Raw genomic sequence first — 144,179 nt, 5'->3', positions numbered from 1 at the left:
TCTTAGTACAGGACACAATGCCTGGCAAACACTAGCATGTGTCAATGTCTAGTCAATCATGTAATCAGGCTCAAAATCTTACTTTGGCACTGAATTTAAAAATTCACCACATGATGAACATGTGTATGAAATTCAACTTCATGGTAAGCTATGTACCTTAACCTAAAACTTTAACCTAAGAATGTACTATAATTTCACATTATGACATTTCTATGTTCAGTGATCCATAAAATCAGGGTAAAAACAGTAAATGTGGTGTTTAATGTATACACAAGAGTGCACACGCTGAAATATAAACCTGACAAGAAATATATGTACACCTTACAATCATTCAAATTACTAAATACAGTTGACCTACCGGTATTGCTTATAGTTTCTAAGAAGCAGACTTAACCAAGAAAACTAAACATTGACCAATGAACCATGGAAATGAGGTGAAGATCACATGAACCATGCCAGGCAGACATGTACAGCTTACAACCCTTCCATACAACACATATAGTTGACCTATTGCTTATAGATTTAGAAAAACAGACCAAAACACAACAAGAGTGCACACGCTGAAATGTCTCGCCTTCTTTACTAATCATTGATATTATGTTGATAGTCCTAAATATAAAGCTTTATTAAAACTGTCACATAAACTTAACATTAACCAAGAAAACTAAACATTGACCAATGAACCATGAAAATGAGGTCAAGGTCAGATGAACCGTGCCAGGCAGACGTGTACAGTTAACAATTCTTCCATAAAACAAATATAGTTGACCTATTGCTTATATTTAAGAAAAACAGACCAAAACACAAAAACTTAACACTGAGCAATGAACCGTGAAAATGAGGTAAAGGTCATATAAAACCTGCGTGACTGACATATAGATCACAAAATATTTCCATACACCAAATATAGTTGACCTATGGCATATAGTATTAGAAAATAAGACCAAAACTCAAAAACTCAACTTTGACCACTGAACCATGAAAACGAGGTCATGGTCAGATGACACCTGCCAGCTAGACATGTACACACTACAATCATTCCATACACCAAATATAGTAGACCTATTGCATACAGTATAAGAAAAACAGACCAAAACACAAAAACTTAACTATAATCACTGGACCATGAAAATGAGGTCAAGGTCAGATGACACCTGTCAGTTGGTCATGTACACCTTACAGTCCTTTCATACACCGAATATACTAGACCTATTGCTTATAGTATCTGAGATATGGACTTGACCACCAAAACTTAACCTTAAATATAAAAAAGATGTGGTATGATTGCCAATGAGACAACAACTCTCCACAAGAGACCAAATGACACAGAAATTAACAACTATAGGTCACCGTACGGCCTTCAACAATGAGCAAAGCCCATACCGCACAGTCAGCTATAAAAGGCCCCGAAATGACAATGTAAAACAATTCAAACGAAAAACTCACGGCCTAATTTATGTACAAAAAATGAACGAAAAATAAATATGTAACACATAAACAAACGACAACCACTGAATTACAGGCTCCTGACTTGGGACAGGCACATACATACAGAATGTGCGGGGTTAAACATGTCAGCATGATCCAAACCCTCCCCCTAACCTGGGAGAGTGGTGCAACAGTACAACATAAGAACGAACAATAAAATGCTCCGCTGGGGCGCATCTTGATACAACCGCAGAGGTCGAACCCTGAACAGTTGGGGCAAGTATGGACACAACATTCAAGCTTGATACAGCTCTGAATTTGGATTGTGATTAAATATTTGACACAGCATAGGTTTCTGACAAAGAATGAATGTGGTCTAAGAACTTAAAAAAACTTAATTTACCTATTCAAACCATATCATTATTATTTGCTTTTATATATAAATCAGAAATAACCAATTTAAAATGGAAAATTTGAAAGAAAAAAAAAGGAAAAAAAAATCCCCCCCCCCCAATTTTTTGAACCCCCTTATGATTCATCACCCCAAAACTCAATAACAGCCTTCCCTTTGTGGTATAGTACCTTGCATTACAATTTCAGAGAGATTCATACACTTGAACAGAAGTTATTGTCTGGAAACTAGAAAAATGCTTGTTTTTTGGTCCCTTTTTGGCCCCAAATTCCTAAACGTTTACGGCAATTACCCCCAAACTCAAACCCAGCTTTCCCTTTGTGATATGGAACCTTGTAGTACAATTTCATAAAGATCCATACACTTGCACACAAGTTATTGTCCTGAAACTAGAAAAATGCTTGTTTTTTGCCCCTTTTTGGCCCCTAATTCCTAAAATTTTTAGGCAATTACCCCCAAAATCAATCCCAGCCTTCCCTTAGTGGTATGGTACCTTGCAGTACAATTTCATAGAGATCCATACACTTGAACACAAGTTATTGTCTGGAAACTAGAAAAATGCTGATTTTTGGCCCCTTTTTTGCCCCTTTTTCCTAAACGTTTTGGGCAATTACCCCCAAACTCAATTCCAGCTTTCTCTTTGTGATATGGAACCTTGTAGTACAATTTCAGAAAGATGCATACACTTACACACAAGTTATTGTCATGAAACTAGAAAAATGCTTGTTTTTTGCCCCTTTTTTGGCCCCTAATTCCTAAAATTTTGAGGCAATTTCCCCCAAAAATCAATCCCAGTTAGAGTGCGAAAACCAATGTGTCTTCGGACGACGACGACGACGCCAACGTCATACCAATATAAAAATCAGTTGAAAGAGGCTTAACTCATCAGATGGATAAAAATACAAATACAAGTGGACGTGGCCAGGTACTTGTATATCCAAACAACAAAAGACACTAAGTACAGATCCGAGATTACTCATAATATGAGAGAAATTAACATTACAAAAAAACTGAACTTTTTTTTCAAGTAGTCACTGAACCATGAAAATGAGGTCAAGGACAATGGACATGTTTCAGACAGAATTCGTATCATGAGGCATCTACCGGTATATACAAAGTATGAAGCATCCAGGTCTTCCACCTTCTTAAATATAAAGCTTTTAGGAAGTTAGCTAATCCCCACGGGGTGGGGGGTCTCAACATGGGATTTTGGGTACAGTTGTGCAGCTGGAATTTAAAAAAACACCCCCATTCATATATTGAATAATTGTGAAATCCCTACCTATACATATATTTCACAGCGAAATCATAACCCATTAAGTGAATATCGTTGCACAACAAACTGAAAAATTATGACCCATTGATATATTTCCTCGGTAAAATTGCACCCCATTGATATATTTGATGCATCAAAAAAGGGACCCATTCCAGCAGCACATATGTATATACCTTAATATAGGAAGAGACCCCCCCCCCCCCCCCCCCCCGTGCTAATGCCACCGCCGTGGCCGCCACCGGATCACTATCCCTATGTCCAGCTTTCTGCGACAAAAGTTGCAGGCTCGACAAAAATACATGAACATTTTAAAGTACTAAATTTTGAGTATATACATGTAAAACCACAAGTTACTAACTGAAGTTCATGGTGAACTGTAACCAAAAACTTTAAAAAAAGCATACGACTTAGATGTAACATAAGCATGGAAAAACAATTCAGCAGTCAGTTTCACAAAAAAACTTACAAATAATATTGATAGTAATTAAGTCATGTACAATACAGTATACTTACGATAAATTGTAAGTTTTTTTTTTGTAAAACCGACTCAAGTATACTTATAATCAATCTTAGTTGTGAGTATTAAGTATTATTCATCTTTTGGATAATTTGTTGGTTTATTTTATGAATATACAGTGGCAGATCCTGAACTTTTCATAAGGGAGGGCCGGCTCCAGTCATGCTTCAGTGATCCCTATATAATCAACCAAATTTTTCTCAAGAAAGCCCCCCCCCCCCCCACCCCCCGGATCAGCCTATGATATATGTTTATATATCTCTCTGATATGCTATTTCAAATCAAATGTGTATTAAATAAAACTTTACACTAGAAAATTAATGGATAGTTACTCATTTGGGAAATTTACTGTGACTATGTTCAAAGTGGTGGGCTTTCACCCTCGTTGTATTGCGGAATAACGATTTAGGCAAATTGAGAAAAACATCATGTCTGTGGTTGATAATAGTGTGTGTGCATTAATTTAATTTTCTATACCTTCTTATTTAATATTTTTCCAATTTTGAGTACTGACGGCAAGTGTTGTAACCAATGTCTTGAGACCAATTATGTGCTATTTACAAGTGCGATCGAGAAATGCAGAGGAAAGAAACTTATCAATTATGTTTATTCTTAAGACAAAACTGAGCCGCCGTAAAAATGAACCGTGTCGAGGAGGTTACTGACACGTAATAGGGCAGAGACATATTTACACATATGTGTATATATGTCTCTGTAATAGGGTCATCACCCGTGAACATTAACTAGTACATTGATAGTTTACTATGCAGTCAGTATCCCGAAAACGCTTAGTGGTTTCGGCTGACTACTAATACGTGCACTTTGTCTAAAAAATATCCTGGCAGCTTTAAAGTTGAAGTCAGGATCTTGGGGGGGGGGGGGGTCTTCTTTTTCTGTGTTCTTTATTTTTTTTTTTTTGCTATATTTCTACAAACTTACACTTTTTGCTCATTACTCTCTTTCCTCATATTTTAGCATTTCATTATTCTTTAATCTTTATTGTTTGCCCGTTATTCTCTATTCTGTTAACCCCCGTCCATACCCTGTTATGTGGACTTAAGCTTTCGGTAATTTATTTTATCCTATTTCTGTCTAAATACATTATTTATCACAAAACAAAAACTTACTAAATATTTATTTATGAAGTCCTCACCAGTTGCGGATCCATAAAAATGTCATAAGGAGGCACTAACTGTCATGCATAAAGAGGGGGCCCGCTTCAGTGATTCTCTAAACAATCAACCAATTTTTTTCCAAAAAAGGGGCGGGCCCCCATGCCCTCACCTTAATCCACCTCTAAACCCTTCCCACTTCGTATCCTTGAATTCAGATTCAAGATCTCTCTGACTAAAGTAAGTAAGTAAGTCACATTTGCTTATATCAGGTTTTTGAATTGAACTGGCGGATAGTTGTTTCATTACCAATCGTACCACATCTCCTTATTTATATATATACGAAAGCTTTATTCATATGTTTTGGTGTATTGATGAATGTGTAAAGATGCAGCAATTGTAATACATTTTAAAATACAGCACAAGAGATGCAGATTATATAAAACCAATCTCACTATACAAATCCTTGATAAAACTTATAAGTCGAAGACATACTGACAAACGCCATGGCAAAAACTTAAAAACGACCAAATGACGTACAACAGTCTATAAAACTTGACTATAGCATTTAAAACACATAAGAAGCACCCAGACAGTCAAACAGAAATTAAAAGAATAAATATTTTGTAAAGATTTTCAACTAGGCCTACAGCTATATTTTCTTATCGTGTAACAGTAGGCTAAACTAGAGACATATAATACAAGAGATTCGCAACTCTAGTAGAGTCTATATAACAGCCAATGAAATGACGTGGCCACCGGATAGCCGATTAATCCGATGGATTTATGGGTAAAAACTCGCTATAGTTGTGAAAAAGGTTCTACGCCTCACAATTTTTCTAATGGATAATGTCGATACCTTTCACAGCTAAAGCATGCAAGTATATTTAAAAGTTACAAAAAACTAATTCTAATAATTTGTTATTGATAAAATTTGTTCTAATGATGAGATTAATCAAATACAAACAAAGTTAAAACTCGGCCCATTTTACTTCACCTATTGCCGTAGAAACCATTTGATCTCCCAACTTTTTTCTTAAAACTTGGAAATATGCTAATAAATATATAATTTTATGGGGCAATAATACTCCCAAATGTTGTTTCGTGAAAATAAGACTTTTTTCGTAAAATTTGATCCAATAGTGTTTTTTTTTTCTTCAAAATTATCAACAAATGTGGCGATTTTTTCTTATTGATACCTGAAGCCAGCTGTGCTGGTACTATCATTTTATCTCGTAAAACTTGGAAATGTGCGAATAAATATTCAATTATATGGGGCTATATTACTCTCAGATGTTATGTCGTGAAAATAAGACCAGTTTCGTAAAATTTGATCCCACAGTTATTTCTAAAAATATCAACGAAGGTGACTATTATTTTATTATTTATACACAAAGCCAGCTATGCCAATTTTATCAATCTGTTTCGTCAAAACTAGAAATATTATGGGGATATATATTACTCCCAATTTTTTTTTTTTTTTTTTTATTAAACTGGCTAAATATTGAAATTGTTCATGGACAAATTTCCTTAAATCAGTCCTTCATTTTTGTGCACTATGAAATTTATAGCCTGCATTTTGTTAGACAATTTATTCATTTTTCATTCTGTTTATGGCAAAGTTGTTTATTTTTCTCCTATTCTGAAGTCATTGTTTTTTTCTTCTTTTTAGGGTGCCAAAGATGAACGAATGGAGTAAATTTACAAAAGGAGTAAAATTTTCCTAGTAAAGGAAACCTTCTGCTGGCCGTAATATTATGAATGAGCTTCATGCATCTGTTGTCGTTTCAGACTACGCTTCTCATTCAAAACATGAACCTAATTCATTTTTAAACTAAAATCGTATTGAGGACATTTCAATTGTGACTGCAAAACATATATATATATTTGATAATAAAAGTTTTATTTACACCAAGGATTTGTATATGTATACACATAAACAATCTTACTTTTAAACTGCCATCTCTTTGCCCCAGAATAAAAAGACAAAAAACCACTACAAATGATTAAAAGACAAAAACCACTACAAATGATTGTCTCGTGGAAATAAGGTTATAAAATACTTTTTAAATAGTGTCTTCCGTGTTGCTTTGATGTATGACATCGGCTCCCACTTCAATGTTGTGTTTTTATAGATTTTTTGTTGCTTCGAGGACACACATATCCATCTATGTATGCAGTATTGTCAATTGTTTTTGTTGGTGGGTCTCTCGCTTATGTTTTCGTCCTTTTCACTATCAACAAAGAGTTCATTATCAGTTTATTCAACTAGGAGTATATCTAAGTCGTAACTATTAAGATTGTCATCCCACGAAATAAAATCGGAATTTTCCATATTGCGTGCACATGAATGAAGCTTTATTTAAGTGAGAAATTATTATTATATTATATGTCTCTGGCTAAACATAGGTTCTGGTATTATGTGATAAGTCATTTTTTCATGCAGATCCAGTTTTATTGATACCTTGAACTTAAAGTGGTTTTATGCATATCAGCCCAGATTATGTGTGTAATTTTATTGAACAATTCAACAATACACGTTCTTAACAGGTTAAATTCAATTTAAAAATTTACAAATTCAGATCTACTGGCATTCAACACCCAATTACTTACTTGCTGTATATTGCTAACTTTGATTGTATATTGTCAATCCCTCCACATCGTGAATACGCCATGCGAGGTGTTGGATAAGTTTCATACAGGGTGGCGGCTTCGAAGCGTAGAAAAAAATACAGGTAAACGAAAGTGTAAAATTTTGATGTTGAAAATTTTAAGTACTAAATTCCTAAATTTGTACCTAACTCCGTTCTACGGGTAACATGGTTGTTTGATATGAAAAAAGGATAAAAAGCATCCGGAAAAATTAATTATCACGTTATAAGTATTCGTAAATGGATATGAAAAAACTTAACAAGGAATAAGTATTGGTAAACGGACAGAAAGTCGCAGGACAAAGGTTTAAATTAAATTATTTTACAATTGTTTAAATATATGAGTGAAAGTTCTTGACGAATTGACTTTATTTATAGATAAATGTATTTAGTTGAGGAAATGATTAATTCGCCTTCAAATAGTTTTTTTTATCAATAACTTATAAAAAGGAGACATTTTTGACAGCATGACTTCAGTTAATTACCAAACCACTTTGTCAGATTGTTTTCTTAACAATCATTGTTCATATTAATATTCAAAAATAAATTTTGTTTACAAGTCCGTTTCCTTTTAAAAATGTTTCAGAAAAATACTGAAACGTTTTTAAAATTTAGTTTATTCAAAGAAAAAAATATCCCAAAACTGAATCGTGACTTTTTACTTGTTACTTTTTGTTGTACGTTCTAAGTGTCAATCCTAGCAAACACAAATTTGGAAATAAAATCGATTACAATGTAATTTTATAGAAGGAAAAAGGGGGGGGGGGGGGGTTAATGAACAAATTATTACTATACACTCACATACTTCTAAAAAGATTTGCATATGTATATGTAAGCTGTCTATAGATAATGTTAAATTATTTCAGGAGTTTCAATTAATTTAGGAGAAAAAAAAGATTAAAAACAGTTTAGTTTTCAACGCCTACTACTACAAAAAATAGTGATTCTTTTTGTAGATTTGGTACTTCAACTCAAAATTTCGACTCAAAATTTCCTATTGTAATTGTTAGATGCCAAATATTTAGGAGAAGATTGTATTTGTACTTTATGTAATTGTGGTGATATTGGCGACGCGATTCATTATATTATAGCAAGGATTTGTAAAAATCCTTGATTATAGAATGTTCGGCAATAGACGAAAGTAGACAAACCCTATTTAAACGGGGTTTTGATCTCCAAGGACGCCACATTTGACATCGAATAAGATCTATATTTGTTAACGTTTTCAAATAAAATAACTTGAATTGAAAATTTCCCGACTATGTGAAGATTTCTTATATTTCTAAATGGCTTCAATTATTACATACAAAACGAAAAATTTATTTAACTTTTTTTGTAAAAACAATATTCATGTATTTTTATAATTTTTCCAAGGAAACGTTTTTTTTTTTTGTTGTTTGCAAAGTTTACTTGTATGTGTTTATAACCATCACCAATCAGTCCTAATTATTAAAGATCAAACGTCGTAATCAAAACGGTGCGTCTAAACACTGCTAAGGAGTCCTTAGTGCACTAAGGACTTATAATATGCCACTAAGGACTAGATGGGGTGCTGTTACATGTAATTTCTTTTCATATTATGGTAGATATTGATATTTAATGCATAAATTTCAAATTTTATAGAAAAATAATCACAAATAAATTAGTAATTAAGCATTGTTTAGGCACGTGCCTGTTTTTCTTTGATATGCCGAAAATGATGATTGGTATTGAATATGATCATCGGTCATGCATGACGTATCCCAAATAACTTCTTTAATGTTGGTTTGATTTTATCAAAACCAATATTATAAGATCAAATATTAAATTATCTATCGAATGTATACCCTCAACGCTCACCAAATCATAAAATTGAGAATGGAATATATACATGTCCTGGGTGACTTTTTATGTCCTGTCTGCACTCAGGAGGTCCTGAGCGGTTTTTAGGCGTACCGTTAATTTATAGGCATATATTTGAAGCTGTTCTTAATTATGTACATTATCTATAGGTATACATGTATCAGACAAAAAGACTTTCCACTTAGTTCTAGTTATCTTAGTTCCTAGTCACAGGCACTTGTCTCAGAAAAAAATTCCTATATACTTTTAATGTTATATTTTGCAGGGACTTTCTATACTAAGTTAGTATAGAAAGTCCCTGTATTAAGGTATATAGGAAACAAAATTCTGAGACAAGTGCCTGTGGTCCTAGTTTGAAATAAATCCACTTGGAAGTGGCCTTTTTAAACAAATCTATATATACGTTTTCTCAAGGGTTTGTACATGTAAAGTGAAATTATGTTTACTCAATGCGTAGTTACATAAGTTTATTTGCTACTTTTTTCTTCTTTATTTTATATAAATGATTTTAAATTTTAACATTTTTTTCTTCGAAAGAATTGTAGTGTTGCAATAGGGAATGGACACAGATACTTAACTACATTTAACGAAAAAATTTTGTGTAATGTCATCAATCTGTATTACACATAGACAGGATGTTCTCTAGAAAACTTGGATATTTCTAATACGTTATACACACCCCAGGGTACACGCACTGTCGTAATGGAAAATTACTGCATGCTTTAATTACCTGTAATCAGCCATGCAACAAATCAGTTGACTGACCATATCATTACAGTTTAAAAAGTTTTTCCTCAGATCAAAACGGAATTTTCATTTTAACTTTAAAACTTAAAACTTTAAAAAGTATACTTTGATATAATTATGACGTAAAAGAATTTAACAATTTAATAATCGGATTTTTCCAAAGATTAAGATACAATTACATTTATTATTCTGGGACTGACAGATATATCACAGGCACTTGTCTCAGAATTTTTTTCCTATATACTTTTATTAAAGTATATAGGATTTTTTTTTTAGACAAGTGCCTGTGAGATATATACATGCATAAGTCCCAGACATATATAATTGTAAATCAAAATGATTTACATAATTACTGGGAAATAATATTATGTTTCAGTTATGTTGATGTCACAAATACACATGAATTATTTGATTGATGCATGCTGGAATTTCTTATCTAACTGCATGACGGTGACCACAGACATATATATATATATCCATTTACTGATTCTATAATTTCTTGAGAAAAAAAATCAGGAGGGAAGTCAGAGGGGAGTGAAACAAACATTTTAAGCTTTTATTAAAAATTATTGGGAAAACAATAAAATACGACACTGAGTTTTGAAAAAAAAGTTTATGATTGGTCCAAATTTTTTATTTTCATAAAGATAGAAACAATTTTTTGTCCCAAGAAAAAAAAAACAATGCCCGCTTTTTAGCCAAACCGACACACGCCGATGAATGAAGAATTCCAAGTAGGGTCACAAGTAGTCCGAGATTACTCTGACGTCCAACGGCTGTTTTGCCAGACAAGCTGGGGCCGTGGGACGTCAGAGCTCGTCCCATATCAAAAAGTGGATATTTGCCCGTCCAAAATAGATGCGCTGCTTCGTCGCTTCTGGTGCCAACGGACGGCCTTGGAATTATATAAATCGGGTATCAATTTGTTCATTTTTCATTTATCTCTTCATTTATGTAAGTTTCACCTACCTGCCACCCTTTACTTTCTCATATTTAGACAGTTTTCACAATGACCCACCGATTCTGGCATTTTGACTTTCATTTTGAAAGATTGTCATGTGATCACGAGAAAAAAGTAAGGCACAATGGACTATGGGAAATGATGTATGCATATGACCCTAGGTCAATATGAATATATAATCTAATACCTCGCTCATTTGCGATGCAAGCAATGTAAATATCCGAGAGCTTCCGAATGGTTGGCACTAAATGCTTAATACCGATCTCCTGTAAAGGAGGTGAAAAATCGTGGTTGGCTACTAAATGTTAAATATCGATCTCCTATAAAGGAGGTGAAAAAAGTATAAATATTTGCATATTTGAGTCTCGAGGTCGCAAAATCTCTCGTAACTTGACGTCCATTTGAAAATAAATGTAAAAATGTCTGAATCGATGGGTCACTGTGAAAACTATCTAAATATGAGAAAATAAAGGGTGGCAGGTAGGTGAAACTTACATAAATGAAGAGATAAATGAAAAATGAACAAATTGATACCCGATTTATATAATTCCAAGGCCGTCCGTTGGCACCAGAAGCGACGAAGCAGCGCATCTATTTTGGACGGGCAAATATCCACTTTTTGATATGGGACGAGCTCTGACGTCCCACGGCCCCAGCTTGTCTGGCAAAACAGCCGTTGGACGTCAGAGTAATCTCGGACTAGGTCACAAGGTCACATTTTAAAACTTTTTCAGTCGCCCAGTCTCAAAAAACAATTTTGACTGGCATTGTTTTTAGTCGAATTATGTTTTTGCAGGTCAGGTTGCAAAGTGGCAGGTCGGATTTGACAATGTCAAGTTGACAACGGTCCTAAAAAATATCCGAAAAAACGTTGAATCAAACGATATGAACCTACGCAGTTTTATATTATAAGACTGACACACACCAGTGTGGTAACTGTGCTGGGTGAGGTGCTGTAGCTTGATATACATGTATCATTAAGTTACAGTACTGTTAGGATTTGCCAGCTGCCTTTTTACAGGGACTTTTTATACTAACTGTTAGTATAGACTGCCCCTGGCTTGAAAATATCTTGTAGCAGTATAATACCTCCGGGGGGGGGGGGGGGGGGGGGCACTTCAATACTTAATTGATAGGGGGTGTCGCTTGGGTTCTGTTACCCCACCCTATTCATATAATTTAGATCTTAAAAATGTATACCTTTTCATATATTGCGTCGGTAAAATTGTAACCTTTTCCCATATTGGTTGGTTTTCGTAGGGTGTGTTGGAAAAGTGGAATATTTAAGGCTAAGATTCTGTATGTAATGTTTACTTACGGCGAGACTTTCGGCTGTGAAAAAAATGACAGGGCTTTTCATATACAAGTAATTGGAACTTTATCGACCGTATCATATATTTCTGATAGTTTTCCCCACCTTTTCCCATATTTTCAAGCTGGAAAAAGTGACCTATTCCAGCGGCACGTCCTATCACCTTGTATATAGGAAGTGCCCCCCCCCCCCCCCCCCCACCGAGTAAAATACACAAATGTATATTACCTTAATTCAGAAGCACAGTCTGTCTTTACCGTAAATAACTTCGAGATTAATATGTAAGTTTACTTTGCTAATCGATGTTCCTGTAATTCAGATTTAAATTTATTTGTGAGACCCCCGTCACTATTTATATTCACTTAAAGAAAGGGGTTCTCCGTTACTGGGAAAATCCAAGGACGTATTGTGTTATTATACGTCCTTGGAAAATCTTATCTGATTCAGGATCAATTTATCGGTTACACTCCCCTATCACCAGTGATTCTTTGTGAACTGACATTCTGAAAAAGGTATACTGTTGACTATCAATTTGCATGATTAGTTACAGATGTCGACTCGGACTACTGCAAAAGACAATAATTCAGTTCACTGATTTAGATTGAATAGTGGTTCGGTTAATCCCCTCTTCCCCAAACAAGTAAGAATTAGGTTACATCTTTTGGTAGTCCAAATAATTATGACGTCTAGCAAGGCTATTTTATTTTTTTATGCCCCCGCCGTAGCGGTGGGGCATTTAGTTTTACCCTTGTCCGTCTGTACGTATATACGTCCGTACGTCCCAAAATTGGTTTCCGTTCTCTAATTTGAGTTTGCCTCAACCAAATGTTAAAGTAAAAACTTATACACAATGCTTATTACCACAAAACACAGATCAAGTTTGAATTTTGGTGGCATCACTTTAACCGTTCTAGAGTTATGCCCCTTTATAAATGGAAAAATTGCAAATTTTTAGTTTCCGTTCTCTAACTTAAGTTTGCCTCAACCAAATGTTATAAAACTTATACACATTGCTTATTAGCACAAAACACAGATCAAGTTTGAATTTTGGTGGCGTCACTTTAACCGTTCTAGAGTTATACTCCTTTATAAATGGAAAAATTGCAAAATTTTTATTTTCTTCTAAATATCAAGTTATTTTTAAAATTGGAATTATCTTCCTTTGTCCATTATTATAGTTGAATCAACTACAATCAATGCTTGATACAATGCAATGTTTAATTTTGACTTCCACTGATAAAACACAGATCAAGTTGAATTTGGGTAGTGTCACTTTAACCATTATTGAGTTATGCCCCTTTATAAATTGAAAGATTGCAAATTTTTAGTTTCCATTCTGTAACTTAAGTTTGCCCCAACCAAACATTATGAAACCTATACCCAATATTCATTACCACAAAACTAAGATCAAGTACAAATTTTTTGTTTCCGTTTTCTAACTTTAGTTTGCCTCAACCAAACGTTATGAAACTTATACACAATGCTTATTACTACATAATACAGATTAAGTACGAAATTTGGTGGCGACACTTTTACCATTTTTGAGTAATGTCCCTTTATAAACATAAAAATTGCTGAATTTTTCGTTTCCGTTCTCTAACTTTAGTTTGTCTCAACCAAATGTTATAAAACTTATACACAACCGTTCTAGAGTTATGCCTGTTTACAAATAGAAAAATTGCTGAATTTTTAGTTTCTGTTCTCTACTTAAGTTAGCCTCAACCAAATGTTATGAGACTTACACACAATGCTTATTACCACAAAACTCAGATCAAGTTAAAATTTGGGTAGCGTCACTTTTACCGTTCTTCAGTTATGTCCCTTTATAATTTTTCTATCTATCTATCTTCATATTTCCGCACTCAGTCACAACTTTGACTATTACGTGCCCCCAAAAAAGTTAAAATAGCCTTGCAAGACGTCATAATTATAAAAACTGTAATAATTAAAAAGAAACTTAAATCTTATTAAAAAGTTATTGCTTTTCAATGATGATTTTGATCCAGTTTTTGCAAAAACTTGGAAACTTTAAATCTTGGGTAAACTCCTTATATTATACTGCCTGGTCTCGTGGTAGCGTGTTCACCTCACGTGCAGAAGGTTGTTTATTTTGAACCCAACCGGGTAAAACCAAAGACTTTAAAGTTGGTATTTGCTGCTTCTCCTCTAAGCACGCAGTATTATTAAGGAGTAAGAGCAAATACTGGTTTGTTCAGAGTCAGAATAATGTGTCAAGGTAAGGTGACATGTCTCTCTGAGAGCTAGTGTAAGAGATAAATTGTCTGGTCAGACAAATATTACTAGTATAAAAAGTCCATGGATACAGAATTTACTAATATATTTAGTCCGATGTCAGTAATTTATGTCCCCAGACTAATTTTCCTAGTCCATGACATCACTATTCCTAGGTAAAAATGTCCAGTTTTTCTAATACTGTATGCACCATGTCAAGTATATTTGGTGTATGAAAATTTTTAAGGATGTACATGTTAGTCTGGCATGTTTTATTTGACCTTGACCTCATTTTTATGGTTCATTGCTCAATGTTATTATTTTGTTTTTTGGTCAGTTTTTCTATTTTCAAATTAGCAATAGGTCAACTATATTTGGTGTATGGAATGATTGTAAGGTGCATATGTCTGACTGAGAATTTTCATCTTACCTTGACTTTATTTTCATAGTACATTGGACAATGTTTAGTTTTTGTGGGTTTTTTTTGGATACTGTAAGCAATAACATGAATAAGGCCCCTATATTTGGTGAATGGAATAATTGTGAGATGCACATGTCTGTCTGGCATGTTTTATATGACCTTGACCTCATTTTCATGGTTCATTGGTCAATGAAAAATTTGCATTGTTTTGTCAGTTTATCATATATGCTTTAAGCAACAGGTAAATTATATTTGGCGGATGTAACGATTGTAAGGTGTGCATGTCTGTCTGGCAGATTCATATAACCATGATCACATTTTATGATTCTTTGGTCAATGCTAAGTTTTCTTGGTTTTTTATACGACCGGTCATATATTGGTATGACGTTGGCGTTGTCATCGTCCGAAGACACATTGGTTTTCGCACTCTAACTTTAGTTAAAGTGAATGGATCTCTATGAAATTTTACCATAAGGATTGATTTTGGGGGTTATGGTACCAACAGTTAAGGAATTAGGGGCCAAAAATAAGCATTTTTGTAACTTCCAGACATAACTTGTTTGTTAGTGTATGGATTTCTCTGACATTGTACCACAAGGTTCCATATCACACAGGGAATGCTGGGATTGATTTTGGGGTAATTGCCTCAAAATATTAGGAATTAGGGGCCAAAAAAGGGCAAAAAACAAGCATTTTTCTAGTTTCATGACAATAACTTGTGTGTAAGTGTGTGGATCTTTCTGAAATTGTACTACAATGTTCCATATCACAAAGGGAAAGCTGGAATTGAGTTTGGGGGTAATTGCCCAAAACGTTTAGGAATTTGGGGCCAAAAAGGGGCCAAAAATAAGCATTTTTCTAGTTTCCAGACAATAACTTGTGTTCAAGTGTAAGGATCTCTCTGAAATTGTACTGCAAGGTACCATACCACAAAGGGAAGGCTGGGATTGAGTTTAGGGGCAATTGCTTTAAAATTTTAGGAATGAGGGGGCAAAAAGCAAGATTTTTTCTAGTTTCATGACAATAACTTGTGTGTGTTAGTGTATGGATCTTTCTGAAATTGTACTACAAGGTTCCATATCACAGAGGGAAAGCTGGAATTGAGTTTGGGGGTAATTGCCCAAAATGTTTAGCAAAAAGGGGCCAAAAATAAGCATTTTTCTAGTTTCCAGACAATAACTTGTGTTCAAGTGTATGGATCTCTCTGAAATTGTACTGCAAGGTACCATACCACAAAGGGAAGGCTGGGATTGATTTTGGGGGTAATTGCCTCAAAATCTTAGGAATAAAGGTCCAAAAAGGGGCAAAAAACAAGCATTTTTCTAGTTTCAGGACAATAACTTGTGTGTAAGTGTATAGATCTTTATGAAATTGTACTACAAGGTTCCATATCACAAAGGGAAAGCTGGGTTTGAGTTTGGGGGTAATTGCCCTAAACGTTTAGGAATTTGGGGCCAAAAAGGGGCCAAAAAAACAAGCATTTTTCTAGTTTCCAAACAATAACTTGTGTATAAGTGTATGGATCTCTCTGAAATTGTACTGCAAGGTATCATACCACAAAGGGAAGGCTGGGATTGAGTTTGGGGTGATGAATCATAAGGGGGTTCAAAAAATTTGGGGGGGGGTTTCCCTTTTTTTCCTTTTTTTTTCTTTTTAATTTTCCATTTTAAATTGGTTATTTCTGATTTATATATAAAAGCAAATAATAATGATATGGTTTGAATAGGTAAATTAAAAATTTTTAAGTTCTTAGACCACATTCATTCTGTGTCAGAAACCTATGCTGTGTCAAATATTTAATCACAATCCAAATTCAGTGCTGTATCAAGCTTGAATGTTGTGTCCATACTTGCCCCAACTGTTCAGGGTTTGACCTCTGCGGTCGTATCAAGCTGCGCCCAGCGGGAGCATTTTATTCATTTTATCAGATATTATAAGCATATGTCTACTTGTTGGTGTATGGAATGACTGCAAGGTGTCATATAAAAATAAGAAGATGTCTGTCTGCCAAGTTTAATATTACTGTGACCTCATTTTCATAGAATATTGATAATATCAAGCAAAAATGATGAGCAAGACAAGATACAAATGATCCAAAATTGTCAGTTGCCTACTCATTATGTAATAGTAGTTATTGTCATTAAATGATAATGAACCTTTTATGTGTAGGGCAAGAACATTAAAGATAAAGGGAAACTATAAACAAAAGAAATTATCAACAAAAATAGATTTACAGACGTCAACAAAGCCTAAATGGTAAGTCCACTTCTATAAAAGTTATTGCCCTTGAATAATGATTATTTTGAAAATAAGATGTGGTATGATAAATGAGAAAACTATCCACCAGAGTCCAATTAAGTGGATGTAAGCAATGCAATTACTTATAAGAGGCAAATGATGACCTGTAAATAATGACAGGCAAAATATGGCAGGGTTGATATAAAAATAAGAAGCGGTACAATTGCCAATGAGACTTTTCGCCAATAGAGATCAAATGACATTAAATTTAACAAAATTATTTCACTGTACAGCCTTCGACAATGAGCAAACCCTATACTGCATAGTAATCCATAAAAGGCCATGAAATAACAAATGTAGAACAATTCAATAAGGGCATGGCGTCATTTAAAAAGGGCATGGTGTCTATCCATGCTAAACATGCTTGGGGGAAACACCACAAAGGTGAAAGCTAAGTGCCTGATTTTTGCACAAAACAATAAACAAAAAACAAATATGATATATAGCAACAATTGACAACCACTTAATAATAGACCCCTGACTTGGGACAGACACTTACAAAATGTGGCATGGTTTAACATGTTTGCTGGCGCCAAATCCTCCTCTAATTAAGGACAGTGGTGTAAGTGTCAGTTCAATATAAAAACTATAAAATCAGTTGAAAAGGGTTTTTTTCTGCTCTTGGGTCAGGTTATTTTGATACATTCCCGTTTTCATTCTCAATTTTATTAACTCATTAGAATGCAACAAAGCAGAAAAACAGCTACCAAAAACACAGACCGGATGTGGCTGGACATTTATTCTTTCCCTTTAACAAAAAAGACACAACATACAGATCTATTAGTACTCACAGTTACTGACAGCTAATTCAAAGCAAATATCAACTAATAAAATAAACATTTAGTGAGCACCCAACCCACCCCTAACCTGGGACAGTGGTTTTAATAACAGCACAACATTTGAACAAACTGTAAACATTTGTTGCAATTGGCTTAACTCAAAAGACTGCAACAAGGCACAAAAAACAGCTAATATGAAAACCATAGACACAAAGCACTGAAATAAGAGTTGTTACAATTTTAAATATTCAAATGAAATTTTTATCAAAATGTACATACGGTAAACATGATAAAATAGCCATTTTATTGCTGTATTTCTCTACATTTATAATTTTTGAGTTTTGTGTATTTGTAGGTCAGACATCTTGGTTTTCATGATCATCATTCAACAGGTCAATACTGAACAGCAAACTTAAAGTTGATATTTTTCTATATAGTGTGACTTTTTTATTAATTTGAAATGGAATGTGTTTTTTTTTCCTACATAAGAAAGAGGAAATTTCAACATAATGACTATAAACAAAAAGGAGTCATATCATCATGATCATAGATGCTCAAGAACTTAATCATGTAAATACAACAACGTAATTATCAATTGAAAGAAGGGAGGAATGAAAAAATATATCAGTATTTTGTTGTCCAAATGAACTTGCTTTGTCCACTCATTTAAATCGCTCCATCCAATAAAGATGTACCGAGGAAGATTTTTGAAGAACAGATTGCCAAAATGTTTTGTCAAAGAAATGTAGGAATATTCTAGTGAATGAAATAATTTATTTACTTGACTCTTATATAGTGGACTGAATAATTGTTCATAGCAAGCTGAAACAAGAAAATTAAACTTAACAGGAAAAGTGTTTATTTTATAAATTTACAAATATAAATGTCATATTATGAACACCACAAAGGAATAAGATTCAAATCGTCTGCATATTCATATATTGCAATGGAACTATAACAAAGAAAACTTTACCTCATGAAAAGAGTAAACTATTAACAGTGCTTTGTCAATTTATTCAGTCAGAATATGAAATATTTTTTTCAGTTCTATTTTTCATAATAAAACAAAGAAAACAAAGATTTCAAATCAATATTTTTTTCTTTTATTAAGACGTCATCATTTTATTTCAGTTAAAGGATTCTATTTTTTGACTTTGAATATTATTATATTTCCAAAATAATAATAATCTTTATTGTCATATAAACAAATTAAAAACATGTTTGTGACAAAATGAAAAAAAACAAAATACACTCATATATATATTATAAACTTTTTACTACCAAACAGAATTCATTGTAACATACACATTACTGTATATTTATAATTTGAATTCCATAGGATTTTATTTTGTTCCATGGGATATTAAAAATCCCATGGGATAATTATAGTCCCATGGGATTTTTTTTTGTCCCATGGGACAACAAATATCCCATGGGACTACAATTATCCCATGGGACCCAAAAAAATCCTATGGGATTTAACCAAAATCCCATGGGATAATGGTCAATCCCATGGGATTTGCCCTATCCCATGGGATATTGAAAATCCCATGTTTTTCTAAATCAAATTACAAAATATGTATAATAATAACAGCAGAAAAGCAATGAAATTATTGAATCCCATGTAATTCCGCACATTTTGGTTATTTACACGACACTGTAGGTCTAAGGAGAGGCGGCGGCGGATTTGCAAATGAGTGTTTTGCAAATTAAAAGTGTCCAGTGTTTATTAACCGTACCGTCCGTTTTAAAATTGTTCGTATGTGTTCCCTCCGTACTTTGTTTCTGATTATTATTGGGACAATTTCTTGCAAAATGTCCTATTTGTCCACAACTGAAACAAGGACCACCCCTTTTTCTGTTGCTTTGAGTGTTATTGGTCTTCCACCTTAGTTGGAACTTTCTTTTGGACTTTAATGCTTTAATTTCTTTTGTTAAGGACAGTAAATTATTTTCAATCGTCTGCATCCACGTCGTCATTTGTCCCATAGATACAGTCATATCAGGACTATTAGGTGCTTCTGTCCGTTCGTCACTAGTAGTATGTCGTAAGTGACCCATACGTTTCATTGTTCTACTCTCAGCCTTGTTATAAGCTTCAAGCTCAACCGCCAACCGTATAGCTTCGTTAAGACCTTTTGGACGAGACTGTTTAATTCTCAGTCTCATTTCTGAGTCTACTAGCGCATCTATAAATTGTTCTTTGGCAAGCGTGTCCCTTAATTCTAACGGAGCAGTCGGGTAGGCCAGATTAGAAAGTCTTCGAACTGACTGACCTAACCCCGGCAAAGTCTCGCTTGCCTTTTGTCGACATTCCTTGAAATGAACACGATATAGTTCAGTTTGACTAGATGGAGCAAAGCGTTCCTCCAGTGCGTTTACTAGGTCTGAAAATATTTGTCTCTTTTCCTTTGGTAAATCACCAAGAACTGCTTGAGCCTGTCCAATCAGTAAAACGGCCAAGTACAAACCTTTTTGATGTTCAGACCACATATTGACTAGGGCACACATCTCAAAGTGTGATAAGTAATCCATCCAAGGAGTATTGCCATCATATTTTGAAGGTTTGATTTTAACATCATTTGAACCATAGCTAACAGTATGAGCAGTACTTTGATTTTTTGTTAATTCCTGCTAAGGATTAATATATTGAGTTTTGTCTTGCCCTATGGATTTTCTGTTATTTACGTGAGGATTTGATATGATATCCCCATCTGGCAAAGGCAGTGTATCACCCACGGCCAATCCTACAGGTGTTGATAGAGACGGCCCTGTCGTCACTACGCCTGAATCATGTTCTTTGTTTTCAACAACCTTTGGACGTACACCCTGCTCTCGAGGTGTGGAATATATAAAACTTTGTCCATGTTGTATTGTGCTTTCACTAAGAGACTGTATTTGTCTACTTATTTCAGCAATCTGATCGTCAATATTTAACATTTCCATTGCAGTATAGTGCAATTCAAATAAAACAATTATAGTGTTATAATCTTTTATTAAATAATACACTCGTGTTACAACTCAGCCGTGAACTACAACTATGCCTCACGGTTGATCTGCTTTAATCTTTTAAATAAACACTGATGTCAACTGACAATAAATTTAATGACGATCAATCAATCAATCAAATAGTATTTGATAGACAACTTGAATCCCAACCGCTAGCCACCAAATATGTAACGTGTAACCAGGCGTTTATATCTTAAACGTCCGTTCCAGTAAATACTTGGATTCAAGCTGTCCATAAACAATACGGCAATACTATTAACTATCTATGTTATACACAATGAACTAAAATATACACACGGGCTCTTTGCCGATATAAAGTAACGACTAACAATTATATATATATATATATATATACAAATATAATACAATCTTACAGCCTGTCCTCCAGATGGGACGGTCTGTCACTAAAAGACAGTGTGGCTGGTACAGTCTGTCGATACCAGACAGTGCTGCTGGTACAGCTGTCCTCCGAGTGGGACAGTCTGTCACTACAAGACAGTGCGGGTTATATTATTGCAGTCCGTCCTCCGTATGGGACAGTCTGCTCTGCCAACTTCCTATGTTAGACCAACTTGTACCTAGTACAAGTTGTCCCCAGTACAAGTTGTCCTCGACAATATCACTTACAGCTATGTAACGTGCCTTACTCTTGTACACTGGTCTTCTTAATGAGAATATCGACAGAACCCGAACAACAACAACAAATGGAAGTTTTTAACGACCTTGACTGGATATACATCCCTCGCACGGTCGGCTCGGTGCCCGAAGGCGTTTGGTGAGCGTTTAAATAATTTTGTGCCATCGGTCAGGAACAGGTGGAGGACGCCATTTTGGTAGGCCGCCATCTTGGTTTTGTGAGTTGTTTTGGTTTTTCTTTTGTTGACTATTTTGATGTTATGTCTTCACAACGGCTGCTTTCAGGGCCAGATTGGTCAGCTTGGCAGCCCGCTAACCTCGATGATGGAGTACTGGTAGATGAGTCTCGGACGTAGTAATAACGATGACAGGAAGCATTATCAGGACCAGAGTCGTGAGACAGTGAAATGGCGGTCCATCATCTAACACCTAGGATACAGCCCTCGGACGTCACTCGGCATACCACTCCCCCATCCATAATGGGTTTTGGAGTGTATGTTGACGCGGGAATTTGCCCCTACGCGGATTATAGCCTAACGTAGTCTGTACAGCGTTGGATTGGTTTCTGTCATCGAAAGTAGTAAGTCGTTGATCCATCCAACTGTAAACCCTCATCGAAGATAGCGGGTAAAGGAGAGCTGACCCAGCACGTCCGTTCAGTTGTAATGATTGAGACGTGACTGTCTGGAATTGTAATCCTCACCCGCTTATATACCCCAGGGTGAATACAATATTTACTGGATAGGGGTGTTCTCTAAATGTTCCCGATACCGAACACAAGAATCCCTCTCAAACACCCCCATACCCTTGGACCCAACCACTGACTTTCCCGCCAAACGTCTAAATCGACCCAACGCTTCCTTCTGCGTGAAACATGTATTGATACAACAAGGTTCTTCTTGTTTGTAACCATAACGACCAATAAACATTACAATACCTTTGCTGTACATCATACAGCAAGCGGGCAGCCATATTTAACCTCTGGATAAGAACTTATCCAAACCCCCAGACACTGGACAAAATTTGTCCATGGTTAAGCTATTTTATCCACTGGACAACTTTTGAACAACCGAATTTGTCCAGTGGACAAAAGTTATCCAGTGGATACAGAATTTATCCAGTGGATAACTTTATCCAGCCTTTTGAACAACCGGGCCCAGGATGCTAAATACACAGCAATGTCCAGTCGGATTATGTACGTTAATTTCGATGCATCGTGTAGAGATATTGTAATGCTTTCTATACGTTAAAAAGCCCTTTTATCAAATCTTTGTGAGGAGTCCATAGATGGTCTGATTCAAAGCCAAATGTTGGCCCAAAAATACTCTCTTCTGGTGTCTGTCTAGATTCCCTTTCCCTCGTCCCGGTCAATCCACAATACCTACTTATTTGATTTATAATTGTTTGATTGCTCTTGTCCTAAATATGCATAATATATTTGATACAATACATCAATCAAACAAAAATCAACGAATCGATCCTATTTTGCTTATAAGACAATTAGATTGAAGAACATTATTTTGCACAAAACATAAACAAACGCATCTTGTTTTAAATTCTATATAAGAAATTATTGCGTGGCACATTTGGGTTGTAACTTGGGGGACAACTGTGGTTCCATAAGGAACCTAAATAATCCAGACTTTGTAAAGAGACAACATTTTATTGATGTTCACTATTCAAGTCAAATGTCATAACTGAACTACACGACAACACGTGCAAGATTACAACGGTGGGAAAATGCTGACATACTCATATTGCACATGGTTAAAGTAAACAGATACCAGTTTAACTTACATAAATACTTGCGGCCAAGCCTCTCACAAGCTTTGATAATAATTCCAAATGTCTGATAGCAAAATCATTCTTTATCTATATATAAATATATAATTTATAAATATTCCCACTTTAAAAATCCTAATCCTAATCGGCAAACAAAATTGATTTGTTTAAATTTTCTGTTCTTTTATGTTATCTCAACATGTGATTTTAATTTTACATGAAAAAGATGATCGTAACAGAAATATATAAGCTTGATTAATATATAAGTCTTCGAACATATGATTGAATTATATGTTTTAGATTGCTTTGAACTTGTTTTCAGTACTCTTAGATGACGGTTGTACATGGAGTATATCGTTTGATGACATGAAGATGAAAATATTTCAGACCAAATAACGCTAACGTTGATTTCTAGGAAATGACGATACAATTTGAAAAATTTGGGAGCTGATTTCTAGGACAGTCACACAGGCACTTGTCTCAGAAAAAAGAAATTCCTATAAAGTATATAGGAAATTTTTTCCTGAGACAAGTGCCTGTTGACAGTCACAGACCTTACAACATGACAGTGTTTGTTTCGTAAATGTTAAGAATGGTCCATAATGAACATTTATAAATTGGTGAGAAACGTGCATATTTGCTGTGAAGTATATAGGTTTTGAATGGTTTTTAACATAACAAAATAGGTGATTACAAACATGAGATGAAACCGTTTTAAAGTTTGAACAAATAAGGAAAAGTATTCCTTTATGATATATGTGTAACTGTGATAATACGTGTGTGATATTTTAATGAAGTTTCAAGGATCTTGGTCAAAAATTGAAGGACAAATTGATTACACTAAACTAATACATTTTTTTAAAAACCTTTCTGAAAAATTACGACATTGTAAGTAACAAAGTCTAACAAAATGCGGTCCTCGTGCAAATTTATTACAGCTGGTGTAAAATATCAACATGGTGTAGCGTTTCTGTAAATTTTCACGGAATGGGGTGAAAACTGTAAGAGATATTATTTACACAAAATATGAACCATGCAGTCTCTCCCCGAAATAAGACATTACCGTATTTTAAGCCCGTTTTGCACTTCGTGAAGTTATCTTCTACGAGAGCCATATACATTACATAATTTTATTCTATGTCACTGCTTCTACGATGCAAAAAGAAACTGGCCTTTCAATTATGAGATTTACATCTAAATTCCAAATATCCTCTTCTTGATTTAAAAAATGTCTACATCACGTCGCTTGCTGCAAAATATTCTAGCCTTAAATTATGTATCAAATTATTGTAGAATTACAGTGTTAAAAACTAGATCAAGGGACAAGGGCCCGTATGCATAAAGCTACTTAAGTTAAGATTTTCCTTAGTAAACACTTAAGTAAACTCCGTCCTTTTTACGTAAGTGAAATGCATAAAAAATCTTAAACTAAGTATTTCCTTAGTCAAATCTTAATTGTTTTAAGTCACGCCCACAAAACTTAAGTGGTATGCATAAAACCCCTTATACTAAGAAAACGCCTATGATTATACTTAAGTCTAAGGTACATTTTTACCTATAGAGCTACCTTAAATTTTCAAAAATAGTTAAAAATCAGTCGAAAGTATGCGTTTTTTGCAGAATATTTATAGATTAGCTACCGTTTAATTGATTAATAATTATATCAGTAATATTTCGTTTGTTTATTACTAAATATGTAATTTTCTTAAAATCACGTATAATCAACACATCAAGAGATAACAGAGGGTAGTTCTATAACTTTATTCTACACATATTTCTCAATCTCGTTGTTGTACTTTTTACACGCATGGAATTCGTGCTATTATTTTGCTTTTGTTTACTCTATACGTGCATATTTACACAAATAACTTTGAACGTTAAATTATTAAAATACACCGCGTGGTATCAAATGTAACCATCAGTAAAAAAAACAGTATGAAGGAAGGAAGAGATGAGGATCTTCAGGCATGCAAAATCCTGTTTTCTCTCTGTGTGTGTGTGTGGGGGGGGAGTGTATATTACGTATTTATGATACCTAAACCGTATTACATTAGTTTTCATATTTCCTTATTATATTAAGTGATATATTGCTGAAACGAAAATATTGTTAGTACGCTAAGATGTTGTTAATACCTTACCATAAACATATAAATCTAATAAGGTGTGTGTTTTTTAAAGCTTGCAGGATTTTTGAAACATGGCCCTGTTTTTATATGGATTCGTGGAAAATTAATCCTACCCCTTTTTTATTGTTGTAAAAGGGAAGTGATCAAATAGTTTCTTTCAATTCGAAATAGATTTTTTAAAACCCAAAAAGAAATTATAAGCAGGGGGTCTGGAAGGAGCGGCAGCCCACCAGAAGCTGGACGAATATAATAAATTCTTATTGAAAAAAATGTTTTATAAAATTATTTGTAAGCACATGCTTACAACGCTACACTGGTGCTACGCCATTGAAACCTTTATCATGTTTTGTTACAGTTAAAAATATATTGTTGTCTCCAGAAAATAAACAGGCACCTTTCCGTAGAATGTTATCAAATGGAATGTTTAAGAAAAATTTGATTACACTTTACTGAATTAGTTAATGTTTTTAGCTCACCTGACCTGAAAGGTCAAGTGAGCTTTTCTCATCACTTTGCGTCCGTCGTCCGTCGTCCTGCGTCCGTCGTCCGTCGTCCTGCGTCCGTCGTCCGTCGTCCGTAAACTTTTACAAAAATCTTCTCCTCTGAAACTACTGGGCCAAATGCACCCAAACTAAAACACAATCATCATTCAAGTATCTAGTTTAAAAAATGTGTCCGGTGACCCGGCCAACCAACCAAGATGGCCGCCATGGCTAAAAATAGAACATAGGGGTAAAATGTAGATTTTGGCTTATATCTCTGAAACCAAAGCATTTAGAGCAAATCTGACATGGGGTAAAATTGTTTATCAGGTCAAGATCTATCTGCCCTGAATTTTTCAAATGAATCAGACAACCCGTTGTTGGGTTGCTGCCCCTGAATTGGTAATTTTAAGGAAATTTTGCCGTTTTTGGTTATTATCTTGAATATTATTATAGATAGAGATAAACTGTAAACAGCAATAATGTTCAGCAAAGTAAGATCTACAAATAAGTCAACTTGACCAAAATGGTCAGTTGACCCCTTAAGGAGTTATTGCCCTTTATAGTCATTTTTTAACCATTTTTCGTAAATTTTTGTAATCTTTTACAAAAATCTTCTCCTCTGAAACTACTTAGACAAATTTAACCAAACTTGTCCACAATCATCATTAGGGTATCTAGTTTCAAAAATGTGTCCGATGACCCCGCCCGCAAACCAAGATGGCCGACATGGCTAAAAAATAGTACATAGGGTAAAAAGCAGTTTTTGGCTAATATCTCTGAAACCAAAGCATTGAGAGCAAATCTGACAAGGATAAAATTGTTCATTAGGTCAAGATCTATCTGCCCTGAAATTTTCAGACCAATCAGGCAACACGTTGTTGGGTTGCTGCCCTTGAATTGGTAATTTTAAGAAAATTTTGCAGCTTTTGGTTATTATCTTGAATATTATTATAGATAGAGATAAACTGTAAACAACAATAATGTACAGCAAAGTAAGATCTACAAATAAGTCAACATGACCAAAATTGGCAATTGACCCCTTAAGGAGTTATTGCCCTTTATAGTAAATTTTTTACAATTTTCATAAATTTTGTAAATTTTTGTAAATTTTTGCAAAATATTTTCCACTGTAACTACTGGGCCAAGTTCATTATAGATAGAGATAATAGTAAGGAGCAAGAATGTTCAGTAAAGTAAGATCTACAAACACATCACCATCACCAAAACACAATTTTGTCATGAATCCATTTGTGTCCTTTGTTTAATATGCACATAGACCAAGGTGAGCGACACAGGCTCTTTAGAGCCTCTAGTTACTTCTTGTCTTTAATTATAATGATGCACCATGCGATTCTAGTAACTAAAGAGTCCGTACAAATGTATGCGTTATTTAACGTCATTGTTTTTCTGAAATGTTTGGCGTTTAACTTAATATGCAAATACGTATGAAAAACGGACATATACGGAATATTTGATTGAAGTTTTGTTAAGCAGGATGATCATTTAAGTTTTATGACCAACTTATGATAGCATCATAAATATATTATATTTACGGGTCTGTGCATCCGTTCGTTCTTCCGTTCCGTTCAAAATATAAAACGTTTAAAATAATACACCAAATAAGAGGTTGACCAGGATTAAGTGGTGCACTGGACATTGACATATGATCAAGTGAAGGGGCACGGTTTCTTAAGGCCATATATTCTTGTTGGAAATGTTTTGATTAATACATGTACATGTATATGTATCTTTCATATTCATAACTATCTTTTTGGTCTTGGGGTAGCGTGCTCGCCTCGACAGTAACCCCTCAAGGGTGACCGGGGAATAGAAATAGTGTCACTATTGGTCTTGTTCCGACGGGCAGTTAAACCATTGATAAAGTGGGGCGTCCGTTTGGCTCTGCGGGATGTACAAGTACGCAGTCACGTCCAGTCAGAGTGGGGACGTTAAATCCGATGCCTCTTGTAGAGAGAATGTCACGCTCTCTGCACGTTAAATGTGCATGAAATCTTTGCCACTGGATGTTAAGCAACTAACTATCAATCAATCGACAGTATCGTAACTTTAATTTTATTTCTGGTGAGGCAAATGATTTGAATCTTGGCAGTCAAAGCCCTTTCTTGGTCAAAAGACGTCAATGCCAATAAGGAATGGACGGTTAATTGAAAATCTGATTCACAAAATAGTTTTCAGCATTTACATATGCAAGAAAAATCTTAATTTTAAACACGTTTGCTTGATTGATTAATTGATTATTGTTGCCGGATATTAATAGACGAAAACTGCATGCATATTCAGGACAAGTAAAACAAAAATAATACAATATATATGTATACTTGGTAGACCATGCTAACAGCGTAAATTTCAATTGTACTTTGAAAAAAAGAGCATATTACATGGGGGCAGACATTTTGTCCTGCAACAGGCCCCCTATGGATCCCTCGTTCTGTTCCGTGTAGAACTAATGTTCGCACCTACATTAGATTTAACTAAACGTCCCCACTCCTACTGGAAGTGGCTGTGTATTTAAACATCCTGGACATCCAAACGGACGACCCTTTTAAGCATGTTATAATGTTGAATATAATCTTGTATAGAGTACATACTGGTTATTCCCGCAACGCTAATGAGTTTCATTCTTGATACTGATAGGTCACACACTGGTAAATGAAAAATACAGATAACATTGGACATGTTGACTATTTGTAGATCTTATTTGATGAACATTTTTGCTATTCCTTTTTTCAATATCTATTATGTTTTTTTTTTAAAAAGAGGTAAACATCATATTTCAAGAGCAATTACTCCTTTAAGTATCAATTGGCTACATCTACCATGGTAAGTTATTTGTAGATCTTATTTTGCTGAAAATGTTTCTTTCTACAGTTTCTCTCTCTATCTACTATTGTGTCCGCAAAAATGCAAAAGTGGTCAAATTAACCATTCAAAGGCAATTACTCCTAAAACGGGTCGATTGACGATTTCTTCCATGCTGACTTTTTTGTAGAAGTTATACTGGTAATAATTTCAAAATTTTCAAAATTTCTATCTCGCTGTTCAAGATAAAAACTTCGAAATTTGGAAACAAACTGCCCTGCTAACCTTTTTTTTTATCGATGTTGTTGGCTCTAACTGCGTTAATTTTGAAATCTAAGCCAATAACTGTAATATTTGCTAAACATTGGTAATTCAGGGACAATAACTCCAAAATAGGATTTCCAATTTTTCTGAAAATTCCATTTGAGACATACTTTGACTTGTTAATTATTACCTTGTTGTCACTTTCGCCTTAACTGCATTTTTTTTTGTTTTAAATATAAGCCAGCCACTACATTTCAACAATATGTTCTTTTTTTGGAAACTGCGGCCATGTTTGTTAAAGGATCAGATTCAATATGTATACTAGAGTCCCTCAGAAATATTCAGGTTTCGTATGGAAACATATTAAAAGCTCGGTTGTTTCACAAAAAAAAGTAAAGTATAAATACGGAAGGCAAATTCCAAAAAGGGAAATCCATAATAACTGACAAAATCAAACGCTCTCAATAAAACAACTGCCATATACCTGACTTGGTAGAGGCAGAGGAGAAATTTTTTGGTTTAGTTTACGACAGATTACGGACTACGACAACGGACACCAAGCGATGACAAAAGCTCGATTGAGCTGAAACAAAAAAAGATGTAGTAAATGAACTTTAAACCTTTTTAGTAAGTTCATTTAGTTAAGTACATCTGTAATCCACATCTGGTATGTTAACCACTCTTAATCAATTACTGTGGAATAAAACTGATGTTCATACATGTTTAAGGCAACATTTAAAATATATAGAAGTAAACAAATTGAACAAAATTGAACTAGAGGAAATTATTAAAAATAAAAAAAAAAAAAAAAATCATGCGTGTTATCTTAGAAGGAGAACCATTGATTCAAAGCGAATACAATCTGAGTCATGTGTTTCAAGGCACGTGCTGTTAAAAAAATACATATTTTCGAGAATAGAAGTAGGGAAAATGCATGAAATGCATGGTCTTCTGCAACCTCTCAAATAAGAACAAACATGTGCTATAATCCTATAGAAATTGCCTAGAGATTTTTTTTAATACATAGTTAGTGTAAATAAAAAAATAAGAAGATGTGGTATGATTGCCAATGAGACAACTCTCCATCGGATACCAAATGAAATAAAATTTAACAACTATAAGTCACCGTACGGCCTTTAGCAATGAGCAAAACCTATTTCACTGTAATTTTTTTTTTCAAAATAAATACTTTAAAATTGACTTTTATATTATCTAATACTAGATAATTGTGAATATTCAATATCTGAAGTCGTTTTTCAGTTTATTACAATTCATTTGCTCTTTGAATAAAAAAGAATATAGCAGACTGTGTTCAGTACAATGTTTATACACATTTAGAGAATATGTACAATATAATAATAAACTTTAATAACCACTACAGTCTAAAGGTCAGGAAATTTGTTCACATTAACTTTAATTTATTGAGGACTGAACAATTGGGCTGGTCTAACCTATGCCCTGAATCCACATTCCTGCTGCCTGGACTGGATGCAATTTCAAACTGTTTTAGAAAAAAAAAACACTATTAGAAATAGCTTGGGGAATGCAACAGTTTTAACGTCAATGGTTTTAAAGACTTAAAACTGCAAATACCATAGGAACTGATCATTCTTCTTTCAATTTTGAAAAATAATTGTCAAGTTGAATTTAGATTACGAATGAACTTGGACTTACTATAATATTGGTATTTATTTTGATTATCAAATGGCAGTTAATAGGAATATTTTGAGAAGCATACTTGAAAAGGTATTTTAATATGAATAATATTATTTGTATTTGTTTAAATCAGCATGACATTGTTGTGCATTTTACGATTATGCATCTAATCTTGTACTTGTTCACAAGAGGACGACGTGTGCATGCACGAGTAATATGCAGTGAATTTTAGCATGTGAAAAGGTCCTATTTAAATAAATAGAATAAAATAAAAATAAAATATAAAGTTATACTTTTAAAATCTGAATTATAGATCCCTAAATACAATCCGTTCATGGGATTTTAAGGATTGATCATGACAAGAAAGTATCACTGTTTCAAGACCTTCGCACTACACTGAAGTGGTAATAATGTTTCTAACATTGATGCAATTCTTTATTAAGCTAATTAAAGCTATATGTCATAAAAATGTTAGTGTATTTAAATATTAACATTAATGTTAAAACTATGAGAATACATTTTTTTCAGTAAATAACTACAGATCAAAGACAACTATTTTACAGATAAAAACGAAAAATATCGATAAATACTACTGTACAAGAAAATTAGTCTACAATTATGGATCTGTACAAATGTATCTTCTATTTATATAACCAACCGCGTAAGCTATGTTGATTAAACTAGTCTTTTCATGTGGATGGGTTACAACTCTGGAATGCTGACATATCTCCGTCTGTTATGTCTGTTTTGTCTATCTGATCTGCCAGTTCGTTATATGAAGGGTCGTCTTGTAGAGCTTGGAGAAATTCAGTATATCCCTTTTCACTTTTATGCAAAAGCAAGTCAATTATTTGTCTGTTCTTTTCCTTTTGTGAAAGACCCTTTTCTATCTTTTCCTTTTCATCAACCGACAACACATCACTTGTTATCAAATGATCTACTATGTTCTCATGTTTTATATTACAGATGATTTCTGAATAATTCTTTTGTAGACGAACCTTGTATGGTTGATCAGTACACACTGATAATCCTACAAATATATCTAACTATTAAGTATGCATTTATACAAAATACTATCTGAAAAATTCATAAACACTTTGTGGTGTTCAGAAAATCATTAGAATATTGATACAATATCATATAAATTTGTGAAACAGCATTTTATATAACCACTAGACTATATGATCCTACTTTGGAAAGACACATATTTGTTGACAGCAAAATCAGTTCACAAAAATGAATATATAAATATAGTAATACGCGCATGATACGATAATTATCAAACTTTATTTTATTAGCAACAAACAATAATGTTTTGTATAATTTTTTGTAACTACACCTGCAAAAAACATACAAGTTCTTCATATAAATGAAGCCTTCGCATGTTTAATTGTGTTTTAAAAAACTGGTGGGTAAAATCATGACATTTGAATTAGTTCTATTCATACTTTTTATGGAAGAAAATTGACTTGAAAGTTGACTAGAAGAAATGCACTGAAGATCATTGAGTTATTTCCATCAACACACTTACCAGAATGCATTCCATATAATTTATATTTTATTCGAAGGAAATATAGGCAGCCTTTAATATATCCATTCATTCTGAACAAAATATCAAGAACTAATAGTTATAGAAAATAAGAAGATGTGGTTTGAATGCAAATTAGACAAATATCCAGCGTCGAAAAAAGAACAACATAAACAATACATGGTCATCGTAAAGCCTTCAGCATTTTGATAATCCGATACCTCATAGTTAGCTCTAACAGGTGCCGAATAACACAAATATGCATTGCACAATATCTAGTTTTCTAAGACTGTTGACGTCTTTCCTTTAAATCCATTGGATGTGTACTGATCGGTATTTTGTCTTGGATACATGATTTGTTTAATCAGTTATTATAGGCTTTGATCTAGCGTTCAGTAACTGCAGGTACACTCAGATCGGAACTTTGTGTCTTGCGTGTTATGTTCTTGCTTTATTTCGATGCTTTGTTATGGTAAATAAAAAAGACTCTGATCAAATCAATTGAATTGACCGTAAAAAAACAGCATTTGATGCAATCTGGCTTTTCGAAATCACATAAAATTCCAAACGGCGGTCATCAATTATTATGTTCGTTAAATAGTATACATGGTATAAGTACGCGATGAATAATGATTATTTCAGAAAAAAAAATGAATGTCTTAACTCAACTTTTTGGGTAATGGTCCCATCTATGATTTATGACCATTGTGTTCATCAACAGTTGTTTATAAAAAAGATGTAAAATGTCTGATCTATTTTCAATTTGGCCTTGGCATTATTTATTAAATTCAACGTTGGACTATTTTAAAGTTTTATATTTGAAATATAAACTTGAGCCAAATAGTTATCATGTATCTAAAGATTTGTAGCATTTTCCGTTTACGTTGTTTTTATACATTTGATTGCTTTGGTTTTAAAATGATGGCAGCCATGTTTGATGGTGGAAGGAGTCATCAACCTCAATTGTTTACTCTAGTTTTATATGTTGTGTTTTGTGTACTGTTGTATGTCTGTTGATCTTTTTCTTTTTTAGCCATGGCGTTGTCAGTTTATTTTCTGCTTAGGAGTTTGAATGTCCCTTTGGTATCTTCAGCCTCTCTTTTACAGGGATCATTATGTTTCATTCTTATATTACTGCATCTGTTTTGTTTCCACTATAGGGCGATTCAAAATAATAAATGGAAAATTTCAAAAGTATTTTTGATTGAACAATTTATTGCAATGACTCATATGAAATGTCTAAAAGAAATGTACAACCATATTATCATTTTAAAGGTTTGTTACCTAAGTGATTAATACACTGTAAAATATAATTGAAGGTAAGATTAATTTGAAGCAGCTACATTGTATAAGAACCAGTATGTTCATCGCGATCAATGTACACAAGAATATTCGATTGCTACACTATTTCTATCAGGCCATTACAATACAACAAATGAGTTAAGAATTGTAACAGTCATCCCCATGTTGATATGATGTGTTAAAGAAAAATAAGCAATACATTCAGGAGTAAAAATATTGATATTCCAGATGTAATGAATCTATATTCATAAAGTGGATATCATATAATTTTCGAGTATTTTACTTGGTATTCATGTTCTCGACAGGTGGTTTTGCTAAAAAAACGTTTGTTTCAATTATCACAATGGTTTTAAAAACAGATGACGAACTTAAAGTGCTGGAATAAATAAACTCTTGTCTTTATGCTCATGTGAACAGATCAAAATGAGGTGTATGATGTGATGTGATGTGATCATATTCCAGATGTAATGAATCTATATTCATAAAGTGGATATCATATAATTTTCGAGTATTTTACTTGGTATTCATGTTCTCGACAGGTGGTTTTGCTAAAAAAACGTTTGTTTCAATTATCACAATGGTTTTAAAAACAGATGACGAACTTAAAGTGCTGGAATAAATAAACTCTTGTCTTTATGCTCATGTGAACAGATCAAAATGAGGTGTATGATGTGATCGTATCAGCAATCAGACAGCAATTCAAAAACACAGAAACACCACATTTGTAGTTCAACACAACCATAAAAGGTTGACATGTGTTTATAACATGAGTTTGTGCTTGTTTAATAGACACATATTGTAACTAAAGAAAAACAGCGATGACTAATTAAACGGTATATTGATCCCAAATTATTCCAAAAGCTCATTGATGCCTCTTAAGCTTATAAAGTTTGGTGGAAGAAACATGTGTTGAAAACAAGTTACCAATTATAAATATTTTTCCTTGAAAATAATTAATACAGAATGACTATATCTGTGTTTTTTTAAATTAAAATTTTAACTATGAATACACAAATGTATAGATATCTTACCTTTGTATTCGACAAGCGCCAATTTTGAAATTAGGCTCTGATCCTCTAGATCATGTTTCATTTTGTTTGCAAGATCGGCGTTATCTTTTAATGCTTCTACAAAAACAACATAAGCACGCTCCCTTCTTTTCATCACTATTTCAAGCAATGCCTTTTTCTGATCATCTTGTCCAGCAGGTTCTTCAATGCGTCGTCTGTCGTCTGCTGATATCACTATGTATGTCATCATATGATCTAAAATGTCGCTAATGGGAATATTCTCTAGGATTTCGTCAATATTGCTTCTGATTCTATCTATATTTGTATAAAATAAAATATTTTTAAGAATCTGATTAATTATTGTTTTTTTTTCTTGATGAAGACAACCCTGAACATACTTCACGTAAATGTAAATACAACAGACAGTCATGTATGCACTATCTTATAATCTAAACTTCGCCGTTCAAACTTAAGCTGTCAATTTGATAGTTGCATACTATTTACTAGCATATATGAAGAACACGCGTCAGCAGAGCTCTACTGAAATCCCCTAAATATTGCCTATTTGTTGTGATGTCAAGTGTGCTTAACCATACATTTGTAGTTTTTTTTTTCAAGTCTGATGGAAGATTTTTTAGAGGAAATTAAATTATAGGTTTCGTTATGAACACTATGCAGCATTAGACAATATTGAAAACAGATTATTTACAATAAAACATTGCATATTACTGTGTTTTGTTCCCTTTAAGGTAGATGGCGTGTTTACGTTAAAAAATGATACAATGTTTCATAATTTGCCAAAATGTAGTATAGATTGTCCTATTTAAAGAAATATATATGAGTTTTTTTCATGTGTACAGTTTTGCCTAATTTATGAGCTTGCACGAATTATACATTAAGATACACTTTTGTATGAATAGAAAGAATACTACACGATATGATTTTAGAATGAAACACGATAATATAGCTCTTACAGTATAACTTTTGAAAAAAAAGAAGAAAAATTGGAGTAACCATATTCGTTTTCTTGCTATACAATATAATAGGTATATGTTATAAACATTCCTTTAAAACTAAAATTTCTCCCTTGCCATATATATGTTGATTCAATGAAAACATTGTATGATTAAAAACCATTATCTCGGGAAAATTGTAAACCTGGTAAAACATGCTATTTTAATATCTTTTTTCACCCTTATTCCAATCCACTATTTTGCAAATATGTAGATCCACATTCCGTGCTGATCTTGTATTGATGATCATTTTTGATTTTATGGTGTTTAGTCGTCTGTTACTGTTTTCAAGATGATTGGCAAACACATTACATAATTAAAAAAAGGTTGTCCTTAAAGGACAATTACTCCCTTAGGCACAATCGTGTTGCATTTTTTGTATATTCTATATTACTAATCATTTGGAAAAGTCTTTCAAACGCAATAACTAGAAAAAGGGGATGATTTGCGATTTCAAGAATGATGAATTACATATATTTTTGAATTGTTTAATAAGTGATTGTTTATTCACGGTTCAAGGTGGATGGAAGTTTATAAATTTAGTTAAGTGTGTTTGTGCTTTTCTAAATGTTGGTTTCAGTCATATGATTCTTCAAATTAAACCAGCAAGATCAATGTGTTGTATATACTTGGATGACTAAGTTGTCTTCCAAAATAAGGTTATACCAAATGATTGTCTTTACATACTTTGATTTGTCGACTGCATTTCCGTATGAAGTAACCTTAACCATGGAAACTTTCGAAATAAATTCGGCAATCACACAACATAAGTGCAAAGGGAGAAGGAAAAACAATGATGAAAGAAAAGTAAACAGATATTGAAAGAAAATAATACTTACCGATTCAGAACGAAAGCAATTAGTACACCAAATAATTTAAAACTGTTAAGACAAATTTTCGATTAACAAATGGGAACGTATGAAAAAAAGGAATACACATCGCCCTATGATTCCACTGATTATTAACGTGCTCTATGATGTTGTGCTGGTTGTTTATCAAGGTCATGATCGGTAAATTTTGACACTAAAATCCGAAAGTCAGTAATCCGTCAAAATTTTCGATATATTAACAATATCCTAACTTTTAGTTGTTGATTATTCCTTTTTAATAACTGTAAAGAAACGTGCATTATAATCACTCAAATATTGTTTTATATGATTCTTATCAAACTATTGAAATGCTTAGGTTTTAGAAGTGGCATAGATATACTTGTTTTCTAGATTGAATTGTTAAACTTTTTTTTTTGGGGGTCTTTTATGGCTGACAATGCCTAATGGGTTTTGCTTATTGTTGAAAGCTGTCCAGTGACCAATAGTTGATAACTTCTGTGTAATTTGGTCTCTGGTGGAGAGACTCAATGGCAATCATACCACATCTTTTTATTCTATATTGTGTTCGTTCGTTAATTGTCGTCCTGTTTTTCATACATGTTGTATACCATATTATTATTTACATTGTACTTCATTTTCCAAAATCAATGAGGTTTGTCTATCGATTAACGTGATTGTGGTTTCAATTTAAATGGTAACAATGAAAACAAAATACAAAATGGTTGAAACGGTGATTAAGGGACAATAAATGACATTCAATTAAAATTTTAATCAGATTGACTTATTTGTAAATCGTTATCTAAATTTTCTTAGTGTGGGGTGTAATTTTGTTGTTTTCAGTTTTGCTCTGTTTAATCTATTAAATTTCCACGAAAACTTTGACAAATTTGATAAACATTTTCACTGAAGGAAACATAACTTCTTAAATTATAAGAGTTGACTGGCGATTTTGTCCACTTATATGTAAATCTGTCTTGCTGATGATAAGACTGGTGTTTCGTCTACAAAAGACTCATCATTGACGCTCGATTCAAAAAAGGTAAAAAGGCCAAATAAAATACGAAGCTTCAGCCAGAAGTCAAAAAAGGAAAAACAAGGTGGGTAGGGGGTATTGGGTGTGGGAGGTAGATGGGGTGGTTAACTAGCGCTGAAAAACCAGGCTGTTTGTTTTATTTTTGAATATGTATTTCATAATTTGTTCTTCAGCTACCTTTTTCTGCTAACAATGCGGTATGGCTTTTGTTAGTTGAAATCTGTATATTTAATCTATAGTTATTCACATTTTCAAACTTTAATCTCTAGAAGATTTTGTCTCATTGGTAGTTATACCCCGTCTTCTCATTCTTATATCACCAGCTTTGGATATAACCTTCAATATTTTATATGACATCAAAACGGAAAGTGAAGATATTTGTTTTCGACATACATGTATGGTGTTGTACATGATATTAGAATGTAACATTATATAAATAACACATAGCTGAGAGGGTGATAGAGCAGATTGTTACCCCGAGAAAACATTGTCAACTGAGGCGAAGCCAAGGTTGACAATAAAATTGAGAATGGAAATGGGGAATGTGTCAAAGATACAATGTCTTTTCGAGGGGTAACAATCTGATCTATCATCCACTCAGATATGTGTTATTTAATTTATCATACTGAATGTTCTGTTATTACTGTCTTTTAAATTTCAAATTCAAAGTAAAAACTATGACGTCTTGTACAAAACTATGACACTTGATCAAGCGTCTCCGTGAAGGGTAATATAGTATTTACCATAGGATAGAGTAAATTGTTTCCCTCGTATTAACCAAGCAAAATCTGACATTTTGACATGAAGTATAATAAATGAAGTTATTCTAAACTACGACAGGACTTAAAAATAGTTTAAATGGTGTAATGCTTGTTTTGTCCATTGGTATATACAGCATTGACTGATAACTGCAAACATAATTTTCATTAAGGCCAATAACTACTACAAGAGGTCGACTAACGGTTTCGGTCGTTTAACTTATATGTAGATCATTTTTGCTATTTGCAGTTGTTTCTCACTCTACTTTTGTTTTCACCAAAAAAAGGGGTAAGTTGGATAAAAATCAACATTGAAAGGCCCTTATTCCTATATGGAATGTCTGACGACTACAGTGATATTAGATATAACATATCTATAAGTGGATCTTATTTTGTTGATCATTTGTGACGCAAAGAGTCGTGTTCCATTGATCATAGTTTCCCCATAACACGAAATTGTAGGCATTTCTTTTTTGACTCTCCATGACGTTAAAACACTAAATCCCTCGGATGTGTTTTAGTTGATTTTAGTCTCTGTACTTTATTTTATTTGGCGGCATTTTGTCCAAGGTTATGGTTGTCTTTCTGATATTGTTGTACATCTAATCCCCTTGTTTTATTAATTTTGTATTTACATTGTGTCATAGATCAAATTTATTCGTTTATTGTATGTTCACTGGTTTTTGTTAATATGTTTTTTGATTGAGTTAAGCCATTTTAATTGATATTTTATAGTGTGTCTTTCTATGTCGTGATGATACACTATTGTTTCAGGTAGGGTGAAGGTTGTCGCCTATTAAAACCTTTAAACCCGCTGCATTTGTTTGCACCTGTCCTCAGTCATGAACATGATGTTCAGTGGTTGTCGTTTGTTGATGTGGTTCATAATTGTTTCTCGTTTTTTATATAGATTAGACCGTTGGTTTTCCTGTTTGAATGGTTTTACACTTGTCATTTATGGGGCCCTTTATAGCTTGCTGTTCGGTGTGAGCCAAGGCTCCGTGTTGAAGGCCGTACTTTAACCTATAATGGTTTACTTTTACAAATTGTGACTTGGATGGAGAGTTGTCTCATTGGCACTTGTACCACATCTTTTTATATCTATTGTTCATTATTACAGGGTTATTACTCCTATAATGAAGCGACTGATGATTGCAGTCGTTTGAATTATAAGAAGGTCTTTTTGCAAGTATTTGTTACTGTTTTCAGTTTCTCTCTGAACATTTAGTTTTTACCAAAAATCAAAAAGGGATATACTTTTACTAAAGGGAAACAATTCCTTCAAGGAAGATTTTTACCATTTCTGCCTTGCTTGTTATTTGTTTACAGTTTTGCTGATCACTTTTACAAATTAAATTTTCTCGCAATCTTCATTTTAATTCAAAATACTAGCCATTAACATGATAAAAGTAACATTGGGGAAGATCGTAATATAAAGTCAAACACTCCTATAAGGATTCAGCTGAAAGTTTGTAAACCCTTTCTTGCTGATCGTTATTTAAATGTTCTTTATTGTTTTAAGATAATAGCCACGTGAGCTATAAAAGTGTCTGTATGCTCCGAAAAAAAATTAGTCAAAGAATAATTACAATGCATAACCCATGCTTACAAATTAATCTATATTCATCTATGTAAAATGAGACATCGTATATACCTTCAAGTCGCTCCTTTACTCCTACTTCATATGTTAAATGTCCTAAAACACCAGACAAATCAAGGCGAAATAGAGTTTTGACTAAAACTTCATTTGTAGCTTGATGATGTTTCAACCATTTGTCAAGGACATTCTCTGTTTGGCTACGAAGATTTGTAACATGGTTCGATTGTATCTGATGCATCTCAACAACAGATAGTCCAAGTTCTATTCCAAGCTGGAAGGTTTCTTTACCAATATGATCAGGTAGTATTTCTATATCAGAACTAGACGGTCTTAGTTTCAACTTGTCCGTTGGTAGATCTAAAATCAAACAGTACATAAATATCACAATAGTTTTTTTTTTTGACGCATCAAAACATTAAATATATTGTTTTTCTTAATTGTTTAATGTATTAATCTATTTCAACAACCGAACCAACTTAAAAAAATAGCCACAACAAGTTTATCCCTATGTCACACTTCAGAGAGTATTGCATACAACACGGTTTACATGTTGTTTCTACAAGATAAGCATGGGAATTAACTGTGCACCACTTATTGTGGACCTGTTTCTGTATTGTAATGAGTTACAATTTATGACTACAACCAGCAAAGACCCATCGAAATAACATCTGATACAAAAATTTAATAACACTTTTAGATATTTGGATTATATATTGGCTCTCAATAATGACGACTTTAGTATGTACACTAAAGAGATTGATCCTGCTTAACTGACTTTAGATAAGGCTAATACTAACAATGAACACTGCCCTTTCCTGGATCGTGATATCTATATCTTTAACGGAAATCTTAATACCAAAATTTACGATAAAAGAGATGATTTTTCATTTCCTATTGTTAATTATCCATTTCTAGATGGTGACGTTCCCTTGTCACTATCTTATGGTGTTTATATATCTTAACTTGTTGGATTTGCTCGTGTATGTAACAACGTATTTGATTTTAACGAAAGAAATATCTATATTACTGAAAAATTATAACACCAGGGTTTTCGATATCACTATGTAGTCAACACATTTACTAAATTTTATCATCGGTACAAGGACATCATTCGTAAATATAAATCAACATCCAGACATGTTATACGTTCAGGTATTTTGTATCCAATCTGTTATGGTAATATTCTATAAAAAGCACAAACATGTCGGCATTCACCTCAAAAGCTAACCAAACCTTTAAACAGACTAATTCAGAAGGCATATAATTACGATAGGTTGTCAGGTCATTAAAGATGGCATATTTGGTATTAATATTGATTCACTCATAGTGTCTTTGCATCGGAAATAAACACATTTATTCTAAAACCAGTTGTTGGCATGATTCGGGTTATGTTCTTCTCATATATTTGATGATGGTTTGATACTAAACCCATAACGGGAGGGATTGTGCTTAATTTTCAAATGATGAATACATAATCTTTCAATCAGTTTAATAGTGGTCTGGAGCTGGCATGTCAGTAACTGCAAGTAGTCCTTTGTTAATTTATGTATAATTGTCATTTTGCTGAGTTTCATTTGTTACCTATTCTGAAATCGGACTCGGACTTCTTTAAAACTTCGTTTTACTGTGCGTATTGCTGTGTGTTTGTTTATTCTACATTGGCTAGAGGTATAGGGGAGGATTGAGATCTCACAAAACATGTTTAATCCCGCCACATTTTTGCGCCTGTCCCAAGTCAGGATTATCTTGCCTTTGTTATTCTTGTATGTTTTTTTTTAACTTTAGTTCATTTATATGTTTTGGAGTCTAGTGTGCCGTCCATTTTCGCTGAACTAGTACACATTTTTGTTTAGGGGCCAGCCGAAGCCCGCCTCCGGGTGCGGGATTTTCTCGCTGTTGTGGAGACCCATTGGTGGCCTTGGGCTGTTTTCTGCTCTTTGATGAGGTTGTTGTCTCCTTGACACATTCCCCATTTCAATTCTAAATTTTATTATAAGGTGTATGCGCTATTCATATGTACACTGCTCAATAATTCTAGACCAAAAAATGAATAGACTACTGCAAGCTATCTTGTATTCCTTTCTAAATCATATTCCTGATTTTGTTGATGTATTCACCTCATGTATATGCATACATTTCTCATAAAAGTTAGTTGGTTTACAGTATGTATGTTATCGGTAGTAATTGAGAAACTGACCAAAGCAAAAAATATTCAAAATAATAAAAAAGGCCACAAAATCAATCCATTGCAATTCATTCTATAAGATAGATATTTACAATAATTCAAAACGTTAAACACAGTTAAACTGCTACAATGAACAAATATGAACCGAAAAGGATTAACCTCTTTTATTGAATACTCTATTTAAATAAGTCAAAATATACATTAGGTCTGGCTCAAGTTAAGCTTTTCAGACATATATTTCCAACCTAAAATGATAACATATACTGTAAACCAACTAATTTTCGCAACTATAGCGAGTTGAAAATTACGCGACTTTAAATCGTCGGAATATGTACAACTTGGATCTTTCCTTATTTAACTACACCGAGTTAATTTGAAAATCGCAAAATAAAATCGCCGCGAAGCATGCTTGAAAGGACTAAGCACAAAATAAAGTATCCGAGAAAATTAGTAAGTTTACAGTATGCAATTTGAAGGAATGTTATCTGTAGCCTTTAATATACTTACATATCCAAAACAGTAATGTTAATTAGTGAATCATGGAAATGAAGTCAAAGACATATTAATCCTTGACAGGAAGTTGTTTGAACAGTTCAAACACTAAGTTACAATTGACCTTTCATCTGTAGTATCTTATAAATCTCTCGTAATTTTATCTTTCAGTACTTGAAAACATGGTAACCAACAACTGCTTTGAATAAACAAATAGTGAAGAAATGAATGACTCTTGTTCATTTATTAAATAACACTTTTGGGAACTATGTCTCTTAACAAACGAGATGCCACTACCAGACAAACGTTCATCTCAAGCAGTCTCAGTAAAAATATTATTGGTTAACCTGGGTAAAGTAGAGATCAGATATAAACATATTTAAAACAAATGATGCTGTCGTCTAAGCTGGGCTAGAAAGCATTACACTTTTTGCATAGGAAGAAAGAACTAGAGGCTCTAAAGATGCTGTGTCGCTCACCTTGGTCTAAAGTATCTACTTATCTATAATAATTTTTATCATGTAAGGTAAACCCCCTCCCCCCTCCAAAAAAAAAATAAAATGATAAAAATCGTCATTAAAGGGCAATAACGCAAAGGAGACGTCAGACGATTTCCTCTATATTGTCTTTATTGTAGATCTTGTCTTGCTGATCATTTTTGCTGCTTATCTAATTTTCTATCTATCTATTATAGTTTATAAGATTTAAGGCAAAATCGCAAAAAATTGGTAAACATCATCATCAAAGGACAATAACTCTAATAAGGAATCGACTGACAATTTCGACAATTGAACTTATTTGTAGAACTTGTCTTGCTGATCATTTTTGCAATTTCATGTTTCTCTGTATCTATTATAGTTTTGAAGATAATAGGCAAAAATGAAAAAAAAATGTAAAAATTTGTCATTTATGGGCAATAACTCCTATAAGAAGTCGTCTGACAATTTTGACATATATGGTAGAACTCAACATTCTGAAAATTTTTGCTCACGTCAGATTTTCTCTATTCATAACGGTTTTCAAAATAATAGACAAAACTTGCATTTTTACACTATGTTCTATTTTTAGCCAAGGCGGCCATGTTGGTTGGCAAGCGGGATCATCGGACGTATTTATTTTCAAACTAGATACCCCAATAATGATTGTGGTCAAGTTTGGTTAAATTTGGCCCAGTAGTTTCAGAGGAGAAGATTTTTTTAAAAGTTAACGGACGACGACGACGACGGACGACGGACGCCAAGTGATGAGAAAAGTTTACTTTGTCCATTGGGCCAGGTGAGCTAATATATATATATATATCCATTTTGTTAAATCTTGTGATCAATTTATTTGGCAATCGTCAATGGCAGTCAGCAGGGTTTAAGAACATCAGTTGTTCGACCTGTTAGTCAAATGCGTTTTGTTAAAATATACTTTTTCACTCTTTTTGGTCTTTTGGAAAATGTTGTTTGTGCTGTATTTAGACCCCTCTACCACGAAATTGTTTTACATGCACACGTATAAAAATTGCGGTTTTTATCCAACGCAATCATAGGTTTGAACGTTGTTTTCATTTTAGACTTGTTTATATTTTTTTCATTTGGGCTTGTATTATATTTTCCCTCGGGTTTATATGATCCGTTCATCCTATTTCGACTCTTTAAAATTCAAGAGTCTATCCTAAATTGAGGTAAATTATATGGCCTTCCAAATACCGTTTCGATCCCTAACATCACTGAAGAGACATTAATTGTCGAAATCCGGATATGGTGTACAAACTTTTGCACCTCATGTTTGTGGTATACCATCTTTCCCGCAAGTTTATTGTTTTCTGTTTGGAATTAAATTAAAGGGATACTTCGCAAAAAAATGAAAAATTGATATTATGTTGATTATGTATAAAAAACCACAAGTTCATAAATATTAAAGTTTAATTCTGCTAGATAAGAGATCACCATCGATTTTAAATTTAGAGTATCACTTCTCCGCGTGCGGCCATTTTGACATCATCCCTGAATAGAAACCACAATATATCTATAAACCACAAAGGACCAAAGCAAGCAGTAACCTAACGTAGCCGTAATTGAATGTCAATATCTTGTCAAGCGTACGGTTGTTTTACCCGACAAGGAAAGCCTAAACATTTTCCCGGGTCACAAAAAAAGATTATAATAGACATGGTTGTGCATGCAACCTTTCCTAACTAACTTGATACGGAAAATGTAATTATATATAATTTTTTTTTAATAACTAGTACTATGGTCTGTCGTTTTAAAACTGTTTTTTTTACTAAGTTTTTGAAACAAGAAATTTTAATGGAACTTAGTTTAAAAGTTCAAAGTGATAAATTAAGTGTTCCGTGTAAAAATGTTTTCGAAAATCTAGTGTGTTCATAATTCATTTATGTAATAATCTTATTTAAATAAATTCGGACCTTCCCTTATCTGATCACCAGCATGGCTAAAGGAATTGTTCCCAGAGGTATTGTGAGTTGACACGTCCAGGTATTCAAGCGATTTCCTGTCGGGCTTTAAAACTCTTATTACACGATTACATAAAGCAAGTTCGCATCACTTCACCTCTGAGGGTATTGAGAAGTGTACACGGCCGATAACTTGTAACTTTCCATTTTGAAACTATCAGGTGAATATACATCTTTGTCTTGCGTGTCCGATAGTGATATGCTAGTCTTTACTAAACCATAGATATAATAGCCATTATATATATGACTAAAATCATACGCTTATTTATAAATAACATTTATGGTGTAAAGAATATTTATGAAAATCTAAATAATTCCAAAAAAAGATTTGATAAAATAAAAATATATTTACATATTTTCCAAACGTAAATTGGGGAAAATGTAAGTAATTACTTGTTGTCAATAATAATGGACATTTTGAAACGTACACATATTGATTTAACAAAATGTACGGACTTGTCGATCATTGGATTATACGCCTAGATAGAAGGTTACGGAACTATAGATAGTAACAATTTAGTATATATACATGTATATTGAATATACGAGAGAAACATCCAAAACCAATCTGATTTAAAAACAGGTCGATATCTAACTTGCTTTGGTTCATCGATGTTATGCACATAGTAAAATCACAGATTTTTATTTCAATGAGATTATTTTGAACAGTTTAAGAAAGTCGTCATCATCTCAATGGTTGTGTATTATGTATAATAATGTAATAATGTGAACATGGTTCTATTATACCGGTAGTACCTCATGTCAATTTTCCTGTTCCGACTTGCATGTAATATATATGCCACTGGACGTACACTAATGATCCCCAAAAAGCTTATTTGAAGAAATAAAGAAACTTCACTCCGAATAGACTGATAGTAGATGTATTAACGTCTGGTCAGCTAGAGGGTTGATTAATTTATTTAGTTAGCTTAAAAGGGAGGGGGGATAAACCATTCCTAATATTGCACGTATGCATAAAATATTAAATGAGAGTAATATAAGAGAAAATGTAAATATGAAAAGTCGCATATCTGGTAACTATAGAATTTCACGTACAATTGTCATTCTTAATCGAAACAACGGACAGTCATTAAAATACATGCATGTACACTTTGATAAAAAGGGGTGCTGCAGTTGCATATTATTCATCATAAATCTATTTCAAGTATATACTTACCTGTCATTCTTATAAGTTAACGCAGAGACATGTAACTATACATCTCTAGTTAACGACAATCAACCATATAAATATTTGAATCTGATGTGACTTACCGTTCATCTCTTTCTTTTTTCTTTTTTTTTTTTTTTTTTTTTTTTGATTTGGGCAGGTACACAAACATTGTAATGTTGGATATACTGTTCCCAGGTTGGGAGGGGGCGGTGGTTGGAGGTGAAGTATATCGAAAGTTACAAAATAAACGTTGTATTTATGAATTTACATGAAGAATTCTGATCTTGGGCGTAGGTTTCTTTTTTTTTAAGTTCAGTGATTTAAATTGAGAGAAAAAAATCTAGTCAGAATTTAAATCGTACCGGCAATTTCCACCTAAGACTAAGACTCCTCTAAAATCATGAATGGTCATGCTTCACAATCATCAGAATTTTCTTTGCATTGGTACATTTTGTATCGGTAGTGATTTACCTTGACATTTCCGGGTATAACAGAGCTACTTGTATATTACATATATGTGGTTAGGTGACGTCCCATGAGGTCTTACGTATACAGGTTCATATTTATAATGGTTTCTGATATAACAAGGTTTCATGACTTTCACACTTCTACATGTTATGTATACCAAATTCTTATCTTATTTCCAGACCAAACGAGGATGTGAATATTTTCCAGGAAAAATATTGAGTATCAAAGTATCAAACTTATTTCGGGATTTTTATTTTCTTGGTATTAAATCACAGAAACTTAAAGAATATACTGCTTGTCCGCTTTAGGTTTATTCTTGTCAGTTAAGACTGACATATATGCCTCTGGTATATAGTGGGTTTATGAATGAATGATAAGTCTTGCAAAGGTGCAAGATATTATAAAGCACATTGAAAATTGATTCCGCCGGTCTGTCTCCATTCAAAAAAGGAAAGTTGACGTTAGATTCATTCTGTTATTTTTTTTAAACATCGTTGGTCAAATAGCTAAAGTATGTATACGTTGTGAGATTTTAGATATTTTAATAAGGGCATTCCCGATTAGGTAAATGTAGATCGCTGTGGACGTACCAAGCTATATTAATCATGTAACCGCGATAATTTTCTCTAAACATTGAAATATTCAAGGTTAATACCCATGATAATTTGAAAAAGTAAGTACAGTGTTTGGTTTATACGCTCGTTTTCGTGGGCCATTTTTATTTATAAAATTATTTAATTGAAAGTAATTCAGAATTTCGATGTTACAACAAAATACTCACCTATGTATTTTAAAATTAAGCTTACGCAAAATATAAAAGATATACATGTATATAACGGCGATTCAGGTATTTTGCCACCATCACCACCATATTCCTCCCCAAATAATTAATGTTTTTATCATTCATACGAAATGTTGTTCACACCTGTAACGGTGAACCGTGTTGGCTAAAATTCACTGAGTGAAGATCAAAAGAATAGAATTACAGAATGCTAATCTTTTAATTACCTTGAATTTAAACACGCATTCAACAGGTAGTCACTAAGTGTCTCAGTACAATACACATTGTATTTACACAGTACTAGTGGGAAATGTTTGCTAGACTGAAGTAAAAGCCTTCAGGTGAGAATACAAACATGCATTTGTAAAACAATATCAGTTATATATGTTTGTTCAAAATATCCGTCGGAAAAAAAATCAGAAAAATATATTCTATTGTATGATTTACTTTTATTACTATAATCATATCAGAAATCCTTTAATTATAAATCGTACATTTTAATTTTGAAAGTTGCACGGCTGATCACTTTACTTTCTTAATTATTAGTTGGTTAATAGCTACACCAAAAGTCGTCGATGCGCTTTAAATCGCGTTATCAGATGATTAACGAACAAGACTTACAATGAGATTTATTCACTCCCGGCATGCAAAAAGACTTAAACTACGTCACATAAGTCAGGAAGTTGGAATAAATTAAATTATTAATTCCCAATTTCCTTCTTTATTAGTGTTCATATCCAGATAAAACTTGGTAAATATGTTTTTTATGGTATTATGAACAAAATAAGATAAAAAGTAAAAAATCGCGAATTTTCCCTTTAATATTAAGATCCATTTTGTTAAATCTTGTGATCAATTTATTTGGCAATCGTCAATGGCAATCAGCAGGGTTTAAGAACATCAGTTGTTCGACCTGTTAGTCAAATGCGTTTTGTTGAAAATATACTTTTTCACTCTTTTTGGTCTTTTGGAAATTGTTGTTTGTGCTGTATTTAGACCCCTCTACCACGAAATTGTTTTACATGCACACGTATAAAAATTGCGGGTTTTATCCAACGCAATCATAGGTTTGAACGTTGTTTTCAATTTAGACTTGTTGATATTTTTTCATTTGGGCTTGTATTATACTTTCCCTCGGGTTTATATGATCCGTTCATCCTTTTTCGACTCTTTAATATTCAAGAGTCTATCCTAAATTGAGGTAAATTATATGGCCTTCCAAATACCGTTTTGATCCATAACATCACTGAAGAGACATTAATTGTCGAAATCCGGATATGGTGTACAAGTTTTTGCACCTCATGTTTGTGGTATACCATGTTTCCCGCAAGTTTATTGTTTTCTGTTTGGAATTAAATTAATTTTAAGATCCATTTTGTTAAATCTTGTGATCAATTTATTTGGCAATCGTCAATGGCAGTCAGCAGGGTTTAAGAACATCAGTTGTTCGACCTATTAGTTAAATGCGTTTTGTTAAAATATATTTTTTCACTCTTTTTTGTCTTTTGGAAATTGTTGTTTGTGCTGTATTTAGACCCCTCTACCACGAAATTGTTTTACATGCACACGTATAAAAATTGCGGTTTTTATCCAACGCAATCATAGGTTTGAACGTTGTTTTCAATTTAGACTTGTTTATATTTTTTCATTTGGGCTTGTATTAAACTTTCCCTCGGGTTTATATGATCCGCTCATCCTATTTCGACTCTTTAAAATTCAAGAGTCTATCCTAAATTGAGGTAAATTATATGGCCTTCCAAATACCGTTTCGATCCATAACATCACTGAAGAGACATTAATTGTCGAAATCCGGATATGGTGTACAAATTTTTGCACCTCATGTTTGTGGTATACCATCTTTCCCGCAAGTTTATTGTTTTCTGTTTGGAATTAAATGAATATTAAGATCCATTTTGTTAAATCTTGTGATCAATTTATTTGGCAATCGTCAATGGCAGTCAGCAGGGTTTAAGAACATCAGTTGTTCGACCTGTTAGTCAAATGCGTTTTGTTAAAACATAATTTTTCACTCTTTTTTGGTCTTTTGGAAATTGTTGTTTGTGCTGTATTTAGACCCCTCTATCACGAAATTTTTTACATGCACACGTATAAAAATTGCGGTTTTTATCCAACGTAATCATAGGTTTGAACGTTGTTTTCAATTTAGACTTATAGATATAGATATATATATATATATTCAGGTATTTGTGGATATTGGTTTGCTGAACAAATTGCTGCATACAGTATCTCCTTATCCATAATCAAATTCAAGATTACAAAAAACAGCAAAAAGCATATACCAATTCAAAGGCAATAAGCCCATGTACTGGGTGTCTGTTTTGTCTAAATATTACCTCCCAAACAAATCTTGACAAATCTTGACAAATCTTGACCAGCCGTGCATTTTTGACCATTACCATGATTACCTGCCTACGTTTGTCTATCTCTGTTCATTATTTTCAGAGAAGATTTATGAAAATTATCAAAGATGATAAACAAATTTTGTAAAATTGATTTAAAAGGGCAATAACTCATTAATGGGTCTAATGACAATTTTGGTCTTTTGACTTATTTCTGGATATTGCTTTGCTGAAAATTTATGCTGTTCACAGTTCACCTTTATACAATATTCAAGATAATAACCATAAACCTGCCAAATTTTCTTAAAATTGTCAATTTAGGGGAAATTACCCCAATATGTGTCGTCTGATTCGTCTGAAATTTCAAGCCATGTATAACTTAACCTTATAAACATTTTTACTTCTGATCAGATTTGCTCTAAATGCTATGGTATTGAGATATAAGCCAAAAACGACATTTTACCCTATGTTCTATTTATAGCCATGATGACAATATTTTTGAATCAAACACAAAATAAAACACAACGTTTATACTTAATACCCTAAGGATCATTAAGCATAAGTTTGGCTGCAATTAGTTCAGTAGTTTTAGAGAAGAAGATTTTTAAAATTTAACAACACGATGAACAAATTGTGTAAAATCGTCTTTGAAGGCCAAGAACTCTTTAAGGGGTCAATTAATAATTTTAGCCATATAAACTTATTTGTAGATCTTACTTTGCTGAACATTTTTGCTTTTTACAGTTTATCTTTATCTATAATAATATTCAAGACAATAATTAAAAACTGGAAAATTTCCCAAAGATTATCAAATTAGGTGCAATAACCGAAAAATGAGTTGTCCGACTTGTCTGATACTTTCGTGACAGGTAGGTCTTGACCTAATGAACACTTTAACATCCTGTCAGATTTGCTACAAATGCTTTAGTTTTTGAGATATAAGCCAAAAACTGCATTTTACCCCTATGTTCTATTTCCAGCCAAGTCAGTGTTTTTTGACGAAACTGTTAATAAGACACGATCTTTATACTAGATACCATAAGGATCATTCCTTTTAAGTTTGGTTGAAATTGGTTCAGCAGTTTCAGAGAAGATTTTTTAAAGTTAACAAACATGATGAACCAATTTTGTAAAATTGTCTTTAAAGGCCAATAACTCCTTAAGGGGTCAATAAACAATTTTAGTCATTTTGACTTATTTGAAGATCTTACTTTGCTGAACATTTTTGATGATAACAGTTTATCTTTATCTATAATAATATTCATGATAATAACTAAAAACTGCAAAATTTCCTGAAAATTATCAATTCAGGGGCAATAACCAAAACATCGGTTGTCCGACTTGTCTGAAAATTTTACTGCAGGTAGATCTTGACATAATGAGCGCTTTTAGCCCGTCAGATTTGCTCGAAATACTTCAGTTTTTAAGATATAAGCCAAAAACTGCATTTTACCCCTATGTTCTATTTTTAACTATGGCGGCTATACGGAAATTAAAATCCATAGAAACTACAGTGTGTACTGACTTTAAATTATCTCTTACCTGGGTCTATTTGAACATCTCTCAAAATCTGAAATGAAAAATGAAAAACAGCCAGTATACACATATTCTTAGTATCACAAAAACATAGATTTTTTAATGCATTATTTGAATAATTACAATTTCTTTTTTGTTAACACTTGTTTACATTGTTAGCACAAATTATCCGATAATTTGAAAATGATGATACTTTTTATGGCGATGGCCATGGGTAATTTTAGAAGCAATGTTTTATAAAACGAATGTCAACCTGGACGATAATATAACACAAAATTTATCAAGTTTCTTGTGTAATTTTGGCAGCCTTTGGTGTTCATTGGCATCATTGACTTTAATCGTTGTTAAACTTGTATATTTATATAAAATTAAGAAGATGAGGTACGATTGCAAGGAGACAACTCTTCACAAAAGACCAAATGACATAGAAATTAACAACTATAGGTCACCGTAGGACCTTCAACAAGAAGTAAAACCCATACCGCATAGTCAGTTATAAAAGGCCCCGAAATGACAAATGTAAAATAATTCAAATGAGAAAAGTAACGGCTTGATTTATGTACAAAATAATGAACGAAAAACAGATACAACAACAAGCAAAAACCACTGAATGATATGCTCCTGACTTGGGACCGGCACATATGGAATGTGGAGGGGTTAAACTAGTTTTCTGGCGCCAAATCCTCTTTGCTATGGCCTTTTCGTCAGTATAAGTTACAGATATGCATCTGCTCGAACTTGTTAGCGTGGGTTTGAGTTTTGCAATATAGTAGCAGTAATCATTTATGTCAACAAGGTTGTTGACTGCTTTTTGCTACCACCAACACATAACGCTTTCGAAACGTATTTAATTTGTTTTTAAATAGGAAGTAGAGAAACGAAAAACTTATTATAATTTTGCATCATAGGCAAAATCATTAAGGGGCAATTACTCCTATCAAGAATCAACTGAGAATTTCATATGAAATGAAATGAGTTTGAACGGTGTACACAATTTACTGCGATACTGCGAGTTTTAAAAGCTGTGGAATATGGCTTGTAAAATATGTATATTCGAATATTTGAATACCGTGATTTTTTTTTGTAATAAATTAAAATTGTTAACAAAAACGTACGAGCAGTGGTTTACAAATAAATAGTAAATAATAATTTACACTAAGTCTAGAAAAAAAAAGGTTATATTGTCTTCATATTGGCAAACATGCCGGTCAAAATCTAAAGAAACGTTAAAAGTCTAATTGATAGCTAATAATTTACAAAAACAGTCATTTGACACTTAAATAGCCGTCCATTCTTATTTTTAGATGTTTACCGTATTTTAGCAATGTTGTGCGGCGTTTTAGACCATTCCTGTAATTCCATTCATACCCTTAGATAACGATGAGCCTGTTATTATTCATCTTTAACGATTTAGAGCTCGTTTATAACAAATGTAAAGCGTGTGCCTCATGTAAAATTAACATTTTGATGTTTCAATACATGTATACATTAAAACAATGCAATTGAAAAAAAGTTTTAAATAGGAAAATACAAATTATGCAACTGTCGCTAAATTATGGTGATAATGTAGTTTCTAAATTATTTTACAATACATTGAACCAAAGCAAAAAAACATCATTTAACTTAATAATATAATGAACACAGGTAGACACAAATTCATTCACTATAACTATGTAGACATGTACATGTATGTGCCAAGCTCATAGTAATAAAGTAGTAAACATGTCTTCACACTCACTTTAATACATGTAATAAAGAACAAACAAATGTGACTATGCTTTGAAATATAATACACAGATAGAGTTCAAGTTTGGGTAGTGGGTCCCTTACTATTTCAGAATTAAGCCTCTGTATTAATGAATAAACTCGTACTGCTTTGCTTCTAAATGCAAACTTTAATTTGTCTTAACCAAACATTGTCTTGTGGCATCCATGACCTTCAAAACTCATTCTACCTTTTTCATACCCTGTCTTAAAAAAGTTGTTTCTAGACAATACATTTGGTGCGTGCACCAATAAGTTGCTTGTCTTACTGCATGTCGGTTATGACAAACGTTAATATCATTATAAGAGATTCATATTAATGAATATTGAAAAGGAATATCGTTTTGATTTCTTATAAAATTCAGATAGTAAAACAATATTTAATTGCAAAAATCAAAGATTATCCTGCCGCTTAAGGGGTGTTGCTCAGCTGGATATAGCTCCTTGTCTTGTATTGATGATTTCAGGTTGACTGCTTTTTTAAATATTTTAATATTTTGACCATATTTAGGCTCTAGTTCAAATAATTTATATTTCTATCAACGATTACGCAGTTTTAAAAATGTATAACATACAATTTGACAGTTTGGCAGCAATTCAAAAATGGACCAAAGACTCAAATAGTCAGGTAGCGCAGAATTGCTTTCTTAATCAATGCAAAATGTTTAGTTTGACAGATCTTTATAAAAACGTACCTGGCATAATTTGTGGAGGTCAATATTTTTCTTCCTCATACTATCTTGAAGCTTGTTGAATGTAGCATGTCGTGTACTCTTCTTCCAATCATGTAGAGCGTTTATTTTGAGAGCAAACTGCTCTTTTGTGTTTGACTCAAGGTTTTTCCATGACTGGTCTGGTTCTCTTTCCTTTAAACACATATATATTTCCTGTGTTTCTTCTTTTGTTAATTTAACTGCTAGGCGTCCAAGACGTTTGTCATCAAGTTGACTGTCCAACCATGCTTTGTCTAAACCTGCAAATATGTTCACTAATGTAAGGCAATAGACACATACAAAAGCATACGACATAAAGTGAGGAATAAATTACCTTTGTCTAGAAAAAAATGAACTGTAATTATAAGTGTTTGCTCACAATGTACAGCAAATTAATTCTCAAGACAAATGATATTAGTCCGAACACCCAAAGGTCTGACATCCCATTGGTCTGACACGTAGAAAGTCAGACACCTAACTATTCCAAGAATCAATATCTTGACATTAGGAATGTCAACGACAACTCGAGTTTCGAATAACTAAATAGAACTCGACTTATCCGTGGCCTCTTCAAGAGTTTAAAAGACACCGTCCATCGTCTCAACAAGTAATAATGAAGTTATATTTAAAAAAATGAAATTTTCAGAATATTTCATCATTTGATTATACCACTCATGGACCTCCATAGTGCAATAAAAGATCATCATGATATTAAATATGCAATCAGGTACCTACACAATATACAATTCAAAGTATAGAATACAAATGATCAAAATTGTTACTAAAAGGATATGGAAATTCACTTCAGGGTTAATACAGTCGAAACATTGTTGCGTCGAATTCGGTTGTGCCGAAAACTCGGATGAGTCGAAGTAATTCCTCGGTACCGGTAAAATTCCCGCTTGATCAATGTATGACTACCTCTGATGAGTCGAACTAGGTTGATTCGAATACTCGATTAAGTCGAGTAAATTTTATAGTCCCGTTGATGTTAAATTAATGTAAATTAACCCTGATATCTCGAACTTCGAAAGTAAGACCTGGAGACCTAATGATAACAAATCAAATCAGATGTATTTCTTATGTAACCTTATCATTTTCAAAAGAGATTAAAGCTGAGTAAACATATATACTTGTTTGTATAACAGTTAAAATGACATGTTAATGGTGACCGGTAATTAACACCTTTCTTAATCGTTCAAGCGGAACGTTAGTGTGTTGAACATATTTCACCTGACATAAAAACGAAACGAATTTAAATTACCCAATCCTGAGATTAAATGAATCGTCAGAATTAAAACTCATTCATTACAATGAATAAAATGATTAAGACAATTACGATCGATAAATTCATAATTTAATGTAAAGCAGACAACCTCATCAGAGACCGTTCAGAACTTATTTCGTTCCGCAAGTCATTTCATAATTTATAGTGACTGACCTTTGTTAATATTTGTGTAGACTATTGATTTTATTTGTGCATTATTTGTATCTGTACTTGTGTGTTTGATTATGAAGAACCAAACAATATGGAGATTGAATACAAAATAGTACAGTGTCATATAGAAAAAAAAACACACTGTTACACAAATCTCACCGTATTTCATGCATAGCAAATTGATGACGACACACTCGACTTCGGATGAGTCGAACCTCGGATGAGTCGAATACTTTGGTCTGGTCCCTTTGACTTCGACACAACGAGGTATAGATTGTCAGTGACGAGACCCAAGCAAACAACAGAGGCTCTCCTAAATGATTGCTACACTGCAAGAAACCCCAGGGGATAATGCTTTCAAATCCTAGATTTGCACTGAGTCTTGTTCCGGAAAACAAGACATGACAGATAATAGGTTAAAAATATATTAAAGAAAGAACCACAATAGATGCATCAAAAGTGTTTACAATTGTTTGTCTACCGGAGACACTAGGGAATACATTGTGCTTTAACATGTTTAATGATATGATCATTCACGTAAGAGCCAACAGTATTGCAATTCATGCATAAAATCCTCTGCATTTGAGAATAAAAACATCGATCTATACAAGAACAAAACCAAGAAACCAAGGTTTTTTTCTCTTCAGAAAAGAGACACATAAATGACTGTTTAATGTTTACCTATCGCATTAACTTAGGTTTTCGGTCATGAATTCATTCAAGAAAAGTTTATTTATCTAAAACAAACAAAGTCAGCGGACTCGTAGTATTGTGCTTGCCTCGTGTAGTTAAGGAAGACATCTGAGTTGGAATATTATGTCTGTGTTCAAACAGATATTTACCTTGTAAGCAGAACGTTCAAAACCTTACTCAGTGCATTAGAAAAATACTCAGCCACAAGTTACAATATAAATCTTTTTTTTATGATTTAGCGAAGTTTAAAAAAAAATCATATTGTGTCGAATACCTCATTAATTGATTGGTGCATGAATATCGTGTAGTTGTAAATATAGATACTGCATGCTTACAATTTATACATTATGGTAGTTTCTGAAGTTGATCAACACGAAATGTGGGTAATTTATATTGCCCCTGGAAAAATTGAATATCAAACCAATATATATATTCGGGTTTATATGATCCGTTCATCCTATTTTGACTCCTCAAAATTCAAGTCTATCCTAAATTGAGGTAAATTGTATGGCTTTCCAAATACCGTTTCGATTCCTAACATCACTGAAGAGACATTAATTGTCAAAATCCGGATATGGTGTACAAAAACCTTTGCACCTTTTGTGTTTGCGGTATACCATCTTTTCCGCAAGTTTATTGTTTTCTGTTTAGTATTTAATTTATAATTAAGATCCATTTATTACATCGGTGATCCATTTATTTGGCAATGGCCAATGGCAGTCAGCAGGGTTTACGAACATTTGTTGTTCTATCTGTTAGTCAAATGCGTTTTGTAAAAATATACTTTTTCACTTTGTTGGTCCTTTGGAAAATGTTGTTTGTGCTGTATTTAGACCCCTCTAACAAGAAATTTGTTTTGCATGCACACGTATAAAAATTGCGGTTTTTATCCAACGCAATCATAGGTTTGAACGTTGTTTTCAATTTAGACTTGTTTATATTTTTTCGTTTGGGCTTGTATTATATTTGCCTTCGGGCTTATATGATCCGTTCATCCTATTTTGACTCTTCAAAATTCAAGAGTCAATCCCAAATTGAGGTAAATTATATGGCCTTCCAAATACCGTTTCGATTCCTAACATCACTGAAGAGACATTATATGTCGAAATCCGGATATGGTGTACAAATTTTTGCACCTCATGTTTGCGGTATACCATCTTTTCCGCAAGTTTATTGTTTTCTGTTTTGTATTTAATTTATAAATTAAGATCCATTTTTACATCTGGTGATCCGTTTATTTGGCAATCGCCATGGCAGTCAGCAGGATTTAAGAACATCCGTTGTTCGACCTGCTAGTCAAATGTGTTTTGTTAAAATATACTTTTTCACTTTTTGGTCTTTTGGAAAATGTTGTTTGTGCTGTATTTAGACCACTCTACCAAGAAATTTGTTTTGCATGCACACGTATAAAAATTGCGGTTTTTATCCAACGCAATCATAGGTTTGAACGTTGTTTTCAATTTGGACTTGTTTATATTTTTTCGTTTGGGCTTGTATTATATTTGCCTTCGGGCTTATATGATCCGTTCATCCTATTTTGACTCTTCAAAATTCAAGAGTCAATCCCAAATTGAGGTAAATTATATGGCCTTCCAAATACCGTTTCGATTCCTAACATCACTGAAGAGACATTATATGTCGAAATCCGGATATTGTGTACAAATTTTTGCACCTCATGTTTGCGGTATACCATCTTTTCCGCAAGTTTATTGTTTTCTGTTTTGTATTTAATTTATAAATTAAGATCCATTTTTACATCTGGTGATCCGTTTATTTGGCAATCGCCATGGCAGTCAGCAGGGTTTAAGAACATCCGTTGTTCGACCTGCTAGTCAAATGCGTTTTGTTAAAATATACTTTTTCACTTTTTGGTCTTTTGGAAAATGTTGTTTGTGCTGTATTTAGACCACTCTACCAAGAAATTTGTTTTGCATGCACACGTATAAAAATTGCGGTTTTTATCCAACGCAATCATAGGTTTGAACGTTGTTTTCAATTTAGACTTGTATATATATATATATATATATATAAAATAGAGAAACATATCTACAGTTTCTATCCTTGTCAGATAAAAAAAGAATGGGTGAAAAGATAAAACAAATGTGTTTCTTAGCCGCGGTAATCTTAACCAACTTTTATTAAACAATTACCTTCAGATAAAAAAGACAAATTGGACTTACTGAACTCTTTTCCTACTATGTATAAAATTAGTTGAACAGGATTGTATCCCCTTATGCCATGTATATGATTGAGTTGAATATATTTTAATAAACACAAAATAGCTTGTATTCATAAAAACAGTGGTAATAATAACATAAATAAGATAACTCTTAATTTCCCTCATTTAGTCAAATATTGAAAAGGAAGGACAATCCTTTGTCAAAATTTGAATATTTCACAAGATCAAAACCGATTTTGTTCTGCTTTTTATAATCGAAGAGGGAAGAAGACACCTTGTAACGAAGCATATAACAAGCAGTTATTTAGATAGTCTTTTTATAATCTTACAACACCTCTTTTTCAAATGTCGATTTTCTGTCTATATGTCTTCTAGGGTACTTATGAGAAAAAAACAAGATTTCGATACTGCAGCGAATGATCTAAATAGGGCTCACTCGAATTCAGATTCAAATGGAGAAGTGACTTCTCTGTTTTGGGTAACAGGGAGAAGTAATGGACTAAACATTATATTAAGTGATTGTTCCTTTTGCAACACTTTAATATTTGGCTTTTACAAAATTTATTGCATCTAAATATGCAATACTATACCCAAAATCGGCATGGTATTATCTTTATTATAATTATTATATTACATTTGTTTGTATTTATTAAATCAACGACTTATATTAACAACAGAATAATGATGAGTGTCATCATAGAGAGCCACTTCTAGCGGCGTATATGTCATCTTTAGCTACCAGTCATTAGACACATTTTCTAGAAATGGGTGAACAATACGCTGTAGAGCATGGAATCGATATGAGGCAGTTGGGAGGTCAAACACGCTGATTACATAAACACTTAATACACTTGGTGTTTACATCTGCCTTTAGATACTATTTTTTTATATTTATATGTACCTTATTCAGGAATAAAAGCCCAGGTAAAATGTTTACATTGGTGTGATATTATATTGCTAAAAGCAACAATTATATTGAAATCATAAAATACTTCTTACCAGGACAAAGTTCGTGGCATCTGTCTTCTCTTGCAGGAAGCTGTAAAATATGTATAGCTTACTAAGCATAACAATACATTGTTGGTGTAAGTAGTTTTGAACATAGACAATATTTTTCTGATTTGTTTAAAGTAGCAGAGTACTGTCTAAATAACCAAACTCGCAAAAAAAATTATGCTATCAACTTGATGAAAGTATATGACATAAATAAACAAGAAACATGCCCGTAATATGCTATGTTATAACCATAATGGTATCAACGGCCCTTCGTTGTTCTTCAACTTAATATATATTGATGGGGTAACGAACAGGGGGAGAATATACAAAGGGACTATCAAATACTAAAACATTATGAGAAAAAAGATCAGTTCACAAACCACGTCAGAGATAATAACAGATCGAGCAGCATGAACCCTACCAACACAAGGAGCAGTCCATTGCTGCTACAATGGAATTATGGCTACAACAGTTATAGCATATTCATAATCATCTGTGACACATATTTTACAATAATCAACAAAATGATACAGGCGACCATAAACAATTTGGAAGGGATGGCTCCAATTTGATAGTTTGAATTCATCGGTGCATTGGCTTTCTTGCAAGCAGAAACCCTACATCAAGGAAAATATGAAGGGACTTTAAGCCCTTGAAATTGTATCCATTCGATTGAAAATATCGTATTTTATCTTATTGTTATTAGTCAGTATCTCAGCTAATGAACTGAAAGTCCCCAACCACGTCTGTACTTCAGTACAGATCAAACATTGTTTAAATGAAGTTTCCAATTATGAAACTGAGGAAATCATTTAAAATTTGAAACTGTATCTACATCATGCTTAGCTCTAGTTCCTTCTCCGGGTTTTTACTGATGCCCTTATACGTGTATTTCAGCTTGATAACGTTTTTATAAAGTTTCTGATTTTGTGTCATGGATGGATACCTCGTATATTTTGTTTTCTACTATTTTACATAAAATAAAGCATCGTTTGAATTTGTAGTGATTTTTTCCAGGACATTGTTGGAGTGGATATGCCTGAACAATGGAAATGTTAATCATTATTTAGTCAGCTTGAATAAAAAAGTGTTTTTTGAAGATTTCGTTATGAAATGACTTTTTACATGTATTATGTGCTAGCATAATTATGTAGACTATAAGGTAAATCCTAAGTGAAAACTACATAAGACACACATTTTTTTCTATTTGTCTGTTTAGTATTTGGTCATGCACATTCTCTTAAAAAGTATATGAAATAAATTAATTATGAAAGATGAATCGGTTGACCATATCCTATCATAATTGTAATCGACACTTTTTTTCAAAATAAAAGGTGTATAAATTATAGGCCAAATCGATACCTTGTCCGCAAACCATCTGGATACAATATCTGTCTTGTGTTTTCTTTTGTGATCAGGACATGTCCATTCACACTTAGATGACAATTTATGGTCAAAAAAGCAAAGATCTGTTCCACAAACTATACCAATTTGAATTGTAAACGGCAAATCTATAGTACAAGCAGTATCCTCTGTAACTGAGAAATAAAAGTTTGAAATTTGTGTAATAGCATGTGTAAGACATTCCTGAGCTGTTGATGCAATCGTGGATACAACGGAAGTCTGTCTTGTCTTGTGTGAAAGAGTAATGATTAATTTGTTTCTCTGAATATCAAATCGCATATCATGTTCTTTGTCAATGCTAACATCAGCACTGTCAGTAAAAAGCATCAAGCTTGAGTTTTTACTGATCTGTAACTTCCATATTGTTATGAAAGTCGCAATAAACTTGTATAAAATAGCTGGTGGTACAACTTCGTCCCGAAACGTATACGCCAAATGAATGCTTCTGTCAAACGGTATATCTAAGTTGTCTTCTCTTTTTGTACTAATCATGCATGGTATTAAGAAATTGTCTATTCCATTTGTATCATCTTTTTGTCTACAAATTATATCCAAATGAACTAGCATTTCTACCATATACTCCTTATGTTCTAAGATCGTCTGGAAGCATTCTTGTTCCCATATTTCATATAAATCCTTTTTCAGCAGTTTTCCACTGTCTTTAAGTGCTTTAAATATGTGAAGGAGATGTTGTGGCCAAAACTGTTCCTCAGTTACGATGGAGCGTAGCACATCTACTAAAAATGGCGGATCTATGATAACTTTATTTCTCAGGCAAGCTTCGTCAAAGTAGATCAGTTTTCCTAGAGCATGATTAACCTTCAGAAACAGTTTCAGTTCATCGTTATCCAATGCCATGTTTTCATTTTGATTGTTCATGTCTTTCAGTTCTTCAATTGTAACTATTTTCTGTTTATCCTCTCCTTTCTGTGCTAATTGAAGTTCAAGCGGTACAAATTTGGTCGGCATCAATTCTCCACATCGAGGATGATCCAATGCAACTTCTACTAACTGCTTCTTTAACACATCTATATCTTTGTCGTCCTTGTTTCTTGCGTCCACAAAAATTAGTGGTCGATATTTAAGATGCTTTTTCCCTCCATGATTTTGAAAGAGTATTTCGATGGAGTTTTCTAACGAATGCCTCTGCTCCTCTATGTCACCCTGAAATATACATGTATAAAAGCTACTAACCATCACATTTTATAACTATAAGACATTTTGAGCATTTGTTTGTGGCTGCGCAAAACTGTCTATCTCTTTGAAACAAAAGCTGTTCTTCATTAACTAGGGATCAGAGATATGTTAAAGCCATATTACTCTTACCACTGTAACTACAAATTTCGTGCGCTGGAAAATTAGAAACATGGACATGTGCTAATGAAACAAGCACAAATCTGTCATGCACAGTTAAGCATCACAAGTTAACGTAACACGCATTATTTTAACCTGTTTTTGAAACATTTTAATTTAAGGCAGTTTATTAATATGCACATTATTTTTTGATGATCTAGTACTATATTACTCTTTTCACTGTAACTGCAAATTTCGTGCGCTGGAAAATTCGAAAAATGGACATGTTCTAAAGACACACGCAAACATCTGTCGTACTGAATTATGCATCACCAGATATCTTGAAACGCATAATTTCATCTAGTTTTGGAAACATTTTTAACTTAAGGCAGTTTATCAATATGTACAATTTTTTTGGAAAACTCGTTTATCCATTCATCAAGTAAACCAGCGTTCTGAAGGTATTGCATGCAATAACATTTCAACAAAGAACAGGAGTATACACACTTAATCGGGCTAGCATTATGTTGTCAGGGATGTTTGGTGCCATTCTATTTCATAATTTAACAATTTATTTAAAGAAAAACAATGACCGGTCACAGTGGTGTTTGATTTAATTAGTTCCGAGTATCTACAAATTACTTATTATGGTATTATCACTAGTATCTAATCGATTGATTCAAAAGCAATAAAAAATAATATAAACAAAAAAGTAAAAAAAAAACCAAAAATACCAATATCCAAGGAAAATCCAAAAACGGAAAGTGCGTACACCGACCGCAACAATACTTTAACCGGAACGAAACTCAAGCTTTATCTCTAACATCTTATGATAAAACTGAAGGCAAGAAATCTACAAAACTTAAGTAAATTGATCAAGATGTTACAGAAAGCTTTTGTAAAACGGAATGCAGGATTGTTATGTTTTACTTCCACAACCTTTATGACAGACTCGATACAAAGTCAATTGTACCGATTTTTTAACATGTTAACAATATTCAGCCTCCGCAAATATCACTTTAACAGAAGGATACTCAAATTAGTCTGCAGATTATGACTATATATCATAAATGTAATCAACATATTAAAGCGTAATGACCGTGATTGAAATCTGTTTCACAGATGACGACGGATATGTTCAAATTGTTGTAATCGCAATCCTGTCCTCTTTCCCCCGAATGTGACCTACCGAATAAGACTTTTATCCGGATGTGTTCTTACATTAGCAATACGACGGGTGTCACATGTAGAGCAGGATCTACTTACCCTACCGGAGCTACTGAGATCACCTCTGTCTTTTCGTGGGTTTCGTGTTGTTCAGTCTATATTTTTCTAAATTGTGTTTTCTATACTGTTATTTTTCGTTTTGTCTTTTCTTTTGATCATTTTCAATTTATGAGTTTGAATGTCATTTTTGTATCTTTCGCCTCGCTTTTAAAATCATATCAACTTACTTTGACTTGATCCTTGTGAGTTGCGACAAATAAAATTTGTGGAAACTCTTCATTTTCCTTCAATGTCGTGCAATATGTAAGTACGCAATTCACCCAATGGACAAGGTATGCTGCATCAAAACAATTACATGTTTAATTTATAAGTCATATGCCTGTATACAGATATAACATTAACACAAGACCTTAACATAAACAGTTGAATTGTGGACATTTAAACACGCAGATACGTACTACATATATCACACAGAGCTGTGATGGCGATAAAGTAAATTGTAACCTTGAGAAGACATTATCACGCGAGGCGAGGCATAGGTTGACATTTTTGTTTTGAGTGGTACCGATCTCCTTCATTGTTCTCCCAGCTTTATGTTATTAAATTTGCTATGCTGTATGTTATGATCGTCTTTTTTTTAAATTGAAAATAATAAATTATGAGGTTGTGAACATAACAGCCATCTATAAACTGGAGTGTTAATAAACACAATCTTAAAACCTGTAGGATAGACAAATGAGTCATCGAAAATGTGGTTTAACAATACAGAGTTACTCTTCAAGAGTATAATGATATATAACGTGGTTGAGTACTTCTTGGGAATTAGTTTTGATTTTGGAAACACTGTTAGCAATATGCATTAGTTAATACAATATTGTTTACAAATTTTGATATATTTATTGAAATGAATTGGCTCGGTAAAAAGTCCACTCTTTTAACAGACACAACAAACCCAAATGAGTTAAATTACTCATACTTGAATATCTCTGAAATAATAATAATAATAATAATAAAATAATAATATTTATTCAGGTAACGGCAATATATACAAATACAAAATACAACCTTAAAATATAGCAATTGATGTGACGTTAGGTACCTCAAATGTCTTAACCTAAGGATGACACATGAAAGCAAACACGCTTATTTCCAATGGGGTCCTCATAGTTTTGATAATAAAATTAATAATTTATCATTCAATTTTACAGCAATAAATAGTATCCATGAATCACAGCTTAAACATTTGGATAAAAAGCAATCTAATTTAATATAAAATCTGCATCTGACATTGAGTTTACTCATTAGGTGTTTTTTTACTTTATACTCCAATTTTATTTTTGTATTCACATGAATACCTTTTACATAATCTGGCAAAGCATTCCGGTTTTTAATACCACTGAAAAGAAAGAAAGAAGAAGATTCTACACCTAAAAGTCATCTATATCTATGCATGCACTTCTCATGTTAACTTTAAAAATCTTAAGTACTGTTCCGTTATGAAGATTAAGTATTGCGTTAATTACTATATCCCTTGAAACTCTATCAATTCCATTTAAGATTTAAAAAATAACGATTATAAATTGTGTACAGGGTTCTTCAGTTATAATTTCTGTATGTGTTTCTAATATAAAGGCTAATTAGAATTATATGTTCAGGTTGTTTGCTTTTTCAGAGAGTTTCGAATGAAGGGTACCCTCACTTCGTACAGGTGAATGATAGTGTTTACGTTTTTTCGACTTCACCCGGTCGATAAATGAATGTGGGATATACATTTTTACAATTTGTAAATGCATCAAGTGTAAAATTGAATGTTGGTGTTATCCTAAAGTACCTTCTTGACCGTCACCTCTCCAAAAAGCATACATTTGTAATTTTAGAATACACGTAACATACCTCCATCTTCTTCATGTATCCTTTCTCCACCATTGAAAATTAGAACAAAAGTGCCCCTACTTGTAATGAACAACTGATGCGTCATGTGGTAAATTTTTTGACCTCCAAAATCCCACAAGTCAATTGGCACAATTGTCATTTCGTAGTTTCCTTTCATGCATTCCGAACGAACAAGCTTGATAATGTCGTCATCTGATATTTCTATGGTCTTTGGTGAATCCTTTCTTGAAGTTCCCTCCATATTAGTACTACTATCGACTGGTGTTTTGATACTTGTAGTTTTTTTACCTATACAGCAAAAAATACAATGTTTTATTACAAGTCATATTTAAAAGGTGGGCGTTATTTCAACCAAAAAGTTTATACATCTATAAACCTGTTTGATGACGTTACAAGTATGAGTTCTTATACAAGTGAAATAGTGTCGCATGTCTTCATGAAATATTTGATTTTTGTGAATTTAATGAGAATAAGTTATAAAAGTTATTTTTACAGTTTATTGGTGTTTAAATTCAACCTTTCATTCTTAAACTTAACATGCTAATTTGCTCAGAAATTTTTCCAGAAAATGTTAATAGTGAAAATAAAAGTACATCTGTATCTATTAAATTCTGTAGGTACAGTAACAGTATTGATTTAATGTATATGTTCTACAAAATTGTTTTGAGATTAACATGGTACTTAACTTTTTTATTTATATAATAGATCGTTTTGGAAACTGTTCCTTTTTATTGGCGTTCAAGTATACAAATACAATATTTCATATTAGAATAGAAAAACAGTATTGTAAAAGAGGAACATATATCTTATATTGGTTGAGATATAGAAATGATATAAAGGTAACAGTAGTATACCGCTGTTCAATATTCATAATTCGATTAAGCAAAAACAAATCCGGGTAACATACTAAAACTGAGGAAACACGTCAACTTTAATAGGAAAACAACGGAACAACAGAAATATTGAACTACAACAAAAGAAAACGCTAAAATACATAGAAACGGACTGTAGATAACAACTGCCATATTCCGGACTTGATACGGGACATTTTAAGAAAAAATGGTGCTTTAAACCTGGTGTTATGGCTAGCCAAACCTCCCGCTTATATTACCAATCAATACATACTTGTTGGTTGTAATGCATACGAGGGGCGAAAGACACCATAAGGACATTCAAACTCATAGGTAAAAAATATACTGACAAGAAAAAAGACCAAAAGACACACAACAGTATACAAACACAACATAGACAACTAAATACTGAGTAACACGAATCCACCAAAAAACGTGGGGTGATTTCAGGTGCTCCAGAAGGATAAGCAGATCCTGCTCGACATGTGGCAACCGTCGTGTTGCTCATGTAAGTACAAACCCGGTGAAAAGTATAATTCGGTAGGTCACAGTATGGAAAAAAGAAGGGCGGGATTGCAGTTACGACGATTGAATTGCAACATATCCATCGTAATGTTTGAAACAGATATTCCATAACGGGCAACCAACTAGTGAGGGCGTCCGTACAATTTTCGAAGGGATGAATTTAAATTCACTACTTGTAATTATTGGTTTAATAGCCTCCTAGTGAGAAGAACCCTCTATCAAGGAAATCAGGATAGGAAACGCCAGCCCTGGAATATCGTTTCAACTGGTGGATGTATACTCTATATGCATTCACCATAGTCACAAACATTTGCATTATTGAGGACATTATCTATATAGCGGAAAGTGATTGATTAATTGATTGATTTGTGTTTTAACGCTACTTTCAAAACTATTGTTCTATTTCATGTTGGTTAGTTTATTTTAGTGGATGAAGCCGGCATGACCGGAGAGAACCGCCGACCTTCGGTTAAAAAACTGACAATCCTAGTCAATTATGTTTGGAGTCGAGTGCACCTGCCAGTGATACAGTAGTTTGACTACTTAGATCACTCGGCCACGGCGACCCCAAAGCGGAAAGTGAAGTTATAAGTTAAATTAATATATTTGACATAAAAATGTACTCTTGGACACTAGCTAGTTGTAATTTCTAAAAGTAAATTGGAGTTATTTATTTCATATACATGATGTCATTATCTTATCCGAAAAGAACGAACCGAAATATATCATATATTTTATTCTCATTCACAAATAATGTTGCAATTTATGTTAAACGTATTCAGTGAAATGATTTCTTTGACAGGTTTTTATTAGATTAAGATGAGGACTGTTGATTGGAAACAAACAGATGACAAAACTATGATATGATTTGTTATGTTTTTATGTTTTGATCATTTCTCTCATGGTGAGTTGGTGAAGTTGGAATCGGTTTACTTGTTATCTAACTAACTAACATGAACAATACATTTTAAGGACGATAAACGGTGCTTTATGATCAGCACTTTAGTAACAAGTCACTTAAATAACCCTTGTATGGCAGACCACGCAACTGTTCTTCAAAAACTGATTGTTTCACCCTGTGGCTTCCATTGTTACAATGGTTTCCAAAACTATTGTAGAACATGGACCTACATCCCCTACCTTAAACATTATGCAATTGTTGAAAATGTGGCAAATGTTCCTATTTGTGTACAAAGGAACATGTATGGTTTGTTCAGGGAGAGTAGGTGTAGACGTCGAAATGAATAAACAATTCTAGCTGGTTTGTACAGCTGATAGACAATCTGCATACATTGGTTGTTTTGGTAATATATACGTGTATGCATAAGATATGTATGGGACTTTTTTATTTGATTAACTAACATCATTTGTAACATAACACACACAATACCTTTAAATACTTTGTATATTCGATTTGGGAGATGGAGGAAAGCTTTGAGCTTTGACTTCTTTTTGATCTCATATGGAAAACTGACACTTGGGTTTGCAGCACATGGATTTAGTAATTCTTCGCTAGGTTTCATAGCGCCTGGATTCGTTATTTCTTCACTCCTTAGCAAACTCTGTACTGTTGCATTTAAAACTGTACCTGAAATATTTTAAAGTTCAATCATTTATTTTTGCATTATCTAATTTCGTTATGTGTACCTTTATCATGTATGTTTTTATCATAAAATGTGTCTGTTGATTTACGATTTTAATGTACAATCCATGAATTATTATTCTTTTCCATGGTCTCGTGATTTCCTTAAATTCTATCATCTTACAAATTATTAGTCTCATTTATAATTAAAATTTAATCAATAATCCTGAATGCTGCAGTTAATTATCATGTTAAAGCCAACATAAACGTTACTGTTAGTAATACTGTAGCATAACGAAACAGAAGGTTTCTAGGACCTTAGTATACATCTGTTATACGGTAGTGTTGATGATAAATTTCACAAATTTTGTTTGTTCGTAATGTTAAGGAAAATATTGTGATTTAGTCACTAGTTGAACTGGAACTGTTGACCAATCAAGAAGCAACGCAGTACAAAACATTTTTGGTTTGTTTCTTGTTGCTAAATCTTGTTTTCGATGAAGTTTTTTGTGAACTCTATGCAATGATTGTAAAAATTAAATACCCATACCTACATTTTGTACTAAGCATTGCAGATCAAATTGTTATCACTTATAAATTCATGAATTATACAGATAGCACATTGTTTTCTATATTTAAAGTAAACTGCTATATTTCTTCGAAATATTGAATGCTGTGAGTAACTAGAAGTTGTTTATCAAGTTATCTGTTTATCTTATCTAAACGTCCGATGAATTATTTTATTGTATTTGATTATTTCTGCAGATATACATTATTTGTAACATATCAATCAGTAAACCACACGAATGTCTATATATTTATCCGCACGATTACACCATTGCACTACGAAATGAATGTTGTGGCCACTGACTAAATAACTTTTTCTGGCTTCTTCTTATTTCATATCAATTACAATATTTGCTGCTCATTAGTTATAGGTGAATTGAATTGGTTTAAATGTACTTGCACATTTTGAGGATTGTTTCCCATAATATGCATAGATGAGCTAGCGATATATCTCTTATTATTTGCATGTTTGTTCAGCTGTGTGTTTAAATGTACAAATAATTTTAACTCAAGCAAATTAGCAGAACAATAAAATAGATTAACTACAGGTTTGTAAAACAATGTGTCTTTCAGTAATAATTATAATTTGAAATCCGAATCATTGATCTAATTTTTTTTGTCACATCGGATTATTGAATTTTGCCAGTCGAAATGTCTGGACAAGCTTTTACAAGTTTCCCAGAGGCCTGTGCCTCGTATGCAACACTGCTATCAATGTTTTAGTGTTATGTTTGCTACGGAAATCTCAAGTTTATATATCAGTCAAGTACGAAAGAAACCGAGGGGAACATACAAATTTTACACTAAATAGTATCTCTTAATTATAAAGAAGCTTTTGTAAACTATTCCAGAAAAAGGTTAAGATGATTTGTAAATTTTAACATAAAACACCAAATGTTAACTACAATAAGAGGCGCTGAAGAGCCTGTATCGCAAACTAGAATCCATATGCATCCACAACAATGGCCGTTATCCAACATTGTAAATACGAATATAGAGTAAAATCTTTTTTTGTTTATTATGTACATCTGTATTTACGGAATAATTTGTTCATGTCATGCTGTATGCTCATTTTAACTTGGGTAGGGATTATAATTACCAATATCTCTAGACCGAGCGCAACGAGTGGTAAAACGATGACAAATATAACGTCTATCCATGTTGAAATAAGCCTGGAGCATGGTGTGATACAATTATTCCGGAAATAGGAAAATTTATAACTTTTATACTCTAAAGCGCACCTTTAAAACACATTACAAAGGCGTTCATTTGTGATTAAATAATATCAAAACGTCATAAAAATGTCCATTTTGATCTCCAGTGTTGTTCAAACTTCAACAGACGTTGCAATTTTTTTCAACTTTGACGTCAATCACGCGCAGTCCATGCTCTTTTGGAATCATAACATGGTTTGTTTCCAAGGCGAAAGAAGAACGTTATATTAGAATACTGATGATTTCTTTTATGCTTAATCGACCTTTTTCTTTTTAGATGTAGCAAAAAGTGCAAAATAACATTTAAGGGCATTGGCATTAGGTCATACAGTGAGTCACCTGACAATTTCGACTATGTTGACCTATTTGTAGATCTTGTCTTGATGAACATCTTTGTTTTTTACAGTTTTTTGTATATCTAATATAGTTGTCAATATGATAGGCAAAATGCAAAAAATTGATGATAATAGTAATTTTAGGACAACAAACTCCCTTTTTTTAAATAGTCGAAAGGCCATTTTTTTCCATCTTGGCTTATTGGTAGATACTGTTTTGTTTCTGCTATATAAAGTTTCTACATGTATCTATCTGTTATCATGATAATAGACAAAAATGCAAATAAATGGGGGAAAAAAATCGTTATTTAGGGCGATAACTCCTATAACAAATCCTCTAACATTTTGGTATAAATAGACAGCTGAAGTAGGAACATCCCACCATTCTGATCATGTTTGACACCCTCAGACTGCCTCTATTCATAGTAGTTTTTAAGATGATAAACAAAATTTGAATTTCACCCATATGTTCTTATTTTAACCAATATTTTAACTAGCGCCACCAATTATGGCCAAGCTTTGTTCCAACTAGCCCAATAATTTTTGCAGAGAAGGTTCTTTTTTTTTAGAGAAATGATGACAAAGCACTCAAAGTGATAAAAATTACATTTTGGGTTACAATGAAGATGAATAGCACTCTCACTTTTCTTAACACCTTCACTTCCTCCCTTTGTTATTTTTCTTTAAATATAAAAAGCAACTTATAATGAACTTTCTTTATATTTTTGTATTCATTGACTGTATTGTTTGCCTTATTTTGCATTTGTTTCACCCAAATATCTTTTAATCATTTAATTGATGGTTATAATTTCATTGAACTTTGTTTAAGCTTTCCGATGAACACCATAACCATGATAACTGGATAGAATGAATAGTATAATCCCTTAACATATTGAAAATAGAATCACTATCGCAACCAACGTCACCTTAAAGCTCTCATTTTCTAAACTGAACACTGAACACCTTGAATCATTCAACGTAGCAATAATCTGACATAAACCAGTAGTATTATCATACAGCAAATGTATAATATTCAACTTGTTTTCTGTTATTTCTGTTGCTTCCGTTTTGAAAAAAATAAAAAAAAATATATTTGACTCAAAATTATTTAGCTTTCTTGAATCCTACAATGTAGATGACATCTTATGAACACAAGAAATCGATCATTTTCTTGATCAAAATATTATAGCAATGTAAAATATAATTCCTATCACTTGTAAATTTATCCAAAACAAAAAAAAAACACATATTTTACAAATGATGGGTTGAAATCACATATCAAGACAGTTTTAGTTCAATTTACCTGCATCCATATTAAACACGTTCATTAGTATTACTCAAGATTGTATAAAGCTCTTTTCGTAGCCATAAATTAAAAAGAAAAACAACTACACATTATCTAAAGTTTGGTTGTTTTAGTTTTGGTCATTTTACCCACCTCTATATTCAAAATATTTTTTAAAACTAAAACAAACTCTTGACTTGACATTATATAGTCACTGTGGAAAAACGTATTTGATGTGTTGTGAAACCTAGAGATTTAACAACTTATAAGTTTTACTGATAATTGCTTAAAATTCCTGAAATTACCAACAATTTTGTATTTTTTGTTCTTGAAAAGATTTAAATATTTTGTCTATGCAATCTAAATAGTTTCAAGCAATTTCTGTAGCTACTGACTTTTGACAAACGGACAAGTTCAGATTTTGATATGATCATATTTTTTAAAAAATGTTCTCATTTTTCTTACGTAAACCCCAAATCTAATTCATCTCTTCAGTGAAAATATCTTTAAGGCTTCTTATGAGCCTAAGAGATCGATTCTATGTCAAACAAAATCTCATTAAAAAGGTTAAACATTACCCTTACCAAAGCAAAATTTTAGTTTGAATATATATGTTTGACAGAGAATGACCTGCAATCATCAAACTAAGTATCAAGTTTGTTCAAATTCCACTCATCCTTATCAACTACTTAAATTCGAAGCAACCCAGATTGTTCAGATCCATTTCTGTAACGGCGGATTAAAAAAGAACATTTTTTAGATTTTCAAAATATCTAAGATTTTACTTTTCAATTTTCTGAGAACTGAATACATGTCTATACATAGAATGTGATGATCACAATGCATTAGTAATTTAAAAGTAAAATAACAAAAAAAACGACCTCCTAGGAAAATTCAAAACGGAAAGTTCCTAATCAAATGGCAAAATCAAAGGCCCAAACACATAAAACGAATGGATAACAACTGTCATATTTCTGACTTATATTTTGGAGTTCTTTAAAACACAGTTCTTGCATTATGACTGCAGTGTAAATCACAACTAAATTGAAAAACATTCCTCTTCCACATACGTTTGTTGATTTATATATACGTGTTTTTGTTTTGGATTGGGTGTTTTACTTCATCACCTAGCAATTTTATCAATATAATTGATCAAAGATCAGCATTAACGTAAAATCATAATACATTACTGTACTAATTGAGGCAATTAAATTCATTGTTAACATAAGTATTCACTTCTCATAAAGACAAAAAAAAATAAAAAATACCAAAATTGAAGATAATTGGTAACAAATGAAAATCCGAAAAGCCGACTTTCTTAAACCCGTGACAACAACAATGGCTTTCGACAATCTATATTGCGTATGCTATATATATCTAATATAAATGGATGCAAATAGTTTGACCAAATTATAACAGAGTAGTGTAAATGTAAGCCTACAATAGTCACATTTTCATCTTTTGCTTAAATGTGCACTGGTAAGGGTGCTTTATTTGCTTTACAATTTGAGTTGGTAAGAGAAAATAATTGATTTGTAGGGTATGAAAGATATATCATAAATTGTGGAATATATAACATGTATAACAGTTCAAAGCTTTGGAGTAATCAAATATTTAGATATCAGATGGGTATTGATGATATTTTTGTGTTTCAATTAATCAGCAAAAATCTGCAAGTCCAAAATTATCTGTTTTGTTGTCAATTTTTCTGTATACAAAAATATCTTTGAACGATCCAGTTGCTTTAAAATGTAGTGGATATAAAAATAATTCTTTTGAAACAACATATTGTTTCCTTGGTTGTATTAGGCTGTTATGTAATGCCTTTTATTCTTGTAGACTGTTGCATAAGTAGGGGTAATAATTTCCATTTTTACAAGATTTCATATGATCAGATAATGGATAGCTGGAGTTGATAAAATATTTGTCCTTTTTCCCCTAATTAAGACAACATTAATTATTTTTTTTAACCACATGGTTTTTAGATATAGCTGCTCTACATAGTTACTTCCAATTTTTGTCCAACTATATCTTTGTTGAAGTATTTAAGTTGTTTATTTGTGAAAAATCACAGTTTCTACCAATGTCTTGTAATTATATGAAAGCTTAAACACATTTTCTTTTTCAATTGAGAAAAACCGAACTGTTTTAGGAAAAATCAAATTGGTTATGGAAGGTAAAAATATGTAAACTCTAGACAAATCTGAAAATATATTTCCCGGTTTCCTCATATTCAGACTACAAATCGAGCTTCAAACCTAACAAAGACGACCAAATATATCCTCTTCCTAAAACATTATCATAATTGACCAATTTCTCCATTGTTTAATATATTTTTGGTAAGAACTCTCTGTAAGACGTTGAAATGATACAATAGAAGCTTGACAGGGCTAACATTTTCTAAGTTATGAGGGGCATGGCGCCTACTCACATCTGCATATTATAAGGATCGTACTGTGAACTTTTGTCATGTAGATATGATAAACTATGTAGTAGGAGTTGTGTTGACAAGGAATGATCGGCAAAGGATAAAGAGTTCCTAAGAAAGGAGCACACTTCCGAAAAAACTAAGCATAATCATACATCCTTTATATGATGATATTTGCATATCATGGTCCACTATTAAAAAAAATGTTTGAAGTGAATCAAAACAAGGAGAATGTAGCTGGTCTGGATATATGTGCAGACGAGAATATAGATGGACGGACAGACAGACGGACATATATATTGATTCCTTTATACCCATAAACTTTATTTGTAGGAGATTAAAAGGGGAATAAACGATTGCCAAACAGATCATACAGATGGAGGCTGCATAGCAGAATAGAAATCGCTTAATAGAACAAATCTTCATTATAAAATCTATGACCAAATTTCAAAATATGCCAGGAGTTGATAAATATGTAACAAAGTTATGAAAAGCGGATCGGATAGAGGGATAGGTTTGTAGCAATATACCACCCGTTCAGCAACTTTTTATACATTTGGACTTGCAGTTTCGTCATTTTCATTTCATGTTTTATTCAAAAATTATTCTTATAGTGCGTTTGATAACACTAATTGATTTGAACTTCAACAACTATTGTTTATTTTGACTATTTCTGTAATATCAAATATGATACCTGTTGAAAGTTATATAAGAGTCTTTCTCAATGATAGATAGAAAATACTCACAATTGATTGGTAAAAATGTTAACTAGACATAACAAACTTGTATTTGGGAAAGAAATTTATATGTAGGATTTTAATGATATTGTATCATGTGGTAGTATTTTTGTTTAAACATATGGCAAGATGACAGATAAAAACAAAATATCAAAAATGCATACTAGTATATGGCACATATATGTAGTGTGTTAAAAAATAATAAGACAGAAAAATCGTTAAACCTCGCTGAAGATTTACATTCTAACCATCATGAGGATAACGGAAATATGTGTATTGTAAACAAACCACTATTTTTGTCAAATAAGCATACTTTAAAACAAACTAATAAAGAATGAAAGCGTTTAAACATACGATATCAAAGAAGCAGTATTCACAAGGTGTCACTATTCGACAAAACATTTCCGAATTTCTATAAATTCACATAAGTCAAATCTAATTGATAGTGTAGGATTATCACCTTTCTACGATGAGAAACAATGCTACAACGTTTAAAGGTTTTAACAATTCAGACAATACAGTGTATTAGGAATCTTTATGATGCATTAGGCCAACAGTAGTCCAAGTATAACTTTGTTTTGAGATACTGATATAAAATGGTCAACTTTACATAATCATTAAGTATGAAAGCTTTAGGAAATATAATTTGAAATGTTAAACGTTCACAAGGCGCCTTTTTACTTCAAAAAACAAACAATACTCAATCCTATAATTTAGCAGAAGAGGAGACAGCATTTATTTACAGCAGTCATGACAGCTTTTTGAAATATCGAATATGTGAATGCATGCATTCAATTAGGTTTTCAATACAGTAGAAGAATTAGTCATTCATATTTTTTTTCAAAATTGCTTAACTTTTACCTTTCTCTAAGAAGATCCAAATTCTCTCCTTTATATTCATTCCCGCTCTTCCAAGATATATCCATATGCCATCCGTAGATTCACGTTCTATTGGAGCTTCGTCCCCCACCAAAATCTTAGCTAATGTTGTCTTGCCTACTGCGAACTTGCCCGTCAAAAATACCCTGTTCCAGTAGCATTTATACGATCCAGTCTTTAAAAGATTATCAAATTGCTTATCAGAAAGCTTCTTCAATCCATCTTGGAGGCCTGCAATCCCAATTATTATCAATAAAATATGATGAATCTTCTATGGTAAAATGCACTTGTTATAGTCTGAATGTTGTTAAATTAATGCAGATACAAATATCAGCATGCAAACCAGAATATGCTACTGCCTGGATGGTTTGCACGATAAACCAACGTACAGCTTTGAAGTATGTCGAGCAGCCAGAGCTGATACTTTTTTTTTCAAAATAAAACATATCACATAGAATAATATTTCATATTGATGTAATCCTCTAAATCCTGAAAATTATATCAGTGTAATACCCTAAAAAACACTATTTGTTAAGTTGAAGTGCATATTTTTTTCAATATTTTGAGTACAAATTATGCGCCTTTAGGTCTGATTGATTAACTTGACTTATAGTTTGTAAATATAAAGTGTATTTGTTCATACCTGAAATAATAAAAAACGTGATTTTACTTTAAAATTGTTAGGTTACTGTGCATGGCATCAACAACAAGAGTACTATTTTCTACGTTGATGTGTAAAACGTCAAAGTAAACATGAAGCAGGTTCTTAAAAATATCGCGGGTGTTGTACCCGCAATGGCTTGTAAAATCATTAAAGTGTCATCGATTTTCATAATGTCAAATGTAATTGATAGGAAAATGTATCTTTCATACTATCGCAGTTTGATTTCTACTGAAGCCAGTTAATGTCAAGAGGTAGTTTATTTTTAAGTAGCTATCACAAATTAGTAACTCGTTTAACACTGGTTCTCCGGTAAAGCGCCCATGTTATGACGCTGATTTGTCCCACCGTAACACAGTAAAACTAACGACTTCGAGTTACATACCCGTAGCTTGTTATACTTATATCTGAGATTTTTATATTTCTTTATTATCTTTATTTTTTTTTTTTTATAAAGTTTAGTACATATTGCACAACGATAGTGATCGTACCGGTCGTCATAATGTTTTCTTCGTAAACCTGTAATTTCCGTTAACGGATAAAAGACCATAGTTGAAAACTGTAGAGAATTGTTAAGCATGTAATCTCCGTGGAATGGTCTATTCTAAGCAAACACCAATTTTGAAAATAAATTCTACATCCAACAGATCGATATCGGTGTCAAGACTTAATTTTAATACAACTTCTATCTTCAGATACACATATAATGTTTTATAAACGACGAAATCATCGAAATGTAAGCTCCTTGGAATGTAATCTCCGTTAACGTTTTGGTGAATAGTGCTTTCTTTCACGTCCGCACTTCTATCGAGGATGGCATGCCAAATAAACATTTTATTTATATAGATAATTATTACGGATGGCGAATATATAAATCACAGATCATTAATATACATTGTAATTCAGACGACATAAGAAGATACCATGTGACAATTTTAATTAGTCAATTGTTTAAGTGTAACAGAGTTGCTTTTTTCAATTATAGAAAAAAACTAATCGGATGGTTTTATATTAATATTAATGCAAGTAAATAATTTTAACCTGTTTTCAATATTCAAGATATGAAACTTTTATTTTTAATATAAATTTGAGACAGAATTTAATACGATTTAACAATTATGCAAATAGTCATAAACATTGCTCTGCCTAAGAAGTTTAATACCATAGTTGCACAGGGAGAGAAGCTTTCAAATACTTTCTTTCATTGAAATGAAATTACGACGTCGGCTGAGAGGGCATGGTATATATTGTCCGTTACATTTATTAACAACACCTTGTATAAATATTCTTTTCGAAAATAAAAACAGTTAAATAGATCGAACAAAACTATCCGTCACAATGATATATGAGGGTCTGGATTAGGGGAGGGGAGTCTACATTTCTGTATTCTGTAACTCTTTTGGCCATTTTTCTCTATTCAGTAAGAAATATGCTTATTCTGTAAAATTCCTGCATATGAAAATTTCCTGTTGTATCATAATTTTTACATGATATATCATGTTGTCTGTATCAACGACATATGTATGACGACACTACCCCGTAATCCCCCCCTTTTTTGGAATCTGTCACTGTACTGCATAAATGATACCATTTATCAATTTTTATTCATATCTGATTAAAACCAAACAAGGAAAAACAACTATTTTAATTTTTGTAATAATTTCGATATATGGGATAACAAGCAGTGGATAAGATGACATTAGGTATATTTGACCATATTTGGTTTGTGGTATGAGGTACTAGTACTGAGAAGCTGAACATTCAGTTTTATAACAGAGACAGTACTGGTAGTCAACCGACATTAAGAGAAATCTGGAATCTGATGGAGTACAAATTCGATCACCTGAACTATATTTTATCCTTGATAGCCCAAATGTCCAACAAAATATAAAAACATTGCCTATCAATCAATTGTTTTGGAGAATATTAAAATATATTTAACATTTATTGGTAGTGAAAAAACAATGTTATACCCCTAAAAAAATCAAAGACAATGTCATCCGTCCTCGAGCATCAGTCTTCCAGCCCTTACCAATACTTTGTTGTTTTAAATTGTAGTGAATTATGGATCTTACTAATATGAAACTTAAGACGTAGGAATCATGTCGGTGAAAGAGACGTTTTGATTTTGCAATTCCTTTCACTTGTCCATTTATAAATTTGAAATTATAAAGAAACTAAGGTTTCAACTTCATCGGGCAAAGTTGACCTTCGACTGATTTGACTTTTATTAATGTCATATAGCTCTTCAATTGTTTCTGTACTTTTACATCTTGGCTTTCAAATATTCGGCTCCGAGAATAAATGATGAAGATAAATCAAAATAGCGCTTCGGACGTATGAAATTTATGTTTTCGTTTTTTTCCACTATTGCAGAGCTTTTTGTTGTCAATAGATATCTTGGTCTGACCTCTGTCACGCATTGTTTTATCAGTGTTGTAATATGTAACTGTTGTTGACACAATGCAGGAGAAGGGTGTAAGGTTAACTTTGTCTACAATAGTAGACGAAATGATACGTCAAGATTTGTTAACTCGTACAAGATCGTGATTTTAGAGGTAAAAAACCGATGCTTACGAATGTATAGAAATTGCGTCGCTAACATCAATGAACCAGTTCCGATTACGACCAGTTCAACATTTCATTCCAAATGATCTACTAGTCTATTGTCAATTATCAATATTACATTTGATATGCAGAAAATGCAGAGTTTCATTATTCTGTGAATCATTTATTTTTGAAATCAGTATTTTTTTTACCTTATTCTTAATGTTTATACAATTATTTTGCTTACATTAAGCAACCCATTATTCACTCTTCTTAATTTTTGGGCCCATTTTTCTTTTTCTTTATTTTTTTTTAGGGGGGGGGGGGGGTCACTATTTTCTTTTCTGTAAACCACCTATCTTTGGTTATTTCAAATAAATATCTGATATTCAAGCGGGATAGGATGCATAATTCTACTACTATAAGAGTATCTACAGGGAGAAGCTGTTTTAATTGGTCGCTTTTTTTGTGGTCTCTTTTTGAAGTCGGTGTGATTAACATGCTACAACCAACCAACAAAGAGGGTTGTCTACTATGAATAAAAAAATCTATGGAAAATGTTTTTATCTTTTATATTTTGCTGTTTGTCTTTTTGTCGTCTCTCTCTGGACATGGTTTTCTTTATTTCATGGGACTTTTTTTAATTCTTTTTCAACGACAAGGCATGCAACGTCTTATTTCTTGTTTGAAAATGGTTCTCTCGGTCATAAATTTGCATGAAATATTTGCCATTGTACGTTCAGAAAACAACAATCAATCAATCATATCTCCTCTAAAATTGCAGAACTATAATAACTTTAAACATTATCAAATAATTGATAAAATATTCGTTTAATCCTTCGATCAGATATAAACACGTGTTGTCCTATTATTTAAAATTTCCGATACAAAGACAAAAAGTATGATTGAATATCAAAGGAAGTAACCCATCAAATTGAAACAGTTGATTTATAAATATGACCATATCAATGATCATTTATGGTAACACAGATTTGCCAACTAGAGGATGATGATAAGGATGATATGATGATGAGGAGGAGGAGGAACATTCAGCGGCGAATCATATGCATATTCGGGTCGAAAGCATGTGAATACGATATTAATATTAATCCTGCTTTGTACAAGACCGACATGCTGAGTCGATCTTTTAGCGTACTACTACTAGTTCACAAGGTAACAGTCCACAGGAAGATATATCACCCTAATTTGAGGTGAAGAGATTAAAAAAAAAAGACTTATATAATAATGCAGACATGTCTGAATATTCCTTAATTTCAACTAACAAGATAAGCACGTTAAAGTTTATGTGAATTAATAAAGATATTAAAATACCATAAAAGAAATGATTTCAAAGGTTTCAGCATCTTTGATATTGAAAATCATGCTATCAAATAACGAAGTCAAAGGAAATAAAATGACGTTAAATATATTTTTTGACATTTTTTCATCTAAACTGTCTCGATCATTTCTAATTAACGGTAGCATATTACATGCTGAAATTTATATGGTGGATAGTATATACTATGCGGATGTTCCATGTTCTTTATTTATAAGTTTTGCTGCAATTTATATTTTATCATTTTTTACACGGACGTTGAGCGCTTTACCGGAGAACAGCTCTTAAACGATTTAGGTAATGGGAGATCGAGACTAAGCTCACTCATAATCATGACTTAGTTACTCATTGTCACGACTAAGATTACATCTCATAGCAGCTACAGCAAGCTTACACGTTATTGCATATGGAAGATTGAGACTAAGCTAATTCGTTATCACAACTTAGTAACTCATTATAAAGAATAAGCTAATTCGTTATACATGTTAAAACGGTTTCAGTTAATTGTGTTTACTGCGTGATAGTAAAGTCGGAATTACGAGGTTGCTCAGTCTTTATAATGAGTAAACTAATCGGTGTTACGTTTTAAATACTCGTTGTACATAGACTAATTGTTATAACGTGTTACTTAGTCGTTATAACGACTTACTTGATCGTGATAACGGATTAAAATTAAACTACATGCGGACCCTAACAAACTACTGAAGAATTCTTTGAAAATACATGATATCTGAATCAAACTATTGTAAATTCAGAATTCGTTGCGAGGTTTTTATTAATGATAATAATGCGACATGGTGATTATCGCAATAATAAGAATTCGTATTTTAATATCTGATATATATACCTTTATACAGATATTCCTGAAATTGTATTTATTAATTTCGCATTGTTGTCCATTTCTCAAAAATTGCAGTGATAAACGCACTCAATAATTTCTGAATATAATAAGCCTTTTTTATGAAAAAAAATAAATAGATAAACTCTTTCGTAGGAAAACTGTATTCAAACCATTACTTCAGCAACCAACCAATATGCCGTGAGTTGATATATGGACCGCTTTATTATTCAAACACTTTGCTATTAGACCTTTAAATCTATTTGAGATTTCAAAATGTTTGCTGGGCAAATGTTATATAATGACTTTATCGAAATAAATGTACTGGACTAAAGTCAATATCATACTGTACTTTTTAAAATACCACATTTAAAGAGCATGATATAATATTCTATATGTCCCTTCTGTTTAATCGGTAATGCGTTGTCATATGAGATGAGAGTTCAATTAATAATCCCAGGAACCATTCGCTACAAATTTAATTCGTTTGTTTTGTTTTCCGATACCTCATTTATTATTAAGAGTGATTTAAACTTTGAATTGGGTAAAGGGCAAAATTTTAATTTTTTTTTTTAATTTTTGATCATTTTATGTTGTTGAAAACGTTTAGCTAAACAAGGGGAAATAGCCATAAATGAAATCAAAAACATAAAAAAAACAATTGGGTTAGCCTTTGTTGATCTTGATAATAATATTCAGATATTAGAATTTCTGTATTACGACCAAAATGTGTCATTATTTGTTTTTCACATTGACAGTAATTGGTCATGTCAAATACAATGGTGGGAACAGTGAATTTTTAAATCATTTTGGCTAAATTCGTGATACGTTTCACTTATAATGGATCGAACATTGAATTTAATAAAACAAACTTGGATTTAAGAATGGAATTAAAATGAACAATGTGTTATCATAAACATGATAAAGGCAAAACATTGGAAAAAACACTGGAAAAAACACTGAAAAAGACCAACAACTAGAAAAGCTCCATAAAGACCTTCCCCAACTTGTGTAGAAAGTAGATGCATTTTAATTCATTTACTAATCTCTTGTTACATTGTTGCTTTTGTATTCATTATTGTGTGAACCAAAGCTAACTAAATCATACACTCTAATTAGTCCTTCTTTCAAAAGGAATTGTCGTGAATAAAAAGAGATGTTGGGTAAATGTCAATAACACGGCCACCAAACAACAAAAATAGAGATTTTTACAAATAGAAGACAATATTGTTATGCAGTCTTCAACAATAGACATGTACAATGATGTATATGCACACTTTGTCAACCCGTAAATTAGTTTTTTTTCAAATAGCAAATATTTTTACCCTTGATGGTCTAATAAAATTTAAATGATTACGTGTTGCTTGTTTTAAGTCCAGTTTGCAACGAAGATATTACATAGAAGATTCATTTTCAAATGTATTTACAGTTAAGAAGGGTCATTTGTAATCATAAAGACTTCAAAGGTATGGAAAGTGTGGTACACTTTTATTATATTGTACTACTAGGCGTACACAGAATAACGGATGAAAATATGCATAACTGTTTAAACTTCTCCGTTAAAGTTATTAACAACTTGTCTATACTACAAACTATTTAGAGGTTAATATATCGTACACATTTTTGGTTATTGTACAAAAAATGATATAAAGCTTAGCATATAGTCTGCAAGACGCCCGTTTTCCATATATAGGACTCAACAGTCTATCCTAATCAAAATTTTGAAACCCAAACAGTAACAATATGTACAAAACAAACATATATGCAGCCTGCAACTACTGATCAGTTGTGTTTTTTTTAGAAAAAATATGAATATGCGAAGTATTGCGTATTTTGCAAATTGATCGTTTTAATTATTGTACAAAAATGTCATGCATCAGTTGTTGTCTATATTTGAACACCTATCATGTACATGAGTTTTTAAATGTGTGTTTATGTTAATTCAGTCTTTTTTGAAATTTCTTCTGAATTAAACGTAGTTTTTATATCGACTCAGTAAAGAACCAAAAAGGAAATACTGACTGAAATATAAACATTGCACATTTGCCTACAATATATTTTTCGATAAAGTTTTGTCGATGTCCTGGCATATATTTTCCGATCTTTGTTTTATTCTATTGTTAATTTTCTTTTTTGATGGTGACGTTCCTATAACCCCATTATACACTATCGTGTATATCGTATATGTACTTACTATAGCTTGTTATGCCAATGTCTGTAGTAAAGTTATATATTTATTCTTTGAGGAATTACCTTACCACAATTTACTTAAAACCTTAAATAAATTATTCCATGTAAACCATCTGAAGCAGGTGGAGTTATTTTATTTATGTATGATGTGTTTTGTAGATCTTTGCTAGTCTTTTCGTCGTATTTCGTTTTTTTGTCATCGAATTCTGTGTCAGTTTGTCTCTGACTAACAATGACAGATGTGTTTGAATATCCCTTTGATACCTGCTGCCTTTCATTTATAGATACAAAGATTTTGTCTGGGAGTAGTCTGGCTGTACCTTATAATACTTATTACAAACGGAATATCATATTTTCATGTTTACGGAAATGCTGGTTTAAAGCACGTTAATTAATAAAAAAAAAAGATCTATGTAAACTCGTTGATCCTTAGAATAAACTTACTAAACGGTTATAAAATAAGTACTGTAATACGATTTGTGAACATAGTTTTTATTGTTTTAAATATTCGATTGTTTTATTAAATATCAAAAGAAAAATAAAACAAAATATGTATTCCTTTGCAGCCATGAATGCTTAAGGTACTACATTCTGTCGATATTGTTATCGTTGTATAGAAGAAGGTTATGTTGTTATTTCTCAGACAGTTTATGGCATATTTACATTTATTCCATTGGATGTGTACAAATTGATACTTAGATCTTGGAAGCATTTATTAAATAGTTCTGAGTAGCTTTGTAATAATTTTCACTATGAGTATGCTCAGATCGGTACATAAACTTTGTGTCTTTAGACTTGTTGGTATTTGATTTTGTTTGTGCTTTGTTCGTGGCCACAGTACAGGGAACGGGACCAAATTAATCATTCGTCAACATACTTAATCCTGCCACATTCTGTTTGCGCCGATAAAAATTCAGAAGCATATAATTTAGTGGTTTTTTTTTTCCTTCATTATTTTGTACATTAGTTAGGCCGTTAGCTTTCTCGACTGAATTGTTTTACATTTGTCATTTCGGGGTCTTTTATAGCTGACAACGCGGTATGGGCTTTGCTCATTGTTGAAGGCCGTACGGTGATATAAAGTTGTTAATTTCTGTGTCATTCGGTCTATTGTGGAGAGTTTTCATAATGGCAATCATACCACATCGTCTTTTTATATGTAAGTTTTGATGAGTAAAAAACATACAAACTCATGGCTATTTTGAGGTTTACGTTGTCATCATAACAATTACAGATTAGTGAGAAAAACCAATGACTGTCTCTACGGTTTTTTTTTCGTCAATCGCACTCTTGTTAAAACACGAGCTTTGCTTCTTATGCTATTTATCGATATTTTTCTCGGTAGCGTCAATGACATTCAAGCTAGCTTATGACTTCGTTGTGTTCTCATTAGACCCAACTGAGAACAAAATCTCCTTCGAATAGATATAGATGACAAATAATAACATGGACAGATCAAACCAAATAAAAGAAAAACAGAACGATTAAACAAAAATACAAATTAACGACAATTGAACCGATGCTGATAATTTTTTCCAAATACATTTTAGTCAATACTGAAAATTGATTCAAAATCAAAAGCATCCTTTCGTAACATGGAGAAATAAATATTGAAAAACGAATAAAAAAAAAATCAAATATTGAGAAAAATAATCATTAAGTGACTACAAAACACATTAATTCATGAAAACTCAAAATACTTTTGACTTGACATTATATAGTGGAAAAAAGTATTTGACGTGTTGTTAAACCTAGATATCTAACAAATTATAAGTTTTATTGATAACGGCTTAAAATCCCTCAACTGAACAACAGTAAATTATCCCTGTTGTTTGTTCACGAGTTTAAAATATTGATATTTGAATTCTTAGATTCATTTTTATCAATACAGTGTCTTATAATGGAAATACAGAACAAAATGTAAGAAACAATGTCTTTCTTTCCGCACCAATACTTCAATTTCTTGCAACGCCGTTCACAACATTTTGCACATACCTATCGTTGCATGATTTCTTTTACTTGGATATAACTTTTTTAGCTTTTTAACAGGAAACATTTTCATTTCTAAACATGCTAACAATTATAAGTTATGAAAGTATGAAAATAATTACCTAATTTGTAAAATCATTTCTACAAGTGCATGTACGCTAAGCAATACATGTCATCAGAAAGGAAACACTTTCATATCACTCAGTGATAAAAAGTTAGTAACTGATCTGATTTAAACTCGTAAAATCTGCAATTAAACTCATATAATTGAGAACTAGCCCGTAACTGGTCTAGGTTAAAAGTGAATAATAAGCAATAACAATCATGATGATGGTGATGACTGATGACGTTTAATGTCCAGCGGAAAATTTAATGCATACGCCTATATGACGTGTGCGCTCTTTTACATCATAGATAAGTTGTAATATATTGAAAGGCTTATCAATTGACAGGAATAATAAAAAAAAGGTCATGAAATATTTTGCCCACAAAACAACTATCAATATACGAAAAGATAAAGATGTGAACCATTACAGGTCATAGTTGAACTTTCAACAGTGATCAAAACCTATACTATTTAGACATCTGTGCTAGGGAAACTCAACAAAATGTAAAATAATACAAAAGAAACATAAAAGGATCCAACGAGCCTTAATCGTCCACCTGGATAGTTTTAGTAGATCTAGCATCAATAATGTTTTGCTGTTTACAGTTTACTGTGTCTACTATTGTTTTCGAGAAAAATTGAAAGGGATGATCTGAATTAAAATCGATTTTTTTAATATGATTATTAGCCAAAATAGTGTTAATGTTATGTTTTTTTCATAAAAAAAAAGATGGATCACGAAGCTTTTTATAAAGCTACAGAATATAGGTTGTGCAAAAAATTTCAGATTGTGCATACATTAGACATTGAAAAAACTATTTTGTGTGACAGTTAGAAAACTAATCGATAGAATTTTAAGATGAAATATGATAAAATAGCTCTGTAAAGAGGTTTCAGAAAATATGAAGAAAAGTGCGTTCATGGGACTCGTTTTCTTGCTACAAATCAAAATAGGTAAATCCACAACACATTCCGTTACAAAATTTACAATATCTGAGCTATTCTACCTTATCTGATGAATTTGAAAAAAAACTTTAATTGAATGAGACAAAAACATTTTGTATTTTCAAAATAGTCCAATAATTTTAAAATAATAAGAAAACATACATTGTCCTTTAATTAAAAAAAAAAGTCTTACGAAGGAATTACATTCATCTTGTAAAATTTGCATAGTTTATTAAACATCTAATCGATTGTTGTCACTTTTTAGAATTCAAGATTGCAAAAGGCACCTATGTAAGTAAAATGTAATTGCCCAACTAATTACAAAAAGTGCATTTACTACTTTAGTTGTCATTCAATGATTTGTTTCATGATGTAGTTTTTGTAGATAATTTTTTTATAAAAATGTCTCCTATCTCAACTAGAGAGGTGATCTAGTGACCCGAACTCAGTAACTGAGAGGTGATCTTGTTACCCGCCCTCAGCAACTGAAACGCCATGATCTTCTATCATGTCAATAGTGGTCTAAAACATTGTCAAACGATTTTAATCAATTTTAAAAAGGAACTCTTCACTTATTATCCGGAAACCACATTTTTTTATACATTTTTCCAACAATCAAGTACCATAACTCTTGAAGTGTAAAATGAGACAAAATAACAAACTAAAGTTGTCTTTAGTTGTCCTTATATTCCATAGAAATGCAATTGATTTCAAAAGGCACTTCTTTCTTTATCATCTGAAACAAAACATGTGAACAATAAACCCTCGGACAAATGGAAAGACGAACTTCCAGACATGAAGATTCCTCGACTTTGCTAAGCGGGGAATAAAAACTAAGAAATAATGGATAGGAGCCATATTCTATGGACAATAACTTCCATAAGGGACAAAATGACGAATTCAGATCTTACTTTACAAAATATGTTTTGCTTTTCCTATAATAGTTTCATCAGAAAATTCAAATGTGGGTGAAAATCGTCTGTTATAGAATATTAGTTCTATAATGGATCAACTGATGATTTTAGTCGTGCTGTCACGTTTGTGGATCTGATTTTGTCAGAATATTATCTTGCAAATCAATTGTTTTGTATACAAATGCTTTTTCTTTAGATAAATCAAAATGGGCTTTATACCCCGATAGTTGATTTTGGCAATATCAGCCATGTTTAGCGATTGCTCAAATAACAAACTAAAGTTGTCTTTAGTTGTCCTTATATTCCATAGAAATGCAATTGATTTCAAAAGGCACTTCTTTCTTTATCATCTGAAAACAAAACATGTGAACAATAAACCCTCGGACAAATGGAAAGACGAACTTCCAGACATGAAGATTCCTCGACTTTGCTAAGCGGGGATGAAAACTAAGAAATAATGGATAGGAGCCATATTTTATGGACAATAACTTCCATAAGGGACAAAATGACGAATTCAGATCTTACTTTACAAAATATGTTTTGCTTTTCCTATAATAGTTTCATCAGAAAATTCAAATGTGGGTGAAAATCGTCTGTTATAGAATATTAGTTCTATAATGGATCAACTGATGATTTTAGTCGTGCTGTCACGTTTGTGGATCTGATTTTGTCAGAATATTATCTTGCAAATCAATTGTTTTGTATACAAATGCTTTTTCTTTAGTTAAATCAAAATGGGCTTTATACCCCGATAGTTGATTTTGGCAATATCAGCCATGTTTAGCGATTGCTCAAATAAACAGATGCAATGTTAATCTAGATAACCTAAGAAATATTCGGATTAAGTATTTGGATCAGTAGTTTCAGAGTGGTGAAAAAGTTTATGACGACGGACGACGGATGCCAAGTGTTGCCAATAGCTCACTTGACCCAGATGCCCCACCCGCACTATCATTTTCTATGTTCAATGGACCGTGAAATTGGGGTCTAAAATCTAATTTGGCATTAAAATTAGAAAGATCATATCATAGGGCACATGTGTACTAGGTTTCAAGTTGATTAGATTTCAACTTCATCAAAAACTACCTTGACCAAAAACTTTTAACCTGAAGCGGGACAGACGGACGAACGGACAAACGGACGGACGGACGGACTAACGGACGCAAAGACCGAAAAACATAATGCTCCTAGGTGGGGCATAAAAATCAAGAAATACATATATGGCAGAGAGGAATAACGATAATCTCTTGAGAACAGATTGCAGGTTTGAGACATGCATATAAAGTGGTTGGGCTGAACATGATGGAGAGCCACCAACCCTGTCCTTGACCTAGGACACACCACACAGTACTCCGTATCAAGGACATCAAGGTATATCGTATCGACTGTGAGATATGTATACTCCGTATAAAAATGCATCTAGAAGAGATATCAGTAGTAAATATGTATATTGTTTTATCCTAAAACATCAGTACAAATGATATATGCACATACTTAACGCTCTGTTAAATCATTCACGACTTTTCATATACTGCAATGATTTAGAGCTTTGAACATTGTAAAGTGACTTGAAGATGTCGAACTCTTAATATATTTGTATGTTGTGAGGTAGTTTCCTCATTGAGGAACACCCAAGATCTTCGTTTATTTATATCTAAAGTCAAACCTCTAACAACTGGTGTTGAACCTTTCTGCTGTGATGTTCCTGGGGTTACTTCTTGACCTTCTCTTGGCATGAAATTCTAAAACACAAAGACAAAAACTTGGTCGAATATCTTTTATATATTGCAGTCAATATTTATGAAAGTATAAGTTGATATACTGTCATGCAATATAAGATGCCCCAAAACATGTATTTAATATACTATAAAATAACACAAAAGAAGACTATGGTGAGTAAAGTCAAGTAAACTTATCTAGTAGGGTGAAATGCAATACAAGCTAGAGCGGTGATGTAGAAATCACAGATACCATAATCCGCAGCTACTGCAATATCATGATTTTGTTTATTTAAGCCGCATACTTTGAGATTTTACAGCATGTTGTAACATTTTTTTTTTTATAGTTAAAAGGCAGTGTATATGTTTAAACTTTCCTGTATGACTTCAATTTTTGCTAAGAACAATTCTATCATGTCTATATTAATGATGAAAATAGTATAGTGCTGTGATAAACATAAAAACAGATCGTATCTGAATGTTGTAATTTTTTAAATTTCAATTTGAGTCAGGAACTGACCTGAATCATTATGACATACAAAGAGAAAGTATTTATATCCATTATGAGCGGAGTGAAAAAGTAAATTATAATGATTAAGGGGTATAACTGTGGTCATTTAAAAATAAGTTTTCGAAGGACAATGCTGCTGTTTAGGGTCCAAAACATTCCATTAAAATTTCAATCAATTTTAAAAATGGATTCTCAAGAAACAACAAAATTAAGAATTAAGTGCCATCAATCTTGAACGGTAAAAATGAAAACGACGACAATTGTACTTAACTGCTACTGAGTGATACAAATCAGTCCATGAACATTCTAATCAATTTAACAAAAGAGTTCTAAACAAGGTATGACCAACACCCCCAACAAATAGAATTTTTACAACATTGATGGACAATAACTCTGGAACGGTAAAAGTGAAAACGACGATAACTTAACACCACCTGTGTATAATGGTCCAAACGCAATAGTTCTCCATTTACAATCTGGAAACCAATGAAGAAATATGAATCTAGAACGGTTAAGGAGAACACAATTAAATTCAATTTAAACCTCTGTTAAAATTTCATAAATATATCGAAAGGGTTTTCCTTTTTCTTTATCTAAAAAATTAAAAAAAAAGAACTTTTCCCAAAATCAAGTACCATAACTCTAGATTGGTAGAAGTGAAAACGACGACATCCAAACATACTCTGTGTGTAGTAAACTAAATCTTTCTATTAAAATGTCAATCAATTAAAAAAGGGGTTCTCCATTTATTATCCGGAAACCACAAATTTGTATCCTTGTAAAATCACTCTTAATCTATAAAAGTGAACTCGACGAAAATTAAAATAAAGCTGTGTTAAGAGCTCAAAACGAATAAAATATTTCAATTAATTTAAAAATGGTCTTCTCTATTCATTTTCCGGAAAATAACAAACAGAAACCCTACAATAAAAAACGTGAATCAACGAAAATCGTTCTCAATGCTAGTACAACTGCATACCAACTAAGCATGCATATTCCCATACAAGTATATAATTAACTTGTTCACAAAACTTTTAAAAAATGTTGGTGTCGCCTACGGCAATACGGGTTACAGAAAATATAAGTCTCGTCTCTGTCTCTTTCTCGAGACGAGACAAGAAAACCAGATAAGTTATACAGTGACTTGCCTTTCCGAAGGATAACATATTTTTTTTCAGCTGTTAAAGGTACATACATCGTATGCAATTTTATATTGATATACATTTTTTATTTCAATATTTAGATGTAAATTGACTACATTAATGTGTTACATAGCATCTTATATATGACCTATCCGTTCCATTATATAAATAAACCCAGTCAACAGACTAACAGTGGGCCAACGTTGGCAAATTGTCGGTCCGTTGGTCGACCGTTGGTGTTGGCTGCACAACATTGGCCCAACGTTGGCAAACTGTCGGTCCGTTGGTCACATGTTGATGTTGGCTGCACAACATTGGCCCAACGTTGGCCTCTTGTTGTAAATCCATACTATTATCTCATGATGGCTATAAATAATCGGGACAACGTTGGCATTATGTTTGTAGCAACATAGGGCCGATATGAAACTTTATTAATAAATATTGATTATGAAACATTTTACGCTTTATTTCTCTTGGGGGCGGATACATTCCATTGCTGCATGCTTTATGAAAAGTTAATGTTATACCGAAAGTGTTCTTCAACTGAAATTACATTTACAACTCTATGTTGGGCCAATGCTGGGCCAACGTTGAACCTATATTATACTCTATATATAAGCCAGGTAAATTTTATACTGGAATATCATTACTGTAATAAAAAAAAATGTATATCGTAAACATAGATAGCCTGGTTAAAAGTTTAGATTTATTGCAATCATTATTCATTATAACTTTATTCATTAAATTTTGTGAAACATAATAATTTAGCAATTATATACAGAGTGATATTTGATACAGCCAGTCTGTTAATCAAGCACATTCTGATAAGGTTGACCACATGTTAGACAAATTTCAAAGATACAGATGGGTGCAGTCCTAACCTGTACAGCAAGTTAACTTGATAACCATGGTCAAAGTTAACCTGTGACCGGATTTAGGACTGCTCTGACCAGTCCTAGGACCATAATCTAGTTAACTTGAAAAGCGGACTTGGTCCTAGGACTGTTTTTATGTCTGCCAAAAAGTTAACTTGGAAACAGGTCCGCTATTGATATAAGTTAACTTCGAACCAGTCCTGTCATAAGTTTACATAAGTTAACTTCGAAACCGGTCCTGCCCTAAAGTTAACATAAGTTAACTTCGAAACCAGTCCTGCCACAAAGTTAACATAAGTTAACTTTTGCTTTGACAAATCCGATCGAAACCAGACCTGTTCCCAAGTTAACTTTTGACTGGTCTGCTCAACACTAAGTTAACTTGTAACCAGGACCGCTCTACATCGATTTTTTAAAAATATTTTTTAATATCTTTGTTTCGTAGTATAAACATCGAAAATAAAGTAAAATTAGTACTTCCGTTATTTTATAAACAGGATTAAATATAAATATTTGAAAATAAAGTACACATAAAACGTTGCTTGTAACACAAATTTATCTGTGATCTGCCAATCTATAAATTAAAAAACGATCTTGGTTACATTGATAACGGGCACTGAATATATATATTCCAATACCTATCATATTCAACCATATTAGCACTTTATTATGTATATCTATGAAAGGACGTATATTAGATGTTAGTTATACGTCCTTGTTAGTTATATGTCATTGTTAGTTAAACGTCCTTGATCTATGTAGCCACAATCAGCAATATTTTAATTTCAGGATTGAATTTATTATACAAAATGAAAGCATCATTTACACACATGACTACAAATTTTTGTTCGCATAAATTTAGGGTGCCAGCATGTCCTCCTTTTATTCAAAATATTGATACGTAACAAAATTTCAGTAGTTTTGATACCTCATGCTGACTTGTACAACAAAATTATTTGACCTCATCGACCAAAACAGACCATATGTGCACTTTAATTTGTAAATCTTTATATCCACATATTAAATCAGCCACATTTTTTATGTCAGGATTCAATGTGTAATACAATGGACAGCAATATTGCAATACAATAACAACAAATTTTTATTCGCAAAAATTTAGGGTGCCAGCATGTCCACCTTTTATTCAAAATATGGATATGTAACAAAATTTCAGTAGTTTTGATACCTCATGCTGACTTGTACAACAAAATTATTTGACCGCATCGACCAAAACTGACCATATGTGCACTTTAACTTGTAAATCTATATACCCACATATTAAATCAGCCACATTTTTTATGTCAAGATTTAATGTGTAATACAATGGACAGCAATATTGCAATACAATAACAACAAATTTTTGTTCGCATAAATTAAGGTTGCCAGCTTGTCCTCCTTTTATTCAAAATATTGATACGTAGCAAAATTTCAGTAGTTTTGAAACCTCATGCTGACTTGTACAACAAAATTATTTGACCGCATCGACCAAAACTGACCATATGTGCACTTTAATTTGTAAATCTATGTACCGGCATAGTAAATCAGCCATATTTTTTATGTCAGGATTCAATGTATAATACAATGGACAGCAATATTGCAATACAATAACAACAAATTTTTGTTCGCATAAATTCAGGGTGCCAGCATGTCCTCCTTTTATTTAAAATATTGATACGTAACAAAATTTCAGTAGTTTTGATACCTTATGATGACTTGTACAACAAAATTATTTGACCGCATCGACCAAAACTGACCATATGTGCACTTTAATTTGTAAATCTATATACCCGCATAGTAAATCAGCCATATTTCTTATGTCAGGATCCAATGTATAATACAACATGTACAATGGACAGCAATATTGCAATACAATAACAACACATTTTTGTTCGCATAAATTTGGGGTGCCAGCATGTCCTCCTTTTATTCAAAATATTGATACGTAACAAAATTTCATTAGTTTTGATACCTCATGCTGACTTGTACATGTTGTACAACAAAATTATTTGACCGTTTCAACCAAAACTGACCATATGAGCACTTTAATTTGTAAATCTATGTACCCGCATAGTATTGTACCTAGCGCCTTTATGTCTTCTCCTGGGGCTCCTGTGCACATTTTAGTAGGACCGCAAATGTAAGCAATAATATTGGAAAACAATTAATGCAAATTTTTTTCGCATAAATTGAGAGTGTCAGCATTTCATCTCTGTATTCATAATATTGAACAGTCACTAGAGATAGTAGTTCAGGATGGCGTGTAAAACAAAACTATTAGGCCGCACCATCCAAGTACCAACACTGACATGTCTGAATGTATGTCGGTTGATTGATTTTGGTTGTAGTTAAACGTCAAGTGGCAACTATTTCATTCAAGTGCACATTGAGTATAATTTTGGGATTAATCGGCAAACATGACAAAGACATTTTGAATCTCTCGACAAATCTGACGAATTTGACGAGATTGTTGATAGTTTTACCACACCGTACTATGTATCCGGACACTGTACAATTATCGTTAGAATATTCTGTGGAAAATAGAATAGTAAATCCAATGCAAACAAGTTGAATAACAAAGAAATATCCATGCATGTATAAATGCATAAAGTAAAATTTAGAAAGAGACAGGCTAAAAACGGGGAACGAATCAACGTCGACAATGATGTTGATATCCCATGATATAAGAATATTGTTCCGATGCGTTGGATAACCTTTTTATCCGCCTTCTAATAAAAAAAAACAACTCTCATTTCCTTTATGATAGCTCTATTTTATTGTATAGCCATTGTTTTATGTATATAAGAATATATCAAATAAAAAAATGAATTTTGTATAATATCTAGTGAGTCTAGCGAGTAAAGAAATTTGCTATCTGGGGAAAAACAATGCGAATGTTGTTTACATATTTTAATTAAAGCTCAAGTCTGATATGAACACTCTTAAACACGATAATCTGTCATAAGCAGACAGGTCTGGTCAATAGAAGACTTGTCCACAGGTCTGGTCAGAAGCAGACCTGTCCACAGGTCTGGTCAGGAGCAGACCTGACCACAGGTCTGGTCTGGGGCAGACCTGTCCTCAGGACTGGTTAAAAGAAGACTTGTCCACAGGTCTGGTCTGGAGCAGACTTGTCGATAGGTCTGCAGCAGTCCTAAAAAAGCAGACCGTAGGTCTGGTCCACCAACGACGAAGTTAACTTGCTTGTCTGCTTAAAAATTCTCAAGTTGACTTAGAAAGCAGTCAACAAGTCTGCTCCAAGTTAACTTTTGTCAAGGTTAGGACCGCACCCATCTGTAGTTGCTATGGTAATTAAGTTTATAGGAAATCTGAATGTAATGGGATGGTCACTTTTGCGGTTATTTCCTGTTATGTATTTGTAAGAAAGCAGTGAAACGACGAAAACAAAAAGAGAAAATCATATCATCTGAGGTTCAAAGAGAAAATAAGTAACATGTAAGTTGTAACTTTAAAAATTCTGATATATATACGATTATGAATAACAAATACAATATGATTTTTTAATCTGAGGGATGTTGTTCAAAATTAAAACATATAATTTCTATCATTTTATAATGTTGATCTTGAAGTCTATACTTTTTTGGCGAAATATTTTCTATATTTTGTTTAAACCATTTCAATTCTAAATAATCATGAAATATTTGCCACTGAAAATTAGTATCATCAAACAAATTGTAAAATACCAATATTTTAATTTTTTTTTTCTGAAATCTATAACGATTGCATTTATAACCATTACTGAATTTTATGGAAAAAAATCTGTCTTAAGATGTACCTTGTTCCGTAATGTTTCAGAAATGTGGTATAATGATTTCTACTTCATAGACATATAAATGAATTTGTTAGTTTTATTATTTCTAAATCGCATGCAAATATGTACGATATATTTGTGAAACCTGATCATATACACACTTGCATGTGTAACAGTGTTTTAGATATCAAATAGAGTATGTATTTCTTAATCTTATTAAATTCATTGCAAGAATGATGTAATTTATACATAACTATACGGACTCGACTGAATTTAGGTTTTTGTCCTCGGCAAAACTTTTGCAAACAAAACCGATATTTGAATAGTTTGTAGGAGAAATATCAGTCACAAAAAGCTGACGCTTGAAATATAAAAAATAGGGGGGGGTGTAAAAAAAAAGGACTATACCACACATAAGGATATTTTTAAAAGAAAAAGACTATAAAGAGATTACTTGAAGTAGCTTTTCTTTTTAATATACAATTTTACATTTTAATATAAATTTATAGGTCAGGTATTTGAATACTACAGAAGACAAAATAAATCAGAGTGCAAAAGGAATAATACAAAGCTAGAAATAATAGGAATTATTGACATCATCCTTGCTAAAAAACACATTGGAATGGAGATGGGAAAAAATGCATTCTACCATTTGATAGCCCAGAATGAATAACTTTAAGAAAGTAAGTAAACATAATAGCCATCCTTTATGCTACATCAGATTCGAATTTAACAGAAATATATGCATAAAATGTTTAATACTACCGTTAATGCTAGTGTATTTAGATTTGACTTTGTATTTTTTTTTCAACTAGTTTTATTTATTTACTTAGAACTTTTTTTGACAAAGTTTCCTCCTGTATCCATTTCTACACTCAATTGTCCTGCTTAACCTAGTTAGCGAGGCGAAATCTAACCATTATGGTAAAGTATGCAATATGTCTTTTGCCTTGGCTTGTTTAGGCTAGGGAAAATATAAAAAAAAGAGTATTTTTTCTAACGATTGTAACGTGCCATGACACCGGAAACAGTGTATTTCTTTGTCTTTTTGTTTATTTTTTAGGAGGATTAAATATCTTCTAAATATACATATATTGAGTACTCATTTATTCATTACTTTATTACAGAGGCAGTGAAATAACTTTTATGAAGATATGCTAAACTGGATAAAGGATTTAACATAAGACGGAGCCAGAAATAGTGACAAAACAAAGTGTAGCAGAAAACAAAAGGAACACTCTTGTGAATAAAAACCATGTTGGAATACAGAACTAGAAAAATAGCTGTATAAAATGAAATATCAATGCCTTCATACAGAGCTTGGATATTGCAACATAAACTGTAATGATATTATACAAATGGGATAAATGAATTATCATGAATAGACTTTATAATTTTCATTCTAGATCTGATTTAGCAACGTATAGATACAAAAAAGATTTTTTAAACTTTGCTGGTTGTCTAGCTAATAATAAATTATATTTAATCATACCTTTGTATTTACATTATTTAAAAAAATAGGTAACATGGATATGTTGATTGATTTCATTCAAATATGGGTAAAATTCGGAAGTACAACTCCTAGAGAGATATTGATTGGTTGTTGGTTACTGAAACGTTCATTGGCAAATATTTCATGCATGTTCAGGAAGATGGAGAGAAAGTGACAAAATACAGAATTTTCGGGTAGTATGTAAGACACAACATGGTATAGTGGATCTGTAAAACGCAATAATTGGAACATTTAAAAAAAGTAATACTTTCGCCATTTTGAACTGATGTAAGATCCAGGAATTATTGCAGTTGTTGCCTGGAAGGGATTTTAGTATCCCTATATTGATAGAAAATTTTACAGATTGAACCAACGGAGTGCCAACGTTTGTTAACAGTTTGTATTACTACGTTGGCCCAACGTTTGTTCAACATCGACAAGTATTATTCCATCATTGGACCAACGTTGGTCCAATGTATTGTATAAAACCTTACAACGTTGTGCCAACGTTTAACCATCACGTTGGGCCAACATAGGGTCACTTTGCAGTTATACATTGGGCCAACGTTTAAAAACAACGTTGGACCAATGCATGTAGATACGTTGGACCAACGTTGTGCCAACGTTCCAATGTTGTCTGGGAATGCGGGTTACTATTTATAAAAATAGAAACAAAGAATTAGTGACAATTTTAGGATTTTTTATTCATGGAACATTTCTCCTGTGAGTCCGGGTAAATTATTGACATGAACATTAAACGTCTGAAAAAAACCGTGTACAATGACGTTTTTGTTTGCTGCCAGAGATCTAATATGACCATGTGACTTTAAATTATGTTTCTACAATGCAGTAAACGAATTGTAATTTTATCAAATGTTTAATTAGTATTTGGACTTATAAATGTTATAGCACTGTTTCTTGAAAAAGACGTCATATACATGTACATATTACATTACTTGCAAGTCACCGTATTGTAAATTTGTCAAACCGAGCAAGTTGCCGTAAGCTAGGCTTGATTCGTTTTCACCTCTATCGTTAGAAATCTTTAATCACACTGTCATCATCTTAAAAGTGTCTGGGAAATGAGTGTAAAAGTAGTTTACTATCTAGCCAGCGGGGCGTCAGAGGACGATCGGTTTTCATGTACTCTGTGCACAATTTGGAGTATGATACAAAATCTTTATTTTTTTTTGGTACGTATTGGCATACAAAGCAATTTTCGTTATTCTGTAAATTCTTATTTTGTTTTGCTTTTGTATATTATAACGATTGTGATTCTAATTATAGATAAGAACAGTAGAGCTATTAGTTTTACTACTATTTTTTCAACAAATATGTCTAAAGATAACAAAAAGAATTAAAAACTAGCTTGTAATTTGCAATACAATATTATTTTGTCGAATTTTCCTTCATTAGTATAATTTTGAAGTTACAAAAATAGAAGTTCACTGACCCTTGTTCAATGTTCTGCGTTTTCTTATTCGGTGTCAGTCGTTCTCGTAGAAACTCCGACGCAAATACAGATTGAAATCAATAGATTGAAAATGGGTTTTGTACTGCATACATATCGTGTAAATTATTCAACATTTCATTTAATATTATTTCATGCTTTGACAAATAGTTAAAGAACAAAGAACTAAGCGAGGAAAAAGGGGGAGGGGGTTGGTCAAGGCAGGAAATATTGTGAAATAGAGTTAAAATGATATATCAGTTCAAGTTTTTTTTTTACCAGTAAAGGCAAATTATGATGTATATTTTATTTTTTTTTCTATTTAATCTTGATTGATATACTGCTATCGAAAACTAAATAAAAAGGTAAGGGTTAATTAAAAGTTTGGAACCTCATCAATAGCCGTCGTATGACATATCTTTAAGTTTTCTGCTATTTTAGAAATTGAGTGTAGATCGAAGATTGTTTCTTTTGTTCTGTTCTGTTTTTTGGTTTGTTTTTTTTTTGTTTTTTGCAGACTTTACCGTTCATTTGTTCTTATACCGAATATGCATAATGTAATTGGCGTTGAATGTTAAACAGGAAACAAGCAATTGATTATTCATTATTCTCTGCAAGATTAGAATAATTTGTACTTGCACAGTAATTATCTTTTTGTTTGCTTTCTTCCTAAATTTGTAGATTTGTTTGTCCGAAATAGTTTGTAATATGTTGATAAAATCCCGCAAGAGTGTTCTTTAAACATGTTAAAGCAAAAATATATCATTATCTAAATTGCTAGGGAAATTGCAATTGAAAGATTATAATCTGTTTTGATCTATATATAGATGTATACTAGTTTCTGACGAAAAAGGGCTTATTTGATGGGATCGATGAACATAACACATCGTAAGAATTGTATATCGAGTGGGGTTATGTATCGTAGGAACAAGAAATTCTGTTTACTTACTGTTTTTTTTTTAAATGCATCCGGACTCACATCAAATAAGAATCCAGGATTTTTAAAATGACAGGGGGCTAGGCAATATTAGGAGTGGGACATTTAAAAAATATTTGCATTAACAATTTATTTAGCTTCGTAAAGGGGGACTCTTAGCCTTATTAACTCTTTGTACATGCTTCCTCAACTATGTATATATGTACATTTCATTTTCAGCCTACAATTCAGTTACTGGCCTAATGTCGGTTGGAATTTGTTTTCTCAATTTCTCGCATTTATCAGTGGGATCATACATATGCCCCATCGCATTCGAATCAAAGTTAATTATATCAATAACTTTCAGTGAAATTTTCAGCATAGTTGCAAAATATAAATAATCAATAAATAAACGTGCACTGAGCAGAAGGGTAAAAAAAGTCTCTTTAACTTGTATGTACTTAGGCTAGTACTATTAACGACTTTTTTCTCATTACTATTTATGGGATGAACACAATTGCTGAATTACTATTATTCTATTATTCATGAATTTTAATAAACGCAGTAAATGTCTACTACATGATTAAATGTACATGCATATGCGAATTTAACGTCATGTGTAAGGGAAATGTGATATTGAAGAATAACATATAAAGGATTTGTTTAATTTTATTTTACAATTACTTAGTTTTGTCCGTATCGACATATGCAAGAATAAAATCATGATAACAGCAAAATGAAATGTGATATATTTGAAATCGATATTGCCTAACTTGTTTAAAATCTAAGTAATGGTAAAACGAACGCATCTGAGGTACTAAGTTCTGGATTTAAAGAAGTACTTTATACCTCACACGGAAAAGCAAACCTTATAAAACGAATAGTAACTGGTGTCATCATATTGTATCTTAGCATTTATACTCGCATTGAAGTTATGCACTAAATGCCAATTGATAATTGATTGTGTTCTTAATTTCTATACGTATTTGTTTGTCACGAATAATCCTAATGTGAAGACAATATATGAAGACAGAAATTCTATAAGACTATGCAAAGGGGATACCAATGCTCCCTAACTCAACGATAACATTGACAGCTGGTGCATATTAAATCCCACATTATATATACTTTATAAAATGGTACTTCTTATAGTTGGTTATACTTCAAAATAGATAACCGCGATGTCTACTGAAGGATTTTTTTCTATTTGGATGTTTAATCATGTACCCTCAAATTATCGGCCTTCAAATAAAATGTCATATTGTTTTGGACTTTTGAAACATTTGTTTTACCACTGTGTTGTAAAATAAAATACGATTTCCTTCTATTGTTAACTTCAGCGACTGTTTTCTAAAACGCGTTCCAAAGGCTGCAAATACTGACTTCGATAGTTTAAGCAGTTAAAACGTACACATAAACCAGCATTTTTTTATTTTTTTTTGTCATTAAAAAGTACGTCCGCATTTGTGGATCGACAAATCATTTACTATTAACTTTAAATCGTTATTCCCTACTCGTTGGCTGAAGTATAAAATAAGTCAACGATTTGAAGATGGTTATTCTTTAAACTTGTTCTCAATAATCAAATCAAAAGTATGACCACATATTTTATGATGACACATGTACGTAGCGTTACGTGGATATTATAATTTCATGGAATCGAAATCAGACAAAATCAGAACCATTCTAATAAGATTGAAAGGAATATTGCAGGTATACGGTAAATACATTCATTCGTTTTAGGTCTTTTGTTGACGGGAGGTACAAATAGAACGGGACTTTATTTCCAAGATTATGTATATATATCCCTGCACCAAGGAAATAGTTTTTTTTGTGAATACGTATCAATGCTACAGGTGCCTTTTGTAAAGAAGCTATATTTTCATAATTTGTAATCGTCAAGACAGAACGAATACAATCACGCGACTAAATGGGGTTTTTAAAATAATCTACGTATTATTATAAAATGATGAGCTTTAGAAGCTTTTCACATCCCTAATAAATGCAGGATGTTGGACCTTTGTAGGCAAGGGTATTTTAATCCCAAAAAAAGTCCGACTACTTGTTAAGAACATTCTATATCCGAGAAGGTGACATTTATTCCTAGCGTAAACCGTAAAATTTATGCCTGCCACTGGAATGTGCTATACAGATGTTTTGCTACTTACTTTCTTAAATAGATATTCTACTACGGTTAAAAGGAATGTTTGCACATGCCTGTGGATGTTAAGAATTTATGTTAAAAACTTGGTATTTTGTGCCGTTTTCCTAGTCCTTTCATCACGTCATGGAACGTTAACGTGATTCGTGCTTTTTGTCGAACATTGTAGTTTTCCTATAATTATGCACTAAGTTACAACTATCATATTGGGCCGGTTTGGATCTTTATATATCCCCTACTTCTTTATAAATACCGAGTCTATTTTTTAATGCTGTATGTTGCCCTCTTGGTGTCTACTTTGGTTATTTTTGCGGTTGCATTGCTGCATCATTGACGTTTACCCAAAATTAGGCGCAATGCCTCAAAATGTTTATTTGATAGCCGAACAGTTGAAGTGATAAGAATCAATATTTATCTACCCTCCTATTCACTTTTGGAAATATAAAAAACCGTGTATATCTAATATTAGGCCAGCATGCATGGTTTTTTTTACATACACGGTTAATAGTAGAGTTACGTTCATTTTAAAAAAATCAAAACGGTGTTGTTGTCAAATTAACATACATTGTAAAAATACAAAGTTATAATGTCTCATGCTTCATCACTAAATAATTCAAAAGCTGGTGACTATGTTGAACGCATCTATCCCGTCAAACTTGCGATAAAGGATATAACAGATACAGTTAATGGCTTATATCTTGACTTACATCTAGAAATATGACAATGAGGATCGGTTGAAAACAAAATTTAACGGCGAAATAGTTGAGTTTAGCTTCCAAATTGTGAACTTTCCATTTCTATGTAGCAACAGTCCAGCAGCGCCTGCATACTGAGTATATACATTTTGTATCTCCCAGTTGCTCATAATACACATAATAGGTAACATTTGTTATAACATCATAATATACATGTAGATGAGAAAATAAGTACTCTCAGAATATCTCGCAATTTTGAAAAAAAAATTTCTAATCAGAACGTAGTGGTTATACAAGACTTACAAAATGAATTAAAGACTGAATGAATATCAACTGATTTAGAATTAACACACGTTGGGTGCAAATTATACGATTAAGAATGAATGAACGTTGAGCATACTTTACACGATTAAGAATGAATGAACGTTGAGCATACTTTACACGATTAAGAATGAATGAACGTTGAGCGCAAGTTGAATGGAAAACACACGGAATGATGAACGATGAGCGACCGCACGTTGAATGAACGATGAATGAACGGAACATGTACGCAGAATGGACGATGAATGATGAATGCACAGAAAAATAGGTCAGTTTAAATTTTATAAGGTCGGTATCTGCCAATTGATACGGTATTCCAGGGCTTGAATTTCCTATCATGCTTTCCTTGATAGAGGTTTACTGCTCACAAGGAAGCTATTAAACCAAGAGTTCCAAATAGTGAAGTTGAAATCACCCCTTCGTAAATTTTACGGACGCCAATCACAAGTTGGGTGACCGTTATGGAATATCCGTTCCACAGATGACAGCAGATATGTTCGAAATGTCGTAACTACAATCCCTTCCCCTTTCCCCGAATGAAACCTACCAAATAAGACTTATTACCATGTATGTACTAACTTGAGCAACACGACAGGTGCCACATGTGGAGCAGGATCTGCTTACACTTCCGGATTACCTGAGATCACCCTAAGTTTTGGTGAGGTTTGTGTTTCTCAGTCTTTTGTTTTCTATGTTGTGTTTTTTGTACTATTGTTTGTGTGTTTGTCTTTTTCTTTTTAGCCATGGCGTTGTCAGCTTATGTTTGACTTATGAGTTTGAATGTCCCTTTGGTATCTTTCGCCTCTCTTTTGAGGCAAAAATAAACAGTTCTTAAAGACGCTGAATTTCTCGTGTAAATAATTGAATGTTCTGTTAAATGTTGTGTTAACATTGTCATGATTATGATATCATGGTTTACAACTACGTCTAAATTCCCCATATTGAAAAATTATTGTCAGTAAGATAAATTACTTACACAGCGTGCTGGTAACTTATTACGATATATACGGGTTAAGTAAGTTCCATTTGAGCGAGAGCTTCGCTCGCTTTCGCACGTATATACCGAATTAGTTAACTAGAAACTGGTGTAACTAATATTATCTTACCTCAAATAAACTTTTTTGGAATGTCATTAGTTAAAAGAGAACACATGGAAACCGTGTATATTAAATATAAGGTCAGTGTACGTGTTTTTTTGTTTTTGTTTTTGTTTTTTTAAATACACGGTTAGTAGTACTAGTAGTTTGTAGTAGAGTTACTTTCCTTTACAAAAACAATTTAACATAAACTGTTAACATACATATTTATAATATTTCAAGCTTTAAGACAAAACATGTCTTAGCATGCTCAGAGAGACTGACTTTCATTGATACTGTACTGATCACTGTAACATGTTACAACTTAAACATATTGATAATTTATTTTTAAAACTACGTCTTAATTCCCACTTTTAGGTGGTCGGCCAGATAAATTCGTTACACAGTGTGAAAGTGGCTTGATATGATATATACGCTATACGAAGCGACTTCACCGAAAATTAAACGCTTTTCAACTGAATTAATATAATCGTTATCCCTTAAAATCATATAACAATTAAAAAAAGAATATGTGGACTTATAGATAAGAAAAGGTTGCTAAATTCATGTAAAAGTGTCTGCTGATTTTTGTAATAGTCCATGCATATATACAATTTTCAACATTTCGTATCTCAAAAGCTAAAACAGTTACCCTTTTTCTAAGAAATATTTTCAGGTGTAATTGTGAAGACGCTATTCAAATGTGAAATTAAAAAAAAACCTATGGAGTAGTTAATTACATACTCTTTATATATGTATGTCTTTTTTCGCGTGTTCATTGATCCCTGATAGCATGCTTTCCAAAATAAAGACTAGCACAGGAATCCTTCATATTTATTATATATCATTAACTTTTTCCTCATGTATACTGATTCAATGTCATATTTGTTTTCCTGTATCTTGCTATGTTGATGGTATTAAGATTATACAGATAAAGGATTCTGCCACAAGATTCGATATTTTTTCTCTTATTTTCGTCCCATGTCTCAATGAACATTAATTTCAAAACAACATGTTCATCTATCATATAACATATACTTTATTGTTGATGAACTATAAATGATTAAAATAAATATGTACCTGCAAGTAATCTACCACTTCTTCACTCTTTTCATAAATGCTTTCTGCTGCAAGGTCATATGGGGTCTCATCCTGAATTAGAGAACAATATAAATTTTATGAAATGTTAACCTTTATGAAAATAAAAATCATATTCTATAATCTTTTTTTCCAGCGGCTGGATTATACACGATTTCTCTGAATTAACAGACAATTCATTATAATATTTTTTAATGAAAAATGGTCAGCTTCACAACACAAGTCTTACTATATATAAACCTTTAAATCGCTGATTGGTCATACAATGTATGAAGTCGGGAATAAACAAATCAGTACTTATCGTATGTATGCCAATATATATATATATATTTATAATGCCTATTTATATTGATAAGCCTATTTATATTTATAAAGTCTATAATATAAAAATAAGGAGATGTGGTATGATTGCCACTGATACAACTATCCACCAAAGTTCAAATGAAGTGAATGTAAGCAATTATAGGCAACCGCACGACCTTCAACAATGTGAAAAACCCATACCGTATAGTCGGCTATAAAAGGCCCCGACATGAAAAATATGAAATGTTTTTTTTTATCAATAAAGCCTATTTATATTCATAATGCCTATTTGTATTTACAATGTATATTTATATTTATAATGCATGTTTTTGTTTATATGAATAATGCCAATCTAACAATATATCCAATCCAACGTGGTCTTGCTGATGACAGACAATACGGGGTCTCACCTTGAATTACAGACAATACAATATAACATTTTAATGAATAAAATTGAGAATGAAAATGGAAATGGGGAATGTGTCAAAGAGACAACAACCCGACCATAGAGTAGGCAACAGCCGAAGGCCACCAATGGGTCTTCAATGCAGCGAGAAACTCCCGCACCCGGAGGCGTCCTTCAGCTGGACCCTAAACAAATATGTATACTAGTTCAGTGATAATGGACGTCATATTAAACTCCAAATTATACACAGGAAACTAAAATTAAAAATGATGCATATATCTTTTAAAGGATAATAAGTATATTTTATAAACTATTTTCTACTGCTGTATTTTACAAGATTTCTCTGAATTAACAAACAAGTCATTGTTATATTGTTTCTTGAAAAAGGATAAGCTTCATAACAGAAGTTCTTCTATACTAGTCAACAAAAGTAACAATACACAAGTTTGAACTCCAATTTATCATAAAATATAATAAATGGGAAAAACTGTTAAATTATCCAATGAAAAACATTCATTTGCAAAGCAAATGCATATGACTAAAAGAATCTGACCAAATTGGAAAGAGAGAAAATACCGTGTTATTGAACACAGCGGTCAAATCTATTTTGCGGAAAATGATGACAAAAGTCGGCACTTAATTTCGAAGATGAGAATAAAGTATTCAAATATCTTCAAAGGAATTCGAAATTTTAAGCAGACCATGTGTAAGTTTAAAGTTTTAATTTCTAATATCGATTTTAGAATTTTGAGTGAAAAAACGATTTTTGAAATAACAAAAATACCAACAACAAAAAATTCGCGTATTTGCCTTAAATCAATGGTTTTGATAAGAAAATAACAGTCTGTAAATATTAGACCAATTGGGCAATTATTTACCTTGATACAGTGTATCCAATTTCATTATATATGGAAAAAACATTGCCTTATATCGTTTCTTTTGTTGACTAGTATACATGGTATATATATATATATAAACCTTGAAATTGTTGTTCGGTCATATAAAGTATATGCATATTTATATTTATAATGCCTATTAGTATTGATGATGCCTATTTATATTTATAATGCCTATTTATATATATAATGCCTGCTCATATTTATAATGCCAATCTATATTCATAATGCCTATGTATATTTGCAATGCCTGTTTATATTTGTAATGCCTGTTTATATTTACAATGCATGCGTGTTTTTATATTTATGTAGCCAATATTAGTATAGATATCCCATCCTCTGCTGAAGCATTACGATGAAATACAGATAATTCAGAATTCACTTAATAAACCTCTATTCTACCTCTCTCTTTATAACTGTACTGGGTATATTCAGAGATGTGTGCGGTGCATCTATCGACACAATAACAATTGATAGGGAAGGAAAAGAGACTATCAATGTACAAATTGTACATAAGTTCAAAGTGTCTTCTAACAATTAATGTCAAATCTACAGGTTACCTCTGATAACAAGTCTTAGAGTCCACACGCAGACATTCAAGCCTGCTTTACTTGTCATGATTTAATTTATGTTGCATGTCTTTTAAAATAAGTATGGTTGATTAAAATTATATATGAAACAAGAAATTGAGATCAAGGTCAGATGACAGTCATGTTTACCTTACAATCATACCATACATCAAACAGAGTTATTATTTTGCTTATGCTTTCTGAGAAACAGACATAACTATAAAACCAAACGTTTACCAATGAACCATTTTAATGAGGTCAAGGTCAAATGAACCCTGTCAGACAGACTTGTACACCTTACACTCATCACAGGCACCAGATTCAGTTTAACAATTGCTTATAATATCGGATAAACGGACTAAACCTCAAAAATCTTTACATCGACCAATGAAACATGAAAGTGAAGTCAAGGTCAGATGAAACCTGATAGATAGACTTGTACAGCTTTAAATAATTCAATACGCCAAATATAGATGACATATTGCTTAAAGTAACTGTGAAACAGACCCAACCACAAAAACTCAACGTTGACAAATGAACCCAGAACACGAGGTAATTATCAGTTGAAACATGCCAGTTGGACGTAGACACTCCACAATTTTGCATAGACCAGATAAAATTTAGTTGATGCTTATAATATCTGAAATATGGATTTATAATAAATGTGATGTTCACATGACAAAAACACTAAACAGTTTTAAGCCGTCGCTGACCATACGAATTAAGTCATGGACAAAAGACCATGACAGAAGACACTGAGTAACATAAGGCATCTGTAAACAATATCTTAAGCATCTAGGTCTCTTCCCTTCTGAAATAAAAAAAAACTTTATACAAATAGTTTACGCCGCCGCATGATTATCATCCCTATGTTTAACATTCTGCTTCTTTCATCGCAGTCGACATGCTGATTACCTATATTGCACGGTTGTCCCATTCATGTAATCAACATCTCTTTTTTGCAAGAGGCATTGCTCCTTAATTATATTTTTCGCAAAGAACTTTTTACTATAAAGTTTTAGTATGAATTTAAGAAAAAAATAAGTGAAAAAAAATGTAAGGGAGAGAGTGTTACTGTGCCATTGCCGTGAAAATCACATTTCTAACGAACATAGTTCGTGCTAAGATCGTAAGGTTGGCATTGATTTTCGAACTCGTCTATGACATTACTTATGTGAACATCTGATATGGATGTATATACAAATTGTATTAAAAAGACGGCATAACATTATATATAAATATAAGAAGTTTTCTAATGAAATCCCCTAGTTTTATTAGTTATTAACAATACAGAGAAGAACCTTAGTGTCATTGTTGTAGGTAGCACTAAGGGGCATCTTTAACAACTATTAGTGCAACAAAATAGCTGAAGTTGGTTATAAAAAAATGAAAAGTAGGCATGATAGCGCTCCCAGTGCAATTTTTCACTATCGTTTAATTTTCTAATTGGCACAACTGCTTTAAAGATATATGATGAGAACTAATACTATAAGTTGTTCGAGACATAGCTTGTATAAACCTTTGATACATATTTAATAAAAATCTGGATTAAGAGGTTCCAAACGTTTTGAAAAAAATTACCAATTTGTTGCCCTCCATCGAAAATAGATTGGAAACTGTCGTCAGGTCATTAACGACGTATGTTGGTCGTATTGTAAAAATCAGTGTTAACAAGAAAAGCCAATACAGATGAATGAATATTGTGGATATTCTAATATCACAAATTTAAAAATAAATTAAAAATTATTAAAATGGAGCATAATACAGTCCGTGTATATTTGCGTCCATTCGTTTTTTTATTTGAGAAATCAAAAACGAAAAACAAAAAACGAAAGTGTTTTGGTTTTTCATATTTTATAACTCCAAAACAAAACAACAAAAAAATGTTTTCGTTTTTCAAGTTTTTGATATCGTCAAACGAAAAACAGAAGTCTTTTTTGTTCTGTGTACATTTGCGTCCATTCGTTTTCCGTTTTAAGAAATTAAAAACGAAAGTGTTTTCGTTTTTCGTTTTTGATTTCTGACAACAAAAAATGAAAAACAATTTAAAATATTGCGTTTTTCGTGTTTGATATCATAAAACAAAAAGTAATTGCGACATTTCAATGTACTTTCTCTTTTCGATTCTGAGAATTGACACGGGAAGAGCGAAAACTCTATTCTATTATGTTTTCAAAGTAATCATTGAAAATTGTCATCATTTCCCGCATTATTCCGCATACTATCGTAGAGCTATCGTGGGCTGTAGACAGAATAGATCACCGAACTTTTAAATCAAGAAACGGTGATAGATGAAACATAAACCTCCGAATGATCTTATTTTCATCGATAATGAGGAATAAAATTGTTAAATTTTAGTATTAAAACGATAAAAAGTTCAAAGTATTCAATCACACATATTTCAATAAAGATGGTAAAAATATTCATGTTATTACCTTACCGTATTAGTAAGGGAAATTACTACTGAAAAATAGCCTGTTCTATTACCATATCAAACCGCGCTGAAGTACGTCCATTATTCATTTTTCATTATTCAAAATTTAATAATGAATAATGAAATAGTTCATTTTTCATTATTCAACGTTTAGTAATGAATAAGGAATAATGAAATAGTTCATGTTTCAGTATTCAAGTTGAAAAGTGAATAACGAAATAGATCATTTAATTATTATTTGACACTATCCCGAATTTCTGGATTTGCCATTTTTTATGTCAATTTACATATTTTCAAATTGATATAAAAAAAAAAACCAATACACTCTTTGAATTTTTTATCTTTAAATCATTTTTTTTAGTTTCAGATGTTGAACTCGTGAGTTTCCCCAAATATTTTTAACCGAAATTCCGTGTTTTAAAGTTATGAAGGACCTAGGAGCCAAAATAGGCGTGAAAATTTTGAAATAGCAAATTTGGAATAATGGAATGGACATTTTGAATAATGGAATGGACTGTTAAGACCCTACAGAGAAACTTTATACACCATGCGAAAGCTTGTCGATAGAGAAACAAAATTTATTTAATCAATATGTGCCGCAATGCCCATTAGAGGGGTTAATGAGGACCTCAAAGCCAAAAATAGGCGTGAAAATTTTGAAATAGCCAATTTTGAATAAAGGAATGGACATTTTGAATAATGGAATGGACTGTTAAGACCCTACAGAGAAACCTTATACACCATTCGAAAGCTAATCAATAGAGGAACAAAAAGTTTATAAACAATATGTGCCGCGATGCCGATTAGAGAGGTTACGGAGGACCTAAAAGCCAAAATAGGAGTGAAAATTTTGAAATAGCCAATTTTGAATAATGAAATGGACATTTTGAATAATGGAATGGACTGTTAAGACCCTTCATCCCCTTATTACAGAGAAACCTTATACACCATTCGAAAGCTTGTCGATAGAGGAACAAAAGCTATATAGTAAATTGGTTTTTTTTTGTCTTCCAAACATGGTTGAAGGACTATTGTAACTTGATTTCTTTCTTGCATGATTTGAATGATTCCCCGGAGATATCGAATTGGGAAGGGAATTTATATATGAATAAGGAGATGTGGTATGTTTGCAAACGAGACAACCACCAACCAAAGTTCAAATGAAATGGATGATCGCAATTATAGGCAACCGTACGGTCTTCAACAATGAGAAAAACCCATATCGAATAGTCGGCAACAAAAGGTCCCGACATGAAAAATGTGAAAGTAATAAATAACCCATGTTATCCCAGACTAAAATATCAATCATTAATCCAACAGATTTAGTGTAAAGACGTCATAAACAGTCTGAGAAATGCATGTATACATTATTGTTTAGGGGTCAGCTGAAGTCCGCCTCCGGGTGCGGGATTTTCTCACTGTGTTGAAGACCCATTGGTGGCCTTGGACTGTTTTCTGCTCTTTGGTTGGATTGTTGTCTCTTTGACACATTCCCTGTATCCATTCTCAATTCTATGACCTTGTGCAATGCCCAAATATAAGTTAACAGTATCGACTGGATTATATACAGCAATATATATTTAACATGTTCTTGAATTAATTTCCACTTCTCATGATTGCAAATTGGAACCACACTTTTTTTAACGGTAAAATCATCAAATTTGGCAATAATGTACCCCTGGGGATAGGTTACACAATACAAAAAAAAAATTGATGTGGCTCGCCTGGTTCGGCAACTGGAGTGAAAACAGTGACAAAATCCTGTAGGATATTATATTCTCCCATTGGAATTTTAAATATCCTACAGGATTTTGAGAAATCCTATTCGATGAAGTCATAATCCCGTAGGATATTTCTAATATCCTATGGGATATTTAAATCCTATCGGATTTATTTATCCTATAGGAAAATTTATCTCCTATGGGATAAAATGAATATCCTACGGGATTTAAAATCCTGTAGGATTTTCAAAAAAAATGTTAAATCCGATGGGATTTTTGTTTATCCTATAGGATTATCATGAACGACTTTTTCTCAGAAAACAAATGTCCCTTAGGATTATTTTTCCTCCTAAGGGATTTATTTTGTCCTGTGGGATGTTTTTTCTCCCATAGGATAATTTTTCTCCTACCGGATTTATTTTCTAGGATAAATTTTGACCTGTAGGATACTTTGTTCACCTTTAGGATAAACTTTGTCCTATAGGATTATTTTTTTTCCTATAGGATAAAATTTGGAAACGTTTTGTCATCTAAGATGGTTTTGTTGGTATTTTACAAACGTTTACAATACTGTTATGATTGTCAATGCAAATAATTTGTGTGGTCCAGACTAAGGAGCATCACAAATCAATAGGAAAGATATTAAGACATAAAACTGTTTAGCTTGTATTGTTGGATTGCAGTCTCATATATATCACAGTGATTCCGAAATGATTTACTTTTATCAAATCATTATTTTTTCATTCTAATTGGTGAATCATACTAAACAAAATGAATAACATTTCATTATTATATAAAGTTGTCGTTAATGCAATATATCCAATGGCTATTTTCGGTAATTTCCGTTCCATGCATGGATTTTTTTCATTGATATTTGCTGAACGTTTAGTGGCAAATATTTCATGCATGTTATTGACGACTTTAAAATCTTATAAAGACCATACAATACGAAAACAGTTAAGTAAATCTCCTCCAACAATTAAAAATTTAAACAGATTGTAACACAACTTCTAATCAAACAGACCTAGATGCATAGGGTCCTTGAGAATATTCAGATAAATGTTCAGTTTGGTTTTGATTATGTTCTTTGCCTGCACTACGTGACAAGCAAATACAAAAAGTAATAAATGTGCTCTGTCCAGTCCAATTGATTAATAAATATTGTTTTGCTTGTTTTTCTTAATTCAAAACTGTGCCTGTTAACTTCAATGAATAAAAATAATAGATATTTTGGCAAGATAATCAAACAGACTTAGATGCATAGGGTCCTTGAGAATATTCAGATAAATGTTCAGTGTCGTTTTGATTATGTTCTTTGCCTGCACTTCGTGACAAGCAAATGCAAACAGTAATAAATGTTCTCTGTCCAGTCCAATTGATTAATAAATATTGTTTTGTTTGATTGTCTTAATTCAAAACTGTGCCTGTTAACTTCAATGAATAAAAATAATAGATATTTTGGCAAGATTGACAATCGTTCTTAAATTGAAATACAATGTATTACATGAAAATAAACACTTATTTTAGTCATCCGTCATTTCCTTCACACGTCTTAACTAAGAAATCACCCCTTGAAAATCTATTCTTATGTGTCTTAGTTCCATAATAAAATGGCATAATCTTATTTGATAGACCGTGAACAGTATATCTAAGAACGAAAGAAAAAACAAAATAAAAAAGAAATAGATATTACTGTTCATCCGTGTAGTGGTTTTCAAAGAGATAACTGAAAAAAGGCCGTTAAAGTTTCCATAATTATCGAAACATATACATGGAAATATTACTTTATAGCATTGTGCAATATCTTGCCTTCATATACTGTTTACAAGGAATTATTTATGAAGTTGTTTGATAAATGTTGTTTGTTTTACGTCTTGTGGCAAATATTGCATATATGTTCTTAACGAGAACACATTAATCATACATACAATAGTTAGGCCCTTCATAGCAAAAATAAAAGGTCGAATGTGAGGATGGACATGAAACTTGGAATGCCACTGAAAAATGAGATATATTGGATAAAAAAAGAAATTAGCCTTGCAACAGCTGGCCACACACGGATCCCTCAAATAATTGTTGCAAGAGTACCTAATGTGCAGAAAGCGTTCGTGCATGAAATCTACTCTGAAGTCAACCATCGATCGATATTCAATTGACGTTCCCAATGATATCAATTGGTTAAATACTTTTTGCTGGCTTAAGTAAAAGGGAGAGTTCTTTGAGATTGGATTATTTATTGCACTTTAGTTTTTTGGTATGATATTCTATTTTTCTGACAGCTTCGGATTTCTCGTGGTGGTGTTTTTGCCTCTATTGCGGGAGGTCGTGGGTTCGAACCCCGGCCGGGTCAATCTCGTTCAGAACATGCATGCATTTAACTTTCCGCTGGACATAAAGCCATCATCACCCACGTTTATCATCTACTCTACCGTTAACATATATATAGTGAAGTATTTTTCTTGTACTGATTTTTTATTTCATGTACCTGTTTTGATTTCCACTGATTAAGATTAAAAAATGGGATGGTTTAACTTTTCGTCCACACAAAAAATGTCTGTGCCTCTTGGGATATCTTTAATGATAGGTAGTTTTTAATTACCTCCTTACTTTATTTATACTTGGGACGGTTTTTAGCTTGATATTTTGTATAGGGATCTCTCTACTATAAAATACTGCATGTTGACTCTAAATTTTTTTGATTTTCTGTGTCGTTGGGTTGTTGGCTCATCATTATTTACCCTTATTCCCTTTTATTTGAACCCAAAGGGTTGCCTTGAGTATAGAAATATTGTCCTCTCTTGACGTTTCCCGCTCGACAGTAAACCTTGCTGAAAAATAACGTCCGATTGGAATAAGATTGATCTTTGGCAAGGACTAGAATAAAGTTGAACCATGATTAAAACTTTACGGTAAACTATTACCGCCCCAACCTACCCCTTTTTTCAACGGTATATGAATGCCCTCCCCCATAATCCCCCAAAAAACGAAAATGAGTTAACAGGCTATAACGGCCTCTTTAAGTAAATGATTTATGGTGTTGTTTTTTTTTAAATAAATGTCTATTGCAGCTAAAATTTCCTGGTTTTGGACAGAATAAAAATAAGGAGATGTGGTTCGATTGACAATGAGTCAACTATTACACTGTTACTATCCACCAAAGTTCAGATGAAGCTGATGTACGCAAAGTCTGGATTTGTACGCTGGTTTTGTACTCAGATTATCGATATAACCGTAGATAATAAAAAAAAGGCACTTTAAATGTTTGAAATTATGATATTTCACTTGCCTGTTCTTTTCCCGATCCTATTTTGGACCCCCTGCTTCTAAGCGGTACATGTGTTATTAGTCATGCACGATTAACTTTTGCTAAATAAGTTGTCTACGTGTCACTGTGATTAGTGATGTTAATAAACACATACAAGTAAGTATTAGATACAATACAAAGGTAACAAAGAAACAGGCCGGTAACAACCGTTGCCGGATAGTTTTTCTGCACGAGTAGTCAGGTCAAGGTCCGAGGCGATAGCCGAGGACCTTGACCTGACTACAAGTGCAGACAAACTATACGGCAGGTTGTTTCCGGCCTGTTTTTTGTTACCTTTGTTTTGTATCTGACTTGTACGACGTTTCAAGAAGGAAGAAGTACATTTTGCATTTAGAAGAGGTAGCAAAACTAAAGATATAAGAAACTTAAATGGCCATATACCAGTTAATGTAAGTTACAGTTTAAACTCAATTTTTTTTTCTCACTTCCCTTCAGCCGAGAGTTTTTTCTCAAAAAAATCAAGAATCTAATAACTTTATAAAAAGAACCATTTCAAGTTAAAGGTGAATGTTATACACATTTGAGACTTTTTGAAATACAACTTCGCAAGTAAGTAATGTATAAAAAAGATTTCAGAGGTAAGCAAGCAACCATTTGATTTTATTGGGGGGGGGGGGGGTAAAATAAATTTAAGATAAACAGGCTTCATCCTTTTTTTTGTTGAAAAAATGCAGGATGTGCCATATCCATGTCTTGTTATTATATATATATATATATATATATATATATAGGCATATGTTTTGGATTAAAAAAAAAATGTTCATGCTTATAGGTTTTTATATGTCTCTGATAGTGTGTGATCAGGATTAAACACGTGTCACTATATGATCCAATCAGAGCTTACCGTCCAAAATTGATGACATAAGTTGAATTATTTTCTTTACGATTTGCTGCATATTTGAACATGTATTACTAGGACACTTTTTATTTATAGGATCAATCGTGCATTGGTGAGTTGATAGGGATTTTATCTTTTGATTAGATTTGATTTTTATATATATATTTCCTGTCTTTTTATTGAAATATAAACGTTGGTACCAGCATTTCTTTCAGCATTGTCCAGAATACTATTCATGTCCATATATTGAAAAAAAAATACATTTACGGACCGACCATTTAGCTTCAAAAGGGGGTGTGTTCTTTTCTGAGTAAGAAAATTATTTAGTTTTTCAACGCTATCGCCCAAATATTTTTTTTTTTCGAAATCAGCACTTTTATATACGGTATTCGGAAAATCAGGAACCAGAACATTATTTTCAGTGTCATCTGCTTGACCATTATATATTTTTTCTCAGAAAATTGGGGATCAAAATGTGTTTTTTTTAGGAAAAAACCATAACCGGCCTTTTGAAGTTAAATGGTCAACCCCTTAGTGTACTAATATGAATAGTTACTGGAATTGTTTGAAAAAAAATATAGTTATTGATGCTAACGTAACTATTTTTAATTAAAAAGACAGGAAATATGTCGGTGAAACAAAAAGTTCAAATCTGATTGAAATTTAAAGTGCCCATGAACTCACTGATCATGCACGAGTGATTCTATTCATAAAAAGTGTCCGTGTAACAACTAAAACGTGTCCGTGTATCATCTTAAAAGTGTCCGTGTAACACCCGTTAATGTACTGTTTTTCTATCGCTCTGCTGGGGGCAAAGTCGTACAAACTTGGTAAACCATTAAAAAGGGTTCCTTTGAAAAGTAATAAACATATATTGATTTTGCAAAAATGTTAAATAAACTTATCGTTTTGTTTGTAATAATTGAAGCCAATTGAGAAATCTTCACAAAGTCGGAAAATTTTCTATTCAATTTATTTCATTTGAGAAGGTTAAAAAATATAGATCGAAATCATTATAAATATAAAATGTGGCGTCCTTAAAGGATAAAGCCCCGTTTTAACAGCGTTTGTCTACTTTTGCCTATTGCCGAACATTCAAAAACATAATGAAACTCGTAGCAAATATCACCGGAATTACATAAAGTACAAATAAAATGTTCTCTGATTATTTCGCCATCTACAAGTTTCAATAGAAATGTTTGTGTTCAAAGTTCTAGATCTACAAAAAGAATCACTATTTTTTGTTATATAGAATATCAAAGTAGACTTCGCAACTTAGTTTTTGCATAGACTTTAATCGTTTTTTTCCGCCTAAATTTCTTGAAAGTCCTGATTGAGTTGAACATTATTAATAGACAGCTTAAATATGCAAATTTTATTTAAAAAAAAATATTGCGCCATTCAAACTCAATCTTGTCCAGTAAAACATTTATTGAACGAGTGGAATTCTGAAATAATTATTTTTAAAAGCTTTTATCTTTATAGCGATAGCCTATTTGTGAAAAAAAAATCGTACGATCTAATTTCAAATTTCATTTAATAAGATTTATTCCCCCATTTAAAATTAAATCGTTCTTGTCCAGTAATTTGTCTATACATGATTTACATTTATGATGCGGGAAAAGCCACACATATTTGATATTAGTAGGATAAAAGTCACAAATATGTTAGAAAATATCATCCTATTGTACACGTTGGGAAAAAGTCCGTGAAAAAGGTTTAAATATTTTTTTAACGTCTTCGTATATGTAAGAGAATGATAATCCCTTTCTTCATGATTAAGTACGAGCGTTAGCGAGTACTTATTATGAAGTAAGGGATTATCATTCTCTTACAAACTTAGAATATTGTAAAGTGCTCAAGGCTCAAATGATCTCTTGATTGGTTGTATTCAAGAATTAGTTTCATAGTCAGTGCAATGTTTATAATTGATGCATGACTTCCTTTTTCGGCATGTCATTCATGGATTAGTTTTAGTGATGTAAGGACTTTCTTATCATTTGGGAAATATTTAAAAAAAAATTGCGTTATAGATATTAGGTGACACAACAGTACAAAGAAAAGGTAGGAATTGTATATGTTTCCTGATTGTGAGTATGAATGTAAATCATGTAATATTTTAGTGAGGAATTATCCTTTTTTATTTACAGTTTAAATCAATTAATACATTTGAGTTACTGTAACTAAATTTTATTTCACAGCCAATATTTTGGTCCGGCTTTTTACATCAAATACTATTTCATTATGTCAGGGAAATGTTCAAATAAAATGCCTTTAAAGGTTTTAACATGTTCAAAACTTAAATTAAATTCCTGTTTTTTTTTGTTTTTTTTTTATTTTATCGGAATATTGGAAATAACTATTCTTCCCAACCGCTGATCCAGTAATCAAAGTTTTGGAAAGCTAAAGATTTAAGTTATTTTCATTTTTAAAGATTTTTTTTTCTTTTTTTGCATTGCTTTGATATTGTTTAATTTTTTAATAATTTGGAGTTATTAGTATTTTCATAATAACATTCACGGTACCAATTTTACTGCACCAGTAAACTTCAACTTATTTTGAGTTTTTTGTTTGTTTCACAATTCAACTTTTAGTCAGTTTCAATCACTGTGTGAGAAATCCTCTCAATCTGAAAAATGTGCTTCGGGGCAGTTGTAACTCATTTATAGAAACTCTTTGTTTTGAACTGTAAATAGACCCAAATAATAGGATAATCTCTTACTAAGAACATGATTTACATTCATTCTTCACAATTAAGAGGCACAAAAACCTACAATTTCATTGGTCGAGAGCACTTTGCTATATTCTAAATATTTTTATTGATATATAATCTCAATTACCAGATTAAAATTTTCAAAACCCCACAATGTGTACATATACCCAGAAACTGTAAGGTGTGAAAATGAAATAGATGTAAGAAATTTGTGTCAATTTTATGAGGGTCTGTTGGGGGTCCTTCAACACTGTATTCTATTATTTTTTCAGTCTTTTTCTTTATTCTTTATATATTAGCACTTCATAATTCTCTATTCATTATTTTTTTCCGATTTTTCTGTATTTCATTATTTATTTGTCTTCATTCGGCACTTTTTACCCATTATTCTCTATTCTGTAAACCCTATCCATACCCTCTCTTTAATGAACCGTTAGAAAAAAACATCTTGAATGTGACATTAGCTTGAATTTACCTACAACAACCACATGTGTTCTTTATAATCTTTTGTTGTAAATAACAGAGTGTCAGCTAAGATGTGACAAGTGAAATAATTACAAGACCGTCATTTTTTACAGGAACTTATTTTTACCAAAAATTATTTTGTTTGACTAAATATCTTTAAAAAAAAAGAACGACTCCGTATAGCAGTGTGTAGCATTAAGAACAAAGTTTTTGCACTAAGGTCACTTGAATGGTGTTTTAGGAGCACAAATAACGTGGATAAAAGAAGATGTAAGCATATAAACAATAAATATGAAATTTAGTATCAATTTTTTTTTTATTTTGAAGTTGACTGACTTTTTAATCAGCGCGTGCCAACCGGCACGTGACACACGATAAAGTACAAATTCCAAATCTTTGTGTTCAATGAATCTTATCTGGGACTGTTATACCCAGACAATGCCATGGCTAAAAAGAAAAAGACAAACAGACAAACAATAGTACACAAAGCACAACATAGAAAAATAAAGACTAAGCAACACGAACCCCACCAAAAACTAGGGGTGCTCTCAGGTGCTCCGGAAGGGTAAGAAGATCCCGCTCCACATATATAATGTATCTCATTCGATTCAAAATATTTAGATTGAATATTCAAATAATTTAAAAGTTATGGGTCACAGCAACTGACGTCTTATACATGTATGACACGCACGAACGATATATTTTGCTAATTTGTTAATTCGACAGTCAATATATAGAGGGCAGTCAAAGATGAAATGGAGCTCAATTCAGTTTTTTTGTTTCAACTGTTACAAAATATCATAGTCTTTTATGTAGAGTTACGTTTGAATTGTCCGTGTATATTTGCGTCCATTCGTTTTTCATTTTGAAATATCAAAAACAAAAAACAAAGAACGAGAGTGTTTTCATTTTTCGTTTTTGATTTCTCAAAATCCAAAATGAAAAACAAAAGTGTTTTCGTTTTTCGTTTTTGATTTCTCTAAAACCAAAACGGAAAACGAAAGTGTTTTCATTTTTTGTTTTTGATTTCTCTAAAACCAAAATCAAAATCAAAAGTGTTTCCGTTTTTCGTTTTTGATTTCACTAATGATGAATTTTGTATGTAATTTTAATTATTTCTCGTTTTATTGTGTACAATGTTTTCCTTTTTTATTTCGCAATCATTGATAGTAAATATAAAGGCCAATGTAAACACCCCGGTGTTCTTTCAACATAATGTAGACAAAATAGACCGCCTGACTTATGAATTGAACTACGGTGATAAATGAATCAAAGCCTTTCAAATTACCTTGTTTATATCTTTACTAAAAAAAAAATTATTATATTTAAATATTAAACGAATCATAAATTTAAATTGTACAATATAATATTATGTAAAGATGGTACAAATAGATAGATAGATTACAACATCACATTAACAAGGGAGGTTACTACTTTTAAAACTGATAAGAAAACTAGCCCAGTCGTTAAAGTATACATTGCACAGCGGTTATCAGATCTATTGTATTTAAATCGAAGTTAATGTCGACGGATGCAAAAGTCTTTATCAATCTGAACAATAAGGGTGCGTGATCTTTATTTTTATGTTTAGAAAGGTTGATCTAAGATGATTAGAATTGATGACCAAGGTCCATCTGCCAGTATTATACGAACATTCAGGACGATAATGTGTTTTGCTTGATCAATTGATTGAAAAACAAATTTGCGCAATTTCACAATTCAAACCGGAATTAGCATTCAATCATTTTGCCATTCGGAGCCTATTCGGTATTAGTTTTGCTTATTTGTGAAAGCTATACGGTGACCTTAACTGGAGGGTGTGGATGGGGGTTTACGGAATAGAGAATAGTGGGCAAAAAATATAAATAAAAGAGACAATGAACCAAGACATAAAAAAAGAGAATAATGAGGTGTTTAAATATGAATAGAACAAAATAATTGGCAAAAAGTAAAAAGAAATAAAGAATAGAGATAAATGGCCTAAACACTAATTAAACAATAGAGAAAAATGGTATAACATATCAAAGAATACAGAAATGAAGAACCCCGCATCCAGACCATCGTACTAGTTGCCTAAACCAACGTTATTTTGTCTCCGGTAGATTGTTATTGGTTATCATACTATAATTGCGTTTCACTCCTTAACAAATGAGCTACGTGAAAAAAGTGCAGAAATTTGTTTTAACAAAATGAAGGAAATTATATCTTTAACATGTGATGTATATCCATCTTCAAAAGTTATCTTATCTACACCAACACCTACTTGTAGAGCTGACAACGAAAGCTTCAATATGAAAGGAAGCAGAAATACTTTGATACCGAAAGGGTATATCTGTGTGATCACAGTAATCTAGCTAATAAAGGCAGAGCAATCCCTAGATTTCTTAGTGAGGATGATAAATATCACCTTTCAGATCAAGGTGTAAACGTGTTTGCAGCAAATATTCGGGATATAGTTGATGAAGCACTAGATCTACCAAAACGTAGACCTTTTTATAACAGCAATGTTAACCTGAATAACGGATCAAGAGGCGGATATCGTGGACGTGGTGGATATCGTGGACGTGGTGGATATCGTGGTCGCGGTTATAACAATTATCAAAGTCGGGGTCGTGGATATGGGTAGCCGTAATATGCTGATACATTTGTATTTAGCTTTTCTTATTAAATAAGATAAAGTTGCCAGTTATAATAATTAAGTTTTGTTTGATATATTGTAAACAATTGTAGCTAGATTTTGTGTTGCTTTCTGTTTTATCTAAACTTAAATTGTCATTTATATAGGACAAAAAAAAGATAATTTCATTTTTGCCTTTCCTTAGTTAGAGGAGTTTGTTATTTCATAAGAGGGAAAAGAGTTTTATTACTTTACAAGGATTTCATATTCATATTAACTGCCCAAAAGCTGACTGCCAAAGATAATAAAAGATTATTGTACAATTAACCAGTGGTGAGAGGGAATTTTAAAAGATTACTACTAAAAAAGCAATTATGACCAGTCAAAAGAGAAATAATTTTTTTCACAACATAACATTTTGTGTTTGGAACATAGGTGGGCTTATTTCAAAGCACCATGATAAAATAACAGATCCCCTTTTTCTTCAAGAGATAAGCAAATATGATGTTATACTATTAACTGAGACCCATGTAGGTTATAACACTACAGTCAATATTGAGGGTTTTAACTATTACCCTATTTGTAGACCACAATCAGCTAACTCTAGATACTATGGGGGCTTAGGTATTTTGATCAAATATGAAGTTCGCAAGGGCATCAAGATTTTGATAAATACATGTAAAGATTATCAATGGTTGCAATTTGATAAACATTATTTTAATCTAAGTACAGATATATTCCTATGTTTGGCATATATTATACCAGCTACTTCATTTTATGCTGATCAATCAGAAGATGACACACTAGAAAACATAGAAAAAGATATTATAAATTTTAGTCATCAAGGTTGTATTATATTGTGTGAGGACTTAAATGCAAAGACAGGGTCAGAGCCAGATTTTTATAATAAATGATGTTAATGATACACATATACCATTGTATGATAATTATAGTTGTGATATTATTCAAGAAAAGAGATGTAGTTATGATATGAAAGTAGATTCAAGGGGTAAACAGCTTCTGGACTTGTGTATTGCGTCCAAATTACGTATTTTAAATGGGAGAATGTGGGGCGATTCTTATGGTAAATACACTTGTATAAAAGCAGTAGGTAGTAGTGTGGTTGACTATGCTATCATGTCGGAAGACTTGATTGAAGATACTTTATTTTTTCATGTTGCTGATTTTTTATCAACTCTGTCAGACTGTCACTGTAAACTGACATTTGGCCTGTTAGCTAGTTACTCACATAAAGCTAAGGAGCAAGACAATACTATTTTATTTCCAGGAAAATATATATGGTCAGAAACCTCTACACAAAAACTTCAAGATACTTTATGCCAGCCAATTATTATAAACAGTATTAAAAAAAATTTAGACACAAACTTTAATCTTTCAGAGGACTATATTGAAAAGGCAGCTAATGAATGTTTTGATATAATAGATAATGCTGCCAGTAAATGTTTAATATTCCGTAAAACCAAGAAAAAAGTTGTACGTAAATGCAAAAACAAAAAATGGTTTGACAAAGACCTGGTACAAAAACGTAAAAGCCTTATTTCTAAAGGTGAGCTGTTATCAAAATTCCCCTGGGACCAAATTATAACAGGGTCTTACTATAAATGTTATAGGGAGTATAATAAGCTACGTAAATATAAACAAAGGAAATTTAAACAAAACGTTCTTGACAGTCTGGATAATCTAAGGGATAATAGTCCAAAGAGTTATTGGAATCTCATCAAAGAATTAAAAGAAGACAATTCGGATGGTCCAGAACATTCTATTCAAACTAACGTCTGGTTTTCATATTTTCAATCTTTAAATCTCAACTCTGACAAATTTAAAGACGGATTAGAGGAAATTAATAAAAAAGTAAAAAAATTAGAAAAAAATCCAACTTTTTGCGAACTGGATTACAAAATAACCCTAAAAGAAATTTTGGATGCTATAAATAAACTAAAGAATAATAAAGCTGCAGGACTAGATGGTATCCCAAACGAGATATTGAAATCAGGGGGTAGTATATTTGCACCTGTTTTGCAGAAACTTTTTAACTTGATATTCTGCTCTGGAACATACCCTCGCAAATGGTCATTGTCTTATTTATGTCCAATTTTTAAAGCAGGGAGTCCTAGTAAACCTGAAAATTACAGAGGCATAGCAATTAATTCATGCATTGGAAAATTATTTAACAGTATTCTTAATAAAAGACTTGACATTCATCTTGATAAAAATAATATAATTCATCCATGTCAGGTTGGTTTTTCAAAAAAGAGTAGAACATCTGACCATATGTTTGTTTTAAAAACCATATTAGATAAATGTACTAACAGAAAGGGGGGGGGGGGGGGGATTTATGCTTGCTTTGTGGACTTTAAAAAGACTTTTGATAGGGTCATACACTGTGGTATTAGATACAAGTTATTGGAAAATAACATATCTGGAAAATTTTATACTATTTTAAAAGATATGTACAGAAAAAATGAAATGTCAGTGAAAGTGGGTAATGTATTAACGCCATCATTCAGCTCGCTAGTTGGGGTAAGGCAAGGGATGTTCTCAGCCCAAATTTATTTAAGCTTTTCATTAACGATCTGCCTCCCAGATTTGAGCCGAGTCCAGATGCTGTTTATATCAATGGGCGTAGAATTGATTGTCTTATGTACGCCGATGACATTATTATATTATCAAACACTAAACAGGGTCTTCAAAACTGACTTGATAAACTGCATACTTATTGTATTGATTGGTGTCTAGATGTAAACTTGTCCAAAACAAAAGTTTTAATTTTTAACAAGCCTGGAAAATTTTTGAAGGAATCACTTTGTTTAGATAATGAGGCTATAGAATGTGTTAACAGATATAAATATTTAGGGATAGTCTTTACTTCTAGTGGTCTTTTTGAGCAGGGGAAAGAAGAGCTATTAAAAAAGTCCTTAAAGGCAAAATTTAAACTACAAAAATCCATGTCAGCTTGTAATCCAAGTATTGATACTGCAATTCATTTATATGATCACACAATTAAACCAATTTTATTATATTGTAGTGAAATTTGGGGTACATTTAAGATTAACTCTGCTGCTTGCAAGAAAAAAAGTGATTATCTATTTGAATTAATTTACATAAATGATTATTTGGAAAAATCACATTTCAGGTACCTAAAATATCTTCTTGGTGTAAATAAAAAAGCCTCAAATTTGGCAGTGTTATCAGAGGTTGCAAGATTTCCTCTTTATTTTTCTGTCATTATATTTATGGTAAAATATGTACAAAGGCTTAACAAATTGAACGATGGGTTACTTTATAATGCTTATGTTTGTAATAAAATTTTAGATGCAGGAAACATTAATTGTTGGTATTCATCTATGAGATATGTCCTTCAATCACTTGATATACAAAATTTGAATACAAAGCTCAATAAATTAAATCAATTTGTAAAATGTAAACTTTGTAACAGTTTTAAAACATTTTGGGTGGTCAAAAGATCAGATACCTTATCACAAGGTAATAGTAAATTAGAAAATTATTTCAACCTCAAGACTGACTTCGTAAAAGAGGCTTATTTATCAATTAAAGATTTTAATATAAGAAGAGCTATATGTAAAATGAGAATAAGTGCACATGATCTTAAATTTGAGAAAGATAGATATATAGTAAAAAATACATAGAGAGAACTCAGCGTCTATGTCATCACTGCCTATCACATGGATCAAATTCTATTGAAGATGAGACCCATTTTACAGTAGTTGTCCTTTATATAACGAACAGAGAAAATTATTATGGGATAAAGTAAACAGTGTTTGTACTAATTTTACAGAATTACCCAAGGATAAAAAATATTTCTGGCTGTTCACAAATGAGCATTTACCAACTCTTATGTGCCTAGGCAATTATATTATTAAGTGTTTAGAAATAAGATCTAGGTGGATACAAAATATATAAAATAATATTTAATTATTATGAAATTATTGTAATAGTAATGTAAGACACATGATGTGTTAGGCTCTGATCCTGTCCATTACATGATGGTATTATATTAGGATCTAGTTTTTCTTTTTTCCAATCATATTGTGCTTAATATTGTTGTAAATGATGTCCTTTATGGGTTCTTGATTAGATTAATAAAATTCTTATCTTATCTTATCTCATACGTTTTCTTTTTATTTCTATGCCTATCAATTAAGACGTGAGCTTTCATAATTTGCCAGCTTATTACATTATAAAGAAAGACTAAGACGAACATCACCCTGGATTTTTTCTCAAGTAGACCTCAGCTACCTACCCTACCACACCATTACCGAAAAGCTAATAAAAAAATTTCTACGACAATACTTTTGTCCGCACTAGGTGCAAAGGGAAGCTGGGTACACATGTAACTGAGGTTTACAGCAGAAAAAATCCAGGGTGTTGTTCGGCTTAGTTTTTTTTTTCTAAAGTAGGTCCAAAGTTGAGGTCGGATATCCTACCCAACCCTTCCCGAAAATATAATAACAAAAAATCTACGGCACTACTTTTGTCCGCACTAGGTGCAAACGTAAGCTAGAGATCTAGCGTCTACTTGATCAAAATTCCTAGTTTAGGTATAGCACGGATTATTTTTTTTAAAGGTAATAAATAATTTCCTTGTCCACCATACTTTGAGTATAAAATAAACATTTCGTCCAATCATAAGTAAGCGAAATCCACTGGTTCAGAAGTAGAATGTTTTTCTCAAAACAGTTTTGTGTGGCAAAAAAAAGTTAAAGCACGAGTGAAACTTTCTTTTCTTCTAATGCAGAACAATAGTTACTTTTCATAAACTATTTGACAGGATGCCGAGAATATGGAAAGCTATTTCACACAATAGTGCAAAATTTCATAATTATTTACGGTTCTATATACACTCAAAAGTGTTGACTATTTAAAATGTAAAGCGTGCAGCACGCTGTGTGATATTTTGAAAGCGATTTCTATTGCATTTATATAATTAATGAACAAGAAATTTTGAAAAATGTCTTTGACTGCTTAATTATATATTAAAAACTGATAATATAGTGGTTATATATTAATAAAATCATCTGAAGAACGTTTGAATCTTATGCAACATTTGGGTTTATATAAATATCTGAAAACTGGCTGCTAGCGAAGTGGCTGCTAGCGAGTGGCTGCTTGCTTGAGCCTGGTCTTACAAACTCCGCATTTTCATTCACATCTTCACATTACAGGTTGCAAAACCTTGCCAAATTATTGGGTTCCAATAAACGTTAGCAAATTATGCCAATGTGCTTTCCCATGGGGTTTTATGCAGAACAATTACCGGAAATATATGGTAGTTTGCAAAATAATTGTCAAGATCGAAATCTTACTGAACAAAGTAGATACCCACATAAAAAAAGGTTAAGCGTTGAAGGCCAAATAATTTTTCATATTTCACATTCTTGCCTGTCTAATTGTAACCAGACGGTCATTGTAGAGTTCCAAAAAGTTTACAAATTGATTTAATATAAAGGCATAACATAATGTAAAGTTTCATTGGTGAAATTAAGACTGAGAATGGAAATGGAGAATGTGTCAAAGAGACAACAACCCAACCAAAGAGCAGAAAACAGCCGAAGGCCACCAATGGGTCTTCAACACAAATGGAAAATCCCGCAACCAGAGGCGGGCTTCAGCTGGCCCCTAAATAAAAATGTAACTACTAGTTCAGTAAAAAAGGACGTCACACTAAACTAAAAATTAAAAAAAAACATAAAAGACTAACAAAGGCCAGAGGCTCCTGACTTGGGACAGGCGCAAAAGTGCGGCGGGGTTAAACATGTTTTGTGAGATCTCAACCCTCCCCCTATACCACTATAGCTAGCCAATGTAGAGTAAACAAACACACAACAATACGCACAGTAAAACTCAGTTTAAAAGAAGTCCGAGTCCGATGTCAGAATAGGTAACAAAAGAAACTCAGCAAAATGACAATGATTCACAACTTAACAAAGGATTACTAGCAATAATTGACATGCCAACTCCAGACCTCAATTAAACCGATTGAAAGATGATGTCTTCATCACATGAAAATCAGGCACAATCCCTCCTGTAGGGGTTTAGTATAATACGGAAATAAAATATATGAGAAGAAAATGACTCGTATAATGCCAACAACCGGTTTTAGAATTAATGTGGCCATTACCGATGCAAAAACCTTATAAGTGAATCAATATTAATACCAAAATATGTCATCTTTAATGAGCCTCATGGAGTTTTTGATTATGTGATTACTTGGCTGTTTTATTTTTTTTTGTGTGATTATTTGATTACTAGACCAAATATTTCATGATTATTTGATTATCTAGGACTGTATTTTAGATTAATTAATTACCAAGTTTAAAAAAAAAATTTGTGTGTATAGCAAACATATAAAATTTGGCTTGAAAGACGTCAATGTTTTCGACTCGCTCCGCTCGGAAAAAATGTTAAGAATTAAATCCGAAGATTGAACGCGTTTGTCCAGTAATCTTATTAAAATTCATACATATATTACCGTGCTCATACATATAAGTATAACGAATCAGAGATATATCTTGTAAATAGATTGGTTCGTCTAATTAAGTATTTTTATCTTAAGTAAACTTACTAACTTCTTTAATAAAGGATTTGAACAAGAATGTGTCCATAGTACATGAATGCCCCACTCGCCTTATCATTTTCTATGTCCAGTGGACCGTGAATTTGCGGTCAGAACTTTAACTTGGCATTAAAATGAGAAAGATCATATCATATGGAACATGTGTACTGAGTTTCAAGTTGATTGGACTTCAACTTCATCAAAAACTACCTTGACCAAAAACATTAACCGATGAACGGAAGAACGAACGAACGCACAAACCGAAAAACATAATGTCCACAAATGGGACATAAAACAAGTACTTAAATTGAATGAAGGTCTGGTAAATCTCAATGAGACCATAACAGGCATATCCAAATAAAGTTCCCTGAAGTCAAAAATAACTTCCCCGACCTGAGATCTATTTCCACTACTTCTGCAATATTGTATTTATCAATAATAATATAAATAGAAATTGTATGCATGTATATTAAAAACGATCAGGGTAAACTTATCAATCTTTTAAATAAACTTCTTTTAAAAGGTTACCAATTGAACACTGTAAATAGATCTTTGAATATTGTTTTAATTGGTATAAATATTAATTTTGTTATCAGTAACTTAAAACCATACTACATATTATTGTTATACACACCAATGTACTACAATCTGTTGATACCTATGATTTGGCATTGCACAAGGTTATGTCTTTCTCTGACTGTTAATAACGTCTTTACACTAAGTCCATTGGATGTTGGATGTGTACTGATTGATATTTTAGTCTTAGATATATGATTTTTGTATTAGTTGTTATTGGCTTTAAACTAGCTGTCAGTAACTGTACTCTCAGATCTGTCCTTTTTGTGTTTGTTAAGGATGTATAAATACCCTGCCACGTCCGGTCTGTGCTTTTGTTAGATGTTTTTTTTCTGTTTTTATCGATCTGATATGTTAAGGCCTTTTCAACTGATTTTTTTTAGTTTGTTCTTATGTTGTGCTGTAACAAAACTGTCCCAGGTTAAGGGGAGGGTTGAGCGCTCACAAACATGTTTTACCCCGCCACATACTGTATGTGCCTGTCCCAAGTTCAGTCGTTGTCGTTTGTTGATGTGTGTCTTATTTGTTGTTTGTTTAATTGTGTTATAAATTAGGCCGTTATTTTTCTCAATTGAACTATTTCATATTTTTCATGTGAGGGCCTAGTATACCTGACTATACTGTATGGTTTTTTTCTCATTGTTGAAGGTGGTACGGTTGCCTACATTGTATATATAACTGCTTACATCCACTTCATTTGAACTGTGGGGATAGTTGTCACATTGGCAATCATACCACATCTCCTTATTAAAAAATGTTGAGGGGGTTGAAATTTGTATTAATTGGTTTTAATTGGATATCTTCACATTTTGCTGTACCCTTAGATTTGTGTTTAGAGCCAACCAGGGCTTACTGCCTGTTGATGGGTAGTTGAAGACCATATTGTGAGCTCTAGGTATCTTTTTGTGTATTGCATATGGTGATTTGGTGATGTCTTCATGCCATTGTTGGCTTTGTATAGACAGCTTATAAGTCAACCTTATCTATCAAAGACGACAAATGATGGCCAAAGCTCTCCTGGGCTTTTCTATAGTCAGGCGAAAAACAAGATATAAACTGACTTGGCTTGGTATAAATATGTATATTTAGTAAACTCGTATAAATTCAAGTCAAATTAATATTTTAAGACAACAAAAAATATAAAAGTGTAAAAAAAAATGTTTTTAATAAATGTTGAAAATATTATTAGGCCCCCGCCGAATGGCGGCGCCCTATAGTGATCAGTCTGTCTGTCCGTCCGTCCGTCCGTCCGTCTATCTGTTCGTCCGTCCGTAACAAATTGTGTCAACTCTTTATTTTATCTAGAGAACTGTTACGATTTCAAAGTTTATACTTGACATGTATATTAACCAACACCAGAGGGTGTGTCATAATGTATGTACAAATTCCTAGGTCAAAGGTCAAGGTCAAAAACTTTGGTTTCAGTTGAGAACCCCATGTCCTATGTTAAAGATCGTGTCCGCTCTATATCTTGAGAACCGTTATGATTTCAAAGTTTATACTTGACATGTATATAAACCAACACCAGAGGGTGTGTCATAATGTATGTACAACTTCCTAGGTCAAAGGTCAAGGTCAAAAAATTTGGTTTCAGTTGACAACCCCATGTCCTATGGCAAAGATACAAATTTTTAATGCACATTATTCACAGCGGGGCCCACAGAGATGGCTCCCATCTCAATGATATCTAGTTGTGTTTGTGAGTGGCCGTGGATAAAGGCATGTTTTATGGTCTGGGTTAAAAAAAAAGTATTAACTTCGGGTACAAATCCCTGCCCCATCCCAGAGAATCAAATGGTTGCTTCCTTGGGAACAATAGAGATTGAAGATGTTGAAAATGGATATCAGTTAATATTTTTTTGTTCTGCGGCGACGTTAAAGGAACACCAATCATTCAATCGATCTTTATGACTATGGTTTCAGTTGTGTAAGATTCCTTGTTGTAAAAGTTCATTTTCTGCTTTGTGTAGACTTATTAAGACTTGGAATAGATCTACGAAGACTAATGAACGGTCATGTGTGGTTTTGCAATTTTATATGCCTACCGATGTCTAGATATGATACAATGCTACCTGACATAGAAAAAACTGTCCCTTTTTCATGGAAAATTAAACTGTTAAAGTATATTAAAGAATACAAAACTGGCTCTCTTTTCTGTAAATACAAATAAAAAGCTGACATGGGTTAAACTAAAGCTAGAAATCCCAATCTCACGACATCAATTCATTTAAAAAGACCATATATAGATATAAGAAGATGTGGTATGAGTGCCAACGAGACAACTCTCCATCCAAGTCACAATTTGTAAAAGAAAAACCATTAAAGGTCAAAGCACGGTCTTCAACACGGAGCCTTGGCTAACACCGAACAGCAAACTACAAAGGGCACCAAAATGACCAGTGAAAAACCATTCAAACGGGAAAACGGTCTAATCTATATACTAAACGAGAAACGAGAACACGAGAACACTTATGAACCACATCAACAAACGACAACTACTGAACATCAGGTTCCTGACTTAGGACAGGTGCAAACAAATGCAGCGTGTTTAAACGTTTCAAAAGATACCAAATTCACCCTTACCCGAAACAATAGTGTAACATATGACCTTAAAATTTAACATTGAAGGGCTAAACTTGCATTGAGCCTTGTTTAGGCCCTAAAATAGAAAAAAAAGAGATGTGGAGTAAATGTGCATGGGACAACATCGCAAACAATACATAGAAAAAATGAGAATTATCAATGAACAGGGCTTTTATTCCTGTTCTTCATCTTGAAAGTAGCCGGAGGGTCTTCAACGAGGCAACGAATCATTCATACGCTAAAAACAACAGCCACACACCTGACTATGTGGATTACAATGTTTTGCTTTATCCTACATAATTATGTCTTTTGATGTTGTCCCTAAATACTAAAAGTCTTACACTGAATCTATATATTTTGATATATTGTCGAAAAAAATAAATAAAACAAAACTTGCGTTTTAGATTAAGAAAGAGTCCGAAAGAAACGTTCAGAATGCACGATTTCGCGTCATTTTTTCAAGATCTTTGTGGGGCCTTGAGCCCTATACCCCTCGCCCAAAATATATTTTGCTTCACTTGTAATAGAGGCTAGTTACGGCCCTGTCTTATCATCTTAGATCAACCTTTCTAAACTTAAAAGTAAAGATCACGCATCTTTATTGTTCAGATTGATCAAGAATTTTGCATCCGTCGACATTAACTTCGATTTAAATACTACAGATCTGATAACCGCTGTGCATGTATACTTTAACGACTGGGCTAGTTTTCTTATCAGTTTTAAAAGTAGTAACCTCCCTTATTAATGTGCATGTTGTAATCAATCTATCTATTTGTACCATCTTTATATAATATTATATTGTACAATTTAAATTTATGATTCGTTTAATATTTAAATATATAATATTTTTTTTTACTTAAGATATAAACAAGGTAATTTGAAAGGCTTTGATTCATTTATCACCGTAGTTCAATTCATAAGTCAGGCGGTCTATTTTGTCTACATTATGTTGAAAGAACACCGGGGTGTTTACATTGGCCTTTATTTTACTATCAATGACTGTGAAACAAGAAAGGAAAACATTGTACATTATAAAACGAGAATAATTAAAATTACATTCAAAATTCATCTTTAGTGAAATAAAAAACGAAAAACGGAAACACTTTTGATTTTGATTTTGGTTTTATAGAAATCAAAAACAAAAAAATGAAAACACTTTCGTTTTCCGTTTTAGTTTTAGAGAAATCAAAAACGAAAAACGAAAACACTTTTGTTTTTCGTTTTGGTTTTTGAGAAATCAAAAACGAAAAATGAAAACACTCTCGTTTTTTGTTTTTTGTTTTTTGATATTTCAAAATGAAAAACGAATGGACGCAAATATACACGGACCTTGAATACCATCTAGTCTCAATAGGGCTAAGTATGACCGCTCAAGTTTACTCAACGTAATTATGATTTTCTAAGACAGCTTTATATTTTATGTTCATAGTGTTTAAACTTTTTGTATCTTTGCAAATTGGCATGCATGATGAGTGGAGCCCTTTTCAACAGATTTTTATAGTTTGTTCTTAGGTTGTACTGTTACACCACTATCCCAGGTTAGGGGAGGGTTTGCGCGACATCAAACTAGTTTGAATTACAAATACTGCTGTTATAGGGGATCGCTTTTGATTTATAAACTAGAATCAATATATGTATTAATAAATTTTAAAGATCATGGATATTTTTACAACTTCATTTGTCCGTATTTTACCGATAAATGGATGCAGTTTAAATTAACATTATTAAGAAAAGTATAAAGTCAAAAGTTTGTCAAACCTTTTGTGGAATTTGTGAAGCTTTTTATGACAAATAGAGTATTTTTTTAATTTTCGTTTGACCTTATCCATAATTTTATTTTATAAACCAAATACAAAACACGTGAAAAAACCAACTAGAACATGCTTAAATAACATACGTGCGTAATAAACTGTTCCTGGTTGAATGATAATGAATTTCAATCGATTACACAGGCGGCAATCAATATTGAATGTGGCACGTGTCGATAAACCATTAAATAAACTCGTGATTTTTAAAGATGTAATTATCAAATGTTGAATTATTTATTTTAAAATAGTCTTCTTCTATATTTCATGTCCTTTGTGCCAATTATATAATATCATCTGGTCCCTTGTATTTGCGTCCCATTTTATATATTTTTTCATCAGAATCTTTCAAAAATTTCGATCACAAAGATGAAACTTTAAAACGTTTAAAAATATTTTCACGAGTCGAACAGGTGCTTTCTTTATCATGTTCGACGCATGCGGGAACGTATTCTTAAAAATTTAATAGACACTAAAAAGTAAAATACGAAATCATTTAGTATAAAGTTAAACGAGAGACACAAATATATTTCTTACTGAGCAAAATAATTGATAATTGATAATTTCCCGCCTTTTTGTTAAACACTAATCTGTATATGAATTTGGATTCATTCTAAATTTGTTATCCTCTTGTCACTTCCTGATTTCATTTCGTTTAAAAATTTTATTTATGTTTTAATTTTTCAAAAAATAAAATCAATGTTAATAATTTAATACCAATAAAAGCAATATTTAAATATTTTACAACTACGGTAAATTGATAACGTTTATTCAACGGGTCAAATACTTTACATGGATCGTATCTAAATTTACGGCCTGTATAAATAACATCGACGTAAAAATTATATGTGATATTCCGCTTTAGAACTCTACAGGTACAGCCAAACTTCAAAACTAAATATTTGTATCTATAATGAAAGAATTTGGTAAAGGTTTTATTTATTTTTTTTTGTAAAGAAATCCCTGACTTTAAAATTCATCAGTTATACCTAAATTGTGTTCATTGAAATCTAAAACGCGAATACAGACACGGGCATAACGAACAAGTTGTGACATATACACACCGTAAAAAGGGGCGGAAAGAACACCACCGTCCTAATGGCGAAAATAAACAATCAGGAACGAAAAATCGTCTCTTTTGTCTGAATTTTTTGTATAGAGTTTCCCGTGTGAAACTGAAATATCCAAATCTAGAAAAGGAAAAGCATTGTTGTCTGTATTGGATTTATTTAAACTTATTTCTTTTGGGTAAATTCCGGCAGTACAATTCGAAAATTGTTGATTATTTAAAGCAAAAATATCATCAATGTTGCTGTTAGGGTTTTTAGAATTATCAATTAAATGTAATTTAGACGGAGTTTACCCATAAACCGTGATTCATAACAGTGCAATAACAAGTCAGCTATTAAAGGGGCGCAATTGGTAACCATCGGAATACCTACAACCTGTCGATAAACTGTATTGCCGAAACGTACATATTTATATGTTGTCAAGGAAAAAATTAAATTTAAAGCTTTAATCATCTCATCACAGTTCCAGCAAGTATATCTAATAGAAATTCAAAGGATATGGGTTATCCATCCATGACACAAAATCAGTACATGCACAGCAAAAAAAAAAAACACACACACACACAAAAAGCAAAGGAACAGCGCTTTTATTGCTGTTCTTCATCTCAAAGTCACAGTGAGGCATTCAAAATCGAACAAAAAGAAAAACAAAACTCTCACCTCACTGCAAGTTTAAGACGGCCCCTATTACCGGTTTGAGCGGAATTCTTTGTAAAATAGTGCGGGTAGACTTTGTAAGATGTAAAACCACCAAATCGTGCCCATTAAAAAAAAAAAACATACTGGAAAGTAGCATATTTCCCGTTTTCATTAAAGAAGAAGACTTCATATGAGTTTTATAAAAAAAATCTAACAAATCTGCAACCAGATTTGTTAAAGGACCGTTTAAATAAATTAGAGAGCGTCTGTTTGATAAAAAAAACTCCAATCACGATACGATTATATGATAGTGTAATGTATAGAGTTGAAAAATCAACTGTCAATCGAATTTAACGGACAATCAAAAGCACGCAATTTATCCACACATCCAAATACTAGTAGTTAATGACACTTCAAAATAGTTTATTCCATTATTTTCATATGCTTTATCATGAAAATTAATAACCAGTTTTTTAATAGAAGTAAGGGAACTAGTTAAAAGCCGAGAAAGATTAGCGGTAGAACATTTACTTGAAACTGGGAGGAAACGAAATATGACCGGGTTTTTGTGTAGTTAAGGATGCCAATACATAGTAGGGACTTTCAAATTTTCAGAGGAGACCTTAAGCTGACCGGTGTTAGTGACATGATTATTTTGTATTTGACTCTGTGTAGAGCGCACGGCCTTGAATGTAGTTGAATGAGTAATTTCATTCTTAAGGACTTCCGTGTAGACTTAGTATTTACGTCATACCACCACCACATTGTTGGCTGCTTTATAAAAATAAGGAGATGTGGTATGATTGCCAATGAGACAATTATCCACCAAAGTTCAAATGAAGTAGATGTAAGCAATTATAGGCTACCATTCGGCCTTCAACATACCGTTTAGTCGGCTATAAAAGGCTATGACACGAAAAACGTAAAACAAATCAATTGAGAAAACTAACGGCCTAATTTATAACCAAACAATTTACGAAAAACAAATATGACAGACATAAACCAACGACAACCACAGGCTCCTGACTTCGAACAGGCACATATAGAACGGGGTTAAACTAGTTTGTTGGCGCAAAACAATCCCTTGGGACAGTGGTGTAACAATACAACATAAGAACAAACTTTAAAAAATCAGTTGAAAAGGGCTTATCTCATCAGAACGATTCACACCAAAAAACATCTAACGAAAACATAGACCGGACGTGGCAGCGTATCTATACATCCCACAACAAAAAAGACACTAAGTAAAGATCTGAGAATACTCGCAGTTATTGACAGCTAGTTCAAAGCCAATAACAACTAATCAAAAATTTAAAAAAAATGTATCTAAGACTAAAATATCAATCAGTTCACATCCATCGTCAAATGGATTTAGTGTAAAGACGTCATTAACAGTCAGAGAAAAACATGACCTTATGCAATGCCAAAATATAGGTATCGACAGATAGTTGTCGACAGGTACGAACACAAAACGCTTTTAGAGTACTTAAATTTTGTTTTTAGTCCTAGAAATGGGTGTATAACATATTTTTTTTATTTTATAAAAAATTTTCGAAATGTGATATGCGGATATCAACAATATTCAGACATTTTGATATTGAAAAAAGGAATCAAGTGATTTTTGTCAGATTTCTCTTTTTTACACCAATTTTTACAATAGGATGAAAGAGCATCTTAATGACCTGATGACACACTTTCCAATTTATTTTCGACGATGGACGATATATTGGTCATTTTTTTAGAAACCTCTCAGTCTTGAACGATGTAAAGGTCCCCTTTAAATACATGGCCAAAGTGATGATATCTAAACTTTGATGTTTTACAGTCTCATAAGACGTCTTATGTAACTGCCATATAATTAAGAAATAAACTTTTAACTGGTTTTTGTATACGTATAAGAAATTAAAGGTGGTTCTATGTTATCAAAATATGAAGGTTTTGAACGGTAGTCATTAAAAATACTAGTAGACAAATTAATGTTGACGTATTTTATTTTTAGAAAATATCTTATATGATCTTCAGATTTGTCAATTCGAGGGAACAGTCTATGGTAACAGAAAGCTGTGATGATACGTGTACAATCATATTTTGGACTGAAAAACGATGTTGTATCACACTCGTTATATATATTGTGAAATTTACTAATTGGCATTTGACCCAGTTTGCATAATAATTGATGTCTACCATTGTTTTTAAATGTAGATAAGGGATAATTAATTGTAAAATTAGAACAATGATTATTTCGTTGATTGTGGTTAATGCGATCGCCATGAGACGATTGGTTGCGTTGTCTTTTATCAACAACAGGCATGATATCAATACAGGAAGTTTAAGATATGTTCCCTTGGCTAATGGTATCTGTCATTAACACCTAGGAGATACGATGTCTGTAGTCGTTTAATCCAAGACAGTTCGCAAATTTTACGGATATCTTCAAATTGTTAATGTGCTTGTCTTGGTTGTTAACGGTCGGAATGAAGTGGTTGGAATTTTAATAATTTAAGTTTGTGTTTGTGTTTTTCTAAATGTTGGTAAATTAAACTTTTGAATTTCTTAGGTCTGCGGAAGCGCGATAGATGTTTTTGTGTTCATTTAAAAAAATCAATTCAAGTTTGCCCTACATATTGAATACCATATTTCGGTTTTGTTCATATTACAAATATACGAGGCTTGGGTTTTTTCAAGGAATATCATGTGAAAAGGAGAGAGAAAATTTCTTCCGTTCACTGATGACCGAACAGAACTATCTGAAGATAATCTGGAGCAGGTTTGTCATTTTCTGGCATTGCACGGGAATATTTGTGGATGTCCACGTGCCTTTTTTGTTGAATAATCATGTATGTAAAGGCATTGCCTCTTTAAAAGAAACTGTGACAATTGTGTAAGCCTGTTGATTTTGGGGTCAATAGAATAAAGGTATGGTCACCGTGTAATGTTACTCAAAGATGAACAAAATTAAAGAATATGCTCTGCGGGACTGACATACGACCGCAGAAGTCGAACCCTGAACAATTGGGGCAATTATGGATACTAAGTACTACTTTCAAGCTTGATAAAGCTCTGACTTTGGATTGTGATTTAAAAATATTTGACACAGCATAAGTTTCTGAAACAGAGTAAATGAGGTCAGAGAACTGAAAAATTTAAAAATTGGACTTTTATCTATTATGGTAATATTCAAAATCTAAATACACGGTTAGATTCAGCATATCCAAGTACACCAATAATTTAATTTATCTATTTATTAAAGGACAATATTAGCATAGTTTTTAAAGGGGTTCGCTTCATAATATATATATATATAGATAGCATTCTGAAAATTAATTTATACGGAATAACAAACACACATAACACGAAGTTCTTCATAAAATTTACCAAAAAAATGAAGAAAAAAATCCAAAATGATACTTATCATTAATACAATGTCTTTAAAAAAAATCTATAAAACTGACCTTTAATTAGTTTTCAAAATATCTAATAATGAACAGAAAATTTCAAGCTATATTTATACATAATTTCTAATATTAAAATTTGATGCTGTATGTATTTTCAACTATGAATCTACTAACAATTTCAATTAATTGTGCTATACAGCTCTGAATTTAGATTGGGATTGAAAATTGGACATACCATAGGTTTCTGACACAGAATGAATGTTGACTAAGAACTTAAAAATTTGAAATTGGACATTTCCTATCATGGTCCAATATCCAAAATCTAAATACATGGTTAGATTCAGAAATGAAAGAACTCCAAGAATTGAATTTTTGATAAAATCAAACGAAGTTTAATTTTTGACCCTTTGGACATTAATGTGGACCAATTTGATAACCTTGAATTCGATTTTTGTTAATCTAAATTTAATTTTGGACCTTTTTTTACCTTAATGTGGACAAATTTGAAAACCAGGCCCAAAATTAAAAGTGTAAATTACTCAGTTAGATTCATCATATCAATTCCAAAGAATCCAAAGATTTCAATTTTTGTTGAAATCAAACTAAGTTTATTTTTTTACCCTTTGGACCTCAATGTGAACCAATTTAAAAACGGGGCCCAAAATTCAAAATCTGAAAACACGGTTAGATTCGGCATATTAAAGAACCCCGACATTTCAAGACTTTGAATTTAACCCCATTGAAATTGGTCAAGAAATAAACAATTTATACAAAGTATTATAAAAGTATTGTTTTGGCTCCTTTTTGGTCCTTAATTTTTAAACAATTCGGTATTCTCTATAGTGTGTAAAACCTTAATGTGGACCAATTTGATAACCTTGAATTCGATTTTTGTTAATCTAAATTTAATTTTGGACCTTTTTTACCTTAATGTGGACAAATTTGAAAACCAGGCCCAAAATTAAAAGTGTAAATTACTCAGTTAGATTCATCATATCAATTCCAAAGAATCCAAAGATTTCAATTTTTGTTGAAATCAAACTAAGTTTATTTTTTTACCCTTTGGACCTCAATGTGAACCAATTTAAAAACGGGGCCGAATTGTTTTAGACCTTAATGTGGACCAATTTGATAACCTTGAATTCGATTTTTGTTCATCTAAATTTAATTTTGGACCTTTTTTTACCTTAATGTGGACAAATTTGAAAACCAGGCCCAAAATTAAAAGTGTAAATTACTCAGTTAGATTCATCATATCAATTCCAAAGAATCCAAAGATTTCAATTTTTGTTGAAATCAAACTAAGTTTATTTTTTTACCCTTTGGACCTCAATGTGAACCAATTTAAAAACGGGGCCCAAAATTCAAAATCTGAAAACACGGTTAGATTCGGCATATTAAAGAACCCCGACATTTCAAGACTTTGAATTTAACCCCATTGAAATTGGTCAAGAAATAAACAATTTATACAAAGTATTATAAAAGTATTGTTTTGGCTCCTTTTTGGTCCTTAATTTTTAAACAATTCGGACAATAACCCTTAAAGTCAATCCCAACCTTCCTTTTGAGGTATGCAACCTTTTAGTAAAATTTTATAGATATTCATACACTTATACACAAGTAAGTTTCCCGAGACGAGAAATATTCTTGTTTTTGGCTCCTTTTTGGCCGCTAATTCCTAAAATGTAGGGACAATTATCCCCAAAATCAATCCTAACCTTCCTTTTGTGGTATGGAACCTTGTGGTACATTTTCATAGAGATCCATACACTTATAATGAAGTTATTGTCTTTTAACCAAATATCTTCGGACGACGACCAGGACGACGACCCTGACGCTGACAATGGCAAAACATCAAAAGACCGATACAATTTTGCGGTCGTATAAAAATGGTATCCAGATATTAGCACGAGTTAAAATTCAAAATGTCCATTCCTTTATTCAAAATTGGCTATTTCAAAATTTTCACCCCTAATTTGGCTTTAAGGTCCTCCGTAACCCCTCTTATCGGCATTGCGGCACATATTGATTATATACCTTGTGTTCCTCTATTGATAAGCTTTCGAATGAGTATAAGGTTTCTCTGTAATTAGGGGATGAAGGGTCTTAACAGTCCATTCCATTATTCAAAATTGGCTATTTCAAAATGTTCATGCCTATTTTGGCTTTTAGGTCCTCCATAACATTAAAACACGGAATTTCCGTTAAAAATAGTTGGGGAAACCCACTAGTTTAACCTCCGAAACTAAATAAATAAATTAAAGATAAAAATTCAAAGAGTGTATTGTTGTTTTTTTTCTGATATCAATTTGAAAATATTTAAATTGACATAAAAAAAAAGGCAAAATCAGAAATACGGGATAGTGTCACAGTCAAATAATAATTAAATGACCTATTTCATTATTCACTTTTCAACTTGAAAACTGAAAAATGAACTATTTCATTATTCATTATTCGTTATTAAACGTTGAATAACGAATAATGAACTATTTCATTATTCATTATTGAATTTTGAATAATGAATAATGAAAAATGAATAATGGACGTACTTCAGCGCGGTCCATATCAATACTTTTAAAATCAGAGATAAAGGATGAAAAGGAAAACTACTCTTTTAATCTCAACAGTTAGGGCGCCAGCTATATCAAGCTATAGGGTAGTAATCGAAGATTATAAGGAATTATGACTATCGTGCAGCAGCAAATATTACGTGCATATAAAGAACGATACTATTTTATGTTCCATAGATAAATTCCACTAAAACTTCGCAAATCGACAATTAAGTCTGGGTTAAGCAAAACATCTTCTGAGTCATCGAGAAACTGCTCATAATATTATATGTATATATAAATAAGAAAATGTGGTATGAGTGTCAATGAGGCAACTCTCCATCCAAGTCACGATGTATAAAAAGTTAACAATTATAGGTCAAAGTATAGCCTTCAACACGGAGCCTTGGCAAGCTATAAAGGGCCCAAAAAATGACTAGTGTAAAACAATAACATGCATACTCTTGCACATTATTATATCTACTACCCTTCTACATTTATATACAAATAAAAAGATATGGTATGATTGCCAATGGCAACTATCCGCTGGACACTTATTGGCGTGGATTGAAGCATCTGTGAGTCACCGTACGACCTTCAACAATGAGAAAAAAAGTCATATCGTATCACAAGTTTTAAAGACCAGACAAATCGCATCCCCCTCCCCCCCAAAAAAAAACAAACAAACAAACAAAACCTGAAACTGTTGTGTTACAGAACTTCAACGTTGATAAAATAAAGATTCATAATGGAGTGGTCGTTGTATAATTGGATGATTGATTGGTTGATTCGAAGTAGTTTTGATCATTTAATCCGGAACGAGTTTTGCTGATCAATTTTGTCAATCCTCTGTTATTATTATCTTAATTATTATTATTGTACCTCCCATTTTCTAAAGTGGGGGGATTATATTGATTGGGGAGTCAGTAAGTTCGCTTTTTCGTCCGTTCGTTCGTTCGTTTGTTTGTTCGTTCGTTTGTTCGTTGGTTCGTTTTTCGGTCCCAGTCTTGTATCAGAAACTGCTCCTAAGCCGCTTGTCAGAATATATAGAAACACTCATAGAAACTTACTTACATAATGCACTTGTGCATCTCCTATTTTATTTATTTATATGAAATGGATTTACTTTTGGATGATATGGACTTCGTCATACCTGCACAATATGAGACTAGAGTACACATTTGTATCTGCTTCTCTCCCTACATTTGTTGTAATTCCCTTATCGTAACTTAACGTTCTCAGATTTAGTTTTTAGTCCAACTTCTTTTTGGGGTTTCTCTTACCGAAGCATGGACCGTGCTATTGCTTTATTTAGGGGTTCCCATTTTGTTTCCGCATTTCCTGCTAATCCCTTATAACAATTTATGACACTTCATCACAATCTTAACCAATTATTAGAACGTAATACAATCTTATAGGGGTGTAAATTGTAATGTGAAGATGTAAAATATATTTACTTTAGAATTGTACATGATTGCCATGCAAACATCAAAAAAGTGAGAAATAAGAAAAAAATACATGTAAGGTCCAACAGAATTAAACCTTACAAAAATGTACAATAAAAGTTGGTAAATTACAAAATTGCTGTTTTTCATACGAAAACTACAAGTTCAGGTGAAATTCCTAATTACTCGCAATTATCATTGTAAGTTTTCTCCTGTATTCCTTCTTGAACCTGAAAGATCTCAGTGTTGTTCTTCGTCTCAAAGTCACATTATAATTTCAAGATTTAGTCAAAACTCTGAACTCAAAGCTACATGTAGTTCAAGACTGTGCGCCCTTAGCATCGCATTGATGAACACTACTGCGGCGTTATATCAACAAATAAAAAATTAACCCTGGCATAAAAAAAAAGCAATAATGTAATACATTGCCCCACAACCTTATTGTAAAATATAGAGCAATACAAACAGATAGACAACCACGGTAAACCTGAATTTATTTCTTGGATAACTTAGCAGGAAATTGCGTATATGAATATGTTTTTACTATTCACGATATAGGGGCGATTCATATTCCAAAAGGGGAAGCAAGTGATGTACTAGACAAGTTCAATATTCGCAGTTAAGAATTTATGAGGGTCTGGATTATGAGTGGGGAGGGGAGTCTTCGTTTCTGTATTCTTAATTTTTTAGTCCATTTTTCTCTATCTGGGATAAGCAGTTAGGTATATTTTATCATATTTGGTTTGTGATATGAAGTACTAGTATTGAGAATCGGAAGCTGAGAAACTAGGTACTAAGTTTTATAACAGAGACAGAAGTAAACCAGCATTAGAGAAATATGGAATCTGAAAGTTATCTAGAGATCACAAAATTTTATCAATTTACATCACTGAATAAAGATGAAGAACAACTAAGACAAGAATGCAGTGGCAATTTATATATTTGTTCTGAAAATAAAAATTCGATCACCTGAACGGGATTTTATCCTTGATGGTCGAACTGTTCACAATAATATCCAAAAATATCAATCAATTGTTTGGGAGAAGATCAAAATAAACTTGATATTTATTGGTTGCGAAAAAAATTTGTTATGCACATGATTCATTTATGAGGCGCTGATTTGGTCAAAATTATTAATTCATTTAAGGAGATTCTCAAATATTTCAAGACCTCCATAATTCAAATTCAGGACATCCATAAATCATTAAGGACCTCCCGAAATATTTCAGGATCTCCATAATCCCAAACAAAGAATATCCTGAAAGATTTTAGGACCCCATTATTTGATTCCAGGAATAATGGAGGTACTTTATCGAATTGTAGGGGTCCTGAAATATAGCAGGATACCATGAAATCAAGTTATGGAGGTCCTGAAATGTTTCAGGATATAGTCTTTGATTATTTTGGGGTATATTTTGATTTCCAACAACAAATTAGGATCTTCTTAAATACAATGATTTTTGTTAATCGGTGCCTCATAATCATTATGATAGAAAGGCTCAAGTTACCAAAGGGGAATTATTTGATTCCAGGAATAATGGAATTACTTTATCGAATTGTAGGGGTCCTGAAATATTGCAGGATACCATGAAATCAAATTATGGAGGTCCTGAAATGCTTCAGGATATTATCTTTGATTATTTTGGGGTATATTTTGATTTCCAACAACAAACTAGGATCTTCTTAAATACAATGATTTTTGTTAATCGGTGCCTCATAATCATTATGGTAGAAAGGCACAAGTTACCAAAGGGAATTTTCTAACTCTTAAATCGAAACGAACTGACAATGTCATGACAACAAAACAAAACAAAAGAACAACCAAAAGAACAAACAAGCTTACAAAAACCAACAAAAGCCGGGGCTGATCTCAGGTTCTCCGGAAAGGTAGGCACTCTTTCATTCAAATCATTTGATAACAATTGAAATTCTCCAAAAAGAATTAGTAAGAAGCTAATGAAATTATAAATCAAATAAAGAGAAAAGAGAAAAACAAAATCGTCATTCCAGAAGAAAAAAAAATGCAGAGACAAAAGGAACAATGACAAACAAGGGAATTTGTCAAGGGAAACAATGACAACGCTCATGACTAGAAACTGACTAACAAGACTTAGTGATAACTAGAGACTGACTGACAAGATTTAGACTTAGTGATAACATCCTAATTGGGGTATATGATGTCATATATAATGCTTTATGCGACTACTACAGATACGATCTGATACCTGTACCAGCGTTTTACTGTTGTTGCAAATATCAAAATGTATCCCGTCCCTAAAAGAAAAATCAAAAACAATATCATCCGTCCTCGAGCTTCCGTCTTCCAGCCAATCCCAATAAATTCTCGTTTTAAATTGTAATGAATTATGGATCTTACAAATACAAGTATGACTCCATTATGATGAAAATGGTCATGCTAGGTTTTTTAATGCCACAGTAAGTGAGGCAGTAAGTGAGGAATTTATTAGTGTGTGTTGGTGGTGGTGGTGGTGGTGGGGGGGGGGGGGGGGGGGGGGAAGGGGGGTGGGGGTGTGTTGCTTTTTTCATTTATTGAAACTCAGACGGAGGAATCATGCTGGCCAAAGAGAATTTTTGTGCAATTCCCCTCTATTGCAGTGCTTTTTATTGTCAATGTTATCCTGGTCTGAAATCTGTCACGAACTGTTTTATCGATGTTGTAATATGTTATCATTACTGATACAATGCAGAAGAAGGATGTGGGGATATCTTCGACTACATAAGCGGACGAAATGGTACTCCGAGAATTTTCTATTCGTGCAAGATGGTGTTTTCGGAGGGAAAATACCGATGCTTACGAATGTATAGAATTCGCATGGCTAAGATCAATGAAAAAGTTCCGATTACAATCATTTCGACATTTTATACCAAATGATCTACCAGTCTATGGTCAATTATCAATAATACATTTTATGTGCAGAAAACGCACAGTTTCGTTATTCTGTTAATCATTTATTTCTGTAATCCTTATTTGTTTTTACCTTATTCTTTAATTTCAAACATTATTTTTTTTATATTTTAACACCCCAATATTCTCTATTCTTTAGTTTTTTTGGCCAATTTTGTCTATTCTTTATTATTTTGGGGCCATTATTTTCTATTCTGTAAACCCCATCCACACCCTCATATATCTATGGTTTACGGATGCAGATCGTACATGTAACCCCTTT

At 32.4% G+C, this 144,179-nt stretch overlaps 1 protein-coding gene and 2 long non-coding RNA genes across 4 annotated transcripts; 2 read left to right on the top strand and 1 right to left on the bottom strand.

Annotated features, from left to right (window-relative positions):
• Nucleotides 1-12,679: 12,679 nt before the first annotated feature.
• Nucleotides 12,680-18,696, top strand: LOC127701438 (uncharacterized). Of its 2 annotated transcripts, none has more exons than XR_007982031.1 (3): nt 12,680-12,770; nt 17,081-17,167; nt 18,344-18,696. It is a non-coding gene; the product is annotated as an uncharacterized LOC127701438 (long non-coding RNA). The 2 variants fall into 2 exon arrangements; XR_007982032.1 differs by having other exon boundaries at nt 12,680-12,898.
• A 12,496-nt stretch (nt 18,697-31,192) lies between these two features.
• Nucleotides 31,193-104,097, bottom strand: LOC127701421 (uncharacterized). Its single transcript, XM_052205289.1, has 13 exons — nt 104,030-104,097; nt 88,490-88,565; nt 75,280-75,528; nt 67,661-67,858; nt 64,895-65,182; nt 63,229-63,338; nt 60,440-61,645; nt 59,081-59,120; nt 53,754-54,031; nt 51,301-51,328; nt 39,895-40,197; nt 34,628-34,921; nt 31,193-31,796 (listed from the first exon to the last, which is right to left on the bottom strand). Exons 2-13 carry the CDS (start codon nt 88,557-88,559, stop codon nt 31,456-31,458), a joined length of 3,405 nt encoding a protein of 1,134 aa, XP_052061249.1. The 5' UTR covers nt 88,560-88,565; nt 104,030-104,097; the 3' UTR covers nt 31,193-31,455.
• Nucleotides 95,457-96,329, top strand: LOC127701441 (uncharacterized). The gene is made up of 2 exons (XR_007982036.1): nt 95,457-95,521; nt 95,966-96,329. It is a non-coding gene; the product is annotated as an uncharacterized LOC127701441 (long non-coding RNA).
• Nucleotides 104,098-144,179: the final 40,082 nt, after the last annotated feature.

Source organism: Mytilus californianus, unplaced genomic scaffold (assembly GCF_021869535.1).
Source record: "Mytilus californianus isolate M0D057914Y unplaced genomic scaffold, xbMytCali1.0.p SCAF_5, whole genome shotgun sequence".
Lineage (NCBI taxonomy): Eukaryota > Metazoa > Mollusca > Bivalvia > Mytilida > Mytilidae > Mytilus > Mytilus californianus.
The sequence above is the reverse complement of the archived record's forward strand: the minus strand, read 5'-3'. Positions and strand labels throughout refer to the sequence as shown.

Bases quoted from the DNA above. Each gene is read 5' to 3' on its own strand.
- LOC127701421 (XM_052205289.1), bottom strand. From the start codon at position 88,559: ATGCCAAGAGAAGGTCAAGAAGTAACCCCAGGAACATCACAGCAGAAA. The intron at 65,183-67,660 runs GTATTGTGTGTG...TTTGCTGTATAG, and splicing joins AATATACAAAGTATTTAAAG to GTAAAAAAACTACAAGTATC. The intron at 40,198-51,300 runs GTAAGAGATAAT...GTTTGATTTTAG, and splicing joins AGATGTTCAAATAGACCCAG to ATCTACCAACGGACAAGTTG.